This window comes from Elgaria multicarinata, chromosome 2, assembly GCF_023053635.1.
Source record: "Elgaria multicarinata webbii isolate HBS135686 ecotype San Diego chromosome 2, rElgMul1.1.pri, whole genome shotgun sequence".
NCBI classification, from domain to species: domain Eukaryota; kingdom Metazoa; phylum Chordata; class Lepidosauria; order Squamata; family Anguidae; genus Elgaria; species Elgaria multicarinata.
This window is the reverse complement of record NC_086172.1, coordinates 87,451,706-87,564,140: the sequence shown is the minus strand read 5'-3', so window position 1 is coordinate 87,564,140 and position 112,435 is coordinate 87,451,706. Positions and strand designations below refer to the sequence as shown.

Sequence of the window (112,435 nt, the reverse complement as noted above, 5' to 3'; positions counted from 1 at the left end):
TGGGAGGATCGAGAAGAGATCCTGGCCCTCCTCTGTGTGACAACCTTTTAAGTATTTGAAGAGTGCTATCATGTCTCCCCTCAATCTTCTCTTCTCCAGGCTAAACATGCCCAGTTCTTTCAGTCTCTCTTCATAGGGCTTTGTTTCCAGACCCCTGATCATCCTCGTTGCCCTCTTCTGAACACGCTCCAGCTTGTCTGCGTCCTTCTTGAATTGTGGAGCCCAGAACTGGACGCAATACTCTAGATGAGGCCTAACCAGGGCCGAATAGAGAGGAACCAGTACCTCACGTGATTTGGAAGCTATACTTCTATTAATGCAGCCCAAAATACCATTGGCCTTTCTTGCAGCCATCGTGCACTGTTGGCTCCTATTCAGCTTGCAATCTACAACAATTCCAAGATCTTTCTCATTTGTAGTATTGCTGAGCCAAGTATCCCCCATCTTGTAACTGTGCCTTTGGTTTCTATTTCCTAAATGTAGAAGTTGGCATTTATCCCTATTAAATTTCATCCTGTTGTTTTCAGCCCAGCACTCCAGCCTATCAAGATCACTTTGAAGTTTGTTTCTGTCTTCCAGGGTATTAGCTATCCCACCCAATTTGGTGTCATCTGCAAATTTGATAAGCGTTCCCTGCACCTCCTCGTCCAAATCATTAATAAAAATGTTGAAGAGCACTGGGCCCAGCACTCAGCCCTGCAGTACACCACTCGTTGCCTCTCCCCAGTTTGAGAAGGTTCCACTGATAAGTACTCTTTGAGTCCGATTCTGTAGCCAACTGTGAATCCACCTAATAGTTGTTCCATCTAGCCCACTTTTAGCTAGTTGGTTAATCAGAATGTCATGTGGTACTTTGTCAAAAGCTTTGCTGAAGTCAAGATATATGACGTCCACAGCATTCTCACGGTCCACAAGGGAGGTTACCTTATCAAAAAATGAGATAAAATTTGTCTGACAGGACTTGTTCTTGACAAATCCATGTTGGCTTCTAGTGATCACCGCATTGATTTCAAGGTGTTTACAGATTGACTTCTTTATAATCTGCTCCAGAATTTTCCCAGGGATGGATGTCAGACTGACTGGTCTGTAGTTCCCAGGTTCCTCCTTTTTGCCCTTTTTGAAGATAGGGACAACGTTAGCCCTCCTCCTGTCATCCGGCACCTCACCCGTCTTCCATGATTTTGCAAAGATAATAGACAAAGGTTCTGAGAGTTCTTCCACTAGCTCCTTCATTACTCTAGGATGCAGTTCATCGGGCCCTGGAGATTTGAACTCATTCAAGGAAATTAGGTGTTCTTTGACCATTTGTTCATCAATCTCAAACTGTAATCCTGCCCCCTCAACTTCTGCTTCACTTTTTCTAGGCGGGTCATAGACCCGCTTTTGGGAGAAGACTGAGGCAAAGCAGGAATTGAGCACTTCAGCCTTTTCTTTGTCATCTGTTATCAATTTGCCATCCTCATTAAGCAGTTGAACCACCCTTTCTTTCCTCTGTCTTTTACTACTCACATATCTGAGGAAAGCCTTTTTATTGCTTTTACCATCCCTCGCTAATCTCAGCTCATTCTGAGCTTTAGCCTTCCTGACGCCATTTCGGCACTTCTGCGCCACTTGTCTGTACTCTTCTTTTGTAGCCTGGCCTTCCTTCCACTTCCTATATGTATCCCTTTTTGTTTTCAGGTCATCTCTAAGCTTTTTGTGGAGCCACATTGGTTTCCTCTGTTGTGTTTTATCTTTTCTCCTTGTTGGAATTGTTTGTAACTGTGCCTTTAAAATTTCCTTTTTTAAATACTCCCACCCATCCTGCACTCCTTTTCTCATTAGGCTCATTTGCCATGGGACCTTACTTATCATAGTTCTGAGTTTATTAAAATCAGCTTTCCTAAAATACAGAGTATGTGTATGGCTACACTCAACTTTTGTCTCCTTCATAAGAATTCAAGTATGATGTGGTCACTTTCCCCCAGAGTTCCTGTAACTGCCACTTTATCCACTAAGTCATCCCTATTGGTCAATATCAAGTCAAGGATTGCCAATCCTCTAGTTCCTTCCTCCACTTTCTGTAGGAGAAAGTTATCACCCACACATGTCAGGAATTTCTTGGAAGGGCCGCTTTTGGCAGTATTGGTCTCCCAACAGATATCAGGGTAATTGAAGTCCCCCATCACTACTACATCACACTTCCTTGAAACACTGGCAATTTGTTTCTCAAAAGTTTCATCCTCGTCTTCTCCTTAATTGGGTGGTCGGTAGTAGACTCCGATTATCATGTTCTTTTTATTCCTTGCCCCATTTATTTTAATCCAGATGCTCTCGATGGGGCTCCCAGTCTGATCCGCCTGTATTTCTGTGCAGGGATAGGTATTTTTAACATATAGTGCAACTCCACCTCCCTTTCTATTTCTTCTGTTCTTTTTGAACAAGTTATATCCTTCAATTGCTATATTCCAGTCATGGGAGTCATCCCACCAAGTTTCAGTTATACCTATCAAGTCATATTTGCCTTCATGTAATAAGAGTTCAACTTCGTTCTGTTTGTTTCCCATGCTCTGGGCATTAGTATATAGACATCGAAGACCATGTGTTTTATAGTCTGGCTTTGTTCCTACATTGTTGCGGACACTATTTTGGGGCACTATTGGAGCTGTTCTCTGTACTGTGGTGCCTTGGCCTTCATCCATTGTTGCCTCGAGGTTTACGTCTCCCGCCCCCGTAAGATTCAGTTTAAAGCCCTCCTGATGAAGTTCTTCATGCTGTGGCCGAACACATTCTTTCCAGCCCTTGTGAGGTGCAACCCATCCCTTGCCAGCAGTCCATATTCCAAGTAGCATAGCCTGTGGTCCCAGAATCCAAAACTCTCACGTCGGCACCACCTTCGTAGCCAGTCGTTCATCCAGAATATTTTTCTTTCCCTTTCTAATCCTCTTCCAAGAACCGGGAGGATGGATGAGAAAACTACATGGGCCCCAAAGTTCTTCAGTTTCCTTCCCAGAGCTTCAAAGTCTGAAATGATTTCTTCGTAGCTCTGCTTGGCGACATCATTTGTTCCCACATGGATGAGAAGAAAGGGGTATGTGTCTGTGGACTTTATGAGCTTCGGTAACCCTTCAGTCACATCTCTAATCTGTGCTCCAGGGAGACAGCACACCTGGCAAGTCCATGGGTCTTCACGACATACTTGGGTTTCAATCCCACGCAGGTGGGATTGAAACCCAAACTCAGCTCTACTTCTTCTTGTCATCGGAGTCAGCTGGGGCAGTGAAGGTGCTGGACCAGTGCCTGCAGGCTGTAATGGGCTAGATGAGGGCCAATAAACTGAAGCTGAATCCTGATAAGATGGAAACTCTGTGTACTGGTGATTCCTGAGTCTGGGAATTGGGTAAGCAAGCTGTTCTGGATGGGGTAGGTGCATAGCTTGGGAGTACTCCTAGATCCATCCTTGTCACTGGAGGCCCAGATGGACTCTGTGGCCTGGAGTACTTGGGTCAGCTTTGGCTGATCTGCCAGCTACGGCCTTTCCTGGACAGGGATAACCTAGCCGCAGTAGTACATGTGCTAGTGACTTCCCAATTAGACTACTGCAATGCACTCTACGTGGGGCTGCCATTGACGATAACTTGGAAGTTGCAGCTAGTACAAAATGCAGCAGCTAGACTGCTGACCAGTACATCCCACAAAGACCATATAACACCAGTCTTAAAGGAATTGCACTGGCTGCCTATACACTTCCAGTTGGAATTCAAGGTGTTGGTAATGACATTTAAAGCCCTAAATGGCTTCGGACCCCAATACTTGAGGGAGCACATCTCCCTGTATATGCCTGCCCTAGACTTGAAATCTGTTGGAGGAGCCCTTCTCTGCATCCCACCAATACTATGGTGGGACATGGGAGAGGGCTTTCTCTGTTGTGGCACCCCAACTGTGGAATGTCCTCCCCTTGGAGGCCCAACAGGTGCCAGTGCTGGCTTTATTTTGGCTCCAAGTAAAGGCATGGCTTTTTTAACAAGGCCTTTGATGGCTAAATTCACTAAACTTGCAAATTGTTTTAACTGTTTTAATTTGTTTTTACTGCTTTTAAATGCTATACTGGTTTTAGCTTGATTAATGATTTTATTTGTTTTTAGCTGTGTATATATATTTTTTGTTTTATGTTGTTTGTATAATTTTATCTGTATGCTGCCCTGAGATCCTAGTGATATAGGGCAGGATACAAATGTTTTAATAAATAAATAAATAAATAAAGAAAGAAAGAAAGAAAGAAAGAAAGAAAGAACAAAAGAACTATGCTGGATTAGACCAAGGGTCCATCTAGTCCAGCATTTTGTTCACACAGTGGCCATCTAGCTGCCCACAGGAAACCCTCAAGTAGGCCATGAATGCAGCAGCAGCATCCTGCCCAGGTTCCCCAGCAACTGGGGTACATAGGCATACTGCTTCTAATACTGGAGGTAGCATGTAGACACCAGGACTAGTAGCTATTGATAGCCTTCTCCTCCAGGAATTTGTCTAACCTCCTTTTAAAGCCATCCAAATTGATGTATCAGAAATCATTCCCACTCCCCTTTTGTACACATGGTGTTCTGCTGCCCCATGAGGTTATTCTGAAAGGTATGCTTATAACATCTTTCTGGAATTCGCCAGACCTCTGACTTCTGGAACTGCCCTCAGATATTACTAGCACTGTTTGGGATTGATGTGTAAGTCATTGCACAACAATGTAGAGCAAGCTTCCCCCACTTGGTGCACTCTAGAAGTGTTGGACTACAACTCCCAACATTCCACAGCCCACCATGCTGACTGTGGTATTCTGGAAGTTGTAGCCCAACACATCTGGAGGGCACCAGGTTGGAGTAGGTTGATCTTGAGGCTACGCGTTAGCTACTAGGGACATGCATTTTGTTTTCGTTAATACAGAACTACAACCAAGTTAGTCCATTTTGTTTCAGCATCATAGTAACTAAAACGAAGTAGAAAGTGAATGGAATTTAGATTTAGTTTTTGTGTTGCCTCACAGTTGCCTGCCATGAGGGTGCAATACGAAGCTATGTAGAAATTTAAACAAGAAGGGGAGAAGAAGACAGCTTCGGCTATTGGGCGGTATAAAAATGTAATAAATAAATAAATAAATAAATAAGAACAAAAATAATGATAATTGGCTGGTGAATTAACATTGGAAAATGTACCCCAGGACTTTGCTTGAAGGTGTCACAACTTGGCAAAACCTAACCAAGGGCAGGCAGGTGCTATTACTAATTGGGAACCTTTGCTTGGACCGCTAATTTTGTGTGCAGAATGCCTGATGAATTTTGCCCTCCAGTGTTTGCTTCCTCAGTCACACCCTCATTCAACACTCACTCACTCTCTCATAGTGCTCCTGTATTCCTTGTCTTATTCTTTTTTTACCTGGGTGGTGTTTTGTTTTTATTGCCTTTTTAAAATTTACCTTTTAATCTCCATGTACCCATTTTTGTCTTCTTCCATTGCCTGTTCTTTCTAATACTCTCCCTTCTCTAGCAGCTTGTGTTCCTGAATGTTAACTTTTCATTGCTGGAATGCTGTGAGCTGGCCAGTGATGTGGGGTGAGTGGCACAACCCAAGTCTAGAGTGAACATTGCTACTTCTGCCCACATATTCTTTTCCTCTGCTCCCAACATCACCTTCCCTAATGCCAGTCTGCCCCTCTCCTTATTTCTCCTCTCTCATGTTCTATTGCTCCCTGGGCCCACCATCCACCATCTGGTCTCTCTCCCCTAACCTGCTGCCCCCTGGCACATACTATTAGTTGAAGCCCTGCCTCTGCCCACTGCTGCTCCACCTGTTGCCTGCTGCTTATTGGGTCTCTCCTAATCTGCCCACTGAAAGTTGAAGCACCATTGCGGCATAACAGTGTCTGTTATTCTTCTGCTTTCCTACATCCTGCCAGTACATCTTTCAAACTGTGCCCAGCTCTGGCAAACTCCGCAAGGTGTCACACTGTTCAATTTAGGGGGCTGCCAACACTCTTGTAACAATCTCTGCTCGTTCCTCCTCTTTTGGCGTTAAACCACCTTGGGAGTACTTATCATTAGAAGCCCATACTAGATTGGGTGTTTGCTCGCCAGTCTTCCTCCTCTCCGTGCCCGATCAATGACTCTCTGCCCATACGACATTGCGTTTCATTCATAAACACTAGTGGCCATTGTGACCACATACTGTGACTGCCCACTTCAGTAAGAGGAAGAGAGACTACACCCACATGCTCAGTGACATATAAAAACCTGTGCCCACGTAGTTCCATTTCTGCCAGCCTCGCTGTGTGCTTGTGAGACCGACATTCTGCCCACATGCTGCTGTTGCTGCCTGCTTCAATGTGAGAGACTGGCCAAGGTGCTCTTTGTTGATGCTACCTGCCTGCAGAGCAGGGCAGGATCTACACTACTGCTTTAAAGCGCTTTATAACAGTTTTGACAACTGTTGGAGCCTAGGCCACACTGCATATACAGTTTTCAAAATGTTTTCAAAGTGATTTAAAGCACTTTAAAGGCAGTAGTGTAGATCACCCCCAAAGGCTGAGAAGCTCTTGACTACAGCATTCCAGTGGTGGGTGCAGCTGAATGGAAAAGGAGTAGGTCAAAAATACAACAAATAAATAAATACAGGAGTATTGTATTTTAAAGCTCTTATTGGTAATAACTAAGTCTTAGGAGAGACATTTCAACCTTTCAGAATGGGGAAATAATGCACAAAAGCTTGGAAACCACCAAATGATGGTGAGGGAGGAGGCAGGGCCAGGGGGAGGGGGCATGTCCATGTGGAGAACCCTGGACAGCTGGGGTTTACACCCAGGAATGCCAGATTTGGCCCCTGGGCCTGACAGTCCCCACCCCTGTTGAGCCATTGTGACTCATGATGTTGCTACTTGCCTGCAGAAGAAAGAGTGGCCATTATGACATGGTCTACCAGCCCGGAGAAACTGGCCATTGTGATGCATGTTGATGCTGCCTGCTTGAAGAAGAAAGACTGGTGGGAGTCTTGCTGAAGGGGAAATAGCCTTGCTGGGGAAGGGGGCGATGTTGCCTGTGGGTTTGTTGGTTCTAACTACAGGCACTGTGCTCCAGCACTGGAGGAAGGAGCACACAGCCTGTAAACTAAAGGACAAGGGAGGAAATAGGCATGCTCCTGAGGAAGAGATACGTGTGATCTAGAACATGGGACATGTGTCATTCCCCACATCCTCTCTAATTTTCTCCCCTTCCGTGGGAATGGAACTCTATCACTTTTTACCAGTGGTGTCACAGGACTGTCCAATAGGTGGGTGTAGGCAGAACCACATTCCTCACAGCTAGTAATGGATGTAGTAGGTGGGATGGGGGAGATTACTTTTATCCCAGTGTATTTTGAATGCCAGGAACATGCAATTCACCCTGCAAATGAAGAATTTATCTGTGGAGTGAATGACAATGTCCTTCAATGATCCTGGTAACATCTAAATATTCAACATTGGGAAGGAAACGATAGTCTGGAAAAATGGTAAAGAAAACTCTTTTTTCTTTTGCAGCATTTTTCTTTGTAGCAAAGAGAAGACTGAACCTGCTGACCTTCTATCTGCAATGGGACACTTACACTGCAAAGTTTTAATGACTGGTTTGGAATGTGGGAGAGTTTGGATGACACTTTCAGCAACAGAGGGGGGAAGAGGCAATGCACAGTACCTTATTTCAGTGCTACCCCCACATGACATCTTTCCCCACCCCCTGTTGACTGGCTGAAGCTCCCAGCATTCTTTGGGCTGGCCATTGCTCTGCCTTCCCCCCTCCCAGGGCTATCCCATCAGCCACTGAAACTTCAGCTGGCTGTAGAGAAGCACCTGGGGCACTTTTGGGCGCTCCTGTCAGAGAACTCTATGGCCTACCGAAATAACGCCCAGAACATGCAACAGAGCCCTCTATACGAAATGTTAAGCAATGGGTCTCTGGGGAAGCAGTGGAGTGGCCCGTTTTTTCCCCTGTTGTTTAATTCCAGAAAATAAAGCATGGTGAGTTGTGTGTCCCTCCCCAGATGATACAATAATCAGTGCAACAGACAATTGCACAATTAATCACCCGTTGCTTATCATGTCGTCCGAACCCAGCCCATATCTTCAACAGGTGGCTCATTATCCAGAACTGGATTGCACTTTGGTCTAAGGGGCTGTGTGTTGTAACAACACCTTTTTTGTGTGTGCTATTGTTTATGGTTTTATCTGTTTTAAGGGAAGGAGCCAGAGCCATGAGAAAGATAGCAGAATAGTGTAGAAAGAGAGAAGGAGAAGAAAGTTTGAAGATTATGGATAAAGCCAATTAGAGTCAGCCTAAAAGATCTTAAGCTGCATTATTTGCCACATCTGGGGTAGGAAGGAGGTGGCAGGTATCTAATACTCACATAAAAATGGTGAATGGCTAGGAAATAGGTGGGTGATCATTAACAGTGAAATCCTATGCATATTGACTCAGATGTAAGCAACATTGACCAGGTTCACATGATTACCACAGCCAGGGTGACCATATGAAAAGGAGGACAGGGCTCCTGTATCTTTAACAGTTGTATTGAAAAGGAAATTTCAGCAGGTTTCATTTGTATATATGGGGAACCTGGTGAAATTTCCTCTACATCACAACAGTTAAAGCTGCAGGAGCTATACTGCAGCTATACTGTGACCAGATTTAAAAGAGGGCAGGGCACCTGTAGCTTTAACTGTTGTGATGAAGAGGAAATTTCACCAGGTTCCCCATATATACAAATAACAACTGCTGAATTTCCCCTTTCAATACAACTGTTAAAGATACAGGAGCCCTGTCCTCCTTTTCATATGGTCACCCTAACCACAGCTCATCATGGCTTATTTAAGCCATGATGAGCCATGGTGCCTGCAGACACAATCCTGAAGATCCAAACTGCCAGTTTGTTATGTCATCTAAACACGGGGAACGTGGGTTCTATGGGGGTTAAACAACCCTTGCAGAACTCATGGCCTGTTTGTTTAACCCATGGTACCTGGCTTTGAAAAACATGACAAACCATGGTTGTGAGTTAAATATTCAAAATGGCTGCCAGCATATGCTGCAACCTACCATGGGTATAAGCCCTAGAGGGCTGTTTAATTGTATAAATCAGCCTATTGACTTCAAAGGGACTTATTCCCAGGTAAGTGAGAATAGGATTGCAACCTAAGAAAGTAAGTAAAAACAAAAAAATAGTTTTCTTTCCCTTTATTGACAAAGATGTTTAGTGGTGGTGCACAGAGATTTGGGAGGGTGGGGTAGAGTTATGTTAGTGCTGCCTTGTCTCTTTCTTGTGTTCTTGGTGCCTAGCCCTAACTCTAAACTGCTCTCATGACAGTTGCCAATTTTGGTCTGATATTGATTAGAGCATCGTCATTGTTAGTCAACGATCTAAAACAGCCTTTCCCAAACTGCTGCCCTCCAGAACTGCTGGAATACAAACCCCAGAATCCCCCAGTCAGCTGAGAGTTGCTGTTCAACATATCTGGAGAGCACCGAGATGGGGGAGGCTGGTCTAACATGTGAGTAGAAATGGAAAAGTGGTATTTGGACTGCATTCCAAAGTCTCATTGAACTCAGTGGGGCTTACAGCTGAGAAAACAAGCAAACGATTGTGCTCTTGGAAACAAATCATATAAATTTAACCTGAATAAGAAGTTATCAACTAATGTGTTTATCTGTGTGAAATGTCATGTTTCACAGTTTTTGGATAGAATCAGTCTACTGCATCAGACCATGGTTTATTACTATTAACTAACTCAAGCATTGCGTTTTCTCAGGTACAAAATATTTCAGCCTGTGTGCTGACAAAATGTATTATTTCCACATTGAAGGTGAAACCGCAAAGTAAGGATCAGAGTTTTGAGCCTTCTGAGCCTAAAATAAAAATGGACCACCAAGACCATTTGGCAGTCTGTATGCAAATCAAGCAGAATTTTATTTATTTATATTTATTTTGCACAATGTATTTTGCTGCTGCTCAGCACAGGGTAGTTGTGCTGGCACCAAAACTCTGCTTCATGTCTGCTGGAATACTAACTCATCCACTTGTGTTATAGCATTTGTGTTATGTGGTATATTATATTAACCTTTATTAATATTGTGTTCCATTATGCAGGCTGACCATAAGATAAGGGTTCTCAGCATTAGCACTCCAACACATTCAGGTTTTGCATCAGATTTCTAGGGGAACCTATAGTGCCATAGGATTTCCTGCCGAGAGCCAAGTCAGGTCTCTGTCTACTTTTCAGACCTAGTTCCAGCATTAATTTCCTTCCTGCTACGCACACAGACCGCACTCAACCCCTCTCCTTGTCTAGTGGAGAGTTGAGTCATCTCTGCCCATCCCTTATGCCTTCTTGTGTTTCAGTGGGAGCAAGGATAGCCCATCGCCATAATGTTACCAGCTATCAATTGTCTTAAGAGATATTGCACCAGGGCACCCACACTGATAGGTCTATTTCAGAAACAAGAGTCGGAAGGGATCCTGTTGGGTCATCTTGACCAACCCCATAACACTATATTTGCAGTTATAAATGCTAGTCAGGCACTCTCTGTAAAAATTAAAGTAAAAAAAGGAAGCTGAGATTTGCAGGAAGAGCTGAATTCTGAGAAACACATTCTGTTCTAATTTTGAACTTGTGTGGAATACACTCAGCCCTGGGTAAGATGTGCAGAAATAAGAAGTAAAATGCATATTTGTGGCCCATCAAATTGGTGGCATAGAAAAGCAGATATAGGATGTTCAGATTGCCAGGATCTAGCTACTTGTGTTGAAATTGAATTTCTGCATGTGCAGCTCCCACCTTTTTCTTTTCTTTTTTTTAAAAAACCCACTTAGTGTAGAAAAACTAGAAAAAATCTTCACAGCTATTAAATATCCAATTACATGTGAACAGCAAGACATTATTTTCCATTTGTAATCCTCCCATGTTTACCACCACTGCTTCCATCTTCTTTCTTAAAACAGAGAGCTCCATCAGATGAGTGTTTTATTGCACACTTGTTACTGGGCACTCACAGATTTTCGTGGGTCCCTCTCACAATGTCGTCTGCCTCCTGTGCACCTCCCGCCCCTTCTAGCCTTCTTCATGCCACCAAAAACACACCCCAGTAAGTCTGACTTATATTTTGAGACGAAAGTTGCTATCTCCTGCTGTGTGCAGGAGAAGCAGCGTGATCAAAATGGCCCACTGAATGGACCAAGTGCAAGATGTTCACTCTCCTTCTTTCAAAAGAAGAAGTAATGAGGGGCAAATGCACGGGTGGAGAAGCGATGGTAAGCAAACGTGATTTTCCTCTTTGTGAGGGACAGCTCCAAGTCTAAAGACACCATGCAGCTATTTTCCATCTTTCCTTCCTTATGGATTTTTTATATTAAGAAAAAAGATGGAAGAAGTTATAGGAAAATATAGGAGGATTGCAATTGGAAGACCATGTCTGGATACTCCATAAAATTTTGTGAATGAGGCAGAGCAGTTCAATCAAAAGCACCCAGAAAATCCATTATGAAGGGAAAGGTGGAAAAACTGCCCAATGACTTTTGATTATTAGCACTATAAGTATCCATCCTCATGTTCAATCACGGCTTCCTAGGCTGTTTTTGGGATACCACACAGTCCTATACATATTGACTCAGATGTAAGTCCGGTTGAATTAAACAGAGCTTACTTCCACGGAATTGTGTATAGGATTGCAGCCTTACTTCTTTGAAAGTTAGCCCCAATGAAGTCAACAGGACTTCTTAGTAATCACAGAACTGCTCTTCTGCTTTTTGGTTGAAACCCTTAATGCTCTTTGAAGGAAAGTAGTTTGTGAGGTAATAATTGACAGTAACATCATCCTTTGCAAACATGCCACTCATTTCAATGAACCCATTCCCTTGTAACTAGTGGAGGCTGGTGGCTCCGGTTTTGGTAGGGCTGTGATTTCATTCTGGGTGTCAGTCAGAATCAGCCCGAGCTTTAAAAGAATTATCCAGGTTACTGAACTCTGTCCTTCAAATGGGGTCAACATCTTGGAAGCTCCTTTAAAGTTCTGGCTGATTTTGACTAAAACCCAGAATGGAATTATAGCCCCACCGAAATCGGAGCCACCAGCCTCCACTGCATGTATGTCAGCATAAGCGCTCGCTTGCAGCCTGAGTGACTGGGTGTGTATCCCGATCCTAGATACGTTGACTCGGAAGCAATCCTGGATCGCCGGGTACGCGCGCCTAGGATTGCAGCCCTAAGGAGATGAGGATGACTCGAGCGGTCTCTCCTCCTCTCTTCCATTTGTCGCGTCGAGAAGGGAAGCCACGTTCCTCTTGCAGTAGGAGGAGCCCGTGCGGTGCCTTTAAAAGGCGTGCGCCACCTGGCTCCCAAACCGTGGCTTTCACTTCCGAGTTGAGGAAGATCCGGTTTGCAGAGGGAAAACGAGGGTCGTACACGAGTCGCTAACAAGGTGGGAGGGGATTTCCAAAAGCAGGCAGGCAGGCAGGCAGGCGCCACCCCCCTCTTTCTCCTCTCTCCCCGTGGTTTATTGCAGCAGCCGCGGCCGCCAACACGTGTCGCAAATTAAGTCGGAATGGGACAGTGCGTGTGCATGGGGGTGGCCCTTGTGCCATGGTTTGTCTCTGGCTGCTGAGGTGCAGGGATAAATAGGCAAAAACGAGGAAGGAAGCTTTTCTCTGTTGTTCTGATCCAATTGCTTCTTTCCCACCTCCCAGCCTTGGGGTGGGGTGGGGGGTCCGCTGTATTTACCGGGTGTTGGTAGTGGTGGATTTGGGACATGTGTTTCCCCTTGGGTCGACTTTCTCCTTTGGATCGACTTACATTGCCCCACCCCGCCCAAATCTCATGCTGTGTTAATTAGTTTCCCCCCTCTGAATATGTGGATCTGTAATTCCAGCCAGCTTGGGGTTGTAGTCCAACACATCTAGAGGGCACCAAGTTGAGGAGAGAGGTTCACTAAAGTGACTAAAACTGCAATTTCACATGTATCTACTTGGAAGTAATCCCCGTTGAGTTCAATGGTGTTTACTTCCAGGTAAGCATAGCATTGCTGTCCAACAAGAGCCCCCACCCCACCCCTGTAAGGATAGAGGGTGAATGTAGTGAAAGAGTAAATCCTATGCCCTCTTACATGCAAGTAAATTTCATTGAGCTCAATAAGTCCTTCTGAATAGACAGCTGTAGGAGTTTGCTGTAAGGTAACTGGAAAAGTGTTCATGGACACCTACCTACCCCAATGTCAAAATACAAAATAGGAATTTTGAAGGAATTGATAAGGAAGCTAATCTTTTGTGATAAATATTTTTGCATTTTTAATTGTTGGACATGATTCATGGCAAAGGAGGATATAAATATTTATAATAAGTTGTAAGTCATTTCTGCAAAATTTGCAGGGATTTTCTTTTCAGAGTAAATATCCCCCCCCCCAGGTATTTTTCTTTTCAGATTAAATATTTTTCCCTGTCAACTAATTCTAAATCTATTTGTTCCCCACCCCCAAAATTATTTTTCAACTTAAACGTCTGTTTACAAGTATCCATTGTTTCACTATTTAGTAGAGTGTGCGTGCTTCTTATAGTAACAATTTCAAATTCATTCTAAAAATGTTGGTCAGCTGTTTGATGTGAGTTTCTGCAGTGGGTTATGAAATTATGCTAAACTATCAGATTAAGCCTGTTACCAGTTATGTAAAACTTAGTCAATTAAAGAATAACTGCCTGTTTAAAACAATTGTCACGCCAATCAGGGGAGAGGTGGGGGACAACTTTTTCAGCCTGGCGGATCTGGCACCGTTTTAGTCAAATTGTTTCTTTCCCCAATCAGTTTAGCTGATTAATTGACTAGCGACTGCAGTCCTACGTCAACCATAACAGAGGCTATAATTTCTGGAGGGGTGGCTGGTTTAGGGTGCAATCCTAGCCAGATAGTTAGTAGTCTCTGAACTTGGAGGGTGCTGAGTATCTGATGCAGGTTGGGAGGAGAGCAGTGTCTCTGTGATCCAGCTGCCCTACATTTCAGCTAAATGGATGATTTCGCCTGTCTAGCAGTTGTGCCTCTGAGGAAAGGAGGCTGGAGCAGCCATAGAAATGTCACACGGCTGCCGCCCTGATCTCCTCCCCTCCCCACCCCTTGGGTGTGCCCCCTTCCCTCCCCCCATCTCTGCAGAGAGATGGCCAGCACGGTTCTCTCTGCACCAGCTAAGAGGCGGTGGGGTGCGCAGTTTTCTGACTCCAAACAGCAAAAAACAACAGTCTTGTGGCGTCTTCAAGGGTAACAGGTTTATTATAACATAAGCTTTCATGGGCTTAGAGACGCAAAAGCTTATGCCGCAATAAATCTGTTAGTCTCTTTAAGTGGATATAATGACACTTCCACAGCTTGCAAATGCAGTAGTGCCTCATAGGAGATATGTCTTGTTGTTTTTGAGATCACATGACACTACAAGCCTTGTGTGTGTTTCTGGCATCTGCAATGAAAATATAAAACTTAACCTGATTAGACACTACATTGGATCTACATTGCAAGTTTTTTAAAAAAACATTCACAAGTACAAGAGACTTTCAAAGATTGTTTTGATGTTGTGTCTGAAAACTTGTATTCTGGTTTCATGCTGATTTTGAAAGCAAGGATAGCTCTGGTCATTTTCCTTTCTTGTAACTGCTTATTTCATTGACTTGTGATTGCGAAGTTTGGGCACCTTCTGAGAAGGGGCTTAGAACTATTGAGTTTCACAAATGGAGATCTAGCAAGACAATTTGTGGCTGAAGCAAGCCTGTTTTATTTATTAGCTATATTACTTGCTAAAGAGCAGTTGAACTTGCTCCGCAGGCTAATACTGAATACAGTAAGAGTGGCCCTGGCATTCCCAACAGCACCTAATTTGTTTTGGATAAATTAAAAAGTAAATACTTTGGAAATAGGGCCAGTATTGCAACCTCTAATAATATGTCTGAATAATTCTGCATTAGAAGGAAGTGATACAGATATTAATTTAGGGTAAGTAATAATCTCAGTCTTTTTTGTCCAGTATTTCATTGACTGGGTTCACACCGCGTGCTAACCCATCATGGGTTATTCTGTTGTCTGAATGCAACATGTTTTCCACAGGGTGGGTTAACATGTAGTCAGAACACAGTGCATTTTCTTCAGGGTCAGTTATCGGTTGTCTGAATGTAGCACATTTTCTGCAGGGTGGCTTGCTAGCAATGCAGTGTGATTTAATTTTCTCGAACAAGCCACCTTGAGAACCCATGGCTTCTTGTTCGGTTGTTCAGGGTGGCTAACAAGCCACACTGCATGGTTATCAAGCAACCTACATCTCCCATTAGGCCTAGCCAGCATAGCCAGTGGTGAGGGATGGTGGAAGTTGTAGGCCAAAACTTCTGAAGGGGGGCACATGTTTTCCAGCCCGGCAGAGATCTTTTCTCAGTCCAGTTAGTTGATATCCTTCAAAGGGTGTTGAACCTCAGGACTGTGGGCCAAATCCCGCCTCCTTCAGGACCCAGTCCAGTCCTCTGTGGTTCCCCAAATGGCCACACCCTCTTCTACTCAACCACCAATTGTTTTGCACAGATTTCCCTCCCCCCCCCCCATTTTGAAAGGTTAATATGCCTCTCCCGAGGCTTAGTTACTGGCAGTAAGAGCTTTTACCTAAAATATGCTGGTGTTTTCGGCCCTGCCCCCTTTTGATTTTGGCTCCGCCTACCACTGGACTGTGAGCAGTAAGAGCTTTTACCTAAAATATGCTGGTGTTTTTGGCCTGCCCCCTTTTGATTTTGGCCCCGCCCAACACTGGACTGTGGGCCCAAGAGTGTCTCCGAAATTGAATTTGGTGCTTGGACTGAAAGAGGCTAACCCCCCCCCCCCCCCGGTTTAACTGCAGATGTCAGAGGTAGAACCTGGCACGCTCACCATGCTCTTCCATGGAACGATGGCACCCACTTGTTCATACTGTTGGCAGCAACTGATTTTATTGATCTAAAGTAGGTTGTTACGCAAACCAAACTTCTGTTGTTATCTTCTGGCCATAGAAATTACACGTGACTGGAATAGCAAAAGCTGCCATGAAATGCATCTGCACCGGGCTTGTTGTTTTTGCCCTGGCTTCTCAGGTGGTTGATGCGACGTTGTCGAAAACAGATGCAAAAAAAGCGCCCTCGAAAACACTGGAGGAAAAGGTAGGGGGATGGTGCTTAATTATCTGGCCTCCATCTTTGACTGGTGACACGTCTTATCAGTTGCTGTGTGGATTTTTGTACTCTGCCCTGGTGGTGTTGCCTTTGCATGTGTACAGAGAGCACCTAGCCGAAATCCATTCATTTCACAACAGCCTCTTTATTTCAAGGCAGGTAGCTTTGTAGGGCAAATGCTCTTAGTACAAAGGCTGTATTTGTTAATTTATTACATTTTTCTACTGCCCAACAGCTGAAGCCCTCTGGGCAGCCCACAGTAATTAAAAAACCATAAAATGCAATATTAAAAAGTAGCAAAAATATGGAAGATTGCAGCAGAGCAGATTTCCCTTAACTTGGCAACCTCCAGATGGAACCCTTAATTTGGCACCCTCTCTCTCACACATCCTAACCAGCATTTCCTATAACCATGTTTGGCTGGGGATGATGGGATTTGTAATCCAACACATCTGGAGGTTGCTAGGTTAGGGGTGTTTGGCCTAACAACCTTACATTACTTGCCACATCTGGTGGAAGCAACATGTGATAAGTATTGAATAACATGTAACAATAGTAAGTAGCTAGGAAATAAGGCGGGTGATCATTAAGGGTGCAATTCTGTGTATGTTTAGACAGAATAATGTCCTACAACTTCCCAACTTTCCCCAGCCCACCATGCCTTTAGTACAATAAAAACTGCTTCCTCTTCCCATACCAAGTTGGGGGAAGTTGCACTAGATGCAGCGGTTCTCAACCTGTGGGTCGGGACCCCTTTGGGGGTCGAATGACCCTTTCACAGGGGTCGCCTAAGACCATCGGAAAACACATATTTCCGATGGTCTTAGGAAACTATTGACTGAACTATGTCATGTATCATCTTTTGTATTATTAAAGCTATTGTTATGTATTATTTTCATTAGCAAACCATCCCATGACAATGGATCGTGTAGAGAAGAACAAAAATAATTTTATGGTTGGGGGTCACCACAACATGAGGAACTGGATTAAAGGGTCACGGCATTAGGAAGGTTGAGAACCACTGCACTAGAGGCTAAGATCCCAGAACTGAGAGCAGAACTGAGCAATCCCTATCAATTGCAGCTTCCCATTGTGCGTGCCCGAAGCAAAACGGTTTGGTGTATATTCATCACACATCATTAGTTACTGGTGAGATTCATACAACTTTCTGCCTGGAACTGACTTCTGTGTAGGAAAGTTGTGTGAAATGGTCCTGGCATTCTTGATCATTAGCCATGCTGGCTTGGACTGATGGGAGTTGAAGTCAGAAATGCCTGGAGGGCACCACATTGGGGAAGGCTGGACTGGTGACTACTCCTAGTTTGTGTTTTCAACAGAGGCCAATCGGTTGTTTTCGGGAAGTGAAAATTAGAGCATGAAGGGAAGAGTTTTTCCCTGTGGTTTTACCCCACCCACCACACCAAGCTGTTATTTAGAAGTACATGATTTCAGAACATATAATTTTTCTGTAGCTACCATAGCTAATAGGTCCATGAGCAGCTATCTTCATTTAATATGTGTTAATTTTTTTACAGCTATCTAAACTAGTGCCTATCACTGTATCCTGTGCCAGTGAATTCTGTAAATTCTAAAATAATTGTTTGTTGGCAGACTCAACATTCTGGTAAAACAGTACAAGACCGAGGTTTGGTCGTTACCGATACAAAGGCAAAGGATATTATCCTGGAACACAAAAGCTACTGCGCTAAAAAAGCCCGAGAGCGATATTTCTTCGGAGATGTTCTGGGTTACATTACACCCGTAAGTACTGAGTGACTGAGCAGTGGAGATGCAGCCAGTTGTAGGAATGCTGGGTGCTCTTTATGGGGGAGGAGTGGTTTGGCAATTTAACAAGTAAATCCTAAACTGGAATTGGGAATATTAATTTAGAGAGCAATCCTATGCCTACCAGACAGCGACTGGGGTGGGTTCGGTTTCCTGGGTCAGAGTTTGGACACAGGGCTCGGAGCAAGGAAACTCTGCTCCCTGCCCACCCCCCTCATAGCCACTGCGGAGAGAACCATGCCAGCTACTCTCTGTTCTTGGAAAATGTTCTTGGAAAATGGAGTACAGAGATAGGGTAAAGGGGGCGTTCCCATGGGCTGTTCGGTTACATGGGCTGGCTACATTACTCTGTTTCCTATGGCTGCCCCAGCCTCCTTCTGTCCCCTTCCAAGATGCCAAATGCAGGGAGGCTGGAGTGCAGAGCCTCTGCTTTCCTCCCTCCCTGCATTAGATCCTCGGCAGCCTCTGAGTTCAGAGGCTGCTAATTGTCAGGATAGGATTGCATCCTTAGTCTTTCCTACCTATAATTCAGCTCAAGTCCTAAATAATAGTCTGTGGTGGATCTTGTCCTAATCTATGTTCTTTGTCCCTCTGCTAGTGGAACAGCCATGGCTACGACATTGCTAAGATATTTGGAAGCAAATTCACAACGATCTCGCCAGTCTGGCTGCAGGTGAAGAGAAGGGGCAAGGAGAGGTTCCAGTTAACAGGGCTCCATGATGCTGACCAAGGTGTTCATTCTGCACTTCATATCTGATGCCTGATGATCTCAGTGCCTTTGGCACCGTGTCTAACAGTTTGGCTTTAATGTGCATTGTGCAGATATGCTGAGTTGGGCTGCAAAATGCTTTTCTTTGTGGAGGGTCGGGAGCGATAAAATCTAGAGTGGCAGCCAATTTGACAGAGCAATTGGAGAAACTGGATGTGTCGTATGCAGCACAGGGTGTGTTCTGAGCACATCATGATCCAACATATTTCCTTGAGCTAGGAACTCCAGTTATAACTCCCATGCCAAATTCATCCAAAAGCAAGAGAGAGTCGGTTATCTTAAAGATTAAGCAAAATTATTGTGATATGAGCATTTATAGGCCAGACCTGACTTCATCAGATACACAAAGTAGGCAGTGAAAGTGATAGAGCAGTCAGTGTATGACTATGTACATCACAATGAATGCCCCAAATGTGGTGACTTTGACATTCCATGTGTGAAATCTAACGATCTGTGGGTTTAAAGATTGTTTGAAATTAGATATACAATTCGGATCTGTAACAAAATGTTGCAGTGCATCCTTATTCCATTTCAAGAGAGTTTCCTGTTCAAGGTGCTAGCCAGTCACACCTTCTGCAGGATGTTAGAAGCTGTAAAGGACAGTTCATTCTTTCCCCACCAACAGCTGAGCTGCAGCATTCTGCATTAGCTTCAGCTTCCGGAGCAGCTTTAAGGGCAGCCCCACCTAGAGCGCATTGCAGTAATCCAACCTTGAGGTCACTAATGCCTAATGTTCAATTTGCGTGACACTGCATATCAGATAATTACTGCTTGTAAATTTGCTGCAGCTAACAGTGAATACAGGTAGGCTAAGTCATATCCAATGCTGGTGCTTCACAGTAAAGTTCATATGCTTGCTGCCTTAAATGATTCCAAAGCATTGGTATACTCATATGTAGCTTCTGGACTCAGCCAAAAGTAAACATGATTGTACCAAGTGGAGTGCATATGCCTATGGGTTGCTCTGTGCTGGGACTGAAACAATTGCTTAGCAATTTATGCTTCCCTAGTGGTGGATAGCAATTCGTTTTTGCATAATGATTCATTCAGGGTAGATAACCTGGTGCTTTCTCCAGATGTTCTGGGCTACATCTCCCATCAGCCCCAGCCAGCATAGCCAACAGTCAAGGATTTGGGGAGTTGTAGGGGCTAAGACACCTGGAGGACAACTGGTTGCTTACCCCTGAGCTAGCCCTTACTACTTTGATGGACCCAGAATAGAAGAAGCTTAAAAGACATTGTTCCATTTGGAGAAGTGGCTCCTTGAGACTGGGCAGGTTCATGTTTTAATCTTATTTTATCTTCAAACAGGTTGGATGAAGGAAGTCAAGAAGAATGCTAAAAACATCAAAATAGGTGACTTATTTGAGATCTAACTAGCCTGTAATATCCTGGATTCTGTCTTCCCACCCCCTGGCTTGCTGATCCCTACTGTCCTCATGACCTACTTGTGGGCTTCCCATAGGTTACTGGGTGGCCTCTGTAGGAAACAGCAAGTAGGATTAGAGAGGCCTTTGGTCTGCCTTAGCGGGAGTGCTCTTATGTTCTTCTTACTTAAAATGTTGAGGAATTATCCATTTGTTATAACCTTTACGTTTTAATTATGTAAATCGCCTCAAAACCAATTCTGTTGAAGGACAGTATATAAATATTTTAATTAATATGGGTTGCTATACCCAGCCACTGAGCAAAATTGTCTCACTCATTCGTTATAACGGCTAGCAACGCAATCCAAATAGGCATATATGTCTACTTGGAAATAAACCACATCATGGGACTTACTCCCAAGTAATTATGTATAGGATTGCAGACTAGGGGTGTTTCTCTGCTGTTCTTGCAGTTGAAAAATGTAAATGACAAGTGGGGAGCCGCAACAAAATGTTGCAGTATAACCCCTGCACCTAATAGGAATGGCCTATTCAGCCTGGAAAAGAAGTGACCCTTTTTTTTTCTTTTCTGGTGAGTGATCTAGTCAGCCTGGAAGAGAAACCATCACCTTTTTCTTTTTCTTTCTTAACCTCCTAAAACCACCACTTCCTAACTGAAGTCCCCAGACTATTAATGTTTAACATTATAGGGAATGATGACCAAGCTAGTGCCCCCTATTTGGCAGATTTTTTAAAGTGTATCAGGTTTTTATAGCTCTCTCAGCACACCTGGAAAATTGTTCTTTGTTCTGGTGAGTTATATGTCACACATTTTTCATGATCTTCTAAGGCCTGGTTCAGATGTCTGTCTTGGGCAAGGATCCAGTCCACGTAGTGGCCAAATGGGAGAGCCAAGACCCCTTCCACGATACTTGTGATGTGGGGCCTCTGCACACACAGAAGACTCAGTTGCTTAATTGATAAGAATGATGTTATTCTGAGCATATGGGCTGCCACATGAAGGCCCACAGATGCTAAGGCCTTAGCTACACCTAAGGATTATCCCAGGCAAATAGAGGGGTGGGTCGTCCCTGCCTGCTCCCAGTATCCCCTGTGTGTCATTTGGATGTACAGGGATGATCCCGGGACGATCCCGGGATGTAGGCCTGGTCTAGCCATGGCCACTGTGGTGGAAGGTGTGTGTGTGTTTGCCATAATTTTCCTATATGTATAAAGAAGAGGCCCTATATTTAAACGTGAAGTTTATACATGGACTTGGAAATAGTTGTAGGAGATGAGGAAGGAAATATGTCCATCGAGGCATGCTTTCATGATACTATTATAAATTAAAGCAATTCTAACTGTGTAGAAAACTATTTCTGTAACGGTTTATTAGATTTAATTCATTTTCCAGTACAGTACAATATGCTTCCCCCCTGCTCCCATGCCCCCCTTTTACGTTTCCCCTTTATGTCAACTTATATTTAAAAATATAGGGTGTGTGTGTGTGTGTGTGTGTGTGTGTGTGTGTGTGTGTATGAGTAAACTCTTTAAGCAAAATTGGAAAAACAGAAAATAAAAATAAAAATATTTTTTCTCTTGTTAAAAAATCCTTAGTACCACGGATTTTGTTTGAAGGGTGGACTTACCAGGACTTTGAGAGTGTGTTTGACAGTGAAGATGAGATAGAAGAGCTTTCTAATAACATGGTTCAAGTAGCCAAGGTAAGTTCATATCTACAAGAAGTAAAACAGTCAGTACAATACCAAATGTCTGTGTGATACATGAGCAGTGTACACTTTTACTTTGTAAGTGACATGTTGCTAGGGTGGACAACTTTGTTTTATACATCTCTTTCAGAAGTGAAGGAGGGTTCAGTCTTATGAGTGGACAGAAAAATGTTATAGGGCTTTTTCCATCAAAATGTGTAAAGGATAGCATCCTAAATGAAACTTGACTCCTAAATGTGGAAGCCAGTCTGTAAATGTGTTCTTCCTCTTTGTAGCCTCTGTGCATCACACATATGGGCTCTGCGCCTGCACGGAGCCTCGATTGGGAATCTTCTATAGCTGAGGAAGTTTTGGCGGGAATTCTCCCCCACCAACTCACTGCATATGCTGCAATGTGTTCCTGACTCCTAAATGGGGAAGGAAATCTATAAGTGTATTGTTAATGCCCAGTATTTATCTTGCTATTTTTATTTTATTTTTTAAAGTGTATAGACAGCACCTTCATCCAAAAGGGATTTTCAGAGATGGTGTACACAAAAATCAGATCCTCAGTGCAGTAAAAATAAAGCAGAAACAAAAATATAGGGAAATTGCGAAACATAAAAACTGCAGTTAGCTGAAAAAACAAATTTAAAATGCCTAGGTGAATAAAAAGATTTTAACCTGGCACCAAGAAGAGTGCAATGTTGGTGACGGGTGTCCCCCTTGAGGGAGGGTATTTCAAAGTTGGATCACCACCACAGAGAAGGCCCTCTCTTTTGTAGATGATAAATGCATTTCTCTTATAGATAGAATTCAGAGAAGGGCCTGCCCTGATGATCTTAAAGTGTAGACAGGTGGGTCTGTCAGGATGTGCTCCTTTAGGTATTTGGGTCCCAAGCCATTTATGATCAATTACTTTAGCATTTGGTTAAAAAAATGGAGCTAAGCTAAATTCTGGCACTCCGGTACATATAGGTCCACTATGTGCTTTCTAGATACACTGGCACAATACATACTGATATGATGAAACATTGCATTAGCACCATGCTTGTGTATAAATTCACTGCCATCTATTCGCCAAAAGTCATAAACAGTCATTTTACAAGGATTTAAAATGGAGTACAGATAAACTGGATAAATAATGACAGAGCTTAAAACAAAAGCAGTTAACACAGACTTCTAATTAAATTGCAAAACAGCTGCCACCGAAAAGATTACACCACAGCTGATAAATGCATTAAGAGCCAAAGGCCAGATGAACAAAGGTTTTTAGCAGACATCTACAACTTTGGGCATAATCAAAAATAAAGTAATTAAAAGTAACGTAATTGTCTCCATGATCTTTGCCTGTGCATTTATTCTGAACAGTCTCCAATATTTTTATTATTCTAGAGTGAAAACTTTGATGGTTTTGTGGCTGAAGTCTGGAGTCAGCTAGGAAATCAAAAGCAAACGTAAGTCCCCATTTTTTAGTTAGACCTTTTATGATTGATCTTAAGTATGGTTACATCGAAGTAATTTCACTGAAATCAGTGGGGTTCGTTTATTATTATAGTATATTATAGTAAAGAATCTTGTTTGCAGCACTAAGTGCCGTTGAGGGTCTTTTCTGATATCATAAAGTTGTGGGAATGCCCTCAGTGTGTGCTGCTTCAGTAACTTAGGGCTTCTCTACTTCTCCAGAGCTTCTGCTTCCGGATTTTTTGTGGGATTAAGATTGGCTATTTACATGTACTTTCCCCTTATTTTCCAGGGATTTCCTTTATCTGTAAATTCTATATGTTTCATTATAGTGCTGCTAGATGCTGTTGTGGTATAGTAGCTGTTATAGTGCAACTTCTTAAATAGGCACAGAGATTCAAATTGTTATTTTAAAATAGCTCATTATCCCTGTTACAAATAAAGCTGTTGAAAAGGTTGCAAAACACGGAATAGGTCCTGGAGGTTGATGGCATCATACAAAGGACCCACAAACATCCTTGAGTGACCAATCTCAACAGCAGGATAAAAGCCTCATGTAGAGAAGCCCTTAGGGTAATGTATGTCCCAAGGTAGGAACCTGCAATTGCGGCTATTATAACGGATTATACCAGCATGGAAAGAAGCTGAGTCTTGTACTCCTTTCAGGTGGCCCAGATTTTCCTAAGTTACTAGAGCGGCATGGAAGAAGTGTGTGTTGCAGCTTCTAAGGTGGCATCTTCAAATGTCAGGTGTTTCCCTTCTTTTTTTTTATGTGAACTGGTAACTCAGTTCCTAGAAATAAACTCTGCTGGCACTGTTTTTGTGATACCTGTGAAATCCAATAACCTGAGGCCAAGTGTTGAGCAGTTAGTATGGAAAAATGGTCTTAGGAAAGATGAAGTATGAATCCAGGTCCTGCTGACTTTCCCAGTGTTGTTCCTGTCTCCCTTTCTGCTTGTCAAAACTTGCCTCAAGTAGCTCTTTTTGTTTTTAACAACAGAGATACCAACAAAGACAACCTAGGTGTCTCAGTCAAGGGCTTTAGAAATGATCCCCTGATTGCTGTTGGCCAACCGTTTCAGGGCACAAAAAGGCCTGTCGCGGTGCTTGAAAGAGTAATGTTGATGGTTTCTACATGGTTTTTGCAGCTGCTTGAGAAAAATAAATCCTTAAGTATGACAGGTATAATTACTTGGCCTTAATGTGGTTCTTACATCTGACAGTAGGATTTTAAGAAGACTAAAACATTTTCAAGAGCTGTTTTCAGAGAAGGTGAACAGTAGATTAACTGCATCAGCAAAGGCAGAACACACATGTTCTTTGAGTGAAGGATGATGCATTACCTTCTAAAGGAAGAAATATACTTTAGGTTGGGGGAGGGCAGAAGACCATATACATTCTGTTGTTATGATTGATTCAAGCCTTCGGCAGATGCTCCTATAATTGAGGATCCCAAATTTTGCTTGGTTTTGGTAGCCAAGCCAAAATTTGTGGTTGCCAGTCTCTTATCCTTCTCCCTTCAATACAATCTTCTGCATGATTACTTGAAAAGAAGTCCCATTGTGTTTAATGCAGCTTACTCTGAGGTAGATGTGTATGAGATTGCAGTCTTAGTCCCTGATCTTTCAGTGCACCTCTGTGGGAAGTTAGGAACCGTCCCTGCCTCCTCTCCTCTCCAGACTTTTGGATGTCTGAGGGTGGGTGGGGGGACACAAGGGCTGATGTTGGGGCTTGAGGGCTTAGTGCAACTGGGAGGAGCTAGCTGCTTTGGCAGCAGCCAACCAAAGTGTTCCAAATCACTTGGCTGCCCACTGCCAAAATGACCAGCCCCAACTAGAGGCTAGTCATTTTGGGCAGAGAGGGCAGTGGGAATCTTTGACACTCTGTGCAGAGCTTGCATTAAGTAGGGGGTTAGACTAGATGATCTCTGAGGACACTTCCAATGCTTTGATTCTATGTAGGTTCATTGAGTTCTCTGAAGCTTCGTAGAATTGTGAGGATGATCCCCTGTCCCTTCTTGGCACCGAGCTAGAGGGGAAGGCACATTGGCAAGGTGGCAAGTGGAAATTTGAACCCCTGCCTAGAATGCAGAATGAAACTCTCTATGTAGACTGAGCCTTAAAATAGGTCCCTGTTCCCCTGCTGTGCGTTGTTGTGGGCACCTTAATTATACAGTTGTTTACTCCATAACGTTTAAATGCTTTGAAGCATTCCCGAAGGGTAGTCTACAATTGTATCTATTTTCACCATTTTTATGCCTTTCGTTAGTTGTCCAAATGAGCTCTCAGAGTTGCTTACTATGTGTATGTATGTATAAGCATTTTTTTAAAAAAATCAATCTTAATTGAAAATAATATGTTGCCAAACTAAATCCACAAATACTAAAAATGCAGGAGGAACTAGCCTTAGGCTCTCTCCAGTAACCAATAGCTTTCCTTCTTAACCAAACATCTGAAGGTTAGGAGGGGGTTAGTTGGGCAGGTCTCTTGGATAGGGACCAAGAATTAGGATGCCATTATGGAAACAATGACCCTGTTCAGATGACACATGAAGCCAGAGTGGTTAAGCATTTTGCTCTAAACATTATGGCTTAGTGTGTTGGTTTTAATTTTTGTGAACCGCCCAGAGAGCTTCGGCTATTGGGCAGTATAAAAATGTAATAAATAAATAAATATAAAATTCTAACCATAGTGGCTACATAACCACAGTTTAAACACACTCACTAACCATTTGCTGCAAAAAGGTTAGAGGTCTAAACGTGGCTTAGTGTGTCATCTGAACAGGCCCATTGGGTTGGATCTAGATTTGGTCAGGGCCATTGAAATCTATTAGATTTGTATAGTTATTATTTATTACATTTATATCCCACCTTTTTTTCCTCCAAGGAGCCCAAGACTCAAGGAGTCTACTCTGAGTATGACTAAATCTGGATCCAACCCATTGAGTGTAACAGGGTTTTTCTGAGAAAAGAGGCAGAGGAAGGGTTTTGGCACTGCTGATTGTTCCAGCTTGTTGTTTAGAGCAGAGATGGACAGCCTCTTTGGCCTGTATGTGCATCAGGCACCCTTTGCTACCCTGCTTACCCCTTGCCAATCCGCCGTGATGCCCTCATCCCCCTTCAGAGCAGCTTAATGCTGAAGAAATTTGAAGAGGCACCTGTGGAGGGCAGGTCTCCGAGGAAGAGGACTTTGAAGCACACGTCCCTTTGCTGCCAAGGGGTGCCTGCCAGTTTAGAAGCTGAGCATCTGGGCAACTCCGCTGCTCGAGGAAATGATGCTGCCCGTGGGTCAACAGCCACACACAAGACACTGCTTTGGAGCCACCCAGCGGTATCTCAGCCTGCCTAGAGGAAGGAGTGGCTGGCTGGCTGGCTGTGATTTAGACGGACAACACGTTGCAGGGTTACAAAAGACCCGTCTCTTGAGCAATTGGTGTCTTTGCCGCTCCCCCGATGTCCCACTTTGGTAGCTCTACAGCAGTGGTTCTCAACCTTCCTAATGCCGCGACCCTTTAATACAGTTCCTCATGTTGTGGTGACCCCCAACCATAAAATTATTTTCGTTCTTCTCTACACGATCCATTGTCATGGGATGGTTTGCTAATGAAAATAATACATAACAATAGCTTTAATAATACAAAAGATGATACATGACATAGTTCAGTCAATACAGTTTCCTAAGACCATCGGAAATATGTGTTTTCCGATGGTCTTAGGTGACCCCTGTGAAAGGGTCGTTTGACCCCCAAAGGGGTCCCGACCCACAGGTTGAGAACCGCTGCTCTAAAGGAAGGGAAAACATGGCTCTGGCAAAAGCAGCTGCTTTGCCCAGGCAGTGTGTGTATTGGTGGCGTCCCAAGAGAGGACCTTTTTGGTGGCCTCCTCTGGGCTGTGAACCTCCATCCCAAAGGAGCCTAGGTTTTCTCCTTCTTTGATGTCCTTCCCCCAGGCAGGCAAAGACTGCTTTATCTAAGAAGCCCTTTAATCTGGGAGTGGGTCTGCTGGGCTCACAGATTATTATCTCAGCCAGCCTAGAGGAAGGAGTTGCCTGCCTGGCTATCTCTGATTTAGATGGACAACATGTTGCAGGGTTGCAAAAGATCCGTTTTTAAAAATGTTTTTTTCTATCATTGTTAATGCTTTTTTTTTTTGCATTTTAATGTATTGTTTCAATCAATTTTAAGTGGTTATGTAAGCGACCTTGAGTGCCATTTTTTGGTAGGAAGGCAGAGTACAAATATAATAAATAATGATAATAGGAAGGTCTCTGATTGCCTCCGAGGCACTGCCCCTGATTATGGTCCTCAGCTTCAAGTGTCCCTAAGTAACTCAAAGAAGTGGACATGTTTAGTCTGGAAAAGGGAAGACTGAGGGGAGACATGATAGCACTCTTCGAGTACTTGAAATGTTGTCACACAGAGGAGGGACAGGATCTCTTCTTGATCATCCTAGAGTACATGACACGGAATAATGGGCTCAAGTTACAGAAAGCCAGATTCCAGCAAAAAACTTCCTGACTGTTAGAGCAGTACGACAATGGAACCAATGCCCTAGGGAGGTCATGGACTCTCCTACTCTAGAGGCCTTCAAGAGGGAGCTGGATAGCCATCTGTCAGGGATGCTTTGAGGTGGATTCCTGCATTGAGTAGGGGGTTGGACTCAATGGCCTTCCAACTCTACAATTCTATGATTATATCTGCCCCTTGTTTCTGTTTTCCCCACATGCCTCCCAGTGTTTTTATCTTCTTGTTTGGTGTGCTTCTGTGTATATTTTTATTATTGCCTTCTCCCCAACACTAGAAGCATGAATTGGAAGTCCTATCTCAACCAAGCCTTCCAAATTAACCAATTGATGTTTTTGTGTAAATGTACTCTGACCCGGATTAAGGAATTCCCAGTGCCAGATTCACAATTCTTGGAGTACTTTGTAGATGTGTGCTCCACGAATCTGTCTTACTGAGTCTGTTTTAATACATAATCAAATATTATTGTTTGTTCAGTATCTAAAAAAATCTAGGCCCTGTGCAGAACACCTGCACAAGACACATACTTAACGCTCTTCCTTGTCAAGCTAAGCAGCTTGAGCACTTGGGTCTAGTAGGATTAGGCTGAAGTCACCCATGCATTTTAAACCACTTTAATTATTACTTGGGGATCTTCTCCCACTTCAATTAATTGCTCTTTCCACCTTTTGCTGGTTACAGATTTCCAATTTTAAATGTCAGTACATTCCTTCTAGCTAGACTCTCTCCCACTTGTCTACCTTGAATGGTGGCTCATGTTGTCCTGTGACTGGACTTATTTAGTATTTATTTATTTATTACATTTATATCCCATCTTTTTTCCTCCAAGGAACCCTAGGTGGAATACATAATCCTCCTCTTCTCCATGTTATCCTCACAACAACAACCCTGTGAGGTAGGTTGGGCTGAGAGTCCATGACTGGCCCAAAGTCACCCAGTGGGTTTCCATGGCCGAGTGGGGACTAGAACCCGGATCTCCCAACTCCCAGTGCAGCACCTTAGCCACTACACCACACTGGCTCTCGGCCTTCCTAGAGGAAGTCCCTCAGCTAGCCTTCTTACACACACCATTTCTGTTTTCCTCTGTGCTTCTGCCTCCCTGCTGCTGTCCTGCAGAACTCAGAAGATCAAGGGAAGCCTATGTCTCCATTGCCTTGTCAATATCTTAAAAAAACAAACAAAATAAGTATTGCTGTGTACAATAATGCATGCATGCTGTTTTGAAGGAATTCTGCCCTCCCCAACCATCTCTCCCCTTTCCTTATCAGAACAGTAGCCACAATAATGACACTGAGAATTGATGGAAAGTTGAAGTTTTTTCAACAATCTGTGAAACTGACTATGCTTTCCCTCTCCATGTCAGTTTCCCTGGAGTGCAGAGAGGGAAGTTATGAAGGAAATATACATCTGTCAAACTGCCAAGGTTTTCCTGCCTTACTTCCATACAGGGAAGCGAAGCTAAAAGGTCTGTGTGTGTGGGAGCCATACCCAAATGTCAATCTAGATTTGATTCATGCACATCAAGAGCATGTTATCTATCAAATGCTTTCAGATACTAATTTCCATTGCATGTTATCTACCAAACCTATAAGGTAAAACAAAAACCATTACAAATTTACTATCCAGTGCTAAATCCCACTGCATGCTAGCTATGACATAAGATTTCCCGGTGGATGTCCAACTATCTACCAGGGAACCCTTTGTTGTCTTTAGAAGCTTACAGAACTGGGGTTTCCTCTGCCAGAGCAAGAAGGCTTGCCCACCTCATCCTCCTTCGCAGTGCACACAGCCAGAGGGTAATGTTGGCTATGTTTCAGGACACATTCTCTGTTCGCAATAGGTAATGCACAGCATCATCCCATGGGAGCGAATATGCACCCCAGAAGATATTTTAAGTGATATGTAAAATTTATTTTAATTATTTGAAGCTGAGTTCAGCTCCAGTATTTTAGAACTGTTTCTTAAACTCAGTAGCCAGGTTTGAAAGGAATATGAATCTGGTTCCATGTCCCCAAGGAGGCCATGGATGTGTCTTTCTCAGTTGTCTATGCTGCATGAGAAATGGCTTCTGAACCTGGCAAAAGTTTCAGAAGCAGTTTGTAATACAGTGTAGTTGTGTGTATCTTTTATTCCAAAAAGAAAAATCTTAACTTCCTTGGGCATGTGGAGTTCCTTGATCATGTCTAAAGAAGCTCTCTGGATCCTGGCCACTGTCTCTGTAAAATCACTCTTGGTGAGCTATGACAGACTCAAGATTTTGTTGTATGATGATACTTGTTTCTAACATTGGGAATGTCATAATTCTGATTATAGTAAAACTACACAAAACCGGTATGAAAGTATATTCTCGTACTTGACATCTTTTGTGTTATTCATAGTATATCCACAAGGTGGCAGTATTGTGATAGTTCCTGTGGTCCACTAATCTTTTTACGGGTCATAATTTTTCTTTAGTTTTGACAAGTAAGAAAGAATGGAACTGAACCCATCAATAGGTTTATCCTACCATTTTATTTCTCAGTGTCTGACATTTATTTGTTGGTGTTCTTAATCAGGCTGAAATAATTTGACAGAACTCATGGTTAATTGGGTTTTGAGGATTTGCTTCTTTTAATTTGGGATAAGTGTTCATGTGAACAATAACTTGGGCGTTATTTCAAGCAAGGTGAAAGGAGTGGAGTTCTGATTTCAGTGCAAGCCCTAATAACCTATGGGTGACCAGAAAGCAAGGATTTGTAGCTAAAGTACCCAGAGATTATTTCCTACCATAGGCAAGGCTTCTTGATTCAGCACAATACCTTATCAGCAATTTGTTCATAGAGTGATAAGATTCCGAGGAGGATGAGGCTGCTGTACTTTAATAATAGTGTAGAAGGGAAAGAGATTTGTAAAAACAGATGAACCCACATTCAGGACACTTGTATGCATTCCTATTGAATATGCTATATACAAAGTGTCTAGAGTTCTTCTAAGTCCTTACCTAATTACAGGGAAACTTGTACTTTCCTAATCAGGAAAGATGCAGGAACTGGATCCTGAAAAAAGTAAACCAGACTTCCCAATGTGATGTCCTGCAGACCTTTTAGACTTCACCTTCTATCAGCTCCAGCCAGCGTGGCTGACAGTCAGGAATGTTGGGAATTGTCCCCCAAAACATCTGGAGAACAATAGGGTTGGGAAGGCTAATTTAAACTACCATGGTAGTTTGGTATCATGGAGGTGAATGCACACAAGAAATGGCTGCCATTATGGTTTTCTTTGGTCCTTGGAATTGGCCATCTTGTCCATGGCAAGATATTGACCTGATTCACAGATAAGACAAATCTGTGGGTTATTTAACCCACAAATTGGTAGGTGGATGTGAGCCCACTGCCTTCAGTGTGTTCCTCCGTTCCACTTTCATTTAACAACCTACGATCACCACATTCATGGGTTGTTAGTGTGATGTCCAACCCAGACACGCTGGGTTGTTTAGATGTTAAACTATCCAGCATTAACCCAAGCACAAATTGTAGGTGAACTCTGGGTTGTTTAATCCTTGAACAACCAGAAGTGCTTGGGTTTGGACGCCACACTAAGGACCTACGAATGAGTCGTTGTTAATAGAAAGCGGAAGTGAAGAGTGTGCCGGAGGCAGTGAGCTTGTTCACTGCCCATGGGTGGTTGTGAAATCCAAACCAGCTCACTGAGCCCCTGGGGTCAGCTACAGTCTAGAGTGAGAGCAGGTGAGATCCATGAGACTCACATGGCACATTAAAACAGAACTGGGAAACTTAGAAGTGCTTCTGCTTCCCCACTTTTTGTACCTTTTTGAACCTGTTCTGAGATGAATCTGTTGTCATATTGGTGGAGAGAAGAATGGAGAGAGCAGTCCAGGGAGATGTAATGTGAAAGCATGGCTTAGCATTGTGAGGATAAGCAGGCAGGAGCCGTGTGCTCACGTGCTTTCTTCTTGCCTTCTGTTCTTCTTCAAACTCAAGGGAAGAAAATGTAAAACTTCTGCTCATGGTTTGGAGGAAAATTATATTTACCAGTTTACATCCAGATACGGGAAACTGACTTGTTTTAGCCACAGATGACAGGAAAAACAAAGATCTGAAAACAGAGTTGGCTCCTGTTTTGCTTGTACTACCAAGTTGATTTCAGATTTTTTATTATGCGGTCACAGACCCAATAAAAGCAATACCAACAATCATTAATTTAAAACCATAAAATCACAGTCTTTTGTTCAACAGGCTAAAAGAGTTATTTAAAACATACACATATTTAAAATATATAGGCATAGTTAGTAAAATTGGGAAAGTGGGCCCCATTCTGCAGGTTGGGAATCTGAGGTGGATCCTGGGTCTGGACCAGTTGAAGACCACTAGCACATGAAATATTCTGGCCTCTGAGCACTGAGGGCAGGAGCGTCAAATCTCTTTCACCCTGAGCACGGAGTTACATACATTTTATTATGTGGTCACAGACCCAATAGAAACTATACCAACTATACCAACAATCATTAATTTAAAACCATAAAATCACAGTCATTAGTTCCCATATGAACATAGAAAGCTGCCTTATCTTGAGTCAGACCGTTAATCCATCTAGCCTAGTATTGTTGACACTGACTGGCAGCGACTCTCCAGGGTTCCAGGTAGGATTCTTTCCAGCCTTACCTGGAGATGCTTGGGATCAAACCTGGGACCTTTTGCATATGAAGCAGGTGCTCTGCCACTGTGCTAAATTTCCTCTCTGTTTTGTTCTAGAAAACTGAACTTTCCCATATTTAGACATAATGGGAAGCAGCAGCAGCTGCTGTACTCCATTTGAAAGCATGACCAGAAGTTTTAAATGTCCTTCTTTTGCACTTGCCCACCATGGCACCTTCTTGTAACAACAAACCATGTGATTCATGAACTGGGCTCCGGAACCATGTCTGCAAAAAGCTGTCTGCTGTTTCCCCCAATTCCACTTTACAGTTGTACTTTCCTTGCTCTGTATGTGTGAAGTTCCTGCTAGATTGCATCCATTATCTGCCAGTCTCATCTCATCTCTCCTGACTTTTGAAACGCATGCTGATTTCTGAGCCTGTAGTTAGGTTGGAATCGTCAGAGGGCAGGTGGACCTGACCTTTCCCAGATCTGTCTCGCAAACAAATGTTTGTGCATGATTACAACTCCTTGCTCCTAACCATTGAATGTGTTATGGAGGCCTTGTGTCATGATTTGTAACACAGGCCTGAGCTTGATTCTGTGCAGAAAGAAGCACATGTGTTGAATTGTCCAGGCCTACAGTAGGCAGTAGGTGGTGCCACCCTCACACAGTTGGCTTGCAAAGTGCTGCCTTCACTATATCCTGTAGGAACATCTGCATTTGACCTTCAGGTATCTTATTAACTGTGGGAGTAAAAGAACAAAACCTGTTGGCACATCATTACTTCAGTCTGAGCCTTAGAAATTTAACCTATTAATCAAAGGCTTACAGTAGGTTGGCTTCCTTCCTTGGCATTGCCTAGTACAGGGAAAGGACAACCGGCAATAACTCATTCTTGAACTGAGATGGCTCTTTCAAATTTGTGTTTAACTTTTTATTAGTTGCCTGCAGTTTTATTTTGTTGAAATGTTCATTTATTTTAAAATTTCCTGAAATCAAGCGTTTCCCAGGAGGGAGAGTGACCGTCAGACCTGAGTCTTTGCTATAGTTAAATTGAGACTCTACGGACATGCAGCAAATAGTATGGTGAGATAAACTTTCTGTTGAGGTCAGCATCATTAGCAGCTTCAAGTAGGACAAAGCAGCTCTGTGATGGCCAAAGTGTATGAGTATATGTTTAATGAATGAGGTGGAGGGTGAGGAGGCAAAAGGCAGAACTGCAGCATTGTATATTCAGAAGGCTGGCATTTTTTAATGGAACTGTGGCCAGAAAGCAAAGACAAAAGAACTTAATTGGTTGAGGATAAATTCATAAAGTGGCATATGCCTTAGAGGAACATCTGAAGTTAAGTTTGACAGTGGCAAAGTACATAATGAATATTTAACAATGTTTTGACATGAAGACAGGTTGCTCCCATCTCATTATACTTTTTTTTTTTTTAAAAAATGCAATGCACCATGTGTATTTTTCCTCCTTTCCAAGTTGACAGTGATAATATGGGAAAATATGGTCCTAGGGCACTAAAGACTACTGTTGAGATGAGCAGAGATGTAATTTATAGGATGCTTTTAAATGGGCATTCAGCAAGGGCTGTTTGGGGATGCTAGAGTGTGTGCACACTTGATTTACATAGTCTATTTTGGGTGACAAATGGGAGTATACTTAAATGAAGTCTGAGCATTAACCACTAATCCCTTGAATCGGCATGAAGTGCTCTTGGGCCGGAGGGATGGCTTGACAAGTTAGTCTGCCAGTACTTAAATCTTCCTGGCTATTTTTCTTAGAAAAGAAACTGCCATCCTTCTCCTACCTCTGGCATAAATCAGGTACAACTATACAATACAAGATTAGTAAAACACACACACAATCTCACATTGATGTATATCCTCCAAAGAGTATAAAATCACGCTGTGTGTTGTGTAGGCCACAATCTCTTTTTGGCCTGTATTAGTTGGGAGGAACCGTCATATTCCCTGATGCCTTGAAAACGGCTGAAATACTAGTGGTAAAGCCCAGGTAACTGATTCTACCCTTTCCTTTTAGTGTGTGTGCGTGTGTGTGTGTGTGGTGTGGTGTACTTCTCTACACAACCTAGTAATACATGTTACCCTTTTCAAAGTTGCAAAAGCAAACAAAGAGACCAGATGAACTCATTCAGCGAGAGAGAAGTGGGTTGTTGGTTTTTTGTCCATTCAGGATGTAGAGTTGATCACATGTCCATTTAGCTCACTCTTGGGTTCATGAATTAATATGCAGTTCTGAATGTTTAATAAATCTTCTGATTCAAGCAGCAAATTCACTTTTTTCTATTAAGTTAATGGCAAATTCTGAAGCATACACCCTACGAGTAGATAACTGAATCATTTCTTGCCCACCCCCTCACTGTTGAGGATGATTTCACCTCCTCCCCCCACACACACTTTCTATGCCACCCTGGATGGTTAACAAGCCACTCTGTGGTGTACGTGCTGCATTCAGACAACACAGTAACCCATGGTGGGTTTATGTGTTGTGTGAACCCCACCATGTACATTGATGGTGCTATATAAATAAATAAATAAATAAATAAATAAATAATAATAATAATGCCTATTAGTGGGTTATCTTTGAATGCTTAAGCACATCTAACTAAATGTCTGTGCTGGTGATGATGGAGCTTCAAATCTGTTGTATGGTAGCAAATGGAGGATGAAAAGGGAGCAGCCTGGCACTGCCAGCATTTCTGCCACCCTGCCCGATCGCTACAAGGGGGAGCCACCATTTCAGGAGGAAGAGAGTCCAAGCAGGGCTTTCGCTTTTCTGTTGAGAGCTTTGCAAGCATTGAGTTCACTTGCCCAAGCAAGCAACTGGGGAAAGAGACCAGATGTACTTTAACCTAAAGATTGGAAAAACCTACCACTTCTCACCTGTCTCCTGTTGCTGCATCCTATTTTGATTGTTGATGGAGCAGGCAGGGCCAAGTGTTTCATTTGGGAAGAGATTTTAAGCTGAGAATTTCAAAACAAGGGAGTCTTGTGCCCTGATTTTACTAATCAACCTAATGTTGTGTTTGCATTTCAGGGGTCTGATTCATTTGCTCACTCACCTCTCGGAAGCTTTGCATCGGGCACAACTTAAACTTATGCTTGTCATCCCTCCTGCTGTCATGCCAGGGTGAGTCTTATTTTGAAAGGAAATCCCTGACGAGTCTATTTTCAGCTTCCTTCAAGCTATTTGGGTTTATTGTTATTGAAAGCCCAGAGGAGACGCAGCCTGGAATGTGAAGCAAATGTCCCCTCTATATTACAGAGAAAAATGCCAGGCTCAGCACCCTGGTAAAGAAAAGGGAACTATTCTTGGATTTAGGTTAGGAATTGTGCTTGCGCTAGGATATAATCTCTGAGTCCAGGAAAGGAAAGGAACCTCTCGTGCAAGCACTGAGTCATTACTGACTCTTGGAGGGACGCTAGCTTTCGCTGATGTTTTCTTGGCAGACCTTATAGCAGGGTGGTTTGCCGTTGCCTTCCCCGACCATTATTACCTTTCCCCCAGCTAACTGGGTACTCATTTTACCGACCTCGGGAGGATGGAAGGCTGAGTCGACCCGAGCCAGCTGCCTGAAACCAGCTTCCGCTGGGATAACAAACTCAGGCCGTGGGGAGAGTTTCAGCTGCAGAAACCCGGAACAATGCACCTTGGCATTTAATAAGTGTTGTGGCAAAGAACTCTAATGTGAGATGTATTCTGAAACATGCTATGGAAACCAAATTGATGAGAATGTTTAATTTCAAATGTAGATTTGATACATTTTCTGAAAAAAATAATATTTGTCATGGTGTGTAAAACATCTCTCAAGCTTTCAGGTATAATTGCAATAAATGAGTCGGGGTAAAGGGGGAAGAGAGACACGACAAAGAAATGCAGATTTCCTATAACAAAAGAAGTAATCTTTATCGAGTTGAACTTCCTTTTGCACATGTCATATGTTTAATGTTGCTGGTGGAGACTTCACAAGTTGATCTGTAACAGTACGTCAAAGGAGCTGCCCTCACTAGTACTAAACAGTTCCGAAGGGGACTCTCAATCTGAAAAAACACACACCCCAGATCTATGTATTTGCTAAATTGTACTGCCTTTCTTTGTTTTTACTGTGTGTGTGTCCATCATCCCCCCAGTGCCTACTCCTCCTTTACACGCCTTTAGCAAAGGCGCTGTGTTACTCCTGTTTCATGAATGTGAAACACTGAGACTTTTTAAGCCATATTTGCCAATGGGTGGCTTCAAGTGCTTGATGGCATCTGATGGAGAAGATGGTGTCGGACTTCTGTAGTTCAGCCTTGGTACTTCAGACTGAGATTTGAATAGCCATTTAAAAGAACTTCATTCCCTTTAGCAATATACAGATCATCAGCTCAATTTTGTGGATGCCAGCACTGGGGGAAACTAGTTCCCACTCTTTTCCTAGTCTTCATCATGTGGCTTACCAAGGGGTTAGGTTTCAGCTCTTGACACTTTTATGTTGGAGTAGGTGTGGCATTGGTGGTGGTGGTGGTTGTTCGCATCCTGTTGATAGGGATAGGATTGCCGCTCTCCTCCTATCCTGATCTTCAATGACCTGATTCATATGTAACAAGAAGCCACCCAGGGGGAATTTTCCTGTGGGCCTCCTCATTGCACTGGTGGCCATTTTGAATATTCAAGCCTTGGCAAGTGGACCCATAACTTGTTGTTTATGTGCAAAACGTGAAGGCGGATTGTTGGGGTGCTTGACAAGCCACTCGCCCCTAGAACAGCCTATGGGTTCTGGATGGTTTGTCGAGCCCACCAACAACCCACCCTTGCCAGGTTCATATGTAACAGCGAGCTACAGCACATTCCTTACATAACTTGAATATTCAAAATTGCGGCTGCCAAAACAATAAGAAGCCTTGTGCGGAAATTCCCCCACAGTGGGTTCTTGTTACTTGTAAACTGAGTTATTTTCACTCTCACCCTCCATCACCTCTTACTTGTGTCAGGCCTTGCAGAGTGAAACTGCACTGGCCTTTTGTTTCTGTGTGTGCAGCAGTTCTGAGACTCATCCATGCACAAATCCTTGGTCCTATCCCTTTCCCCCCCTCTCATACATTATACTAGAGGATTAAAGTATTATGTAGTCTTGCTTGTACTCCAGTGAGACAAGATGCTTGAAAAATGTCTCACGTTAAGATTTGTTCTTGAGCGTTGGTTCTTGCCGGTGTCATTTACTGCTGCGGTCCCCAACCTTTTTGGCACCAGGGACCGGTTTCGTGGAAGACAATTTTTCCACGGACCGGGGGTGGGGGCAGTTGAGGGGATGGCTTTGGGAAGCCCCCACCTGCCCGCACCCCCACTCCAGAGTCCTGGCTTCGCTTCGGCTGGGTGGGCACCCAGCTGAAGTGAAGCCAGGACACTGGGGCGGGCAGCTTCAGAACGGCGTGCCCGGAAGTTGCTCTCCCAGAGCGGCTTCTGGCTGGGTGCACCGTTCCAAAGCCGCCCCACCCCACCCCGGTGTCCTGGCTTCGCTTTGGCTGGGCAGGCGAGATGGCGCCCCGCACTCAGGTACGCTGGAGTGGGGGTGGGTGGGTGAAAGCAGCTCACCTGCGCGGCCCAAGGGTTGGTGACCCCTGATTTACTGTATGCCTCTTTCAAATGACCCACACAATACTTAACCTGGATCTTGCTGTCTTGCTATGTAGTCTGTATGGAAACAGCACAACAATACAAGGAGGGCCTGTAGATCCCAGTTAAGAGCAGAAGAATCGTAGATCTCTCAGTCTGCTTATTTTAAATTTAAAGCAGATTGCTCCTGTTTGCTAATTGTAGTCTGCTACAGAAAGCAAATGAGTGCTCTTAAACACATTTGCGGCTGCTACATTATCAGTCATTATTATAACAAAGCTTCTCATAAAGCTAGTGTATTCTTTTCAAGAGCTAAGATAATTGCAGCAAACAATAGATAGTGAAAAAGGCATTCATATATTTTGAATGTTAAGTAGAATGCAGGCAGTTTTCCAAAGGAAATATTCTCTTGCACTCCACACCCCACTCTTTATAGAATTAGGCAGAATTACTAACCTGACTTGGCTTGTGGACTAGCCTGTTCAGATGGAATGGCTTTTATAGAACATTAGCTCCCCCTGAGTAGATCATTACTAAGAATGCATCGTCGTCTGTGCATGCACCACATAAGAATCCAAACCTTTTTGAATTCCATATGCATCTTCTTGGTCTCAAGCATCTTTTGGACACTTGAACATGAGCATGTTATGCCTAGAGGGTGGGGGCGGAGGAGCTGGCAAATTTATTATTATTATTATTATTATTATTATTATTATATTTATTTATTTATTTATATAGCACCATCAATGTACATGGTGCTGTACAGAGTAAAACATTAGTCTTAAATTCCATTGTGCTTAAAGCAGTGAAAACTATTGTGACAATCTGACTTCCAGTCCATAAGACTTATCACAATTGGATTAAAGTATCATTGATTCAAGTGATTTCTGCCAATGGGGTGGTGGTGGGAATCAGCCTGCTTGAGCTATAGCATGCCTTCATGATATTCTGTAGAGCGCTGTGTACATTGGTACTATATAGATACAATACTGAGGCATTTCCTGCTCTTTTAAAGGACTCTCTGCCCTGTGTCTTGAACTAGGGTTTAGTTGGCTGGCTTGAAAAGACTTCCTCCTGCTTTTAAGGCAGAATCCATAAAAATACTTCGTCTTTGATTTTGATTTTTTTTAAAGTGCCAGACTGGCAATATGTGGTAAATTAGATTCATAGAATTACTGAGCTCCTGCTGAAATCTGCTTTTCATTGGCATATTTAATACTATGTCATCTTTATTCATTGTCACTTTAGAGTCAATTTGAGTCTAACCTTTACAAATGATGGAAAGTGTACTTTTAATAATCTAATATCCTTCATGTGTTGGACTTGGAGTAGATTTAATCAACCATTCAGCAAAAGGCACGGTAGAAGATACCACAAAGAATCAAATCACATTTGTAGACTCTGTATCTGGTGGAGGCTTGATAAGGTAGACCTAGATTGTTTTGTAAAAATAACTCTCTTTTCAGCTGAACACCCCCAGTGGCTAAAAACAGTGCTCCTTTTGTGTTGTGTCCTGATTAGAACCTAAAGACAGAAAAGAGTTAAATTATATTTTTAAGGGGGTTCTGTTATTCATTCACACAAAGATCAAATTGCTGGAAAATGGAGATGCTGAACACATAAGGGATAAAATCATTATCTGAAAAGTGTAAAATATTACAATGAATTCCACTAAATGTTCATTGTAATATGAAAAGTACCCAATTTGGTTATTCATGCAGATTCTTCCATAAGATTTCACACAGACAACATTCAAGGTATAATTAGTGAAATAACAGAAGTCAAGTCATCAATAGTGTAGCATGGATACAGTGCTTTGAACATGAGAGATGCACACTCAAATCGAACGAGGAATTGATTGGGTGACCTTGGCAAACTCACTACCATTTAATTCTCAATATGTAAAATAGAAAATTAATCCATTTCATGGTTGGGCTTTACAGCTTTTCTCTTCTCACGGCAACCCCTATGAAATACATGGTATTGCATATACCACTTCACTATATCTCTTGGGCCTCGTTATCATAAAGAGCAGATGAGGTGGTGGTAAACCTGCTTCTCAGTTGAACTGTTTCAGACTGCAAGTGATGGGCTCACTTAAATGGGGGCTTGTAGGCAGAAAACTAGCATATCTGGGAGAAGGCCAGATATGTGCAGGTTAGACAACTGCACATGCAAGAAGTCACTGCATTCTCGAGTTTGCAGTGGTTCTACTTATACCTGCAGAGTCATTTTCAGAAGGTAGCATTGGCCAATTATTGCTCAATTTTATGATATTTGAGGTGTGAATTCCCACAATGTTCCATCTTATTCCCTTGTGCTCTTTAACATCTACCATAGAGCTGCTGGGTGTGATCATTTGAGGTTTTGGAGTGGGGCATCATCATCCAGTTCTATTTTCAATGTCATCTAAATCAGGTGAGGCTGGGGAGGCACAGAACTGCTGTCTGGATGCAGCAATTGGCTGGGTGAGGACTAATAAAATGAAGCTGAATCCCAATAAGATGGTTCCCATGTCTGAGTAGATGTCTCCTGTAGATGTGGTTAGATGCTTCTCAGATTTGGGAAGCTGGTGTACAGTCACTTTTGAAAGAGCAAGTATGCAGCTTGTGGATATTCTTGGATTCCATGTTGTCACTAGAGGCTCAGGTGGCAGCACTGGGCCAGAGTACCATTTATTTATTTATTTATTGAAACATTTGAATCCCTCCCTGCTTGTGCATTATGATCATTGGATGGGGTCCTTCTCCAAGTGACTTTGGCAAGAGATGCACATTATGAAGGCACAAGGGGAGTGGGCCTTTTCTGTGGTGGCACCCCAACTCTGGAATGCACTCCTGAGGCATCAACTTCATATTCTTTTAGGTGCCATTTTAAAACATTTTCATTTGCCCTGGCATTTTAATATGTTTCCAACATGGCATAGTTTTAGCTGGTTGATGAGATATTTTTCATCCCTCCTATTTTTAGACAGATGTTTTATCGTATTTTTAAATGTGCTATTTTATCTTGTACACTGCTCTGAACCCACTTTGGGTAAAGGGCAGTATAAATTTTATATATAAAAATAAATGCTATGAGTTGAGAGTGGAGAAATATCTGGCAAGAAGAATATATTGACCATGTCAGACAACATGCTAAGTCATGGTGGTTAAGCATTTTGAGCTAAATATTATGGCTTAGCGTATAATATTTGTGTGAGCCATTACTAACCATGGCGGCTACATAACCACAGTTTAAACATGCTCACTAATAATTCACTGCAAAGGGATTAGCGGCATAACCATGACTTAACATGTTGTCTGAACAGGCCCATTACCTTTTTAGGTCTCCTAGTTTGGATGGAGTGACAATAGATTTTGATTCCTGTCTTGAAGAACCTTTATCATGGTCCTACGTCTACAATCGTGCATTATCAGAGAAGGAGGTTTCTAACACTCACCTCCACCACCCATCCACTCCGTTGTTACATTAATTCTGCAGGCTCTGTGGCATGGTTTGTCACACAGGTAGCTTTTAAGATTCCCAGCTTAGTTTGCTCCAAGCCTTCTCAAAATGAAAAATGTTGAGTCGTAAAAAAGGCATCGGCATATATACTAGCTCTGGCTAAAAGAGACCCTCTGCAAGTCAATGTCTCGGTTCTGGTTTCATCAGTCAACTGTAGCCTTGAACAGGCTGTCAGTTGTGCTGATGGCTCATTCATCTGGAGTGTAAAAGTGAAAATGAAATGTAAGCTTTTCAAACAAAAGGAAAAAGCTGGACCTGACTGCAAGTAGGTGATGCAGATGCTAAGTTTTGGAAAGGTCATAGGAGCATTGAAGACAGTTGTTGGTCAACAGCCCCCAGAAGAAATGCTTACAGCTTCATTATGGAAGAAGACCCCAGAAGAGGAATAAGATGTTGTAATCTAGAATGAAACCAGGGGAGATGACAAATTAAAGTTTGACATCCTTGCCAGCACATCATATTGCAAGGCAGACAGAACAGGTAGAATGTTTACCTTTTTGCTTATGGACAACCAGATTCAGGATACAAGACTAAGGCCTCATCTACACCAAGCAGGATATTCCACTATGAAAGCGGTATAAAAGCAGTATATAAAAGGCAGGAGCCACACTACTGCTTTATAGCAGTATTGAAGTGCACTACAGGATCTACACTACTGCTTTATAGTGGTGCTGAAGAGCACTGACACATCTACACCAAGCAAGATATAACACTATGGAAGTGGTATGAAAGCTGTATATGGCATGTGTCATGGGCCCCAAAAGTTCTCAGTGCACTTCAATACTGCTATAAAGCAGTAGTGTGGCTCCTGCCTTTTACATACCGCTTTCGTAGTGGTAAATCCTGCTTGGTGTAGATGAGCCCTAAGTTCACCACGATAGATGTGTTTTCCTCACATTCCCCCCCCCCCCCCAGATAGCTCATAATGCAAGTCTTTCAGCACTAGCAGGAATTCTTCTTTATCTGTACCGACCAAATCTAGTGTGCTGATGAGCTTATTTTATATTTTGTGAGGGTTTAGAAATCCCTCTTGTCTCAGTGTCTCTTCTGCTCTTTTACTCAATGCAGATAAAGAGCAAAGAAGAACATTTTTGGCGAAGAGAGAGAAAAGTAAAGGACATGATAAGGGCACCATGCAAGAAGAACAATGTAGAGAGAGATTGATAGAATATGTGAACTCAAAGTTGTGGTCTGGAAATACTTAACTGGATGGGAAGCCTGGGGAAATAATTCAGATTTTCTTTTCTTACTATCAAATTAGAAAATCAATTATAACAAAAGAGGCAATAGGAACTCTAGGCTAAATAGTCTAAATAGGCTAAATAGTCGTGTAATTTTCAAATAAAAGTGATTATTTAGCAAGTTTTGTTAAAAAATATTTAGCCACAATGTTTCTTTTTAGAGACCTGAGGCATGATGTCTGTTGATATTCCCTTGCAGTATTCTCTGGATTAAGGATAAAGCAAAATCCATAAACTCTTCTCCCTCCCCTACTGTGCCCTGAGCTCTGAGAAACCAAGAATTGCAAAGTATCATGCAACTTTAGCTAACACTTAACTTTCATACTGCTGCTCCCCATGTTCTGTCTCAAATGTTAGTATCTTCATTGGATTATGGCGTAAGTGCCATAAATGTGGTATCACACTTCAAGAAAGATGACTAATTAGTACAGTTAGGTAACCAAAGAACAATAACTCTGTAATCATCAAAGTAGTATCCGCCCTTTCTGGACTTCCTCACTCTGAGTGCAGTAATAATATTATTGTTACATTGGTACCATCTTCTTTGTTCCTTTCTTTTTTCCATTATACTTGGAGAGAGCTAGAGTGCAATCCTATGCACGTTTAGACAGAAAAATGTCCTGCAATTCCCATCATCCCCCATCCAGCATTCTGTCGTAACATACATAAGGTTGCATGCTTAATTGTTTAACTCTTAAGAGACAGAATATCAGGGTTGAGTCAAACTAAGCCAAGGTAATGTATAGGTAGGGACCATGTGGTTTCCCCCAAATGCAGTACAACAAAGAAATCAATTGAGTCTGATCTTTCTAGATCTACCTATTTTAGTCTTTTGCCGGTTTCTCCAGTTCTATGCTCTGTTCCTGGCTGCTTTGCTGTTTCCCCGCATCTACTGCAATGTGCCACTATAGTTTGATTTCTTCCATCCCTGTCTTAATGGAAAAGGGAGATTTGGCTGTCAATCCTTTTTGTTAGCCCGACAGTGGCCTTCCCCGACACCATGGCATGATGTTACTCTAGATGTCTAAACACATAATAGCACTGGAATCTGATCAAGCTGCTTTGGCTTTAGCTTAGCAGTAATTAGCATTGATCCCCAGAAAGATGTCAACATTCCTGGTTTTGAATTTGACTATCTTGTTTGCCAGGCTAATAGCCGTTAGACCAGTACTGAGTACTGAGTTAGACCAGTACTGAGCCCAAGCCCTTCATTGGATAATTTATTTATTTATTGCATTTATATCCTGCCTTTTTTCCTCCAAGGAACTCAAGGCAGCGTACATTTTTATCCTCACAACAACCCTGTGAGGTAGGCTGGGCTGACGGTCTGTGACTGGCCCAAAGTCACCCAGTGAGCTTCCATGGCTGAGTGGGGACTAGAACCCGGATCTCCCATCTCCCAGTCCAGCACTCTAAACACTACATCACAGTGTGGATTAGAGAAACTAAATCTAGTCAGTGAGTTGTCGGGTCCTTTCAGCTCATAATCTTGATTCGCTGTGATGCATTCTGCATTCTGGGGAACCCAGGGTTTTGAGCACAGATGTATGCTACTAAACATGCTGTGATGCAGTGAGCCATGAAGCGCATGTTGACTAAATTACCACTGAGCTTTCAATAACTTAATACTTTTTTGTAAACACAGCAAAGCTTTGCTACTTGATGTAAACTATTCGGAAATGTTAGATTCCTTTTGATGGTCCTTGGGCCCCACTTTCCAGTGACATCTGTGCAATTCCTTCACTTTATGCCTGAGAATGGAAGTTCTGATCTTGTTGAATTCAAAATGGCATGAGCTGAGAGATCTCTCATTCCTGGGCCATCATGCGCACTTTATTGCACACTTTTATTGCACATTTTGATGGTATATGGTTGGTTGGCCGATGGCTGTACATCATGTGAGAATGTAACTCTTGAAGTCTCTTGGCCAAATGTATGAGCACGCTCCAGTGATAAGTTTTGGTTTGTGTTGGGTTCTGGACATGCATGTGTGAGCCGGCCCTAAATGCTCTGGCCACAATCCAGCATTCTACTTGAACCACAGTTTATTCTCCTCCTTACTTCCCCCACAACCTCCCCGAAAATCTGTTCCCTAATCCTACGGAGCACATTTTGAGGGTGTGGGGAGGGCTGTAAGGAAATGGGGGAATCATCCCCTCCCTGTTTCACTAAAGAAAGCAGTTCTGTCAGTGGAACAACTTAATTGGATTCTCATCCCTGTAATTTAGTCAGTCAGTAACTAAATATATTTATCTAAGTAACTGTTTGTTTTTGGAGAACATAATACATTTTCGTTCTGAATTCCAGCTGAATTGTTCCATGTAGCTGGAATGCACATGTACTGTTATGTAGTAGGGGAAGCTGGCCCAGTCAAAGTGCCCTCTTGCAAATTCTGAATGCCTCATATAGAGCTCCACCTCACCAGGGTTATAGCCTGCTGTCATGGTGCATTGCATAACAAAGGACTCAGATGACTCCATCCATTCCTGCCCTGAACTCGCCTCTTCCCTGCCTCTTTGCGAGGTTTCCAAGTGTGGGGAAGGAACAGTTTTTCCAGCAATGCACTCGACCCTCTACATGTATTTTTATCCCATTGTACTCAATCCGATGTTCTGGGGGAGGGCGGCGTTGCTGATGAAAGAGAGGGGGCGTGCCAGGGCGAGGTGTCCCTGCGAACAACCAGTAGACTCTAAGGGGAGGTACAAATGTAGAGTGACCATATGAAAAGGAGGACAGGGCTCCTGTATCTTTAACAGTTGCATAGAAAAGGAAATTTCAGCAGATGTTATTTGTATATATGGAGAACCTGGTGAAATTCCTTCTTCATCACAACAGTTAAAGGTGCAGGAGCTATACTAGAGTGACCAGATTTAAAAGAGGGGAGGGCACCTGCAGCTTTAACTGCTGTGATGAAGAGGAAATTTCCCCAGATTCCCCATATATACAAATGATACCTGCTAAAATTTCCTTTTCAATACAACTGTTAAAGATACATGAGCCCTGTCCTCCTTTTTATATGGTCACCCTATACAAATGAGATCTGCAGGGTGGGGGGAAATAGCGATTCCGAGGAGCGGTGTGAAGATGAATGAAACGTAAGGCTTTCAAACGCTAAGTAAACGAAGGGGGATAATGCAAGGATAAATGTTCAGGTATGGTGGAGCTCAGAGCTTGTTAGCAGGGGTGGGGTGGGGGATAACTAAAATGCTGAACCAGAACTTGCTTGGCTAGCTTGCAACGCACCCCAGTAATTCCAAAAAGAGGGATCTACTTTTCGATGATTCATGCAGGAAGTTCAGCAACTGTTGAGGATTTGTTTATTTAGGAAGCAAGGGCATTAAAGGCTGCTTTCCGGTGAGGGTATGTCATAAATAACCTCACAGCTGAAGACAGGTTGTGTGTATTCCTTTTATTGGTTTTTTTTTATTACCTTCGAGGGAGAATCAGTTTGCAGGCAAGCAGTATTTGCTGGGCTATTAAAAGCAATGGCGTGAGATGCTTCTCTTCTTTGTCTATCAGAAAATATCCACTAACCTGTTATATGGCTTGTTTGGTTTGCTGAAAGGGCCTCCTCTGTTTGAGAATAACACAAGCTGCATCCTGAAGTGCTGCCTTCCCACAAACACCTGAAAGGCAAGGGAATTGGCAGGTGAAAGCAGGTACCAGCAGTTCCTCGGGAAACTTGCAGTTCAGGTTTGGCTTTGTATGTTTACTCTGAACTAAGTCCAATCGAGCTTACTTCCAGGTAAGTGTGTATAGGAACTCAGCCTCTAATGGTTAATGCCTGGAGTGTGTAGAGGAATAGTAATAGCAACAACTATCTGAATTGCAGAGGAAATGTAGAATCAGGATGTATGCCCATCCCCCATTCTTAAAAATACCACGGCTTTATTCATTTATGTATTCAAGTCACCTCTCCCAGTCTCTGAACAGCTCAGACAAATACCTTGAAATTTTACATTAAAAAAGACAACTCTAAAGGGGTGGGAGTGAAAACCTGTCATAGAATTTGAAACAGCTATTGCCCTGTGGCAGTGACTCTGAAGGGACCTTACCATTGTTGCTCTTGTTCTTGCTTGAAGGGAGAGGGTGGGACTACTTCCTCTGGCTAATAATGGGACAGAAAGTAGGTAATACCTTTTGTCTACTTATCCTAGCACTTGTGATGACATTCCTTGGGGTAAGCAGGTTAGTTATAGGGTGGGGGAGAGAGACCAGGTGCAGCCAAATGCAGCCCACAGTGAGCTGTGGTGCCCACCCTAAACAGTCCATGGATTATGTGAGGGTTGTTTAACCCTCACATCTCACATTCACCAGGTTCATACAACACAACAACCCCCCAAGAGGGGTTGCATATTCAGAATGGTGGCCACATACACTGTGATTTCACTCTGTGATGCAAACACATGTTTTGTCATGAGCTGTAACTCTGTAGTGGCCCATGGGAACCTGGCCTCTCAGGATTTTAGCCCCTGAATATTCAGTTGCTTTTAAAATAAAACAAAGAAATAAATATCTAGCCCCTATATTTTGTGAGAGATAGAGGGAGAAACATGCAGGCACTATTTCTACACAACTGCTCAGAAAGAAGGAAATGTGCAATGAGTACTTGTCTGAGCTGAGATAGTGGGCTGGAGGTTGCAGCCGTCTTAGCCAGTGTTTTAATCTGATGGAGAGGGGGCTCAAATTCATAATGTTCAGTTTGTTTTGATTTGTCAGGTTAAAAAGAGGATCATTTTTACTTCAAAAACGCCCCCCAACCCCACCAAACCCCCCCCCCAAACTTCTCTTTTTGTCAAGAACCTGTAGGTGGTTCTTATTCTATGAAGACTAAAGCCGTGAAGTTAGATTTCCAAAATGTGTTGACTCTGGTGTTCCTGAATGGAACCCACACTACTAATTGTGCCATCTCATAGATACGTGAATGTTGTATGTGTCTGCACGTGCATGTCTTGAGTACATTGTGTAGATAACCCCTGTATAAATAGAGAAGGCAGTAGTTGATACAAACAGAATGCAGAAAAAATAGTGCACAAGGCACACAACTACTATAGTATAAATATTAAAGTAAAAAACGGGGTGAACAATTATAACGAACCAAAAGTTTTATAAAAAGAACAAAAATTCAACATTATTGTAATAATAATGTTTCAAGTTGAGAGAATATAACACGCAAGCACACACACCCTTCCATATCTTTTCAACTAGCTAATGGGGTGGGGGGAGAGAATTGTTTTCAGATGTTGGCCAATGAGTAGAATGCATTAGCATTCTAGCAAATGGGGCCCTGGCCCCATCGAGGACCCGCTGTGACCTTTTTGCATCACACTTTGAGGACAAGAACGCTTCTCTCCGCAGTGAGCTTGACGTTGTTGTTAGTGCAGCTCCAGTTGAGGTGTCCGATGCCACCATCTGCCCATTTTTGTGGGATCAGTTCCAGTTATTGCGGCCTGGTGATGTGGACAAGGTGCTTGCAGCAATGCGACCAACCACTTGCCTCTCGATCCCTGTCCCTCATGGCTTATAAAAGCAAGCTGAGGGGGTCTGACTGGGTGGGTCCGGGGGTGATAAATGCTTCTCTCTGGGAAGGGGTGGTCCCTGCTGTCCTTAAGGAGGCAGTAGTGCGACCACTCTTGAAGAAGCCCACCCTGGACCCGATGGTATTAGGTAACTACCGCCCAGTTGCTAACACTCCTTTTTTAGGGAAAGTACTTGAGAGGGTTGTGGTGGAACAACTGCAGGCACTCTTGGAGGATACTGATTATCTAGACCCATTCCAGTCTGGGTTCCGATCTGGTTACGGGACTGAATCAGCCTTGGTCACCCTGATGGATGACCTTTATCGAGAGAGGGACAGGGGGAATGCAACCCTGTTAATCCTGCTCGATCACTCGTCGGCTTTTGATACCATCGACCATGGTATCCTCCTGGATCGACTCCGTGGGATGGGCATCAGAGGCACTGTGTTACAGTGGTTCCAGTCCTACCTACGGGGTCGTTTTCAGAGAGTAGCATTGGGTGACCAGTCCTCGGCCTCTTGGCAATTGAGCTATGGAGTGCTGCAGGGCATCATCTTGTCCCCAATGTTATTTAATATCTATATGAAGCCGTTGGGAGCGGTCATTAGGAGCTAAATGCCATCAATACACTGATGACATGCAGCTCTATCTCCCTGTGACAACTGAATCAGGTGAGGCTGTGCAGGTCCTGGACCAGTGCCTAGACTCAGTAATGGGCTGGATGAGGGCCAATAAACTGAGACTGAATCCTGGCAAGACGGAAGCCCTGTGGGTGAGTGGTTCCCGAGTCTGGGAGACAGGCTCATTGCCTGTTCTGGATGGGGTTGCTCTGCCTCTGAAAGAACAGGTTCGTAGTTTGGGGGTACTCTTAGACCCATTTCTGTCATTGGAGGCTCAAGTAGCCGCCACAGCTCGGAGTGCCTTTTACCATCTTCGGTTGGTTCGCCAACTACGGCCTCTCCTGGGCAGGGATAGCTTGGCCACGGTGGTACAGGCATTGGTAACCTCAAGATTGGATTACTGCAATGCCCTCTATGTGGGGCTGCCCTTGAAGCTGTTCTGGAAGCTGGAGCTTGTGCATAATGCTGCAGCTCGGCTGTTGTCTGGAGCTGCCCCTTTCCAGCATGTAGCTCCTCTGCTGAGGGAACTGCACTGGCTGCCTATTCGCTACCGGGCCAGGTTTAAGGTTCTTGTACTTGTGTACAAAGCCCTAAACAATTTGGGACCAGGATACTGTTTTATACTGTTGTTTTATACTTCGAATGTTTTTAATTTTTGTGAACAGCCCAGAGAGCTCCGGCTATTGGGCGGTATAGAAATGTAATAAATAAATAAATACCTGAGAGAGTGCCTTCTCCCTTACCAACCTGCCCAGTCACTGAGGTCATCCGAGGGCCTGCTCCTGGTGGTTCCACCTAGATCCATCCTCCGATTGGAATCCACCAGGGGAAGAGCCTTCAGCGTGGTGGCGCCCCTCCTGTGGAATTCCCTGCCTCTGGAGGTCAGGCAGGCGCCAACCTTGTACTCTTTTCGGCACCTCCTGAAAACATCTTTATTCCAAGAAGCCTTTCCTTAATATGCAGCCTTGGATTTCTGTTTTTGCTTCTTTTAAATTTTGTTTTAACTGTTTTATTCTCTTTTTATTTTCATTTTATCTTGTACACCGCTCCAAAACTTTTCAATGGGGAGTGGTATATAAATATTCTAAATAAATAAATAAATAAATTAGGGAGCTTCTTGTTATTTACCCTTATTTTCACAATTTAATTGTAGTACAAACATCTTGTTCTTGCTACAGTGATCATTCCCATTTTGAAAATGTTCCATAGCTTTTGGGTTTAGGTGAGGTAGATTAGTGGTGAATTCTGTTGTATGTTAGCAGGAAGTCATGTTGCTACTTTTTGGGTTCAAAAACGAACATCCTTTGGCCTGCTGAGCAAGAGTTGTTCCAACAGCATGCAACAAGAGCACATTTCATCTAGCAACGGACTATAGGACAAGTGAGATTGGCACCATTTTTATTGCCAGCATTTCCTGTTTTAAGCAGTTGTTCTTCAAGCTTCTTTAAAACATGCATCTTGGCAAACATTGAGCAAAAGTGCCTGATGGTCTCCCTCTATTTCTGTAGCATCAAAAGCTACTTCTGGTTCTTTGTAAAAAAGTAAATTAAAAAAGCCATTACTTTGTTTTGTATCTGTTCCAGTAGATGTTGTTTTACTCCTGCAGAGAGTTGTATTTCACTCTTGGCTCAGTTTGTAAAGGAATGCTTTTTTGAAAATGATTTTCCTTTTAAAAAAATAATCCACATAATATCATTGTTTAAGTTGTTCAGTTAGCAAAATCGTAGTAACTGTCTAGGAGGCTTTTTTTTTCTTGTTGGAGAGAGGTGCAATACAATCTCGCCTTGTATGCCGCTATCTTCATAGCAAATGGTGAAACTGTATTGTCATTTGCTTCAGGTTATCTCGTTAGATTAACACTTTAGGTTTATTGAAAAATTGGTTGATCTGTTAAAATGTTAAAGGCCAGCTGTGTTTATCAACTAACTTACTGAAAAATACAGCTGTGCTTTAAATAAGCATCCATCATTTCTATTTGTACAAAATTCATCCTCCCTTTGCAATTTTACAAATATTTCCTGCAGCATGAAGCTTTGACTGTCGGTCTTATTTTTGTAATCCCATAAGATCACTGGTAGCCATATGTAATGCTTACCTTGGGTTTTCAATGAACTAGTCAGATATCTGGACTTTGTCTTCCTTTACCTTTTGATGTATTGACAAATCTGGGCCTCGTTTTGATGTTGGAGGCTCAACAGCACCACGTTTTATTTGTGAGATGAAAAGTTTATTTCATCTTGCCCTGTTTGTGAGTTTGCAGAGGCATGGGGTTAGCTGCAGGTGGAAATAGAGTACTGGAGTGGATAGTCCTGGTCTGATCAAGCAAGGCAGTTCTTTAAATATTGGCATATAGGTGTATATACTTGTTAGGGACCACATATCATGTCTTGTAAATAGGATTTTGCAGTAACAAAAACATTTTCCAATCCTTACTATTTGGCATGAAACGATGAATTATGAATGCAGTCCGTACACTGAAAAGTATTACAGAAATACAACAGTTCAGGAAATCCTGTGTGCATTTTATCAGTTATAAAGGCATGGAGGGTTTTATACCCCTTTTAATTATGTGCTACATTCTTAATTATTCAGATGCTATTGCAGTTGAACAATTCTAATACAGTCACACTGTCTCAGCAGAGCTCTGCAGGCCTCTCCACTTTGCATTCCACAGTTAAGCAAGAATAGGTTGCCTGATTTATCATTGGAAGAGCCTTGCTGGTTTGACCACCAGTCCATAGAGTCCAGTGCTTGCAAGCAGGTGATGAAGGCATAAAGCAACACTCCTCCCATTGTTGTTTGTCCCCAGAATCTAGTATGCAAGAGGCATCATGTCATTGCAGATTTGTTTGAACTGACCCACTGCAAAGGTTATTGCCGTACTTTTGCAATGGTTACTCTTTCAGCAGGAAATCATGCAAGTGAGTAGATATCCATTGTGTGTGCCTGATCGCACCTGTCGTGCTCTGTAGAGAGCTGATTGATTGAGCAGCGATCCACCTCTGTGATTTGATTTTTTTTTAAAAAAAGAACAACAAGCTGGACAAGTGTAGTTAAAAACTTTCAATTCAGCAGCTGTCTTTTATCTTTACCTTTTGTACATCCCCATCTTTGAAGAAAGCACATTAAAGCTTTGCAGTCTCAGCAAAACCTTATCAGATGGTTCTCTTTTCTCAGCATAATGAGAAGTACGGCAACAGTGCTTGTCTGTTGATGGCTTTGGAACGTCAGATAAACACACACACACACACCTCCCAATCTTCCTCTCATACTTTAGCTGTGTTTCTGGTCAAGCATGCATGCATGCTTCTCCAGAATTAGTGAAGGAGCTGTAGCTCTTAATGCCCAGCAGATGCTGATGAGAGTGGCTCAAAGAACGTGAAGATGTGAGATTTTAACTTTGTGCACCATCAACTTCTGCGCAGTTTTTTGAATGCCATATTTCCTAGCACACTCACACGAGGAATATCTTTGCAGCCCGAACAGGAAATGAATGAAAGGCATATCTACACAACCACTTTGCATCAATTTTATACCAGTGTAATGATCGTGACTTCCCCAGTAGTTGAGTGATAAACTATCAGCTTTGCATGTGAAAGGCCTGAGGTTCAGAATGCAGTATTTGGTTACATGGAGCCGTGATCAGGCTCTTTATAAGGAAGCCCCCTAACCATTGTCCAATACTCTTGGTGGCTTATATTATTTAAAGCCAGGTTAAATGTAGTCAAAGTCTTAGATTCTAATTAAAGTCTCAGTAAGAGAATTCTTTTGAATGAATATACTGTCCCAGAGTATTGATGATAGATAGCATGGGAGGAGACGCTCATTTAGAGCATAAGTTGGGGGCAAACTGACTTCTATGGCACAGCCATGACTTCTTGGGGTAGCTTGCAGATGTGCTAGGCAGCCATGCTGTGTGTGCTTCATCTGAGCTACTACACACATTGATATTTATATAATAGCCTAGTCATGGAACACATAATCTAATCATCAACATGTCTGGTATTCTCATTAAAAATAAATAAATAGTTTCACTGGTATTGTGAAATATTGACTTGCATCCTAACTTCCCTTTCAGTTGTGTTCATAGAATGGGGCTTTCCTGCACCCCTCTGAAAATCCCCTTCTGAAGATCCTTGGGAATGGAGTAGGATATGTTTTGTGGGATTGTAGATGGAAGGGGGAGTCAGCTGAATTCCCCACCCTCCGGTGCCTGTAAGCTGCCAGCTTGTAACACTCCGCATCAGGAACTCCTGGCTAAAAGTTTGAGAATGTGGTTTGCCTTTGGCATTGAATGACAAGTAACAACTAGATAGGAGTACAATTTATCTATTTATTAATAAGCAACATTTGTACACAAACACCATACACAAACTACAACTTATTAGATTGTAAGCCTATGCGGCAGGGTCTTGCTATTTACTGTGTTATCTGTACAGCACCATGTACATTGATGGTGCTATATAAATAAATAAATAAATAAATAATAATAATAATAATAATAATAATAATAATAATAATAATAATAATATATCCTTAATACAAAGACAGGAGAAAGAATAATTCAAACTTAAAAAATATTTGCCAGCAAAGGTCTACTTCCCTCAAGAATCCTCTTTGCAGGGCTATGGGTTTCAGTCTTCAGAATTTTGGAAAAAAAATGACCTTGAAGTGAATGTGTTGTCAGGCTTTAGACCTCTTCCCGTACCAGATAGTTTAAAATTCACACCCATTGTGATATTTGGAAACCCTGATAGTTCAAGCTAGCTGATTGGTTCCTTAGTGGTGGTCTAGCCTCTTTTTGGGAACTCTCCCTCTAGATCCACACCACTTGCGACTAATGAAGGGACATGGTGTTTATGTGGTATTTGCTTAATACCCCAAATACTGCCATTTGTTTCCCAGAGCTTTTACAGTCTTTTCTCATGGGGCAAAAGTCCCAGCCCCTTCCTGCCTAGTTCCCCTTGTACTGATCTTGACATGACCTTGTAGGCCAACACTTCTAGGTCACAAACAATGTTTGCCTCATATGGCCTCTGCCTCAATGAACAAACACACATCTGTAGCTTCATTGTCATTCCACCCATTCCCTTGTCAAGGCTCAGGGACAAGGCAGCACTTTCCAGACAATGGTGATACTGCTCCAGTGTCTAGTTTTGTCGGTGAGTCCCCATGTCCTTCCTGTTTTCAGACAATGGTACTCCCTGTATAGTGGGGTGGGTTGTCACTGCTGCTCAAAAGAAAGTTACTTTATCCAGAGGAGTGTTTGCATGACCCCTAGGAATGCAAGAATAAAATCAGCATAAGCAGCAATTTCCTTAAGAAAACCCAAAGTTGTTGTTTTCTCTTGCACTTTATGCTGTCCATTCTAATAATTGCTTCAGTATCTGCTTTGTCCCATCAAGGTGCATCAACTGGTTAATCTAAATTGCCTCTTTACAATGTATACTTGGTTGCTTTCCCAATTATTTATTGCTGGAGCTTCTTGAAGTAAATGATTGCAGGACCTTGGAATTACTCTGACTGAGAATTAAACAAGGCTCTGAAAACTCCTTGATATTTGAATTGCCATGTCACGCTAAAAACGAATGTAAGCTTCACTGGTAGTCTTTTGAGTTGAAAACGCAGTTTTAAAAAACCAAACAGCATTTGCATTTGCCTAAAAGGCTTCCCATGCAGAAAGGCACCTAAGTGGTTGACTGCCTCAGGGCTTATTCTTCTATTAACTCAGCAGCCTGGCTCATTCTGTGCTGCTCCAGCAACACAGTGACCTGGTGCTCAAGTGAGAGGGGCCACCAACACACTATTCTTTCTGTGCCACTGTTGGCCTCTTGCCCAGGTAACATTGCACCCAGTCCAGAGCCTGAGGGCAAAGTGGAGAATTCTCTCTCTCTCAATAGCAATCTGAAATATTGACAGGCTAGCAAGACTTTTCTCCTCCCAAAATTCATTTTTCACTACTAGGATTGATAATTCTTAAAATGCAAATAGAATTGGCAGTCCTAAACCCATTTACTCGGAAGCAAATCCTGATTACAATTAAACCTAGTAAATGTGTATAGGACTGTAGCTTTCGTTGGCTTGGCACGCCTACTTCACAAGTACCCTGATTGCCTTTCCGATTTGCCGTACATTAGTTTCGATTTGGAGTGTGATGTGGAGCGTGGTAAAATAAGTTGAATGTCAAATATTCCCGGTTTTCTGTCTCACTGCATCATCCCTGTGAAGGCTGTAGACGCCAGTCATGTTCCAGTGCTTTGAAGAATATTGGATATGTGTACATGCATATATTTGTGTGGGCTGGAAATGAAAACGTTGGATTGCCTTGTGTGATGAAAGGCTGAGCCAGCGGTAATAAGAATGAGCGAAGAATGGCATATGAAGCTACCTTATGCTCAGTCAGACCATCACTTCATCTGTCTCCATAGCATCTGCTCTGTTCTTGGAGAGACTCTTTTTTTAAAAAAAACAAAAACAAAAACCATCACCACCAACTGCAGATGCCAAGGCTCAGCAGCAGTGTCATGCTGTTGCCCCTCTTGCACACAACTACTCGATTAGAGACTTTGTCATGCTTGGGAACTGGCTGGTCTGAACATTCATTGCCTACTATCAGGACTTGGGCCTCTGGATCTCAGACCCTCAGCTGTTGAACGTGTGCCTGGGAAGGGTTGCCAGCAGCACTTTGGCTCAGGTCTAGCTTTTCCATATGTCCTCTTTGAGGAAGTAGGAAGAGGCGCTGAGAGGCTTGTACACAAGTGCTGTTGGTTTCTGTTCTCTGCCTGCATGTGAATGTTTGCCTACCTAACCTTCAGTCGCTGCTTTGGATTTGAATTCCTGCGCAGGTTTGGATGTGGCTATTGTTTCTTCCTTTTGACTCAATGCTCTGGATTGACCTGCTTAGACTGCACTCCTGACCTGTTGTAGATTTTATGTGGACTTGCTGCCTTTGGGGGCTTTACATGGGTCACCAGCTCCAGCCCAAGGACCTAACATGGGTCTATGTAGAGGTCTGCTCCACCATGCTGTGGCTTACGTTGCTCACTGTATTGTTTTTAGGAATATTGCTTTCAATGGGGCCTACCTGTTGCTTGGAGCATTGGTTTTCTCATACCCTCCTGTATGCTGTTATCAGATGAGCTTGCTGTTCCAGGCTTTGTTTTGGTGTGCGTACTGAAAGTCGCTTTCCTTCGCCAGGGTGCATAGTGAAAGAGGTATGCCAATACTAGCGTGGCCATGTACGAATCACCCCAAAAAAGAGGACAAAAAGGGACACATATTTGCATATGCTAGCTTATATGTATAGATGCAAATGTATATATGTTTTTATAATTTAAATAGAAGTACAGTGCATCTCACCATAGTGCGGAAGACTGTGACCAGGTGACCTGTGGGCCTGCCTGTTTAATCTGCTGTCCAGGTGATAAGTGTTGATGGGCAACTTCAACGCCCCTCCTCTCCTTTCTTCTAGTTCTTTATCTTTAAACTGGTCTTGGACAAGACAGCCCTTCAGATACAGGACTGTCCTCTGTAAAAGAGAGCACCTAGCCACCCTACTCCTTACACCTCGGTGGAATGTATTTTGCTTCTGTCAGCTGTCTGTTTAAATATGATATGAAAACACGTGTTCCTGTAGAGAAAATACTTCACAGTATTTTGAGGATGTGGCTTCTAGGTCTCCCCCCACCCCCATACGTTTTCTCACTGTAGGATGCTGCAGAGCCAGTATGTTTTTGTATTCCATTGGTGTTTCCTGCAGTAAGCATGGCTTGTGTCCCCAAGAGCTCTGAGATGTGCGTCTGCCCTTGGCAATTTTCTCTTCTACTGCAGGAAACACCCATAGAAAATCAGCGTAAACCCATCAGCTGCATGAAATAGGATGCAGCTCATCCTTTCTTGGGAGTACACCAGCAGTTCATACTTATTTCTTCAACAGAATTATGTCAGAGTCCTGGCATTCATCCATGAGCCATATCCAATATTATCTGCCAGTAGTACAAAATTTTTGAATGCTTTTAATGTTCTGTGCCAGGTGACCTTTCAGGGAGCTGCATTGCCTCACCATCTCACGAGCCACAATAGAACAGTTCATCTTATCACTGCAGTCAATTTCACCTGGCTACAAGCATGAGGTTTCTTTCCAGAGACAAGGATCTCTGTATTGCCATCTTACCAGCTGTGACTGCACAGTTGTTTATTAAGTAACTTAAAAATAATTGATGTTCTAGCTGTTGCCAAAAAGGAAGACCAAGTTTTAAAAATTAAAAAAGCTACAGATGATGTGCAGATGAATTGAATGCAAAAAGTGGTAGTGTAATGGTATTAATTTCCCCCCCAGCCTGGTGTCCTCCAGATGTTAGGAATTACAGTTTCCACTATCACTGACCATTAGCCATGATGGCTGAGACAGATGGATGTTGTGGTCCAAAACACCTGGAGGGCATCAGTTTAGGGAAGATTGACCAAAATGACTGAATTAGCCAGAGAGGAGGTGCTCAGATATAGCGTGAGATGTAAGTGTTGCTGAACTCATTGGGAACAAACAGTGGCTGCAGTGCTATCCAATTCAGCATTTATATTAAGTGGAAAGTTGACAAAGAAATCCAACATTATCACTTTTTATTATCAAAGAGGCAAGAAGTCTTCTTTCATAAAATGCAAGGACTACAAACTTTGGGAAAACAAAAGTAAGTTAACAGTAAGGCAAGCAAAAATAAATATATGTATTGAGGAGCATATTGCTAAAAATATTAAGCCCAATATTATTTTCAATAATTATGTCAGAAACGGGGAAGGTACAGTAGTGGGGCAGCAGGATACCTGGGCTGCTTCCAGACAGAGTGTTCCTAGTGCTACCAATTAAAAGGCATTGTGCAGCTATTCCCTCCTTAATGGGTTTTCTGCGGTAAGAAAAAAGGCAGAAGGAACAATGGCGGGAAACGGGATGGTTATAAGTGGAAGGTGATAAATGGCAACTAATGGTGATGTGGCATCAGTTTCTGAAATTATTCATGGCATGGAAAAAATGGATAGAGAGAGCCCTTTTTTTTTTGTCCTTTCTCATAATTAGGGCTATCCAATGAAATTGATTGACAGTTGATTCAGGGCATACAAAAGAAAGCACTACTTCTTGCAGTCCATGCTTGTTGCGTGGAACTCATTCACACAAGATGTGGAGTGGCCCCCTCGTTGGCAGAGTTTTAAAAGAGGGATAGAAAAATGTGTGGAGGAGAGGCTCAGCAATGACTATTAGTGTTTTGTAATGTTTGTAAACCACCCAGTGAACTTTGGCTATTGGGTGGTGTAGAAATGTAGTAAAAGAAATGAAATCAATGAAATGTACATAGGTAACTATCCCGTTGTACAATGGTGGTTCTGAGAATGTCATGAGTGATAATACACATGTGATTTGCCTCCCAAATGCACATTCTGCCCTCCTGTTAACCAGAGATCCCCTTTTCTTTCTTTTTCGGCATTACTCATTGACCTCATTATACATTTATTTATTTATTACGTTTATATACCACCCCATATCCAAAGCTCTCTGGGTGGTTTACAAAAGTTAACAACAATGAACATTAAAAACAGATATACAAAATTTAAAACCACAAAAAAATTTAAAAAACATACATTTTGATGAAAGGGTAAATTGTGACAAATAGAATAGGATGAAATGATACCTTGAATTGCAAAACTATATGTTACAGTCCTTGACACACCCCTCCCATTGGCTCAGTTTTTCATTCTATGTGTTATGGCAGGTATTGATTTAGCAAGGGATTTACTTGGCCTTCATGTGTGTTTACGCACGCTGTGATGTTCAGCTGCCTATTATGCATTAAATGTAAATATTTGTCACGTTATTGGTTATATTAGGCATAAAGTTCCAGGAAGTAACTCAATGTACCTATAATTTATAGTCACAGTTTTGGTATGTAAGGGGGGGTTGAATGCCTGAGTGCTGATTGGATGGTGGAGGGGGGAGTGCTTGAATTAGCTGTGTGAGAGTGGGAGGAGCTGGAGAAATGTAATTCTTTATATAGTCTGAGTTGACTATTTTTATTGTACTTTATTGTATTTTATTGTTTTAATCAATTTTAGTTATGCTTATTAATTATATTTTGATAGAAAGGCAGGGTTCGAATACAATAAAATAAATATATTGATAGAAAATATAGGGGCAGCATCAAGTCTTACAAGCTTTCAATACCCGCTAAAGACTTATTTCTTTTTGTTTTGATTGAGTTTTTATTTCTTTGATTTTGCTGCATTGTCTAAATAGTTATTTACCTGTTTCTGTTCTCTCCTGTTTGCTTGTGTGTGTGTGTGTGTTGTCCATGCTGCCTTATTTTACTATGTTTTTGTTTATACCCTGCATTGGGATTATTTTATCAGGAAAAGCGGGTAAGAAATTTCTTAAATAAATAACGGGCAACATCGGGTCCTTCTTGAGTACACTGGGGTGACTATTCCCTCTTGATGACTAGGAATGCTAGCCATTCAAGTTGAGAGAGAGGGAGAACATTCCATGTAGTTTGCAGATGTTCACCTGGAGGCAGGATTAATCCAAACAGTACTAAAGTTTCCTTATTCATGTGATCCATCCAATGAACTTTATTGAAAATGGTTTGTCTTCTCCGCCTTGGGGTGGGGGGTGGGGAAAGAAACTTGAATAATTCTGCTCACATTCCAAGTAATTAGCATAATTAATAATACTGTATGTGGGGAAGAGTTACTTAGGTTATAAGATGCGTATTAAAATATTTTGCTTGGGTAAAAAGAGTTGCATTGCAGCTTCATTAGAATACCATGCTCTTTTAATCTATCTGAGGTAATATAATGCACAATAAAAGGCTTTATATACTAATAAAATGCAGCATAAATTCATTTCCCCATTCCTGCCCCCAAAATAATGACAATATATTTATAGCAAATGCATAGTGCTAAGTTTTGGGGAAAGAAATTGTTTTGCTTCTAGGCATTTAGGTTACTGTAACATAACAGATGCCCTTCATTTTGTACATTCATATAGTGTTTGCAATTTAAATGTGCAACAAATGCCAGATAAACTACTGTGAAGACTGATGGGTGCAAGTGAGTCCCAGAAGGGATGATTGCTTTTAATTTGTGTTTGAACTTCTGTTGGGAAAGGGCCGCTCCTTAACATGACAACTAAATTATTGGTTCTCAGAACATGAGGTAGCTAGAGCATACATCAAAATAAAGTAGTCACTTGAATGTTAAACTCTGTCAGAGGTAAATTGCCTTTGTTGCTATTGTGTTCTTTATGTATAGCACTTGCTGACCTGACTGAAGAATGTCATTCGGGCATATTTATGGTTCAGCTTCATTGCGCATACTGTTACAGCACAACAAGATGTCAGGGCAAAATTGCATTTGAGTAACCCATTATGTAGGGGAGGGGTTTTAGCTTATAGGATAACGTGCACAGCCTCTGCTAAATGAACATTCAGATTTTTGTAATACTTATTGAATTAATGCATGTTTTGAGACTTTTTAAAAAATGTTTTTGGGCTCTTCTGTAGGAAGAGTCAGTGTGGTGTAGTGGCTAAGGTGTTGGACTGGGAGTCAGGAGATCCGGGTTCTAGTCCCCTCTTGGTCATTTAGGCTCATTGGGTGACTTTGGGCCTGTTATAGACTCTCAGCCCAATCTACCTCACAGGGTTTTTGTTGTGAGGATAAAAATGGAGAGAAGGAGGATTATGTACGCTACCTTGGGTTTCTTGGAGGAAAAAAGGAGGGATATAAATGCAGTAAATAAATAAATATAGAAATGTTTTATTCTAAAACCTTTGTAAACTCTGGAACCTTTCCTGTGCTTTGTGAATGGTTGTGAATTTTAGGCTTTTAGTGGCAATGTGGTGAAAAAGACAAAGTAACGTATGCAAACATAAACAATGACGAGTCTTGTGGCACCTTAGAGACAACCAAATTTATTTATTCTTGCATAAGCTTTTGAGAGCACTGTCCACTGTGTCAGATGTATAAAGTGTCACTCCCAAATGGGCCAAACTATATACACATGGGAGGATTGCAGGGGGGTTGGTTGGTTGTGGGGGGATGTAAACAGCATTGTCAGAGGGGATTGAATTGGCCCATTTGAGATTGACACTGCATGCAACTTCAGATGTGAACAGAATAAATAAAATTATGACAGAATAAATAAATTTCTCATTCTTTAAGATGCCACAAGACTCTTTGTGGTTGTGTTAGTCTGTTGTTGCAACAACAACAACAAGTTCGTAGCTTGGGGGTTGTTTTAGATCCATCATTGTCACTTGAGCCTCAGGTGACCTCAGTGGCACGGAGTGCCTTTTACAAACTCCGGTTGGTGGCCCAGCTACGCCCCTATCTGGACAGGGATAACCTGGCTTCAGTTGTCCATGCTCTGGTAACCTCCAAGTTAGATTACTGCAATGCACTCTACGTAGGGCTGCCTTTGAAGACGGTTCGGAAGCTGCAGCTCGTGCAAAATGCAGCGGCCAGATTGATTTCGGGAACCAGAAGGTTCGACCATATAACACCTGCTCTGGTCCACTTGCACTGGCTGCCTGTATGTTTCCGAGCCCAATTCAAGGTGCTGGTTTTGACCTATAAAGCCTTACATGGCTTGGGACCACAATACCTGACGGAATCCTCTTCTGACGTGAATATACCCGGTCACTACATTCAACGTCTAAGGTCCTCCTCCGGGTGCCTACTCCAAGAGTGGCTCGGAGTGTGGCAACGAGGGACAGGGCCTTTTCGGTGGTGGCCCCCAGACTATGGAACAATCTGCCTGACGAGGCTCGCCTAGCGCCAACGCTGCTATCTTTCCGGCGCCAGGTTAAGACTTTCCTCTTTGCCCAGGCATATAACGGCACATCTTAATCCACCCACATGTTTAGTTTTTTAACGGCTTTTAATGCTTTATGTGTGTATGTTCTGTGTTTTAGATTTTTAAATTTTGTATACTTGTTTTTATCTCAATTTTAGAATTTCTGTAAACCGCCCAGAGAGCCCTGGCTATGGGGGCGGTATATAAGTGCAATAAATAAATAATAAACAACAACATAAGTCTACCCCTCTGGAGCATGTTAATATAGGTATGCAGCCTGTAAATGGGGTATCCCCTTTTCTCTTGTGCTCTAGGTCTTTGCATAGGATAGGTCCTTAGGATAGGTAATACTATAACTTTCCTCCATATGTGCCTGCTTCTTGCCTAACATGTTTCTGACTGGGCTCCTTTTCGTAACAGTCTCTTGGGGAAAACATCATGTGCCATCAAAGTGGACTCTAGTCTGCAAAAGCTTATTCCACAGTAAATGTGCTTGGTTTTCAGATGCAGTGGGAGTCTTGGTGGTTTTTATTACAATAGACAGATCTTTTTTGTGGTTACTTGCCATATAAGTACAGTTTACAATCGCATTCGATGAGAGCGCTTAGAGATTTAAACTGTTTGGTATTCTCATCCTAAACTTGTACATGTCATGGTGACTCATGTTCATTTCGGTAACTTATGTTTCCTGGTGTTTAGGTTCCAGCCTTACTCCTATAGAAGTCAATGGGTTTAAGGACCTATATAGATGTGACCCATAAGAGTATTTATTCTTCCAAGGGCCCAGTCCACTTATCCAAAGCAGATTCTTCAGTGCTTCTCCTATAAGCATGTACAAGCGAATTTAGCTCCCCGACCGTGTAGTCATCAGCGTGCAGACTGCTTCCCCGGCATAGCCATACATTGAGGCATGAGGGGATTAGTTTATGGATGCTTGTAGTGAAGATGTAGAAGGGCCTGGCTTGGAACTAACAGCCCAGTCAGACGTCACACTTGGCAATGGAGCAGCTATGGTTGGGTAATGTTCGTGTTCTCTCGGATTCTCTGAACTTCAGCTAAACATCCTTATCTCGTTTACTGCAGTCATTTGCAATATCTATTCAACTGGCCGAGTGGGAAACCTGCACAAATCGAACACGGTCAAATAGAAAACTGGGCCCAAAAGTTGTGCAACTTCCAACGTTTCCGAAGTTGCGCAACTCCCCATAGACAAAGCGTGAAATCACACAGTTTCAAAACTACACAATTGTGATCAGTTTATTTGATTAAAAAATTGCACATTTTTCAAATACGACTGCATGACTGAGAATTTGCAAACGTTTTTGGAGAACACATTTTATTGCTTATTTATTTATTTATTTATTACATTTTTATATCGCCCAATAGCTGAAGCTCTCTGGGCGGTTCACAAAAATTAAAACCACTTATATCTGCATTCGAGGTTGGAGACAGGATTGTTTGACTATTTCACCAGCTCAAATAAAATTCTCGTTCATCCCTGGCAGCAGCAAACTTGAGGCCAAGGGTAAGGCTGTACTGACTCCTGCAGGGCATGTTGGGCTGCTGCTCAGTGGTAGAGCATCTACTTTGCATTCAGAAGGTCCCAGGTTCGATCCCTGGCATTTTAAGGAACGGCCGGAAAAACTCCTACCTGAAACCTTGAGGAGCTGCTGCCAGTCAGTGTCAGCAGTACTAGGCTTGATGGACCAATGGTCTGACTGAGTATAAGGCGGCTTCCTATGTACTGTGTCTGTCTGTCTGTGTCATTGAAGATTGTATCCTAAGGGCAAAATTAGATGTGACACCGTTTTTGGTTAATTTGCAATTGACTGAATGGATTTTGTAAACTGTGTGTGTGTGTGTGTGTGTGTGTGTGTTGAGTTGCAGATGATGGCTTTGGTGGTGGGTCAGGGACTTTAACCCTTTTGCCCATCGTGTGGTTGGAATTCAGATCAGGGCCCCCATTCCTACAATTCACAGTAGAAGGAAAGCTCCTATTTGTGCCAATGGAAATTTTCTTCACAATGCAAATAGCATTTACGTCCCTCCGCCCCAATCCAGGTTGGCTCCCCTGCCTGCTATTTAAGCTCCCCACAAAAATCCCACCATTCACGCTATTGCTAATTGAAAGAATGGCATCACATCTAGTTTGATCCAAAGACTGCAAAGTTATTCGGGAGCAAGTCTTACTGAACTAAACTTCCTTCATCTTCCTCTGTTTTGCCTTGTGTCAAAAGTTTGATTATAATCTCAAGGTAGGGACCTGTTTTATAATACTTTATGCACACTCTCTCTCTCTCTCTCTCTCACACACACACACACCTATCTATCTATGTTGCTATATAAATGAATATATATATCTTTTTCTTTTCTTTTTTTAAAGATCCAACCAATTGGGTGTATTTACAAAGAAAGAATTCGATCAGCTAGCCCCGGTAGTGGACAGCTTCAGTCTCATGACGTATGATTATTCAACGCCGCAACGGTAAGGCAATAAGAGCAGAAAACAATAGCACACTGAACTGGGTACCGCTGTATAATTCTGATATTAACAAAGATACCAGCGCTCACATCAATCCACCATTAACACCTTCCCTTAATGACAAGCCGTGGTTTATTTTGCACTTTGTTTCTTTTAAAAATGTACATTTAATTTGTCATTCTATTCTGTTTTGTCCACCACTCTGAAATTCTGAACGGGGAGCGGTATATAAATATTGTAAGTAAATAAATATTGTAAATAAATAAATATCCTTTAGCATTTATAGAATGATGGTAGATTGCAGGCTGAAAACATGAGGGCATTCTGCTAAAAAGTTGACTTTCTTTAGGACAGTTCGATGCAGTCCTTGGTGGGTTTTTAATAGTGATATACAGGCTAATTCTAAACATGTTTACTCAGAGGTAAATCCCATCAAGCTCAATGTGGCCTACTCCATAGTACATGCAATCCTAAATACGTGTACGTGTGCTTAGGATTGCAGCCATATCTGTTTAGCCTGCCAATGCATTTTCTCATCAGTCCTGAATGGACATTTTTTACCACTATGTAGTATAAATATTGGGCTAATACTACGGCTGCAATCTTTAATAGGGTTAACAATTCAATGTTTACTTTCTATATGCTGCTAAATTTTCATTAATTGCTTAGTTTTACATTTTAGAATGTTAACCGGGTTTAAATTATAATGGGATTTTATTTTCTAAGAAATGTGAGCTGTCTTGAATATTGGGTGGTGGAAAGGCAAGGATATAAATATTGTCAATGAATAGTAAATAATCAGCAGTTATTTCTAAGGAAATTAGAGAGAGAGAACTGAGCTACTGTACGTTGAAGTAATGAAAGCTCTCATTTGCGAATGCTTAGTAAACATATTAGTTGCTAAATCCTATTGGCTGGCATATAATTAACTTTAGAGTCTTGTTTTCACATTGGTAGGCAGGTCTCTAAAATCCTTTCCAATACAGTGTATGAAGGTGTCCGACTCACCCTGTTTTTCTCCCTCTTTGTTTTGAAGTAATTCTGACAGTTACTTGAGATACGCAAAATAATATTTTCTTCCTGCTTTAGCGAACAGTGTCTTAAATATTTGTATCTTGTTATCTCATCTGTCAGCTTGAAGCATGCACACAAGATAAGAGAAATCATTTAGTTTTTTGTCCTAGGAAAAATACAGGCAGAATTCCATATTATGTAGAATCTACTCCTTTTTCTTTGGGTTTTTTGAAATTTCAGATGTCTCCAGCCACAAATGGGCAAATTGAAAAGAGACAGAAAAATGTGAGAACACAAGCAAACTGTCAAGGATTCAGCAAAAGCCTTTTTTTAAAACACACACACACTTTGGGTTCAGACAACACAATAGTCAACGGTTGATTAAATAGTCAAGCACTGCTTTAACAGTCTACTATTGTGTCGTCTGGTGAACCTTTTCCACACCACTGTTGGTTATTTCCACGAAATAACCAATGCAAATAATCAAACGTGTGCAGAGTTAACTGTGTGCACAACTATTGATTATTGTGTTGTGTGACGGGCTCTGTTGACTATTTCACATGTGTACAGAGTCACGAGGCAAGAGCAGCAGAAACCTCTGCCACTCTTGTCCAGCTGGGCTCTATAGGCATGAGTCAGCCGTCCCAGGGAGCATGTAGGGAGCCGCTCTGGGTGGGGAGCTGTGATTGGTGCCTACCCACGTGTTTCCCAGGATGTGCACGTGCCATCCTTGGGTGGGGTGTCGCAATTGATGGTGCTCCAGTTGCTCCCAGGAACATGTACATCTTGTCCATGAGTGGGGCACCAAGAATGGGGAGGGTGGGGTGCAGGGTTTCTCCTGCTGCTGTCGAGATGCTTGAACCTTCCTGTTCTTCCCAAAGTGGTGGAGAACGAGGATGAGGGCTCAAGGAACTCTCCTGCAGCTTTATTTCCCACGTGTTGTGTCTCCATGATCCCACACATTGTGTCACATGTCAGAAGTTTCCACATCTTTCTGCTAGCAAATAGTTTGGAAGGTATTGATTTCCTAAGAAAAATGTTTGCTTCTGCTTCTTTTGGAAATCTTATCATTTCACGTTATCTTTTATTTCTTTGCTGTTTCTACAGGCCTGGACCTAATTCCCCTCTACCTTGGATGCGAGCTTGTGTTCAGATGCTGGATCCAGAATCCAAATGGAGAAGTAAAATTCTTCTGGGGCTGAATTTTTATGGCATGGACTACTCAGCACTGAGTGCTTCGGGGGAACCAATATTTGGTAACAGGCAAGGTTTCTAGAGAGTTAGTTTTTGGAAAGCGCTGTTTTTTACTGTCTTGAGGTTACATGTTGCTATAAATTATTAGAGATTTGGGCTAAGCTGTGCATGACAGGGACTTCAGTTCACATCTAAAATAAGAGCACTAAATCTTACCCTCTTGTACCTCCCCTTCCTGCAGTTAGTTGCTCCAACCACTTCTCCCCCTGCCTGAAGCGAGCCAGGTTGGGCTAGCGCAGGACGTACTGCCTAAGGCAGGAGGACATGCAGCCTCCACTGCTGCCAGGGGTAGGGAACTGTGAGCTGCCGTGCAGGAATGCTGGGGGTGAGGGAGTGTGAGGCACAGCTGCATGCCACTGGTGTGTGTGTGAGCATGGACCACTCTGCAAACCGCTGCCACCACAAACAACTCCTTCTGCCTTCCTGCTTCAGTTCATTACACTTTCCCCCTAATTCCATAATTTGAAAGTAGAGTTTTGCAGGTTTGACTGAAGTCATGCAGTACAGTAGAACAACTTTAGGGTGGATTCCTGCATTGAGCAGAGGGTTGGACTCAATGGTCTTGTAGGCCCCTTCCAACTCTGCTATTCTATGATTCTATGAACGTGTAAATGTAGCTAAGAGGGAAACACTCCAAACATTTTGTAGATTAACTTGAGTACAACAGTAAATATCTAGTTGCTTTTGGGTTGATTTGAAATATCCTCAAGATTCAGGCTGTGTGTTTTAAACAAATCTTTAGCGGGTCTTTTTATGTCAGTTTATGCACTGACCGTTTGTTATAATAAATTGCCAGTTGATAAATTTGACATTGAATTGTGCCCTATTCAAAGACAAAAGAGAATTCCTTGTAAACTGTGTAAGGATGTAGAATTCCACTGAGAGCTTTATTGGCTGCCTGCCACACTGTAAATAGTGGGTAATAAAAAGTTATACTTAGAACAGCTAGAGGTGAGAACTTCCCTAAAAATTTGACAATGAAGCACATTAAAGGAGCAGCTGCATGATCTTGGAAACGTGTTTTGAAGGATTGAGGGATGTAGCTTCATAAAAGTCAGGCAAGACTTAACTGTGAGACGATAATAGCACATGACCAAGATGCAACCTGGACAGGGATACACAATGTGTCTCAAAGGTGCTGCAGTATATTGGCAGTTATTCTCCCATCTTTACATTGATTCTTTTCTTTCTGTCTTATGCAATAAAGCACATGCATCAACTGAATACTGCTGTTAAGTGAGATTCTCTCTAGCAACCACTGATTCAGTGGCAGTATGATCCGATTAGGACATAGTGTAAACACCTTGGCTTGCTTTCACTACCTATTGTTTAAACCGGGGTGTGGAGAAACTTCTTCAGCCCATGGGCCAAATAGAAACACGGGAAAGGTCTTGGGGGCCGCACTCCATCTGTGGGTGGGGCCAGATGTAGAGTGAACAGGGCTAAGTATGGTTATTACCATTTACAGCCTGCTCAGAAGTCAGCAGGATAAGGCTTCTGCATGTCTACTCAGAACTAAAAATGACCAAATCACTCAGCAGCAGTTTCAAATGGCATCCCAAATACCAAGCCTCTGCATACTCACAAGCAAGCAGGTCTCCTGCCTGCCAGACGCATACCTCGGTTCTATGTAGCAACTTGATTCTTCTGAGGGCATTTAAATGGTAATTGCCTTAAATAACCTTTATCGCCAAACAACCAAAGAAGCTTGTGGGTGGGATGAACTCCTCCCCCCCCCCGGGGCGGGGGGGGGGATGGGACAGGCTGATGTTTCCCAATCCATGGTTTAAAGGAAGCACAGTTCCCTAAATTTGGATGGAATGGGAAACTGATTTGCTTAAAAGCAGAATCTTCTTTTCATGACTATGAAAAAGAGGAGAAGGGACGAGATATGAGGAGTGCACAAGGCTCACTGTAGGCCTCTTCACACATTTCAATAACCCATGGTAGATGGCAAGCTATGCCAAACAACCTACTGTGCTCCCAACGGAAAATCTGAGAAACAAGCTACACAGTGTAGTTTATTTCGCTCGCCCCTCCTCCCGCTCGGCCAGGCATGTATCCCAGCTTCCTTTGCTGTGGAAACCCATGTCCCACTGTCCCTCGCATCGCCACTACATCAGAAGCCTGTCTCCAAGTGGTCCACTTTGTGCTTCTTCTACCTTTGCTGGCTTCCCCCCATTCTCAATCCGGTGTCGATCCTTACCTGCTGCTCTGTATCCATATCCGGTTTTCAAGATCTTCTTTCCTGCTCCTACCCTCTCCTTCCTACCCACTGCCCCAATTCCCAAGCCGTTGCTAGGTCTCCTTTCTCCGCCTGCGTATAACAAAAGGGGGATTGCGTGTGTTTGTGCTCTAATCCCTTGAAAGTTTTCAGAAATGGGGCAAAATTTAATGTACAGGTTCCCCTTATAGGGAGACATCATAAGCACTGCTGGGTATGACTTTGCTTTCCTGAAAAGTGAGGATTTATCCAACCGTGAAACAAACTGTGTGCTCCCCTTTCCGCTCCCCCCTCCTCTCTAGTCCCTATTCCTTACCTTTCACCCTGAATTCCAAACCTTTGCTGGCTCCCCACTCACCAGCAACAAACTAACAACACAGAATAAAAATATTTTTTTTATTGCTGCACAAAGGGGCTAATTTGGCTTTTTTAATACTGGGCATTGCACCAAAGAAAAAAAAGGGGGGGGTCCAACTTCTTGAAAGTTTGCCGGAATAGGACAACATTTAATAATATAGATTCCCATTATGGGTAGCCTCCACATGCCCTACTGGATAACTGTGCGACTTTCCATTTTCATGGAAAAATGAAAATTTATCCACATGTGAAAGTGTTTGGGAACCGCGCAGGAGGGGAGCTGAGTTGGAGTTGGAGACAGAGCTGAATGTGGCAGGAGAACAAGTTGCTCAAGGTCACTCTGCCAATTAGACACACATGCAAGTGGAACCAGCTTTGCAGAGTGCAGCACCAAAGGTGGTGGTGGGGGAGCGAGGAGTCAGGTGGCGAAGGGGTTGGAGTGCCGACAGCAGGCACACTCTGTTGCTAGGCAGATCTCAGGAACAGAGATTGCTCCAGACGAGCAGAGCTGCTGGCAGTGTGTTTGGCCGCTCTTGCTGAACGTCTCTGTAGGCGATTGCTGTAGCCCAGGCTGGCATCTCAGATGACATGCTAACTCACCATAGGTAAAGCAATCCCTGCTGCAGGCCATGGGTTCTCAGGGTGGGTTGTTTGAGGAAAGCAACACACCATGGGGGGAGGGGGCACAGCTCATAGGTGATACGCTAACCCATTATTGGCTGCTCCAGAAAACAAGCTATCATTGGCTGGCAGGTCATGCGTACCCAGTCTGTGGCTCAGACATATAGTTTCCATTATGTCTGAATCATACCATAGGGAGCACTGAAATGATTATTTTACAATCATTGGTGTGAATATATATGATTGGCTGGGAAATGCTATGGTGTCAATTTGTGGTGCATTTCCTTTTATATACTAAGTATATTTCTAGCCATGTGTGTTCTCCTTGCTGAAGGAAAGAAACTCTTCTGCTTTCTTATAATAAAAAATCATTCAGGATGGCCTGGTTAACTGCAGGCTTGTGCTTGTTTTTAATATGCACGACGAGGTGAAAAAGTACCATATAATTAAATATATTTTTCAAAGCAAGGACCCCTGACCCCTGTAAACTTTATTAGGTTTCATAATTGCTACACTCAATAGTGCTGCATCTTGGGGCCAATAAAGGTTGAGAGAAATAGACGTTCTTTGGTCAGTTAGTCCTTTATCCTCTGAAGGTCAATTAAATTAAAATGAGAAAAAGCCTATCAGTTTCGCTTACTCTAGGCAAATTCATGGTTCTTATAACTGGAACTATAGCGTGAAACCAGTTCACATATACATCCCTTGATTTTTCAGGTGCAGGCCTGTTCCTGAGGAGGGAAATGGCCATAGCTTAATTGTAGAGATGTTTTGCAGGCAGAAGGTCCCAGGTTCAGTCTTTGGCATCTTCAAGTAGAGCTGGCAAAAAAACCTTCTGCCTGAAACCCTGGAAAGCTGCAGCCAGTCAGCTTCAACAGTACTGAGCTAGATGGATCAATGTTCTGATTAAGTATAAGACTGCTTCTTATGTTCCGATCGAACGCATGATTACAGCTGAATGTGTGAACTGACTTTTTAAGGAAAGCACTAACCCTATTTGGGTGTTCTGAACCTGAATAGGACGAACATGTGAGGAAAAGAAGTGCTCCAGCCCCATTGATTTTCCAATGTTCTTGTTCGCATAGAGACCCTCTTTGGATAGAAGAGACGTTCATGTTCAGAGAGTCACCCTTCATGAGTAGAGGGCGATGAATGCCACAGAGGAGAGGGGCAAGGCTGGACCACTTGTTTTCTGCATACGTTTGCCCTGTTCAGGTTCAAAAGCAATGAATAAGGTGGTTGTGTTTGAGATTATGTGAGGTAAAACAAAATTCTGTTTGTGCTGATGATTAATTCACAAGTGTGCCGCCCCAAGTTTTGATATTTTACTCATAAACCAGGGTAGCTCTCTCTCTGTTTTCCATATTTTCCAGTTTTTCTACACAGCAAGAGCTGTAAATGATTTTCAATCGAATTCTGAAGGTCTGACCAGTACTAGCAAACTCTATTCATTTGTTACATCCAAGATTAAATATACCTCTTTTAATGGAGAATTGCCTAGGCTTTCTATTAATGTCCTATCTAACCTCCCTTCCGTGTCCTGGTGGCCATGGACTCTCAAAGAGCATTGACAACAACTAAGAAACCAGCAAGAAAAATGCATACCATGTATTGTTCAGTTAATAGGAAACCTTTGAAGATATCATTGCTCTTGCTATTTCCTCCACGTAGAGTTCAAAGGATGCACTTAAGAGCACATCTTGCTATATAGTTAATCTTTTAAAACTTCTGTTAAAGTTTCAACAAAATAGAAATCCTGCTGAGCCAATAAATGCTATTTCACTTGTTATGTCTGATGTCTTAAGCATTGTTTCTAGATCCATTTGCAAACCAGTTTAGTTTCCTGACTGTTGCATGTCACAGTGTTTGTGACCTCTCCCCACTCCCTCCGTCTGTTTTCTTTTCCTTTCTTTTTAAACTCTTCAATTTGAAATTAAGAGTTCTTTCAGAGAGGGGGAAATCACTTTTTCTTAACGTCACTCTGCTACCTGCTTCTCTTCCACATTTGAAACAAGCTGAATTACACGGGAAGAGAGCAGCAACCACATGGGCTGTAATTTAAAAACTCTCAGTTCACATAGTTGAATGGGAACAGTGCCCTCTAGTGGGTGTTTTGTAGCGCAATTTTCAGAACCGGGTTTTCCTAGGTTTATTTTTAAACAATAACCAGGAAAAGGAGCAGGAGAGGCACAGGAGGCTCACATCATTGTCAAAATGACCCGAGAACTTCCATGAGTGGCCAGTCATGAGCGTGCTATAAATCGCTCGTTCAAAAAAGCCCTTCGCTTTTGTTGGCCTCTGGCATTACCTCACTTGCTAGTTAATCATCCTTGACCTCTGCTTTTGCATGCTAGATCACTCTGAATTTGATCACACATCTCTTTTTTTATTATTATCTTCATTTATGATCACTTCTAATAATAATTGCTGGATCTGACCATTTTTAATTGCCATATTAACAGACATAAATGTAATTTTAAAAAGCAAGACTTATTAGGCTTATAGGCACTGAAAAGCTAAGCACATTAACTTTGTTTCACATTAAAGTTTTAATTAGAAATCCTTAATTCAGAAGGATTTATGATATTTCTGAATTGTCTTAACATTTATTTTAATGCTTGTTCGTTTGGGCATAACTGATCTGTCAGCTTAAACTTACTGCGATGCAGTGAAGCTTCTTCACACATATACTTTATAGATATGTTAAGGGGGCTATTTCCCCCACGTCAACCCCATTCCCTTTGCTGCACCACAATCTCTCTCTCTCTCTCTCTCTCTTTTAAGCCAGAGGAGTTTTGAAAACACCTTATGAAGCACTGGAAGGAGGTAGTATTGTGTCTTTAGGGGAGAAAAAAGAACTAAAGAACAAGTATAACTTTTTACAGCCCCCAATGTGACACCCAGATACCTCCCTAGTCACCTGTGGAGCCACTTACCCTTGCCACTGAAATACAATTATAAATAGACATATAGTAATATACATCCCACCTTTCTTTTCATCTTGCAAGGAACCTTTGGTGGCTTACATGGTCCTCCTCCTCTCCATTTTATTGTCATAATAACCCTGTGAGGTTGTTAGGTTGAGCATTGGTGAATGCCCCAATGTCATCTTCCTCCTTCTCTAACTATCCACAACTGATTTTCCTTCAGCCCCTTTCCCCAACATTCTGTGCCTGCCTTTTCATTGGCCCAGCACTCTTATGAGCTCACAGGAGTAAGCATTATTACACATGCACACGCGTACACACACTGTGTCACACATTACATTAGATGCCCAGTGGGTCATATGCATTAACCTCTCCTTTGTCTCATCCCCCTTCCTTCTCCTTTTCTGAGATGCCCAAAGCTTTAACTTTGAACTTTTTCAAAGTTTCAACATTTTCTGCTTGTCTGCACTGCTCAAGCTTCAGTTTAAAACAAAAGTGGGCAGATGATGATGATGTGGCCTGGATTGCTTCAAAGGGAAGTACTGATCACCAACAAAGAAAGAGACAAAGCCAATGCAGCTTGGGAAATGTGAGTATGAGTGAGAGTGAAGGAGAATACTCAGGAAACATTGGGAGTTGGGGTTGGAGGCCCAGTGTTGCAGATTGGAGAAGGGCAGTACAGGGGTTGGGGGAACTAGCAATGGAAGTATAAATGCATGTTTTATCATTTATTTATTTATTTATTTATTTATTGCATTTTTATACCGCCCAATAGCCGAAACTCTCTGGGCGCTTTACAAAAATTAAAACCATAAAAAACCATTCAAAAATATAAAACAAATAATATAAAAGCATAATATAAATTTCAATATAAAAACACAACCAGGATAAAATCAAGCAGCAGTGCAGAAATTAATACAGATTTAAAATAAAGATTTTAAACAGCAAAGTTTATCTCTGTATTGGTGTGTTTTGTCTTTTTATTGTGCATTTTCTGTTATATTTTGCGTGTGTGTGAGTGTGTATGGATGTATGTTAAGTGTTTGTCTCTCTGTCCTTTGTGGGTGGGATACAGGTTTCTCTGAGCATCACCAGTTTTCCTTTGAGGAAATGAGTAGTTTGTGCTATGTGGGGTCAAATATGTGCTTTGGCATTTGAGACTGAGATCCAACTGCTTGCCTTATGCCCAGTCTCTCGAATAAGTTACGTGTATAAGTACTCATTTGCCTTCCGTGAAATGAGTACTGGAGCAGAAAATGGAATATTCAGAGGAGAGCTTTGTGTTTGAGAGCTACCTTGTGCTCAGGTTCTTGGGTGCATTTTGTCTTTTAGCCTGACTGGTTTGCCTACTGTGTAATGGCTCTTTTGTGACCACTGATGGGGCCCCAACATGTTCTCAAAATTCCAAACGTGCACACTGGCCCAAAAAGGTTAGGAACCCCTGTTTGGATTGTCGTCATGCTTTGTGACTTTTTAACATCTGACTACCACAGCAGTTGGCTGAAAAGGATTCGGTGTTGCTTTAGGCTATCAGTCTGAAAAGCAGAATTTGCAACTTGAAATTGTAGTGTTAAAGCAGGTGACGGTAACCTTGCAAATGCCCATCAGTTATCGAATTTTTATTGTCTCCATCAGTGAGCATAGGTTATTGTGTCCCAACTTAAATACAACATTTTTGGAAATTGCACTAGATTTACTATCCTCTGCTATTTTATATAACCCTTTCAAGTCCGTTTTCCTGATCATTTTGTGGTCTGTTTTGACTGTGCAGTAGTTCTTGTGATTCAAAAATTTCATTCCAAAGGTCTGTTAAGGTCCCTGGCTAATCACAAGACAGGAATTCCCGAAGTTTAAGGAAAGGATTGATGTTAAACCATTTTAAAGCCATTTTAAAATGTGCAGATGTGGCCTTTGGATGTATAATTGATTTTTGCAGGCCAGCATAGAGGAGATGAAGACTTTTGTTTTCTCATTGTAGTGCTCTCTCTCTCTCTCTCTCTCTCTCTCTGAGCCACAGGGTTCCTTGTTTCTGTGCACGTTCTGCCTGCATTTTCCACGAAGAGCACTTTTTCTTGCTAGTTACCACCAGCAGAGATACTGTGAGGTGAACATGAATGTTTAAAGATTTTCTTTCTTGTTATCCAGTCTCCTGTCTAATTTTTATTTCTACTTAATAGATCTAGTAATTAGCTGTGTAGTATCAGTAGGAGCAAAATCTCTTCAGTCTGCTGCAAGGCAAGCTGGGCTAAAAGAACAGAGATCAGAAGTTCTTCATGGAATAGGAGTAACAAAAACTCATTACAATTCTAATCATGGATCTTGTGGTATTTGTCTGCTTTTGCTGAAATGAACGTAATCTTAAATGTGACTTATGCAGCATACTGTGCTTTGGGCTGACTTGTCTGGCATTTTCCATTTGCCTATTTTGTTTGTAATCTGATGTCACCTTTGAATAGTGAAATTTTAAGTTTCAGATTCAAAATGTGTCTGATGCACCCACTCACAGTATGCATGGGGAATATATAAGTGTGGAGTTTTGAGGCAGTATTATGTTTTTTGTCAGATCAGATATTCCACTTTCTTGGTGATCCCAAATATGACTTCTGAAGCATGGCAGCACCTCTGATTGAAGTTGGATACCAAGGTGGTACAGCACTAATAATAATAATAATAATAATAATAATAATAATAATAAGCTAAAATACATCCATGCCAACATCCAGAAAGCATACATACTCAAAACATGTTCAAAAGTAAGGAAGCTTCTGAGCCAGTAAAGGACAGCATGACTTATTTATTTATTTATTGCATTTTTATACTGCCCAATAGCCGAAGCTCCCTGGGCGGTTCACAAAAATTAAAACCATTCAAAGTATAAAACAAACAGTATCAAAACATAATATAAAATACAATATAAAAGCACAACCAGGATAAAATCAGCAGCACTGCAGAAATACAAATTTAAAATACAAATTTAAAACAGCAAAATTAAAATTAAATTGATAGACTGTTAAAATGCTGAGAGAATAAAAAGGTCTTCACCTGGCATCTAAAAGAATATAGTGTAGGTGCCTGGCAAACCTCCTTAAGGAGCCAGGGTGCCACAGCAGAGAAGGGTCTCCTCCTGGTAGCCACCTGCCTTACTTCCTTTGGCTGGGGCTCACGGAGAAAGACCCCTGAGGATGACCTTAGGCCCGACATGTTTGTCAAGAAAAACTGCCATGAGTGAGAAAAGAAAGATAAAAATAATATTTCACATGCTGCTGCTCTTCTTACATCTAAGTGGAACAGGCAACTAACAGAGTTTACTTGCGCAGTTTAGAAAGCACCACAATGATTAAATGGCCATTAAACACTGCCCTTGTTTAGGAGTGTTGCTCGCACATTGGAAAAACCATGTGAAGTGGAAGTAGGATTGTGTCAGCTAGCCTCATCCCGATGAGGCAAGCAGTGACTAGTTTTGCCCCCTGGCATCCATGCATACAGCACAATCGTCTGCAGAGGGAGCCTTCATGAGTAGCTGTTCATGTGACAGCTTCCATATGTTTTGGAACCCTGTGCAACTGGGGCTGATTGGCACACTGTGTGCCAGGGCAGGGCTACTTGGCACAACCCCGCTCTCCCATTAAGCAATGTTTCCAGACGTGAGCAACATACCTGAATGCAGATATAGTTGTAGGCATATCAGAAAACTGTTTAACACATGAAGTATCTGGGATTTGGCAAGGGTATCCAGGGTGGCAGAGAGGGTTGAGTTTACAAATGGGGAACTTAATGAACAAATCATTTACACAGACTGAAAGCAAAAGTTAAAAGGTTGTTTAAGAAAAGCATGCTTCTAGTTTAATATTATGTGCAACGTGTTTGGTAAACAGATGCTAGGGTAAAACTCTCTCTTTTTAAGACTTTGAGAGAGAGAGAGAGAGAGAGAGAGAGAGAGAGAGAGAGAGGTGGGGAGAGAGGGAGGGAGAGATTTTATGATTTCTGGATCAGTGGCACATGAGATGAAAATGACCTATATTATTGTTTGTATTGTTAGAAAGCAGTATTACACTTTACTACTTCATGATAGGAATGATGTTCCTTAGCTCATTGTTGAATTGGGGAAATGGATAAGCCATTTGACCTGCTTTGTCTCCAAAAACATTTGTAGCACAAAAATCAGATCAAAACAAAACAAAAAACCTGGATCTTTACGCTTGCATGATCTCCATTCCCCTGGGGCAAATAAAGTAATTTTCTTTAATTAACTGCATTTCAGTCCCTTAAAAGATTTATGTAAAGATAAAGAAGTATCTCTCTCTTGCTTTTTAAAACTGTTTAGTGGATATTTGTTAACAACTGGCTTTTTTAAATGTTTAGTGGACATTTATTAAAAACTAGATTTGAAAACTCACGCCAAAGATTTTACGAATAAGAACTAAACTTGTACTTTTTATGTTACCAATGCTTTGTAGACTGACAACTTCATATTATTCAGACTGTGCTCCAGTGAAATAATAATATTACAGTTATAAAATCCATTTCTATTATTTAGGACTTTGCTTAATAAGATGAAGTAAGTACTGTAAGGGTGAAGGGTTTGACACTTCAGATGCAGGGGCTGGAAATAGAGGAACCATTGCTTTAAATTTAGGGGGGATTCTAATGGTGCAATACTTCAACACAAGGAACTGTCAAAACCTTTATAGACTAGTTTATCCTTTATAGCTATTATAGACTATTTTATCCTTCACAGCTATCAAAATCACATCTCCCTTAAAATATCCCAGTCTGGCTGTAATTGTGCATAAGCGGCATGAAGAGTGTGCACGCCCGCGCACACACACACACACACACACACACACACACTTCACTTGAACTGGTGCAAATCAAATTCTTTTCTCAGATACCTTTCTCATCTCTTCAATTAAAAGAAAAAGAAGACTCCTGGTTTATTTGTTTGTTGGTGTTTTTGTTTTGTTTTTTAAAAAAACTTACTTAATTTTTTTGTGAGAAACGTGGGTGGTTTCTCATGTTAACAGAATATGTGTGCTCAATGCATAACATTTCTTTCAGTGGAAAGAACTCTCTTAAGGTTATCTAGAGGAAATGAATAATTTCAGATGAGATGCTTTGTTACTTGTGAACTAGCGAAATAGCCATCGCTATGATGGGTGAGCTGTGTCAAGAGAAGAGAGGGCTATATTGCCTGAGCAGGTACAGTTGCCTACTCATTGATGCAAGCTAGGCTACCAGTGCCAGGTGTGGCTGCCAGAATTTTGAGCCTGCTGCTATATTGCCCTCAAGGCCAGTACTTACATGGCCAGAGGGGAGTAGAGTGGATGGCAGCCATGGGAGAAAGTAAAAGCATGCTCTTGGGACATTTTATTTGTTTTAGACATTCATGCCCTTGGGATGAAAGGCTAAGTCTGGTTCTAGTAATCCTAGTGCCATGATAAGGTCACCTTTTGCCCCTCTTGACTTTGTCCCTGATTGCAGCCTATTTTATTTTGTTCTATAGAACTCATTGGGAGCCCTTATCTGGCATATCCCTTTTTGCTTCTGCTGCTGCTGCTGGTGTGTGTGTGAGACACAGACTGAGAGAGAGAGAGAGAGAGAGAGAGAGAGAGGTTTTGTTTGTATTTCTATTTATTTAAAACATTTGTTTTGTTGTTTATTCATTCAGTCGTTTCCGACTCTTTATGACTTCATGGACCAGCCCACGCCAGAGCTTTCTGTCGGCTGTCACCACCCCTAGCTCCCCCAAGGTCAAGTCTGTCCCGCCCTACATTATTAGGATCTAGTATTAACTTGGTTTTGTATTTTTAAGATGGGCCAATAGTTTTATAGTTAGTGTTTAGGTTCCTCCTTCATTTCCCCATCCAATTAGTCCTAAAGGACATGTAAATTACATTGGTGTCACTAATTTTGATATATTCCTCTGCAGTACCCAATGTTTCATTTCTTTACATCGAGAATGAAGTGTACTGCTGAATGTAGTGGCCACGCTTTAATGGCAATGTCCCCCTTGGTATTGGGATATGCCACCTAATGGTCAAATGAGCGAAACGAAGCAACTTCATAGCTTTGTGTATTGTGTACATTTTGCTATGTTTGAAAGGATATAAGATGTAATTGTTTCTCTTTATTGCTTCATTGAGCTTGGTAGTTATCTCTAAATAACATTTAAAAAGAAGAAAGAAACCAAGAATATTGTTAGTATGTAGTCTTCTTGGATTATGACTCTAAAGCCTGGTACAGATTTAACATGTCCCTCCTTTTTCCCTTTCTTGAGCTATTTCCCTGCTTTTTCTCCTCCATGTTAAATCTTCACAGGTGTAAATCATGGTTTCTTTAACCCATGTTCCTTGTAACCATAGTATAACACAGGGTAGCTGCCCAGATATGGTTGGACCGCAATTTCCATTAACCCCTAGCCAGTACAGTCAGTGGTCACTCACTCCTAGTTTAAGGCTTACACGTAGATTGTTGGTTCCCCACAGTATGGCAGAATTCTTGGAAGTGTGGACGTATATGTTCTGGAAACTGCATTTTCAGCTTCTTGGATGAAGGTGTAAGGAACAAACTTTACTGAACTGCCCAGAGAGCTTCGGCTATTGGGCGGTATAAAAATGTAATAAACAAATAAATACTCAGGTCATTTGCATTCAATCAAATGTTACCACTTTGTCCTTGTTGTTCCCCCTCTCACCTGAACCACTAAGAACAAATACAGTCACAGTGCTGTGAAGCTGATCTGGGTCTACTTGCCAGTCACATTAGGTCCACTTAATGGATGTTTTCTTCTTTTGAATAGCTTCATACATTATCACAGAGGTGGGAAATCTGTGGCTGTTCTACATATGGCCTGGGCAGCCCGTACCACTTTTCCCTGCTGGCCAATTCATCAAGAGCTCTTGGGACATTTTATTTGTTTTAGACATTCATGCCCTTGGGGTGAGGAGAGACTTTAAGTTCACACCCCTCCCAGTGATTCTGGTGCAGCTAAGATCACTGTTGCTGGTGAGGAAGGTGGGCAGGGAGACTCTGTGTGTGTGTAAGTGGCTCTGTGCACATGAGAGACGAAGACAAAGAAAAGGGATTTTCCTGCCCACTCTTGGTTTTGGCCCTACCTGCTGCTGGGCATTCTACAAATATTAATGCCACATTAGTGGCATTGGAACACCCTCCCACCCAGCCACTTTCCCATGTGGGAATGTGGCTTTAGGCCCTGAAACATTGCCCATCTCTGCATTATCGCATGACAGTACACTTTTCCTGGACTCCATCCTTTGTTCTCTGTCAACGGTGGCATTGGCCGTGAGAAAAATATGAGCTGTCAATAAATACAGTGCCTGTCAAACTCTAAAATGAAGATCACTGATTCGCCCCTGCATCAGTCGATGGTACACACACATCAAACTTTAACAGGTCCCCTTATAGATGTATTTAGGATGCCTAGAGATTCTGTATAACCTTTATTCCTCCCCCCCGACAGCCTGAACTTCAAATTGTGTAACTGTAATCAGTCCTCAGCGCAATGTTTAAAGCCATGAGAGTTTAAAATAAATAGGCAGCATGTAGTAATGCCACTCAGCCTCCAGTCTTTCTAATGTGCCTGCAGTACCAATTGCTAGTGCAACAGGAACTAGCACGTCCTAAAGCAGAAATGCTCATTTTCGGAATGGGACCGCTCTGGGAGCTCTGCTGACCTACTCCATTCCAGAAAGTAGTGTTTCCACTTTATTCCAATTGCTTGAGGAACGGCTAGTTTTCAGTTGTGCTAACAGTAGGTTCTGCTACTTCAGGGGAAGTATTAAATACTGCTCAATATCTTTCTCAAATGGAGCTCTGAAGTCATTTCTATATCTATGTGATTCACATAGAGATGTGAAGGCCCGGAAAAAAACTCAGAAAAATGTGGAGGGGGGGAAACGTTCCCCCCCTCCTCGTTTTTCCCCCAAAGCCTTTTTGGGTTTTTTTCTGAAAAAATTGAAAAAAATGAAGAAAAAATGGTTTGTGGAATGTTTTATTTTAGCATGATGAATAAAATGTTTAAGACAAGGTGTTCATATATTTACTTCTCCAAATAATTTCTAAAAACTTTGTACAGTATCACATTCACATTATTACCATTTCTGTGCATCAAGGACAAGTTAACCTGATGGTTAACCAGAGGTAATGGATTTGGGGGATGGAGCTGAGGAAATTTAGTTTCCAGCATTAGATTAATCAGTTGCTTGTAACTGATTCAGAGACGGATCCCGGCAGATGTATAAATTTTTAAAGAAAATATACAAATAGTCTTGCGTTCAGATAATTAAAATGTCATAACAGTTTTCACGTTTCGGTGCTTAATTAAGAGCAATAAAGACCATGCTAAATCAGAATGAATCTGTAATTTCAGCACTAATCACACACAAATGCCAATGTCAGCATCATAATGAGATGCACAAATCTGGCAGTAATGAGGCTGTGACTATTGGGGAAATTAAAGTGAGTGTTGGCACAAATTACACAGCAAGGTTTGTTCCAGTTGTAATAATTGTGTTCCCAAGCAGAGAATTTCCACCAACTGCAGTTTAACTTGTGGAAATCACGTACTTACGTAGGTGTGGTAGTGATGGTGTGTTCTTATTTTTTTGTCTTTCCTTCTCAGTGTCCTGGTATGCATTTCAACAATACACGATATGCATTCAGTACTTTGGGAGTGGTCTGCATGGGGTGTGCACAACTGAACCATAGCACCACTGAAACCTTTCTTCTGGGGAGTATTGGGTGTCTTAATTTAGGCCCCCATACACAGATAATCCAGATTCTTTCTGGGTACCTGCTTGTCTATAAACAGTGTGTATATTCAGTGACTGCCAATCTGTTTCTTACCAACACATATGTTGAGTTAGTGGATGATATGAGAACTAGATCAAGCCATAATTCATTCTGATGTCTATCAATACAATTTTGTTGGAGTAAGGTACGAAATCACTATCACAGTTTGCCAGCATATTGCATTTAAGTTAGCATCCATTAGATGCAACTTGGGAATCCTTGGCGGAGAGCAGCAAAAAAGGACACAAATGTTTCTTGAGCTTTCAAAAGAGGAGGAGGAAAAGAAGGATGGGGTGTCAACTGTAACTGCTGAACTTTGCAACTAAGATTGTAGTGCCTGAATTTGCTTTCCTTTTCCCCCTCCTCCTCCTCCCTCTCAGTCCCCTTTCCTTTTGTGTCATGTCTTTTAGTTTGTAAGCCTGTGGGCAGGGACTGTCAAGAAATACTTTTGTAAGCCGCCATGAGAGCCTTTTTTGGCTGAATGGCGGCATAAAAATCCTTAAATAAATAAATAAATAAAATAAAAGTGTGCTTCATGTTGGAACGCCAGGGGGGAGAGAAGAAGTGAGAAAAAGCCAGATCTCTGAAGGGAGGATGAAAGCTAAGAATTAGGTTATATGATTGAATGAAGTAGGTTATACATTATGACCTAAACAAATGGGAAGATTAGGCTTAGCCTGGTCTGATAATTTTTGGTGCCAAGTCAGCTGATCCCTAAATTCTTCCTGGATTACACAGCCATAAATGAAAGGAGAGTTTATACTCTACTCTTAATCCAGATTAGTTCTTCCCCGAAATGTTTTTTTTTTTGTTGTTCTTGATTGAGAAGCAATGTGTACCTTAAAGGGCCTTTATGCTTTGTGTCATCTTTCTATATTAAAATACTATGTTTTATTGAAATTATAGGTGCCACCATGGGTTTGCTTGACTGTTAGTGTTAGATTGTTGTCTTTCATACCTGTGTAATGTGGAAGTGTCAATGCAGAACATCATGAGTTGGAGGCAGAGAACCTAGACACTCTGTGAGCATGTATTGGTTTCGCTATGTTAGCTCTGCAGCTATTTTGCTTTTAACTATGTTGTTGTGCATGCATTGGATCCTGGCTAAACCAGATAGGTCAGAAAAATAGATCAGTCTATTTTTCCTGTTTCTAAATTTTGAAATGATTTCTATCAAGAACTTAGATTGGTAATTAAAGGTGTCTTGTGCAGTATCCTAGTTATGAGTGTTTGAAGCAGAGGTTATAGTCTGAAGGGTTCACTGCTGGGATATTTTTTCTCACTAATGCAGAATTTATATTCTTTTCTCCACCCTCCACTTCTGAGTGCATCTTTACACTTTGCTACAGAATCACATCCTCTTTTATAGTAGAGCCTTATAAAATCCCAACTTATTTTTCTAATAGCCCACAATTGGTGGTATCTGTAATGGAATTTATATGAGAAAATGTATTACACAAGTCCTGTAGTGTCTTTTGGGGGATGCATCACTTTTATGTCCTTCCTTCCTTCTTTCCAGTATTTCCCTTGCCCTGGCCCGCTTCTGTGTGCACTTGTACAATCCATCCAAAGGAACACAACTTTATGTGATGGAAATTCTAATACAAATAGTTGCTTCTTCTGTGCCAGTTTTGTATGAAAGAATCTATCAGCATTTGTGTATCTTTAATCAGAACATTTTCTCTTTAATTTTCACATATTTGGTGGTATTTTAATGTAGGTTATCCTGCCAATTCCACTCACCCTCTTCTAATGTTTTAGGAATGCTTCCCTAATATTTAGGTGTTTTGTGTACTGATGTCATGCATAGTGCTTGGAAATGCACATTTTGATCCTGGTCCCTAAATCATTCTCTACAATTGTGCTAGTTTTCTACAGAACAATATCCTAACAAAAGTTTGAGAGTCTCTTGAGGGCTTGTAAAGTAGGTCTGTTAATTTATTTTTATCTTATTTGTAACTATGTGTACTGTTTAATTTTATGTTTGCCCCTGATTCATTATGGAAATTATATTCATCAGTCTGTGAAACCTGATCACCGAGTAATATTGAACATGGAAATTTACAGGCTGTATTTTCATGCATACAGATGTGATAAATTTGCCTGAATTTGCAGGCACAGTTGGTACCAGTCTTAACTTGTGTATACAAATTAAGGGTCCTGTGATACGATTCAACTGAAACTTTAAAGCTGTATTAAACAGAAGGCCTTCTATCTCTTAATTAGCAAACGAGAGCACCAAGAATACATTTTAAAAATAATTTAACACTGCATGGTTAAGAGCAATCCCACAGAAAACGTGCTGCGTACAGACAACTTGATAACCCACCCTGCAGAAAAAGTGCTGTGTTCAAGCAACACGATAACCTACCCTGCGGAAAAAGAGCTGCGTTCAGACAACATGATAACCCACAGTTCAATAACAATCCACACTGGGTGGGTTAGTGTGTTGTATGAACAATGCTTTTGTCAATTACAATTGACCAAGTTTCAAATATGTCCTCAGTATAACCTTCTGGCTCTTTGATGCTGTTTCCCTGAAAGTTTTTAAGAAATGCAAGGGCATGATGGTTTGATACCTTGAAAGAATAAGATATTTGCAGGTCTGGTGAACTGAATATAGAGTTAATCTGAACTATTTTATTCCTTTCTCTGACATTGCTCATTTTCTTGAAATGCAGCTCCCAAAATCTATTCCAGTATGGGTATAATATAATTATTCCGTAAGGCTGTATTCCGAGCCATATGTTCCTGCTTTTATTAATTGTATGAATTTAGCTTTGCAAAGCATCATGAATATATAAATCACTGATTCATTTTCAGCTCGGTTTGGGAACATACATATGAGTAATGAGGTATTACAGTTCTTTTGGTGCTCCTTTAAGTATAATCATTTTTGCTCAAAAGGTATCAAATTTGGGCAAAGCAGGGGGAGCAGGAGGAGGAATGCTAATGACATATCTGCATTCAGTCTGCAACAAGTACTGAAAAGGAGAAATGGTTTGACTCTTTGCAAGAGAGTAACTTTAAAAAAATAAACAGGTCACATTGAGCAGTGCTTATTTTGCTCCTAGGGTGCAGTGGCAGGTAAAAAAAAATAAAAGTGTGAATCGAGGGAGTACTGTGGAACCCCTCAATATGCTGGAAACCCTGCACAGAATGAACCTGTTCAGATGACACACTAAGCCACAGTGGTTTAAACATGATCACACTAATCATTTGCTGCAAAAGGGTTAGCGGCATAACCATGGCTTAACATGTTGTCTGAACAGGCCCAATGATTACAGGGTTTTCATCCACTCCCTCCCTCCCTTTGCTGTGCGCCACCTTCCCCTGCATGTTCACCCTCTTCCTCTTCCAACCTATTTCCCCATGTTTGCTAACAGTGCTGTGTGTTGGGAGATGTAGTACCTTTTCCTAGCAAGGGAAAAAGCACTCCTGTGATGTTGAAAAAAGTCACATAATGATAGCATCCTATTACAGCAGAGGGGAAAAGAGAGGTAGATATACGATGGGAAGGACCAGGCAAGGAGTGTGTATGAGTGTTTGTGTCTATAACATTAGAGAGAGAGAGAGAGAGAGAGAGAGAGAGAGAGAGAGAGAGAGAGGGGTGGGGTGGGGCATTTTACAGTATTTCAGACAATATATGTGTGTCTGTGTGTGTGCATAGAGGGAGAGACTAACAAAACTAAAACATTGAAATCTTAAAGCAAAACATTTCAGCTTACTATTATTAGAATAGTAATACTTATTCTAATATGAATCAAAGTCTTCTGTAGCCAAGGTGACTCTGTGTGTGTGTGTGTGTAGTTTCATGTTCTCAACTTCCCTAAGCAGTGAGAAATTCCAGGGCAAGGTTTGCTTTTCGGTTGAGGAAAGATTACTCAAGATTTATGATGATGTTGGGTATCATACCCCACATCAGCTCCTTAGAGAGGCTGCACAGCGCCCCCAAGTATGCCTTGCAGTGCTCAAAACTTTCATCTCTCTGTATGACTCAGAACTGCAGTTTCTTTGTTCCTCTACACACACACACACACACACACACACACACACACACACACACACACACACACGCTCTGATAGGTTTCCCATTCAGAACATTCAAAAGAGATCCAGCTGCTTCCTAACTACTGAGGGAACATTCTGGGTGATTAACCAAGCAGTTTTTCTAACAAAAGACATGGCTAGTCATCAGGGCTGCAGGTTGGCTAGCTAACTGCCCCACTATATATTTAATTTAGCAATACATTACATTTGAAAATGGCTTAGAAATATTCATGCAAAAACAATGCAGATTATCTGGCTAAGAAGGGGCTTTCAGGAGCTGATTCCACTGCAAAAATCTCAAGCACCACTAACAACAACATCTGTAGTAATTAGCCAATTAAACAGTTTTTACTGATACACTGCAATGGCTAATAAACTTTAACAAGCTGCAAAGCACCCTATGGATCAATTTAGATATTAGCAGTGTCTGGATCATAACCAGTAAGCTTTAGGGTCTCACAAAAATTGTAAGTGTAAGAGGTAGAGGAGTAGTTGGCATCTCGGTTTGGGTAGCGAAAACACATTCCAACTGAATTAGTAAATTCTTGCAGGATGTCTAGAGAATATTAATGATTTATAAAGATTTGAGAAAACAGGTCGTTTGAAGAGCATGCATGTCATTAATCCCGATGGTTTGTGAACCAGCGACTGAGATGCAGTGAAGAATAAAATGTGCTCTTTTATTAAGAATTGCCATAAAACATATGTATACTATTTGGAGAGGGACGACAGAAAACCACAAGAGCACCTCTGAAAAAAATGCCAGGAGGAGGGGTAGAGTAGGCTTTGTTACTAGGTACAATGAATGGGAAAGATATTGATGTATTTATTGGGATAAATCTGCACCTTGAAGCAATCTTGCTATAGGTCTTCTGTGCTGAGCTGGTCCTTTAACAGATGGGGTAGAGCCCACATTGACACAGTTGATGAAGGTGCACCTTTGACACCATCTCTGGTAGGAGAAAAGTGAGCAGAGTAGTACTTATTCTCGAGTGATTTTACCCAGTTACAGAATCCTCTGTCTTTCTTAGACTTATGTGTGAAGCATGATGTTCATAGTGAGCAAATGTCTAACAGAAGCCCTTTCCCAACTGACCTACCTTGTATTTAAAGGCTGTGAGAAGAATCTTTGCTCCAGCACCATATGCTACTAAAAACAAAGAAAAACAAAAAAACAGTGCTACTTCATGATATATGTGTATCTGCCATTAATGTGACTAGAAATAACTTTGTTTACAACAAAATAATCACTATTTCACATAGCTCATTGTTGATCTATGGGTCCAATACTTAATTTGGGTTAAAAAATGAATGGACGTGCCAGACATTAAATCAGAGAGTATAATGGTCTCTTAAATTTCAAGGGGTGGAAATAATTCCTGTTGCCCTATACTGGCCTCAGAGACAGTCCCCACCCACCCAATCTCCTAAGCTGGCAGTGGGTCATCCATACCACCTCTCACTGTCCAGGGACCTCTTTTGCCAGGGCCCCATCCTGTATTGGAACTTCGGAGTTCCTTGGGTTGGCAGCCTGGAGGTTGAGCACAACAGCTGAGAGGCATTGGGGTACTCAGGAAGGCCATTTCCACCCTTTGCAGCTCTAGGGCCCCCACCACCTCAAGGATCTACAGGGCCACTTGGGAAGTCTTCATCTCCAGGTGTACCAATCCTTTTTAGTCTCTGTGCTTCCCCTGGTACAGTTCCTTCCATCCAAGTTGGACAAGGGCCTTAAACTTAATACTCTCAGGTGCCAGATTTCTAGCATAAGCTTGTGTGCAGGACTGTAATGCTCCCAGGGCATTACATTCCAGACTCGTGTCACTTACTCCAGGGCTGTTCTCAACTGGCTCCCCCAAGGCTACATAGATCTCCTACCTGGAACTTCATGTTCGTTCTCAAGGCCCTTACTTTACTTCTTTTCAAACCCCTGTGTAAGTTGCCACCTCACTCTCTATCTTTTCTTGAACTCTGCCATCTTGGTGGTAGTCACATCCACCAGGAGAACCTCTGAATTGTGAGCACTATCCACTTCGTATACCTTATGTTAGTTCTTCACTTGACAGGGTGGTTTTCCTCCTATATTTTGGCTTTATCCCCATGTCTGTTTCCACATACAAGAGTTGGTCCTTCCTTCCTTCTACCCATTTCCCAGTTTCCTTGTGAGAAGGCCTGGCACTCCCTTGACCTACACAGGGTTCTTAAAGTTTACATCATCTGTACCAGCCTGATATTTTAGGGTATATCAGGCCCTATTCATTATTTTTGTCTGTAACAAGACAGACAAGAGTGCCTTGGGCCCCTCCCTTGTTATAGTGGATCAAGGATCTCAATGCAGGGACATAGAAGGCATCACAACCTCTCAGCCTACAGGAATCTTAACACATTCTACTAGAGGGGCTTCTACTGCAAGGAACCTTCATTCCTGAGCTTTCTGGAAAGAGGTGGGTAGGGCAGCCATGTGGGCTCCGGATCACTCCTTTGTTACTCATTTCATTATTTAGGGGTGGTTAGATGCCAAGGCAGCCTTCAGTCATTAGTACTTTGGGCTGTTCCTTGTTGAATCTGGGGAAGATGGTCTTTCTCCCTTCTCTTCTGTTGTTTCCCACCCTGTAATGCTATTGCTTTGCTATGTCCCATACCTTTGGAGCTTGTAGGGAGAAGTCAGAGGAAAATACAGCTGTTAAACCTACCATGAGCTGTTTTTCCCCAACTTCTCCCAGAGTAGCTCCAATCCCACTTGTTATTGCTAGTTAGAGGGTGGAGGTTGAACGAGATCTCTCTTCTGCCTCTCCAGGTAGACTTTACTGCTTACTTTGCTTCTAAACTCATACTTTATTCCATTATACCTTTTTGCTATTTGGTGTTCCTCATTTGTTGACAAGTTTAGTAAAGGGTTTTCTACAATATCCTTTGGTTGCTGTCCCTTTCTCCTACTGGGACCTGGCTTAGTTACTTTGGAGGGGGAATGTCTTCTGTTGTCCTTTTGGACCGGGTTTTCTTCTAGATTTGGCAATTACTTGGACTGGGGAATTCAGGCTGGAGGGGAGCTAAAGAGGCGGGGACTGAATCTTTCTTTGAAGATTTGAAACGTTCTATCAATCAATGGGCAGCCAGAGGCTAACCCAGACCTTTGGAGCTATTCCAGGAGAAGTCAGGGGAAAACAGATCATGTTAAGTGTAACAGCAGTATGTTTTTAAAATATTCACAGGTGCACAGTTTTAGCAGCTAACATTTAAAAATATTTATAGCTGGCAAGTGTGAGAAGGTGGGAGATAATGTTTTAAATTTCCCCAGCCAAGTGACAGGCACTGATCTATTTCTTTCTTTTCTTTTGAAAATGTTCAAAAACATGAATCATCAAAAACACCAAAATGTGACATCAAAATCGCAACAGCCTTGCCGTCTGCTTGTGTCTAAATTTTGCCCATAGTGTGAATATTTAGCTAAGTATGTTTATTCACTAATCTGAAGCAAAACTGGACACAAAAATAACCAGCAATTCAGCTACCTTAATATACATTAATTTTCTTAATTTTCTTAATGTATACTTTGAAATCCCCCAGGTTCCAGTTATATATTCAGATGGATTTTATAGCCAAGTGACTGTGGCAAGGGATGTATTTTGTTTTGCAAATTTCAATGGAAGATCCAGACAGCTTTTATTACCTAGGCTTTCCATTGATATGTTGGTAATTAAAAACAGGTAGTATTCTAGCCAGCAAAGGATCTACGCAGCTTTTGTACCTAAAGTTCTGAACATGTCTGCATAAAAATCTCTTGCCATGTGTTTCAATTCCATTAGTCAATGCATTATTTTAACAAAGCTTGTAGCAGGAGAAACTCTGGTCTTTAATTCTATTCCATTCTATGGATTTTGGATGCTTTAAGGATATGGCTTTTTAACTATCTGAAAATACAAAAAAGTTATGTGATTCATGGCACTTGGGGAATGTAACCGTTTCTGATAAATGTATTTGTAATCCTCTTTGGAAACCAATATAATTCCACTTTCGCTTGAGCATAATTTTGCAATATGCATATTAAGACATTTATGTGTGTATGAGTTGAGGAATTTGGCTTTCCCTTCAAAGTGTGTTCTGTGAAATAGCTTTTGTCTTTAACATCACTTATAAGTGATGAAATGCTTTGGTGTGGAATAAACAGATATTCATGAGTGTGTTCACGTGAAAATTTGCTGCTGGCTTTCTTGTGGAAGTATTGCTGGCTGTGCTTTTACCATTTTCACTTGTCCAGCTGTAGTTTAATCTTAAATTGCCACTGGAAGATGCAACAATACTATATTGCTTGGTTCTCCCAGGGAATCTTGAAAAGGAAGTGCAATGGTTCTGTGGTAGATTATAATTACTTCAGTCTTTCTGATTAGAAATATCTGGGTACAAAACTCTTTTGAAAAGAAGTGTCCTCCATATTTCCTTATCCAAATGCAAAGGAATATGGAATAGACATTAATTTTCTTCTCAGCATGGGAGCAAACAGAAAGGAATAGTGGCAGTGAAATCCCAACCAGTGGGTATGTGAACAACTTTATTGCCATACAGTTGGAGTCCACTGTATTATTTAAAACTCAGATTATTTTTGTGAACATGTTTGCCTATTATATTTCCTGCTCCCCTGGTTCTTGGGATAGCCTACATGGATTATATTTATGGGCCTCTATTCCTTAAAGAGCCACCAATATAAAAATAGACCACACAATTGGAAGAAAGGAAACGGAAGAAAGGGAGGTTTCCTCACAATGCAACTAGTGTTCTTCTCCTTTGTGGCCTTTGTGCAGTCTCACACATAGGATCTGCCCATGTGCCAACCAATTTGCAGAAACTTTTAAAGCATGGAGCATGAGGCACTCCTTGCCCCTTAAGTAGCATTTTTCATACCAAGTATTTCTCTCCCACCCAGTTCCTTATTCATCACCATGCAGTGAATAGCATTTAATTTCTGGGTGGAGCATTAAAGCATTTTCAGATCAATTTTTTCTTCAAGCTCCCCCCAATTCACCTGTTACCAACTAGGATGACTTTTGGATTCTTTTGACTGAGCTTATGGTCCAACAAAATCTCTGTGAGCAATGCAGAAGCAAGTGCATGGGCTACAGCTCAGGCAGAACACATGATTTTCAACCAAATGGTCCCAAGTTCAAGCCCTTGTATCTCCATGTAAAGTTGGGAAAGTCAAGTCTGAAATGTGGAGAGCCATTTTGAATCAATGTAGACAATACTGAGATAGATGGTCCAAGGTTGGGTAGCTGTTCCCACTTTGCTAAACAACCCAGAAATGTTGGGTTGTTGAGGGATAAACAACTTTTTAACCCAACATGAGTTAAAACTCTGAATTGTTCCTCCCTCAACTAAGCCGGAGCTCTCTGGGTGGTTCACAAATATTAAAACCATTCAAAGTATAAAACAACAGTATAAAAACATGATGTAAAATACAATATAAAAGCACAACCAGGATAAAATCAGTTCATGATTTATGGAGCACAATTACAGATTACTGTAGTACGCTTTATGTGGGGCTACTCTTATGCTTGATCTGGAAGCTGCAGCTAGTGCAGAATGCATCAGCCAGTATGCTGAGTGGGAGAGCCAAGCAGTGGCAACAGCACTGGCTACTTTTACCTACCAAGCCAAGTATGAGGTCTTGCTGTTGCCGTGATGTTCTCACTGGGAAGCAGGAAGTGTAGTCTCCCATTGGGCCTTGGTTTTCTGGCCCATGTTTGGGGCCAGAGTGTGAGGCCCTTCACCTCTCCAGACTGAAGGAAATTGTTGGTTGGAGTTGAATGTTCTTTCTGGCAGAGAGGTTCAATTGCTCCTACCATGGCTGATGGATGGGGCCAAGTTGGTCTCCCCTTTGCCATGGTGTTCATCCTGGGAAACTTGAGATGCTGCCTCCCAGTGGCCTGTGGTACAGTTCTGAAAGGCTTTCCCCCTAGCCAGCAGAGGTAGTGTTTAGCCAACTTGTTTTTCAGAGTTGAATAAAAGCATCTCTAAGATTTCCATGATAGTTGCAATCACCCTTATGTGTGATGTCTTTTTTTATTGACAATTATCAGCCGAATACAAAGTAAAATGTAATACAAAAAACAACAACGAATCAACATAAATTAATAGAGAGACCACATTGAGTTGTGAGTCAACCATTTTTTCCTTCATTCATAGTATACATTTTTATCATGTAAGTTGAACAGTTCAGTTTATGCACATTTAAAATGAATTAGCCAAATGTGCTTTTCCAAAGAAATTACTGGACTAAAAGGCACTTCGGAAGAGATGGCTGCAATCTCAGCAGTATCTGTGATGACAGATAAAGCTATAGTATTTTCAAATGGAAGCAAAGTACAGATAGCAGCACCTACTTAGTAATTTAGGGGTGTTGATAATATTATGAAATTTGAAACTTGATCCTTCATGGGCCACAGCCATTGGCCGTTGGAATATTGTTTTCTTGTTAAACATGTAAACAAGATCCAAATGATCTGGTGATGTTTTTAATAACTTGGGTTGGGGGACTGATTTCACTAAAGAATTATCTTTAGTATGGCATACCATGCCCCCAAAATTACAGATACATTTTATAATGAAACTGGCTTACAATTAGTATATGTTAACTTAGAGTTCAATGTTGCAAACCCTTATCGTGAATTGGGGCCAATTCTCTTCTGACATACACATTACAAAATCAAAACTAAAATGGCGAATTATGTCAAGATCAGAAGGCATTGCAGATTCAAATACCCGTGTAGTTTGATTAAAACAATGAAATTCTCCAGAGAGATCCATTGCCCGTGTTCATTGGCAACTGTTGGTAACCTTGAGCAAATAATTAAGTACCTTGGCCTATTTTCTCATCAAGAAAAAGGAAGTTTAGAAAGCATTAATTAGACAACGCTTATAAAGCACTTTTGAGGATGTTAAAACACATGATTAAGGACCTTCTTCTGTCTGACTCAAAGAGCCTGCATGGAATCAAAACAAGTAACATGCTTGTTTTGTACTAATTTTATTTTTCCTGAAACACTCTTGAGTAAATTAATACATAAATTCCAGGCAACATTTAATTTGCTACATTTTCATCACCAGTAAATACCTTTGCGATGTTTTGCATTCATTTAGCTGTAATCATTTCCTGGTGACTATGTTTTGGACTGACTTACCCTGTGTGATAAATCAACAGCAAGGTTCATTAGCCTCTATAATTTCTCTGGGATGCATAAGTCATAAGAGTTATTAGTGCTTATCACACATGGTGATTGCATAATTTTATTAAAATGTATTTGGAAGAAGAGTAACTTGAGCAACCAATTAGTTAAGTTCAAGAGGTGCCAGAGTTAAATTATTCTGAGTTTGCTTCTGCTAATGAAAAGTATCCTGTCTCTTTCTCTTGGAAACTAGTATACTGTATTCAGTTTCCTTGCAGATGGATTGGGTGCATGCATGACTTTTTCTTCCAAAAAATAAAAATGAAAATAGCAATCCTGCTTTCCTCCCTAAGTGAATTGTACAGCCATAACATGGTGATCGATTTTCTCTCTTCTCCTAACTGGCGAACATTCTCTCATAAGGCAGTTCTGTGTCTTGCATTGCTTTGCTTCCTTCTGTGGTTTCAGTTTTCTTTTGAATAGACACACAAGCAAGCGCTAGCTGCAGAATAGCAACATTGTGGCCCCAAACCAACTAAACCTAGTGTTGACTAAGGCCACGCACAGATGCTTGTCAACAATTTCATAAATTGTGGTTTATGAATCCTTGGACGCATGCTCCTCTTTCACCCCTGCCTTTCCAACTTCCTGTCATGTGGCACCCTGGAGCTGGAGATCCTGGCTTGCTTTTTTCTGAAGTTTAGGGGGAAAAGGCTTAATGTTAGTTAACAAACCAGGATAATCCAGGCTTAGATCCTAATTTATCCTGGGTTGTTAACTGATATTATGCCAGAGTTCCCTGTTTCGGAAGCAGTGGACAAATCTTGCTTAATGCAAGCTATGATCTCCAATCTGAAGGCAGCACATCAGGGGAGGGTGGGAAGGTGGCCCTGTCTTATGAAGCAGTGGTTGAATGAACATACTCATTGAAAGCAATCAGCCTTATTAGTTGCAACAAGCATGTTTTGTTGGTTTATGTGGGGCTTAGTCATAACTAACTTCACCTGGCCTGTGTGTGCGTGGGGAGAGGGGTTGTTGAAGTGCAATAACGAACTATTGAATTAGTTATATAAAAATAATCCAAATCACAGTAAATTAAAGGAAGGCCAAAATTATTATTTTTATTGCATCTAGAAAAAACACAAAGGTCTTCTGTCTTTTTTCCTTTCAGTTACTTCTTCCGTCCCTCTTGAATTGTATGCATGTGTACAGTAAGACCGGGGGTGGGGTGGGGGGGGAGGGGGAGGGATCCACAATGTAAATTTACTTGTAGTTTTTGAATCAGCTTCCAGCACTAATCAAGTTTTTAAAAAAGAAAAAGGAAATAAAGCCCTGAATTTTGAAAAGAGCCCTTGCGTGATTAATTGGGGTACGTGCAACTCTATGCCATACCAGTAGTCTGGGTTAAGAACTTGTGAGGAGTGTAACACTTTTCAAAAACTCATCTGCCAACATGGCTTTAATATCTATGGTTAAGAGAAGTGACTGGCAAGATATTTTTTTTTAGTTGGCATTGGATCCTGTTACAATATTCTAATGGGTTGTGAGATTATGCTGTGTGTTCTATTTGGGGCCAGCTCCCATTATGATAAGAGACCGGTTAGTTTAGTTTGTAGTATAATTAATGGTACATAATTGTATTTGATTTACAAATGAAATACATCATTACAAAGTATTTTGGCTGTGAGGAGACCAAAGAGAAATTATCAAAACCTCAATTATGAAATATGTTTCCTATGAAGAAAATGGGAAATTATAATAAATTGCCTCACAGATTCTTTTTTTTAAAAAAATTGCAGTCTACCCTGAACAGGAGCCATCCAGTTATTTAAGCATGCACTTCCCCCACTCTTTAAACAGAGTGCCATGATCAGTAAAATGGGCCCTTTCTGTTTAATGTTGTGATAAAATGCTTGCTATAGTCTAGAGAACTATATCTAATAAAATATAAACTCACATGGACAGCCCAGCATCAGCACCCAGCTTGGCACTCACTGTGGCTGACACCATTACTCCTTTGAAAAAGTTACTTTGATGACAAGCACGGAGTGAAGTAGTTGGGGTAATAAAGATGGTGGTAGCACTATATTCACTTCACCTGGCACATCTCTGCTTTGCTGAGCTCCAGGCTGAGTGCAGCCTCCTATCCATGCCACTGCTCACTACTGCCTGGCCTTGGAAACAGTGAGGATAGGAAGTGACATTGAGTAAAGAAGTGCTGAGTGAAGCTGTCTTCCTTCGCAGCAGAGTGTGGGGGAGAGGCAGGGGGCAGCTTGTCCAGGGCTGCCTTAAATCTAGTGCAGGTGTTAGTTTGGATCAAGCTAAATTAAGGGAAATCTCATAGAAACAAAGTTTTATCCCCCATTCCTTACTCTGGAAGACCCTCTGGAGTGTTGAGGATCCCTCCTGAACAATGTGGAATACTGCATTGGGAGAGAAGAGGGGAGGATGCCCTGAATCTGGTGGAGGTCTCCCCAATTTTGAGCAATTCTGCCCTTCCCCAGCAGTTTCTTGTGCCCCATCCCACATTTTTCAAGCGGGCCACTGACTCATCAGAAGGGCTTGTCAAGATGGGGAACTTTCCCTCCATGAATGTCCTTAAGATAACTTATCTTGTGGTCCAAGGTATTGCTATTTCCAAAGGTACCATTCAATGGTGGTCATGGTTTTGCCCATATCAAAACTTTTCTAGGTTCTGGGGGTGGGGGGGCTGGGAGATGTGGGGTGAATAGAAAACTGAAATGTGCTTATTTCTGGAGTCATATGTTGAAAACAAGTTAAGTTTCTGAATCACAGAGGTCAATGGAAACAGTTTCTCTGTGCAGCTGTATGATTTTAGACAATACCAGCTTGTGGGAAGGAGCAGAGATTGTCAGACTAACAGCCATGCCTACCGTGGGGGATGCGGCTTTGTATAATAATGACACAAATAACTGCAACTTAGAAAGGGGGACACCATTAGCATTCCATCTTTTGCCATTGAATGTTGTGGTATCTTGGAAATGCCACTAGATAAAATGATGATTGCTGGCACAGGTGCTTTTAAAAGAACTACATACATTCACAGATGCTATGTTTACCAATGGATACTAACCAAGAAGAGAGCTTTACACACAGGCCCCATATTCAAAGCCTGTACTGCTCTGCTTGCCATGTGGAAAACAAACAGGGATTGGCTATCCATCATGCCCTGCTTATGAGCTATCCACAAATATCTGGCCGCCTACTGTTGGATTTTCCGATGCTGGACTTTGGTCTAATGGAAGAAGTCAGTTTGTACGTTCTTAAGTGGTTGTATTGTTTGCTTGATTCTATAGCTTTTTAAAAAACCCACCTGTAGCTGATATTTTTGTGCTACCATATATCTGGGACAACAACTTCATTTTTGTATTTTAGTTTGAAAACCTGGAGTATAAATCAGGTAGTCAAGCACTCATTCAGCTTTCGTTAGTTTTTAGGCCATAGAAAATGTCTTATTTGTCAAGTATTTCTATTGTAATGCTGGGTAGCTTCTTATAATAGAGAAGCAGACTGAGTCTTTGCAAACGTACTTCTGTGTTTATTTTTGTTTGCGATTTCTTCACTTAGCAAGGCCACTGAGATTTTATTTCTGTAGAGATTACAGTACCAAGAGCTGGTGGCAATGAAGTATTTGGGGCAGTAAGGATTCCTAAGCAATAGTCCTATAGCTCTTGAAACATATGGTGAAGGAAAGTTTTGGGGTGTGGTGAAGGAAAGCTTTTCTTGCCTCAAGCTACTCTTCTTATAGGAACGCCGAGGTCTGATAAAGTAGTACTTAATATTTTCCCATCTTCCCTTTCTAGTTAAGTGGGATTCTTTTTCTAATTAAAAACGTGCTGCAATGTTTTGTTAGAAGGCAATGTGTATTTGTGAATTAATAAAGATTCCCCAAAGTTTTGGGATTAAAAAACAAACAAACCAAATATGAAAAGGCGATAGATGATACTGCAGACAGATGTTGCCATTAAGATTGCTTCCCTTCTTTGCACCTACATCTTTTATCATTTAAGTTCTTGCACATCCAGTAATGCAAAGAGATAAGCACTGTTTGAACACATCTCTGAAGTATTTTTTTTAATGCAGGCTAGGTAATTGAGTTCTGGTTTTTAGGAAAATTGGCAGGCCAATCCTACACATTTATGGGGAAGTAAATTCAGTAGGGCTTACTCCTAGGTAAGGGGGTTTAGAATTGGGCTGCACATCTTGGTTATCCAATATACCTTTAAATGACATTCTCTTTTAATTCCTGCTTACCTTGTATGTATTACTATTGGCCCATGAGAGTGCTTCCAATCAACTAATCTTAACTAAGGAAACTGTTAAATAGATGAGCATCGGGATACTCCAAGATTTTCTTACAACCTATATAGAAAATACAGTATTTATTTATTAATATATACGTTACATATAAGTTGACTTGATTTTTAAATATGTGTTCACAACCTGCTTCCATATCAGTTAGTATGCCAAGACTAACATCTTTCTTTTTATGTATATATATTTTTAATATATTTTCATTAATTTTAAACTTATGAAAACATGCAAACAATTAGAAATCCAACATTTTAGCAGATGTTACTAGATTTCTTTCAGCTCAATGTGTCTTTCCATAAATTGTCATGTGTGGTCGGTGATTTCAGTTTCTCCTTATTTTCATTTGCATATTGTGTCGAACATCTCCAAATTGCACTGAAGTCTCCATCGTTGCTGTGTTGTCTTCGCGCCCCTTTTTTGCGTTGTCAGTTTCTCTGTTACAGCACTCGTCCACAATCTCAGCTGCCATAGATCTCTTGATATTTCTGAGCTCTCCTTCTAGAATCTTACAATTTTCAGTCATGCAGCCACATTAAAAGAAGAAGAAGAAGAATCCCAATGCTGGACACATTAATTTCTTGCTTAATTAAGGCTAGCGTCTTTCAACCATGGCACAAACCAATTATGCTGGTTTCCAGAATTAATACTTTCTTAGAGGAAACATCCTCAGTAGTGGAACTTTAATGTCCTGTCAGTGTTAAACTATCAGTGGAAGATTGGACCCTACAAAGAGTGTTTTTGGCCTTTAAGGGTTGGACTGAGCCCTGCCTATCAGAGATGATTGATAAAAGATGTAGGTCTTACATATGTCTTCTACATATACTGCGCTAAAGAATTTAGCATTTTTCTCTGTTTTTCCAAATTCCCTTGTTCCTAGCTGCACTCATGCACCAGGGGGAGCTATTCTTCTACCAGTGATGGTACTCGAATTTCATGTTAAAAATACAGAACACACAGAGGCTTTTTTAGAAACAAAAAACCCTCTGAATAATCGCTGCTGCTGTTTATAAAGTGAGCATCCCACCTGCAGACATCCTGGGTGCTGAAAGGGGGCATTTCGACAGATGGAAGGGAGTTGTGTGGGATACAGGAACATCCTGCTTCTTAAATTAAAGCAAGACCTGCCCTCTCCTCACTGCACCGCCCTCGTGCTCCCAGCTCTTTCCCCCCCCCCATAAGCCTTTGAACTGCAAAATGAAATGAAGTCCATCCATGCTGCATTGGTTTTAATGTCATGGGCAATTGGTTGTGCGTCCATAGCGACATCCCCGTCAGGATGAGCATCCAAGCACGCATTCCTTTAAAAGAAATGTCATGCAACGACAGCATCCGAGCTCAGATGCAGTTGTGGGTGCCATCTGACCTAGGTCCAAGTTTCCTGATTCAGCAAGTGATAGGCTTCCCTCTGCTGATCTCCCTAGTTGGACTGGGTGAGGAAATGTGAGAGGAGGAGGAGGAAACGTGGCGTGTTGTGTGGCGGCAGGGCTGTAGTGGGAGAGGAGAATTGGCAGAAATTTTCTGTATATGCCTACCTGAGACTTGAGGTCTGTTGGAGGAGCCATCCTCCGCATCCCACCAATGCAAGACAGATGCTATGGTGAGACATGGGAGAGGGGTTTCTCTGTTCTGGCACCCCGGCTGTAGAATGCCCTCCCTCTTGGAGGCCCAACTGGCACTGACATTCATCTCATTTCAACCCATAAGGGGCTGTGGGATGCTCCTGCGCACTGCCTTTGCACATAGCCCTTATGCTGCCAGAGAACAGTGGACAGGCTATGAGCTCTTAGATGGCTAAGGCTGGGAGTTAAGTGGAAGGAAAGGGAGCTGCCTGCTACTTGCTTCCCTTCAGCCTAGGGGGGCGGTGGGGGCATAGGGATGGAAGGAATTGGCTGCAGAGGACTCACTTCTTCAGGATCTTTGGGGTGTCACCAGTTCCAAGTAATGATGGGTAGGCTTTCCTCTGCACACAATATGGATGAGACCATGGCTCCATGGCTTTGGAGCATTTATAACCTTTCTTCAAGACTTCTCAGGTATGGAGATGGGAGGGCTCACCTCCTCCCCCAGCAGAAATCCCCCTCTGCTCATCATGTTAGATGCAGCGCATCATACTGTTGAGTTGTTTTCAACTGCTTCTCACAAATTTCATCCATTTTTGTCCAATAACTTAAAACAAGTCAGACAAAGCTGCGCAAATGCCCCCGCCCCGCAAATGTGATAGATATTCTTAAGGCTCTAGGGAACTCAGGACATACCCAGGAATACTCCGAAGCCCTCAGAGCAGAGGTAGGCAACTTGTGGCCTTCTCGATGTTTTGGCCCATAGCTCACATGATCCACACCATTGGTTATGCTGGTTATGGCTGATGGGAGTTGTAGGCGAAAACATCCAGAGGACCACAAGTTCCCCATTGCTGCTTCAGAGTACCCTCTAATCATCATCATCTACATTTCTAACAATAAAAGAAAAAACTAACTAACTTGCATTTAAAATGAACATTTTAAAGGAAGAAATTGTGGAAATCAACATTTGCATTTAAAATCATTCATTTTATGCCTGCTTCTTTGCTTGTTTCAAACAACAATGTATAATCATTAATCAATCACTGGCCTTGTAAGGTGGTGAAATAATCTGGAAAATAGAGGGATTACAGAGTGTATAGGAAGGGCTTCTGCCTAAACTGTCACTGATTTGGTCTGGGCAGTTTCCCCCCTGATTGGTCTGATAAGCTCAAGGTTCCATAGCAACCTGGGCTCCCAAGGCTCTGGAGCTTTCTTGAGGTTACCCTCAGTTGAAACTCTAACCACCACCCTTTGGGAACCATGTGCAGCCCACAAGTCTATGCTATTTCTAATTTCAGAAAGACGTGGCCAAAAATTGACTTAAACTTAAGGCAGATAAACACTTTAAAATGTTTTGTGATTTACTTAGCAGTTCATTGAACCTATTTTTGCAGATGCTCTTTACAAAGCAGCCTGACTGCTGCTGTATTCATAGGAACATGTGCACAATCTCATTTTACATTCTGACCTGGGGAAGAACTTATTAGGGAAAGAATACTTGATTTGTAAGACATCACCAGGTAGGCAAATTCAAGTTCTAATTTAGGAAATACGTTGGTAAGATCACACATTGTCCGGTGGGGTGGGGTGGGGTAAATGTCCAGATTTTAATTAGTATCCAAGTATCCATTAGATAATTCCTTAATATAAAAATACCCATGAGTGAACTTAGCTCCTTAATTGCTGAGGCCACAATCCTAGATAGTCATATTGGTGGGGGACTAGTTAGGCGTATCATCAGAGTTTGAGGTGCCACAAGCAAGCTGTTTTTCTGTATAAATGGCTTGCCTCTTTAGCCTCAGGATGAGCACCAAAACCAAACAAAAACATTTAAGACACATTCATTTGTATGCATGTTTCTCCTCCAACCACACATATGAGTGTCAAGGATTGCAGCTTAATTTATTTAATATTCATTTATACAATTTATAGGCCACCCTATAACCAACGTTCCTATAGGCAGCTTCCAGAGGTCAAAACAAACAAAATTATAATAAAACCGCAAAATCAATTTACGGTTATTTTAATAGAGAGATTCGAAAATCTAGAAGGAAAACTTATTCATGCAGTAGTACCCTCTTCCAAATTGAGGTGAACAAAGGAGGGAAACTGAAATATAGAACCTAATTTAAATAATTTTTGCTCATGTGGCTATCTTTTTTCATTAGGCCAACAAAGAGCTTGCTCAACAATCAAAAGTCAATTTCATCTTAAGTAAACAAGCCTATGCTCTCTCTGCTCACAGAGAGCATATTCCCCATCACTTAGATCTGTGTTTGCTTAGGCCAAGAAAATTACTCTAGCATTAACCTGTTGGTCCCCTATCTTCCCGGCCATATGTTGGCTTTTTAAAAAGCCACGGTCTTATTCTATCAAGGTGAAGTAAACTATTAAGGCCAGACCTGCTTTTAAGGAGTGACCTTTCAAAGGGGAGTTGTCCTGGACTGCTTGAAAGAGGTAGCGATGAGACAACCCTGGAAGAAATTCTCCCTGGACCCAGAAGATCTCAGTAACTTTAGGCTGGTGGGAAATGTTCCTTTCCTGGGCAAGGTCCTTGAGCTGTTGATTCCTGACCAGCTCCAGATACTCTTGGATGAGATGGGTTATCTGGATTCATTTCAGTCAGGATTCAGGCTGGGTTTTGGCACGGAAACAGCCTTGGTCACCCTGTCTGCTTCAGGAGGTGATGCTTAGTGAATATTGCTCAGCCCCATGGATTCTCCAGTAAGGGGTCCCATTGCTACCATTTTTGACACTTGAGGCTCAGGTATCCTCAGAGAGATGGAGTGCCTTCTACCAGCTTCGGTTGGTGGCCTAACTGTCTTTACAGGGATAACCTGGCTTCAGTACTCTGTGCTCTGGTAACCTCCAAATTAAATCACGGCAATGTGCTCTACAAGGGGTTCCCTTTGAAGAGGGTTCGGAAGCTGCAGCTTGTGCAAAATGCAGTGGCCAAATTGATAATGGGGACCAGATGTTTCAAATATATAATACCAATTCTGGCCGGCTTGCATGACCTGTCTGTACATTCCTGAGCCTGATTCAAGGTGCTGGTTTTGACTTATAAATCCTTACATAGCTCAGGACTGTAATATTTGATAGACCATCTCTACTGATATGAGCCTACCTGTATGCTATGCTCATCTTCTGAGGGCCTTCTCCAAGTGCCTCCTCCGAGGAAGGCTCGGAGGGTGGCAACAAGAGAGAGGGCCTTCTCCCTGGTGGCTCTGCAATTATGGAATCTCCCCAGTTTGCCTGGTGCCATCATTGTTATCTTTTCGGCACCAGGTTAAGACCTTCCTCTACTGTTAGGTATTTGACAGCATAGGATTTTTAATGGGTTCTGGGATTACATGTATGTGTTTTCTGTAAATGGTTTATATATTATGTTACAACATTGTATTTTTAAAGTTTTTAATCTTTGTAAATCGCCCTGAGAGCTTTGGCTTTGGGAGCAATATAGAAATGTAATAATTGAAATGAAATGAAAGTGTTAGATCAAATAAACCAAAGAGAAAAATCTATGGGTAAACGAGCAAATACTAGGTAGTAAAGATAAAAAGCTCTGTCTGGTTATATCCCCTAGAAGGCAAATCCTTGATGCTATAAAAAAACGCAGACGAGTGCTGTAGAAGACAAAACAACACTTAATGAGCAATTGCCACAAATAACTGAAGCAAAAAGGAAAATTACTGTTTACGTTTTAGTTGCAGAAAGAAATAATTTAAAATGGAATACAGCAAAATGAATACTTGTACTAAGCTTACCTATATAATCAGAAAGTGATATTAAATGTGTGTAAACAACTGTGAATTCATTGTATGATTAGCCTGGGAAAGCATATATCAGTTTAAAACTAATTTTGGTTCCATGAGTTATTTGTATTTTCCTTAATTTTTAACTTAAGTGTGGCATCAAAAGCTGAAGTTTGCAAGTTGGCACTTTCATTCTAACTTTTAAGCTACTGCGTAAGCTATCCAATTATTTTAGAATAGCATCCAGCTTTTTTCTTTGTGTGCTTTCTCTGCATGGTGGGTGACGGAGAGTTTATGGCAGCAATCCAGAAAAGTGCATGAAATCTGTCTGCATTCAGGTCTCACTTTTTGGAGTTTCTCTCCTTGAGACCTCCCCTAAAGGAAACTCTGCACATGTATAAAATAGCATGAGAGTGAATTTTCCTTGGAGGTGGCTCCTGTGTTAAATCAACAGATTAGTGGAGTGGGGTGGGGGTGTTACCTTGTTAGTTTAAAAAGGAGGTTGAGTTGTGAGTTTAAAAAAGGACAATTGATGAGAGGGTAGTACTCCAAGAAATTCAGGAATGTCCTGTATTTACAATACATGAGTGCTACTCTGGATCATGCTATATTTCAGTCTTAGGGAGCAATCCTATGTGTGTTTAGACAGATATAAGTCCTACAACTCCCAGCATTCCCCAGCCAGCACAGGTGTTGTAGGGCCTTTTTTCTTCTTCTTCCTGTCATAGCATGCTTAGGATTCACCCTTAAGAATTTCTTTTAGAAATGTAACGTTTCCATGTGGTCACTGCTTGCATTAAAATGTTAATGCTGCTTAGATAAACAATGTCTTAAAGTACCCAGTGCTGGTAAGCACAGTGTTGAATCTTCTGTTGTTGTTTTTAATAGGACTCCTGCATTATTCAGTTAGCTCGCAAGAATGTGGAATAGCTACTGCTGTTACTCTCAAAAAGTGCAGGGTAACTTAAATGTCATGACCCATGGCATTTATGACCATGTCCTACCAAGGGCCATTCTCTAGGAAGTGCTGTCTTAGAGATCTCTCGCAAAAGGTGTGTTCACTACAATAGTGTAACAGTAATTCAGCAGCAAAGTGTTTAGACCTGGTAGGTACTAATGCGTCCACAGTGAAAAGAATAGACGTTACTCCTTGCAGAGGGCAACGTGCAGTACAGAAGTAAAATACCTTACTATTGAAGCAACTTCCAGAGTAAATTACTGCTGTTTGTGAATTAAGTTAAATATTACATACTGCTTTTCTGCAGAAGGCACACAAGGTAGTTGTGAATTAACCCTAACAATTCTTACCATGCTCGTCATACTACAATCCAGGGTTTTTGCTGGGAAGACATGCCAATTAAAACGGTACAGCTGGCAATTTGAGTGTGTTGGCCCTTGGTGTCACTTCCAAATGTTTTCTTCCAAAATTGGCTCTTAAAGTAGATGGAAGAAGATTTAGAAGTTGGTAGCCTACAAGTAAAGTCCTAAGTGTAGAGTTTAAGATATAAGTCTGCACATTCTATTCTTTGTGATACTCATAAAAAAACCTGAAAAAAATCTTCGATGAGAATTGAAGCCATGTTCAATAGATAAATTCCTTTTTACACTACTATAGATCACACCTTTCTAAAATGTTACAGAGCCCCAGCATTTTTCACACCCCAGCAAAAGTATTTTGTGTATAAACAGCACCTGACATAAATCATATCTGTTTTCTCATGTGAACCCTTCCATTCATGGTAAAATGGATTAGAGCGTGTACTACTTTATGGGTCTGGCTAGATTAGTGTTTTTTTTCTTTGGATCCACAGATTTGACACCACAGATTGAAATAAAAATGCTCGGTCTTTGCTAATCCTTTGTCTTCACCTATATGCAATAAAAATAAAGCAACGTATCTATGTGAAGTCAAACATTTTGTGACAAGGCAACTCTTTCAACAAAGAAACCACATTTTGCCAAAACTCAATTACAAAGATTAGTGGGTTAGCAGTATTTGAGACATGTAAGAATAATTAATAATGGCTGCAAGTATGATGACATGTTGGCAAGTGCATACACCTATACTAAAAAAAATTCTCCCCATGATACATATGGGACACACTGCTCACTGGCATTGTCCCTGTATATAGAGAGGATTTAAACGTTTGAATTAGTTGTATGTATTTTATGGTTTTTTTTATTAGTGTTGTACCCCACCTTGATCCAGAGGGAGAGGCGGGTAACAAATAAATAAAAAAATTATTATTAGTATTAGTATTTTTTTGTTTGTTTATTCGTTCAGTCACTTCCGACTCTTCGTGACTTCATGGACCAGCCCACGCCAGAGCTTTCAGTTGGCTGACGCCACCCCCAGCTCCCCCAAGGTCAAGTCTGTCACCTCCAGAATATCATCCATCCATTTTGCCCTTGGTCGGCCCCTCTTCCTTTTGCCTTCCACTTTCCCTAGCATCAGCCTCTTCTCCAGGGTATCCTGTCTTCTCATTATGTGGCCAAAGTACTTCAGTTTTGCCTTTAATACCATTCCCTCAAGTGAGCAGTCTGGCTTTATTTCCTGGAGTATGGACTGGTTTGATCTTCTTGCAGTCCAAGGCACTCTCAGAATTTTCCTCCAACACCACAGTTCAAAAGCATCTATCTTCCTTCGCTCAGCTTTCCTTATGGTGCAGCTCTCGCAGCCATAGGTTACTATGGGGAATACCATTGCTTTAACTATGCGGACCTTTGTTGTCAGTGTGGTGTCTCTGCTCTTAACTATTTTATCAAGATTTGTCATTGCTCTCCTCCCAAGAAGTAAACGTCTTCTGATTTCCTGGCTGCAGTCAGCGTCTGCAGTAATCTTTGCGCCCAGAAATACAAAGTCTGTCACTGCCTCCACGTTTTCTCCCTCTATTTGCCAGTTACCAATCAAGCTGGTTGCCATAATCTTGGTTTTTTTGAGGTTTAACTGCAACCCAGCTTTTGCACTTTCTTCTTTCACCTTTGTCATAAGGCTCCTCAGCTCCTCCTCGCTTTCAGCCATCAAAGTGGTGTCATCTGCATAACTGAGATTGTTAATGTTTCTTCCTGCAATTTTAACTCCAGCCTTGGATTCGTCAAGCCCAGCACGTCGCATGATGTGTTCTGTGTAAAAGTTGAATAGGTAAGGTGAGAGTATACAACCCTGCCGTACTCCTTTCCCAATCTTAAACCAGTCCATTGTTCCGTGGTCTGTTCTTACCGTTGCTACTTGTTCATTATACAGATTCCTCAGGAGGCAGACAAGATGACTTGGTATCCCCATACCACCAAGAACTTGCCACAGTTTGTTATGATCCACACAGTCAAAGGCTTTAGAATAGTCAATAAAACAGAAATAGATGTTTTTCTGTAATTCCCTGGCTTTCTCCATTATCCAGCGGATATTGGCAATTTGGTCTCTAGTTCCTCTGCCTTTTCTAAACCCAGCTTGTACATCTGGCAATTCTCGCTCCATGAATTGCTGGAGTCTACCTTGCAGGATCTTGAGCATTACCTTGCTGGCATGTGAAATAAGTGCCACTGTCTGATAGTTTGAACATTCTTTAGTGTTTCCCTTTTTTGGTATGGGGATATAAGTTGATTTTTTTTCCAGTCTGATGGCCATTCTTGTGTTTTCCAAATTTGCTGGCATATGGCATGCATCACCTTGACAGCATCATCTTGCAGTATTTTAAACAGTTCAGCTGGGATACCGTCGTCTCTTGCTGCCTTGATATTAGCAATGCTTCTTAAGGCCCATTCAACCTCACTCTTCAGGATGTCTGGCTCTAACTCACTGACCACACCGTCTGAGCTATCCCCGATATTATTATCCTTCCTATACAGATCTTCCGTATATTCTTGCCACCTTTTCTTGATCTCTTCTGTTTCTGTTAGGTCCTTGCCATCTTTGTTTTTGATCATACCCATTTTTGCCTGGAATTTACCTCCGATGTTTCTAATTTTCTGGAAGAGGTCTCTTGTCCTTCCTATTCTATTGTCTTCTTCCACTTCCGCACATTGCTTGTTTAAAAATAATTCCTTATCTCTTCTGGCTAACCTCTGGAATTTTACATTTAATTGGGCATATCTCCCCCTATCACTGTTGCCTTTTGCTTTCCTTCTTTCTTGGGCTACTTCTAGTGTCTCAGCAGACAGCCATCTTGCCTTCTTGGTTTTCTTTTTCTTTGGGACGTTTTTTCGATCTCCTTTGCTGGAGAGTATTAGTATTAGTATTATTTATTATTATTATTTCCTCCAATTAAGCTTTCCTCAAAAGGAGGGAATGCCCAGAATGGCCGTGATTTAACCATACTGTAGAGAAAGAGCTTTGTTTTTTAATGACCTGGTGTTCATCAGCACCAAATCAAGAGAGAAGAGCTAGGAGATGCTGTACTCACATAAGCCAAGCTGAGAGAAAATCTAGAAAGAGGAAAGGGACCTTTAATGGTCTTGGCTCCCTTCTCCTTATATTACATGTACTCCTACACCCACCCCCTTACCTGTGCTGTCCATAGCAGGGTGTATAGAAGCTCACCAACTCAACAAAATTGTTGGCACATCCATACACACACCCCTCTCAGGGCCCTGCCTGTAGATCAATACCCTTCTGTCATGGATTTATTTATTTATTTATTTTTATTTGTTCCCCACCTTTTTACCAAGAAAAATGCAATTCAGAGTGGTTTACAATCATAAATAAAACTTGATTAAAAATAATAAAACACATTAAAATACAATTGAAGTACAAAAATAACGGAATAAAAAAAGTTATTGCCCTCTAGCAACACTGGCCTGACAGTGGTGGTGGCAGTGAGAGATGCAGCCCTCTAGAAGTGTCCATTTCCAGACCAAACTATGGTTATCCTTTTTCGGTGTGGTGTGGGTCCTGCAGGGGAAATGATGGGAAGATCACATCAGGTATAGTCTCTTTTGGTGAGGTCATGCCAGGCATTGTCTTTGTAAGCAGGCTCACATCAGATAACAGAGACTGTAGTTTGACTGGGCCTTGATACATCTAGCCCTTTGTCAGGACCATGGAAAGCTCCCAGTGAACTCTGATGGGGACTTGTCTTTAGAGCGGAAGGACCATGTCCTCAGGATGGGAGGGTGTGTGAGAAGATGCTGAAGGTTCTTCTCTTAAAGCAGTCTTTAACTCTTAAAGCAGTCTTTAACTCTTTGTTATCTCATTTTTCTGCAGGGCAGCACAGGGGATTATGTTTGAGTGTTGGTTTTCCCCTCTGCCATCTTCCCACCCCGCAACAAGTGATGGTGGGTTTCTTTAAATGAGGGCTAGAGGTTGTCACTGGCAGAGTAGGGAGATGAATGATAAAAAAAAATTAGAATGTGTTAGCTATGGTGAAATATTCTGTAAAATTACAGTATGGAATTCCACGTATATTACAAAAATATACGTGTTTTTATTGTGTAAACAGGCTGACATTGTTATGATATTCCAGATAGCAGTGCATGATGATTGGTGTCTTTCATTCATGGATAATGTGAGCTTGTCTGTGTGCAGGGTAGTGACTGTTTGGCAGAGGTGGAGTTTCCAGGAATGCTTTTGGGGCAGGGCTGGCTTTCAGTATTGCAGTGTTAGTCGTCGTTTCTTCAGCTATTGTTTTTCCACACTGCCTTCCGGAATGCAAAGGATCGTATTCTATTTCTGCCCTGATGCAGCAGTTGCTGGCATAGGGGGTCCATAAGATTGGAATTTAAACCCAAATGATAAAGACTCTGGTTCTGTTTAGAATTTCATTTTTTTGAAAATTTCTCCAGTTTCAAAAGGACTGCAGCTTCCTATTTCTTAACCCAAATGAGAGAAAGTAAAAAGGAAAGTTTCACATAATAGAAACTTATTACATATAGAAATGTAATAAATAAATAAATAAATAAATAAATAAAATAATGCAAAGGAGGGTTTCACAGATTTTGGCTGGCCTTAGTAGTCAACTGAAAACTTGCGGTCACTAGCTACCTGTCTCTCCCTCAAGGAGTCCTGTCCTTGATATTGGGTTGTGCCTCTGAAACTGGATGTGCTACTTGTGGTCGTTTGTTTTGTTTTGGAGTGATCATCACATTGCCTACATATTGGTTGACTCAAACTACTACTACTACTACTACTACTACTACTACTACTACTACTTCTTCTTCTTCTTATTATTATTATTATTATTATTATTATTATTATTATTATTATTATTATTATTACATTTGTATCCTGCCCTATATCATTAGGAGCTCAGGGTGGTGTACAGATAAAATCAAACAATATAAAACAAATAATATTCACAGCTAAAAACATATAAAACCACTAACTAGCTAACAACAACAATACATTTAAAAGCATTTAAAAACAATTAAAATGATGTGCAGCTTTAGCCCTCAAAGCCTTTGATAAACAGCCATGTTTTCATTTGTCACTGAAATGAAACCAGCATCAGCGCCAGTCAGGGCTCCAAGGGGAGAGATACAATTTAGTATGTATAAGGTCAGGGATAGTCCTCTCCTGTGCTCCCCAAGTCCAGGCAAGTATTGTGTTTACAAGGTGCTCTGGATACCATGAAAATGCACATGACAACAAGCTCTCCAGCTTAGAGCTGCAAAGGGGTGGGTGGGAATTGTCTCACAGTTGTGCTATATATTTGGCCTTGGAAGTGCACGTGTGGGGGATGTTTCCTGTCCCCTGCTGCTGTAAACTTATTTTTAGGTGCACCTTGAAGACACATCTGTTTGTACAAGCTTTCCCTGTAGTTTTAGGCTATCGTCTTATGGATTATGTAGATATGATACATTTCAATTTAATACACATTTGCTAATAAAGTGTTAAAGGGAGTCACACCAGAATAATTGCTTAGTGTGTACCTACCTTCTAATGAAACTGACATCTCTGAATATGTATTAAGGTTATATTATAAATAATGTACTTCTACTAAAATGTTATGATTAAATAGAATCTTTCACACTAGTGGTTTAAACTGTGGTTTGAATAAAATTGGGTGCTTCAGAGAAGCAATTTAAATCGTGATTTAAATCAATTTGATTAAAATCATGATTTAAATCAATTTGATTAAAATCATGATTTAAATTAAAATCATGATTTAAATTAAAATCATGATTTAAATCAATTTGATTAAAATCATGATTTAAATCAATTTGATTAAAATCAAATCAACCCTGATGCATCCTGGCATTTTAGGAGTAGTTGAATCCATATTTTAAAGTCCAAGGCTTCTTTGAACCGAGGATACAACAAACTCTAAAACAAAGCTCAGTCTCCTACACAGAGGACTGTCATACTGAAAGGGAGGCTGTGCGTAAGAGTTCAAACAAAGCAAGACATGAAAGTTAGTACTGGTGAATTTGGACATAACCAGTTGGCATTCATCTTCAAAGACCATTGCTCTTGTAATGTTTTTAACACTGTAGAGGGCAGAGTATGAAGGTCACCCCACTTAAAACATGCAAAATAAAATGAAAAAGAAGTGGTCTTCCATTAGGTTTCACTGTAACTGGATAAAAATAAGACTTCTATTTGTAAAGATCATACATGACCCAGTATTGAACTGAGAACAGGCAGATGGAAATATGCTGAAGTAAAACATGACCGCAATTGGGGGGGGGGGAGGAGAATTATGAAGGGAATATTGTCTAAAAGTATATAAATTTTAATTGGGTTGCACACACAAAAATTGAAATTTGAAAATTTCCAATACTAGAAGATAAAAGCCAATGTTTTGCCTCCTATATGGTGTACCTGTTTACAATAAGAGGTGAAAAGTTTAAAAAAATCTTGAGCAAATTATTCTGTGCATGTTGAGGATGTGGAGCTACTTGGTGGGGCTAATGCTGTGCAACAACTCCAGCAGTATTAATATGCAGCTTGTGTGCTTGGAAGATGTAATTGTTAAATATAAAGTTATAGTTATTAGTTCTGAACAGAAACTGAATTCTAAAGTATTAATTCATACCTTTTAAAATATATATATATATTATAGGTATATAGAAGTCTTGAAGGAGCATAAGCCTAAACTGGTTTGGGATGAACAAATAGCTGAACATTATTTTGAATACAAAAAGTAAGTTGCAACCATTAATTGTCAATTTGTTTAATAAATCCGATGAATGCAGAACTGTTCTTAAACTATATAAACTCACAAGCGAAGCTGCCTCCAGTGTTTTACCTTTCTCAAGTTAGAGGAATAAAAGGTGTTGGTTATTTTAAAAATAACAAAGTGAATGAAAAGAGCTTAAATTTCTTAAAGCAGTTACCAATGTAATCAGATCAGTGACAGAATCTTGTTACTTCTACATTAAGCAAGTGCTGGTTCCTTAACAAAAACAAAAGTATTTATTAAGGTGTTATTATAAACGTATCTTTGCTATAACAGTCAGTCTAGTTAGAATTATTCAGAAGCCACTGCATTTTATGTTATGTTTTAGTGGAAATTAATGATACCCCAAAGATGCCATTTCTTTGTAGAAAAGTATCTTTCTAAGTTTGCTGTAAAATGTAGCTTCCAGGGGGCAGGGCAGAGATGATAGCAACAGTGAGAAGCCAGTTTAAGCATTTTTTTTAAAAAAACCCAGGTGAATATGTAGTTTGGCCCTAACTGTGCCTTTGGAGGATTGGATGCCATGAGACACTGAAGTTTATCAGCGTAGTGTGTGTTGAAATTATTCTTTGGTTGCTTTCAGTGGATAATTTGGTTGCTTTTAGTGGATAGTTCTACTAGTTATGAGTTATTTCAGGTTGTAGGCTACTTAACAGTACAATCTGCACTCTCCATATCTCTGTTTGTACTTACTAATTTTATTTTATTGGACAAGCAATCTCTAATTCATTGTTTCTGCCCCACCCCTGCTGTTCTCTGGAAAGAAACCAGTTTGAGGGGAAATAGATAAGAGATGCTTCTCAGTGTTATCAATTTTCATGAATGGTTTTTTCTTTCTTTTCTTGTGCGTTACAGAAGTAAAGGAGGGAAGCATGCAGTCTTCTACCCAACCTTGAAGGTACACATATTTCTGCTTTGAAACCAAGAGCGGTATGGCCAAGGGCCTAATCTGATTTTAATGGAGCTGGGTTGCACCCAAAACATGAGCTTATTTCATATATAATTACAACAAGGCAGATGCATACATTAGTTGAATAAACCGATGCACGTTGCATCCTCTGTTTGCTATGAATAAATTGTCAGATTATTTAGTGGCTAAAAATATAATTAATTTATTGGCTTAGTCTGAAATAAAATCAACATCCTTCTGATTCTAGATTTTTGTTTCTGTCCAGCTTCCCATGCCCCCCGCCACAAAAAACACCAATCAGTTCCTGATGTGAATATTCAGCAAATGTAATTATCCATCATGTTTCTCTTCTGTTTTGCAGTCCATCCAAGTGCGGTTAGAGCTTGCGAAGGAACTGGGCACAGGAATAGCCATCTGGGAACTGGGCCAAGGCCTGGATTATTTTTATGACTTGCTTTAAAATAAGACATGTTCTTTTCTTCATTGACATTTTATCTTCAATCAACTGGACCTTAACGGGGGGTGGGGTGGGATGCAGGGAGGAATATTATTTTTCTGGGATGTTATGTAATTTATAAGGAATCAGTTTCAAATTTTCCCAATAAAGAATCTCCTTTGAAGTTATTGTGCTTCATATAATGTATGGAGATGGATAATGAAAAAGCAGGAAGAGCCACCAACATTACAGAAGTCTTGACTGCAATGAGAGTAGGTAAGAGCTCTTCATTTTTGTATCCTTTTTTAATGTTTGAAGCTAACTCAAGGTGTAATATTTGCAAGCCAATCCTATAGATTTATAAGGAGTTCAGTGGGACCTTCTCCAAAGCAATTATGTATAGGATTGCAGTGTTAAATAGTTGAATGCCTGAGGTGAGTTGACTCTTCAGTAATTTAAGTGTCCAAGCCCAGAGCTCAAAACTAGCTTTCTGCCTCTCCCTCTATCTCACTTAAACATCACTGTTCTTAACTGAGAATGAAGAGGATAAACATACTTTAAATAAATCCATAAATTGATAACACAGAGACACAGACTGGCATTGTATCATCCTTTGTTGTGGTGT

The 112,435-nt window shown here is 41.5% G+C and overlaps 1 protein-coding gene across 2 annotated transcripts; it reads left to right on the top strand.

Annotated features, from left to right (window-relative positions):
- Positions 1–12,392: 12,392 nt before the first annotated feature.
- On the top strand, positions 12,393–112,155 carry CHID1 (chitinase domain containing 1). 2 transcript variants are annotated; one of them, XM_063118748.1, is made up of 13 exons: positions 12,393–12,464; positions 16,045–16,191; positions 17,815–17,964; positions 18,587–18,719; positions 20,069–20,113; positions 21,742–21,848; positions 23,229–23,290; positions 35,518–35,610; positions 64,185–64,286; positions 66,405–66,560; positions 110,348–110,428; positions 111,320–111,362; positions 111,736–112,155. In XM_063118748.1, the coding sequence occupies exons 2-13, from the start codon at positions 16,078–16,080 to the stop codon at positions 111,832–111,834; spliced, it is 1,185 nt and encodes a 394-aa protein (XP_062974818.1). In that variant the 5' UTR covers positions 12,393–12,464; positions 16,045–16,077; the 3' UTR covers positions 111,835–112,155. The 2 variants fall into 2 exon arrangements, with proteins under 2 accessions (XP_062974818.1, XP_062974819.1); XM_063118749.1 differs by lacking the exons at positions 111,320–111,362; positions 111,736–112,155 and having other exon boundaries at positions 66,405–66,553.
- Positions 112,156–112,435: the final 280 nt, after the last annotated feature.

Coding starts and splice junctions, on each gene's coding strand:
- CHID1 (XM_063118748.1), top strand. CDS start 16,078: ATGAAATGCATCTGCACCGGGCTTGTTGTTTTTGCCCTGGCTTCTCAG. Junction 18,720..20,068: donor GCTCCATGATGCTGACCAAG/GTGTTCATTCTG, acceptor ATCTTCAAACAG/GTTGGATGAAGGAAGTCAAG. Junction 66,561..110,347: donor GAACCAATATTTGGTAACAG/GCAAGGTTTCTA, acceptor TATATATTATAG/GTATATAGAAGTCTTGAAGG.